This window comes from Thunnus thynnus, chromosome 17 (assembly GCF_963924715.1).
Source record: "Thunnus thynnus chromosome 17, fThuThy2.1, whole genome shotgun sequence".
In the NCBI taxonomy this organism is placed as follows: domain Eukaryota; kingdom Metazoa; phylum Chordata; class Actinopteri; order Scombriformes; family Scombridae; genus Thunnus; species Thunnus thynnus.
The window spans coordinates 13615479-13758588 of record NC_089533.1 but is presented as its reverse complement, the minus strand read 5'-3'; the positions used below and the strand labels follow the sequence as shown (position 1 = coordinate 13758588).

The window sequence follows — 143110 nt, the reverse complement described above, 5'->3', positions numbered from 1 at the left end:
AAAGTTTTCTAAGACCCCAAACCTTCTTGTACCGCAAACTTGATTCGCCTGGAAATATTGCTGCTGTTGACAAAAGAAAAATATACATGTTTCATTTTGGAAATCAGAGACAGAACATGAGCAGGCTGCCAGTGAGCAGCAGTAATAACCAAATGACTGCCCCTGGCAGGAAATGACACGCATGTCGTTCTTGGGCATCACAGGGTAGTGTTGACTTGCCCAAAATAGGCCCTGCCAGTAACAACAATATTACACACAGATCTCTCTATGTGTGTGCAGGTTAAAAAAGCAGAGACTGGCAGCCGTTCCTTCCCCTCATTATTTCCATCTATTTCCCCTGCTAGAAAATCCTCAATCCTCTGATGCCATCTCTAATAGCCAAGACAACCAACAAATCACAGGCTGATCCTCAATAAGAGCTCCAGCTTATACTGGATGCTGGCTGACCAGAAATGAGACGGATGATCTCAAGACATATGGTGCGCTAAGGTTTGAAGAAATAAGGTCCATAGGTAATGGGATGCATGCAATCATGCTCTCTGATTGGCCGAGTAAAATATTATTCTTTATGTATAACAGAGATTGGATCTTTACCAAAAATACATGCAGTCTTACGAGTGTCCTTCACAATCACAGGTACATTAGCCTGTCATCATGTAGTAAAGAGCTGCTAGCTAACATGATATTTTGGGTCACTGAGTTTAATTTGGCACATTTAGCTTATTTCATTTTAGACAAATTCCTTAAACCGCATTAGCCCTTAAAATGACCTTTTAAAATTTTAACATTTGACTAGAGAACTTGGGAAACTCGAGGTAATGTAACTCCATCTACACAACAGAAAATATTTTCACCACTGTGAGATTCCCCTCTGCCATCAAACTCCTTCAAACAAGTATGTGCACGCAAAACCGACAATCTGACAGCGCTGTTTCCACTGTGGTTATTATTTATCCTTATAATGGCTGCATTTAGCCAGGGGAGGCTTAACCAAGGTCTCTACATGAATGCCTTTATTTCTCATATTTCTAAATGTGTGTTTGACCGATTTATGGTTTCATGGTTTATGGCATTCTGTTCAGATGAAGTCATTAATACACTCGTCTTTGACATTGCCTAGTTTTGGGGTTAATGCAGTTGAGGCTGCGGCTCACAAGAAGCTGGATTAATTTATTTAAACTGTGACCACCCCTCACATGCGACACTTAGTGTGTATTGTAGCTGGTTTCACATGTCATTACAGCAATGCATGCACTCATCCCAAGGACAAATATACAGCTAAGTGTTTCTCCATTGCATTGGAGCTCTTAATGGCAACATTGCTTATTTTGCCCCACTGCTGAAGAGAACATGAATTGTCTGGGGTTCATGCAGGAACCCACCTCAGCAAGGCCTGGCCGGGGGCTCAAGGCCGCTCTGCTTTGTCTGCTGCCACTGTACTCCACTCAAGAATCCATATCTGTGGAATTATAATTGAGGATAAATATTATCAAGTGCAATTGGAGAGGGTGTTGTGTATTTGTGTTGGGGCTAAGAAGAGAGGCACTGTGAAACTGAACACCACCTTGGGCCCTGACCACAGGAGAGCTTAGTCGGAGGCAGAGGAACCATCTCCCTCTGTGGCATCAGGGAATACCGGGGTGAAAGGTCAAGGTAGAAAGTGACGTCATTCCCACAGCTAAGACTGCATATCATGGGCTACAGCTAACACAACTCTGAAGAATGAACAAGCCAATGTTCACAAACATTCCAAATGGAGGCTGTGGATTACTTTCACCCAGGACAGCCCTGTTCCTCGGACTCCTGGCATTGTGACATCCATCTTTTTCTTCTAGTCTCTCATCACCAGGTGGAGAAAAACAACCTATAATCCAAGTTCTCTAATCTTGTACAGGATAACTGTCAGCACCTCCATACACTGTGGAAGCCTTTCCCGGCTTGTTACAACACTGGCACCAGTAGTAATCACTCTAATCCTTTGGTATCCATGGTAAACAAAACCTCTTGCACAGTCATTATCTATTCACAGCCAAAGGTCTTCAGATAACAAAGCACATCAGGGAGAAGAGGGTGAATGAAAGGAGATAGATGCAAGAAAGCTAGAGAGAAGGACAGAAAGAAGAGTGCGAGAGAACGCGAACAGGAAAAGAGACAAGGAGACAAAGAGGAGAGAGAGAGAGAGAGAGAACAGTATTTAATTGTATTATATAACATTCTCTGTTATGTGCCAGGCAGCAACTGTTTTCGCTCTTTCAAGGGAGTGCTTTCTGTTGTAAAAGCTCCAGGCATCTCTCAGCCTTGATGTAAACCAATACTCTGTTGTTTGATTTATGCAACAAGATCCCAACACCCTCCAAGAATGAAAAGTATACGCTGTCAAATTTCTGGAAACTTTACATCATATCAATTTAGTGGCATTTATGACTAAAACCTGAAAGTATAAAGGTGGCAAGTGCTTAAATCTTTTTAAAGAACAGCCATCCATCACTGGGTAGAAAGAGAAACAGAGTTAGGATTTTCAGGGACAAACACAATCAGAGTGGAACGGCAAAGGGGGACCTGAGTGAGGATGACAGCACTGCTAAATCCTCCTCAGTCAAATTCGGACATGTTTGCTAAAGCCCACAAAGGTAGGTGGTTCTAAGCACCACCTTTAATCTCTCTGTGTGTTGTATGTGTGGGGCAACTAAATCCCATAGCAGCAGGACCGAAATGCCAATTCTTCGTGACTTTTCTGCTGGGAAAGTAGGAACAGCTGAGGATATGCTGAAGAGTTGTAGGATGAGGAGCAGCTGTCTGAGTAAGAAAGAGCAGCCGAGCAGTTCAGGAGTCAATGTTGTGGGTGGTGGATGACAGGCAAGGAGAAAACATGTGAGGTTGGGCAAAGATGTACCTTTAACTTACAATTCAAGTTTGTCATTTCAATCCTAAAAAAATATAGTTGACTACATTTTTTTCCCAGTAAATTACACCCTGGCAATACGGATTTATAAAATAATATCAACAATATCTGAAATTCATTGTAATGTTGATTGGCTGGAATATTGGAATACTGATTGGAATAGTCCTTCGTCAAAACAATTTCCAGGAAATAAGGGATGCAAAACAAGTCAATCTTTGCAACAGCCTTCCTAGATGTTTTCAAGTGTTTTGCAAAGCTAAGTCATCAAATCTTATTGACGAAGCAATAATTTCCAAAATGACCACCAAAACACTTATTAGAGAGCCAGAATTTAGCGATTGAGACCATAATGACTCATTGAAAGAATAAGTCACTTAGTATTTCTAGAGAGTTGAGGCTTTTTGAATGGGAGTCAGTTGGAGGCAGCATCTAGCAGCCGTCTGAGGCGTTGCACTTTAAGGTACTTCTGCATTGGCTTTAGCCTCAAGTCGTGGTAGTTGCCACTTGATCCTTGGTCCTTGATCCTGGGTGCACTTCAACATCACTGCAACAAGGTGAAAACCAGGTCACTAAACACAAGAATTGCAATTGGCATTAAGTTACTCTTCAACCAGCTGTTGGTGGATTGACAGGTTGGTGGTTCATAGTGGCAGCACAGTACAGGAAGCTCACAGACACCTGCCATCTAGGGATGTACTCCACTTGCTTGTGTGTCCAAGCAAGCGGAGTACATTCTTCAAATGTACATACCTTCAAGTGTGTCCCAACTTTTAACTGGTACTGTATGCGAAACATTGCTCCTAGCATGACTTCTCATAAGGAGCGGCTACAGTTCTGGATAAGGCCGCCTTTATAGATCATATCTCTTGGAAAAACAAAATGCACACAGGTATCCAAAGTGATGCTAATAACATTACCTGTGATAGCAAACATGACCAACTGGATGAACAAGAGCAACACAGCAAAACAACCATTGTGTGACAGTTTTTTATGTGAGTATTTGTCTCCCAGCCTTAAACCAGTGTTCCAAGTTGTTTTCCTTCAAACAAAATGCACAGATGAGCAATTCTGCCTTGTATCCAGTGCCTTTGCCATTGTGCAGTGCCTTTTTCCCAAAACAAAAGTCATTGAGAGCAGCAGGAGCTTCTTACAATGTAAATTTAACACAGTACCTGAAACATAACCCTATCTTGCTTAGCGTCTTCCTATTATTTGGGAAATGCTAGACATATTTCTGGGCTTCTCAAACACCCTCTCATCTTACCATAACAAGCTGATTCAATATGTGGTATTATTGTTATGGAACGCAAAGGCAGAGCTGTCTGCCTGTAGCAGACAGTTTGGTATCGAAATTCAAGCTGCAAGTAAAGAATTGGGTACAGTTAAGATTGCTCAGCCCAAGGTGAGTTTTGCAGCAAGCCCAACTTTCCTGGGCTGATCAGCACTGTGCAAAAGTACTGTTTAATAAAGGGAAGTTCTTAATTTTGTAGGTGTCTGCTGTTTTTGAAAGACATTAAATAGTTTTACCAGTATTTTTCTGCAAACATAGGAGATAATAATTATTGTGCAACAAAAAATGACAGACTGTAAGTGACAACCAGAGTTCATGATCTTTTAGTTTAATAAGTCAAGAGTTTGATATTTAAAAGCACTTTTATTTTAGATACAAAGAAACCAAAACAAGCACTACAACAGTCAGCCATGTTGCTGTTGAGTTCATTGAATGCTCTCTGAAATACCATCGTCTCCTTCTGCCCTCTGTTTGCATGCACATCTCAGAATGGTGTTGCTGGGAAACCTGTCCATGTTTGCACATGGCAAAAAATTAACTCACCCTGAAATCTTGAAACGCTGTGCCTCTCATAATCCCATGTGGTATGTTCCCACTTAACTAGTAATTGTATTTTCTCTTCACGTATTTAATAGAACAACATGGCAGCGGTGCTCTTAATTTCTTCCTTGTGCTTGGAGGACAACCCGAGTGTTGAGTGCAAGGAGAAGTGCACACAATTAGCTAATATAATTCACAGATGTGTGCACTGAGATTTTTTTTCTCTCTCTGTCTTGCACAGCAGGCTGGGCAACCTGAGCGTTTGGACACGGTCTCTGCTCTCACCCCATCGTGACCTACTGGCACATACATTTCAGATGACGTAGTAATTAAAATACACTAATTTGATAATAATGCAATAACAGCAGCACGCTGAAGGGCTAATTCAAAGAAAACATTTTCCCAGACCGCCAGTAAAGCATATGTAATGCCCCATAGAAAATACAGTAGCCTGCTGGTGTGCTTTGTGAGGTCTCGGGGGTATTTCAGGATACTGATTTCATACCACAATCATTAAAATCTTAGCTCCCTTTTGGCTGAGAGCGCCTGACTGGCGACGGCGCCTGTGAATGACATTGGATCCCCAAGGTGTAAACTTGATGAATATCTGAGGCTGTTTTGCAAAGGGTCAAGTTTGAAGCTCCACCACAGATCAAGGCTCAGTGACGATTCAAAGTTGAACTTCATATTTTTTTAACTGGATTGTAAAATTCATAGGGTATCTAGTCAAGGTAAATACCAAAGATAGGGGTAACTTAAGACAAATATAAAGCAGGGACTGATTCAGATTGCTGACCTAGATTTAACAGTCTAAAGAATAAAAACCTAATGTAAAAGATTATTTTGTGACTGTTTTTTTTTTTTTTTTTACTTAACTGTGGGCAGAAGAGAACAACAGCAACCATGTGAAGCTAGAGTGTGAGATTACAAGCAACGCTGTCTGCTGGCCACATTCAAACCAAGCACATCTTCAACCATTGGGCCACCAGGAAAAGTTATTTTGTTTTAAATATGGTTAAAAGTTAAACCAGATCAATTTAAATAATGGGTTTTGATATGAAGAAAGCAAAAATACAGACTTTAATACAGTGTTTAATTTGTCTAATTGGTCATTTAAGCCAAAGTTTTAAAAAAGACAATTTTGACTAAAGTGCTGATTAGCAGTAGACCTCTATTAATGACCCAGGAGAGCTATTGATTTTGAGACTCTTGTATAACAGGTTGTATAAAGCAAAAGGACACGTAATGTAACCTGTAATCGGCTTACACATTCATTGTTTCTCATAGATTTGCTCCATACTTCCATTTGGTTTTGTTTTTTTTTGATAACTCTCTTTGATATTTTTGAGTGAAAAAGAGAACAGAACTTCTAAAATCACTCAACACCATGACTGTCAAATCCTAAACCACACTATAGGTGCAAGAAAAGCCTTATTTCTGTATTGCATTATCCAGATTTGTTTGTTTGTTTTCACGCCCTAATGCACGAGACCTGGTCCTAACTGTCCATCGACCATGAATATCATTAAATGTGAGCCATGATGCACAGTAATGTTGCCCCTGATTCCTCCTCATCAAGAGACAAAGACAAACAAAACAAAAACAAAACAGGGAAAAGAATTTGGCCCTTTGTATCTTCCTCTTTGTAACATTGGCATGGTGGCTTTGAAGCCTACAGAAGTGGAAGTGAAAGTGATTGAACTTGCTCAGTGAGGCTTGTTCTACAGGACTGAGTTGCGCAAATCACGCCTCATGACCCATTTCCGGGTGTTTATTAACCCCATGTACAGTACATCCACATTTGGGTGTGCTAATGAGGAGCGAGAACTCAGCTAGACAGGCCAGGGTATCAGCATCACCTTTAGGCCTGATGAAATCTAAGTGACGGCTTTAGTTTTCAGTCTGTTGTCTTGAAATGAAATGCTGCATGACTGCAACTAGAGTCTTGTATCTTTTATCCAATAGACTGATCAGATTCCTTGATAATAGATGCATCAATATGATACTGAGATAAAGTACATTTTAACTGTCTTCAAGTGAAAACTGATGTCTTTGGCTTCCCTTGTGGACATCATTTATTCTGACTGCAGACTCCCAGAGGGTGGTCGCTGGCATGGTTTACTTTCTCAGGCGCATGCTTCCATTTGTCATTGTTATGCTAAACACTGCTTTGGTATAGAGGAAATTGAATTAAGGAGCCGTCCAGCAGCAGTCTTGTCCTTATCATTTCCATCAGCCTGATCAGAAACACATTGAGCTCCCACCAACAGAGGGTCACAAAGTCACGTAACCTTAGGCAGGCAGCCATTTCCTGAGCACTCCATCATGGAGAGCCTCCCTTGCTTTTGGCAGTGATGTAACAAGTCAATGAGGGGAAATTATTTGTGCCCCTTTAGTAATAATGCTGTTGAGTATATCTAATTTCATACCCTCTTTATAACTGTGCATATATAAAGGGAATTAATAGGTGCCAAGTACAACCTCATTTAGACCTACCCAACCATGCTAACAAACAGTAATTCCATAGTCTACAGACCCAGTGGAGCTTTCTTATCCCCATAAAGACTTAAGTCTCAGAGGGTTTGATTCTAAGTGCATGACATTTTAATACTTTTTGCCAAACCCCTGCTGAGCAAAATATTCTACTGTGACACTCCACTATGACAGCAGGATTTAGGACTTATCAGAGTCTAATTTATAGTTGATTGAGGAAAGAATCCAGTTTGTCTACAACTGAAGCTGGAAACATTTACAACACCACAATATATCAATATTGCCATACCATATTGACCAATAATCAGACAAATTAGGGTAATATGTCTCAGGGGTGCAGGGGGCAGCACTGAGCCTACTGGCAGGCACACTAGCATGAGGTGACCATGAACATGCATTTGAAACATGTGAATTGTTATGTTTTATATTTAACTCAATACTTTAATGACTCAAAAACACACACTAACAAGCATACTCTTGATTGGAAGCAGTATCTATTACGAAGCACACAAAACATAACTAATCAGGCAAGTGAAACTATAACACAAAATATATTGTGTTCTGTAAATGTGCTAAAGAAAATTAAATGTAGAAAAAAGGCGCAACAACTGGAATGTAAGAGAAATGAAGGTAATAAACACCAAAGTATTTTAAGACAGTGGATTTAAAAATTGGAAGAAAGGCAAGTGCAAATTTTACATATGACACCACAACATAACACAATCTAAACAGTGATACAAAGAAAACATGAGTGAAAAGATACATTATTCTTGATAAGGTGATTTAGATCCGTTTGATTTTAAGTCCCCAGAGTTATACATTTTTTTACCTGAGCATAATTCAGATTTTTTTTCTGCCTGTTTGTGCCAGGCAAATTCACATTACAAATAAAGTGCAAGCAAAAAGACTTCAACTGTACAAATAGTCCGTACATATTGATGCTTAAGAAAATAGAAAATAATTAAAAAAAAAGAATAGATAATCCAAAAAAATCTTCAAAATTCACATTTTATATACAGACAAGCTGTAAATGTGAACTGCACATTTATTCTGGGGCACTATGAAGCTCAACATTAGTGCTCTTAAAAAGGCACATCTCTGCATAAATATGTGTCAAATATAGAATATATCACACATCCTTACCACTTCAATACTGTCGATGCATCATGATTGTAAACATCATATGAAAGATGGGATTGTTTTAAAATAAAGAAAGCAGGCAAATTAACAACCCTGTCCATCTCATTCTTATTGTCTCTGACTGCGCTCCTGCTTGAAGGCGACAATGAACTTCCAGGCTTCGACGTACTGAGAAAGGGTGATGTCATCTGGGAAGAACTCCTCCACATCAGGGGGAATGTCCAGGTCCTTGCGCTCCATGTATGACACCATTGTCTCTTTCAAACTTTTAAGAGATAAAATGTAGTCTTTAAATCAGTGATCTCAGAATTATTGATGCACAAAAGAGTTCAGAAAATTATTTTAGACTTTATCAAAATTTCAAGACTTTACAGACCTAGCCCTGTAAGGCCCACTGTTGCAATATTACAACAAACACTTTTAGCTATCCTAAAAAAAAAAAAAAAAAACTGTAAATGTTTTTTTTAAAAGACCACATTTACATAGTTAATGGGTCCTACTGTTTATCTTTGCAATGCTATTGGATAGTAAATGTATTTATAGGTCCGGCCATCTGGCCATGAACTCACACTACCTGCAAACTTTCCTTTTATTGGACCGGATTTGTCAAGAAAGAAGTAAATAACATGCCTTAAATATTTTTTTGTGATAATTACAATGTCTAGAACATGTAGATACTTAGTTATTCATCAAACTTGATTTTGAGCTATGTTGTAATTCTATAATGCTGGGTTAAGGTGGTAGTCAAAATAGCATGTGCACCTTACACATTAAATGGGGACACATGTTCACATATGGAAAAATACTGGTAGAAATATAACGTCTTCGATGATTCACTATAACTAGGTTCTAAATTTGTTTTCTCCGTTAAAATTTTGAGTTTAGACAAGAATTGAACAAATGAATAGACTGTTTCTGGTTGCAGTATTTGAAACTCAATCTGTAGCAGAAACTGTATCTGTATCTTATCAGTTAAAAAAATACATTTAACTGACCCTGGGCTTTTTTCTGGGCTTTGTTTGTTACATTACATTAGTTAGAAACAGGTTCTGACTGTTCTGAATGTTTTGGGGGATGGTTGTTGCATTGTTCAGGGACAGGTGTGAATGGTTCTGATGTATAGATGTAAATGTTCTGGGGGGGATGGAAGTACTCCTCTAGGTATGATAAGTAGAGAGCATAATAGGCTAGTCAGATAGTATTGTGTGGATTTAGTGGTATGTGTAAATGAATTAAGATCAATTTGCATTGATATTATTTAGCCTGGAAAATACTTAGCTCTCAATCCTGAACACTTGATCCACCACCCTATCTATTCCTTCAGATTATCTCATACAATATAATACTTATGTATCATTAATACATATATTTATTATTATTTCTTTTTACTTTTTCCATTTCTGAATGCAACCTGCAAAGACAGGTCTTCTATACAGTGTGCAGGATGTGATTGTTGCCATCCAAAATGGAGAGCGTGATTTTGAGATGGAATCAGACAACACTGATGCAAGTGACGAAGAGGCAGATGAAGATGCCAGTGAATTGGACGAAAAAAACCAACAACCCACTGACTTCCCAGCCAGTGATTATGTGGACATCGAGCCCCAACCAAACAAACACAACATGCCCTATGACAAGGTATCGCTTGCTGAAAAATCGCACATTTTCCAGTGAAGAAGAAGAGAAGACACTTCAGACACTGCAATAAAGGATAAACCAACATGCGATGCAGCAAGTGTGATGTTCATCTTAACTTTTCAGAGGAAAAGAAGTGTCTTTGAGACTATCATTGCAAATGAACATGGCTGAACACTGGGGCGGAGACGAAATTCAGTTTTGTAAATACTTACTAAAACGTAAAAAAAATTGAAAACCCTTTAATTCTGCATCAGAGGCCTCCTACAATAACATCTGAAAGGTGAAAGATTTTTTTGCTCATTTTTCTTCTTATTATTATATATTTTATATATTTGGGCTTTACAGGGCTAGTGTAGGGACAAGCAACTCACAAATATGTAAAAATGAATATGTATGTAATAATGTAATAGAATAAAATAGAATGTTGTTGTACCTCCAGTCAGGCCTGTAGGTATCGAGTGCATTGGGTTTTTTAAGCACCAGCACCAGGAACTCGTGCATCTCCAGCAGGAAACTGTCGACACTGCTCTTAGAAAAGAAAGCAGTCAGCAGCCTTTGCTCGTCCTCACTCAGCGGCTGCTTGTACTTCACTGAGACTCCCACAAACGGATCCTGAGGTACGTAAGGAGCACAGACAACAGGCTCAATAATAATAATAATAATAATAATTTCACTGTAGTGTTTGTTAATCTAGTTTGTTGATCACATTTTAGCCAACAGGGGATTTTATTTGACATCAGATCACTACTACTGGTACACTGATAGAATTGTGTGATGCCTTACCCTCTTAAGCCGCAGCATATTTTCTGATTTGAGTGAGGCAAGCAGCTGCCACAGTTCCACACAATGCTTTAGACAGCACATGCTCAGGGTCTGTGGGTAAACAGGGAGAGCATTAAGTTCATCTCATGTTTGGCATATTAAAAAAATAAACAAACACACACACACACACACTCACACAAAATAAGACCTTGTTTGTTTAAATACACTATTCAGGGAGTTAAAGTGCAGTATGATAGCACTCAAAATCAAAACTTGTTTGTATACAAAGTAACAACATTGTCCAGACTGGTTGTTCAGTGGAAGTGAGAGACCGCACAACAGGATAAAATAACCAGTGTCTCAGACAGGCTGACCTTGAGGATATGCGGAGCCATCTGGTTTCCCATCTGCAGCACCTCCTCCAGGTAGCAGGACAGCTGCATGTGAGGCTCTCCCCCAGTCATGGCAAGGAAACCGAGGGCCACTTCCAGTATGGACAAGGCCTCACACACCTCACTGTAGGAGTGCAGCTCCCCAGCCACAGCAAACAGGGTGAGAGTCGTAAGAGGCTCCTGTTGGCGCGCACACACACACACACACACGTCATGAGGTGATACCTACTGCACAACATGTTTGATATGCTGTATGTAATACATGAATGATAGTAGAGAAGAAGAGTAGAGTGAGAGTGGGCTACCTACTATACATCACAACTTACTTGCTTGACTTTCTCTTTTACATCCTTCAGGACAATCTCATAGTTGCGGTCATGTCTGTTCACTAGTGTTGGAATGCCCTGTGGTGAAGAGACAGACGTATGAGGATGAGGGCATATCTTGCACTCAAATAGAAGTCATTTTTTGGACAAAGCCATTGTGCTTTGCTTATGCTTTTCATTTGCTCACATTTAGAGTGATGAGAGGTTTGCCCAGTAGGAAGCGTGAAACAATCTGCTGCTGGATCTTGGGCAAATCGTACTCATGAATGGTCTCCTGGCCTCTCTCGATGCTGTACTGGGTGTTGGACAGAACCAGGGGCATCAGGTCCCTCTCTAGCTCATACCGGATCACATGCAGGTCAGTCAGATCTGCAGGGCTCACTTTGTAGCTAATGGAAGGATAAACAGACCAGTTGAAGAAGAACAGTGAAGAACAGTGTCTGGGAGTACAGCTGTAAACACATTCTTTTCTTTATGTGCTTACAGGAAAACATGTGCAAGTCAGAAAAATGTGGTAAGAGCGCCCCCACCTGGTCTCCTCTCCAGTATGTTTATCCACACAGTACACCAGGTCATTGTGCAGAGCAATGAGGTAGCTGACAAGGGCTGTAGAGCACAGACCTGGGCCTTGTCGCCGCGGTAACAGCACCCTTATGTCACTGTTGAGGTCCATGTCCTTCTGACAGAACTCAGCTGGGATCTTAATCTCACCTGAACAACAACATTTCAGGTAAAGTCAAATCACAGAGTTGGACTTGCACAGGCAGTGTTAAGTGTATGAAGAGCGTGTAATGGACAGTCAGTGTTTGTATTTACCGTTGGTTGCCAGAGACACTCTGAGCTGATTCCAGGTTGTCAAGAAGATTTCGATGTATTTCTCATACCAGGTTCTCAGCGAAACTGCACAAATGAGGAAACCGTATATTTCATCCAAAGTGCACACACGTCAGCTCCAGAAACATTACTTGCACTACATCTCAAAGACTATTGTAACTGTTTCAGATTAAGACATTGTTCACATGTGTTCTTATGTGTAGAAGAGATTTTGCTCTTTTAAGAACACTCAATCATTGTCTCCTTCCAGGTTAAAACAACTCATTCCTTGGCAGGCAGGTCTTTAAACTGTATGTTGCCAGCCATTTTACTATGACATTTTCAAGAAAGTGGTAATTAGAAGTTTTGTGGAACTTTGTATCTCTTGTGCAAGTGAGTCATACAACTGAAAAAGTTGAGAACCAGTGGTGTAGACAGTTGGTTTCAGTACCTGCTTTCTGACTGTGGAGGAATTCGTTGATGGTGCCACAAGTAAGATCTGTGACGTTTTGAAACTTCTTGACCAGATCTCTCTGAAGTGTGAGGATATCAGGAAGGTGCTTCACCAGTCGCAGCTCTGCTTCCTGATACAAATAATAATGACAGATTAACCAGTTGCTGCTAAAATGTTCTTCATAACTGACATACTGATAATAAACAGTTCAGGCACATTTTTTCTGGCACACAAAAATGGACCGATGACTGTGACTAAACAAATTAAACACTTTTTGTATCTAGAAGTAGTGCATTGTATGACCTTAATTAGTAGTTTCTCAAACAAAAAGACAAGCATAATGTGGGCATTATTCCTACATTTACACGGATAGTTAATTCAGATCTCCCATATTAATTGGTTCCATTTATGCTTTTCAAGATTTTTTTGTGTTTTCACCATCTTCTTAGTGAAGCATTATTGAAATGTATTCTTTTTTAATTTTTTGTTTATTAAAATCACTGCTATACCATTGTCTGAATTTAATTTCTAGGCAACTACTGTACTTAAGACTTTGAGCTAGATACAAAAGTGTGTCTCTTTTACATAGCTCAATTATGTATTTGTTTTTTTGGCTTATACTGTGTTGCAGCAAACCAATCAACTGAATTAATTAATGGACTATAAGCAAAATGCAGATCTAAATGTAGCTCACTACAAGAACATACACAAGGCAATCACTGTACAAGAAGGCCATACTGTTCAATCAATCCATTGATTTAAAAATAACTCTGCTGTAAGCCTAACACAAGATTCTTTTTTTTTTGTAAGTGGGCTTTCATGTTCAGTCATTTTTTTCTTACTCTATGCAGAAATCTCCATAGCACAGGCAGGGTGTCTTTGCCATCATTCTGCTCTACAATGTGGGTGAGGCTCAGCAGAGTCACTTTCTCCCTGCAGCTCCACACAGCAGAACCATGGATCAGAGAATTTTGGGGAAGTGAGGCCAAGAAGAAACGAGGATCGCCAAACATGAGCTTCATGATTGGACTGGCAGAGATGCGAGAGTCGGCCCGGATGAATGTGTTCACTTCCTTTAACTGTCTATCCAAGTGCTGTGGAGGAGAAGATGACAAAAGAGGAAACTTGTTGATCTCCTACGGTACAATCAGGCAGCATTAGTTCCTAGAATTAGACCATTTGTTCCCTATCAGAACATAATCAAAAGCATTTCTACCTTCAGCTGGGGTGTGATAATGGAGTTGCTCACTTCCATCTCCCATTCATTTCTAGCTTCTTTAGTGGAGAGTCGATTGTCATAAGGAGCAGGCCCTGAAAGGAAAGATGAGCTGTTTTTAACAGGGGAACTCTGGGTAATTCTGTGAATGTTGTGTTTTTGTTTTTTTTTCTTCTTAGGGCTAAAATGTAACCTGACCATATCCTGGACCATTTCGAAAGCTAGGAATGACACTGCAAAGGCCAAGTCTGACCCACGTGCCTCCACTTGATGACTTAACTTAAAACTTAAAATTACAATATACAACTTAATACCTTTATAACATCCCCTAGTACAAATTAATTGCAACATGATGCCACACAATTCCTGACCACTAGAGGGCACCTTTTCTTTTTTTAACTCCTCTGTCTCTGTCCTTAGTACATCAATCAATACATAAAAAACATGAAATATACAACAAGTAAGCATCATGGTTCAGGAGCAACAAACTTTAGAAACATGCTTTCACTACCTTTAGAAAACAGGCAAAAAGATGTCTCTCTAAATATTCAAATAGCACATTATATTTTTAGTGTATTTTTAGAGTTTGCAGGTTTGTTGTAGGTTGTTTTCTTACATTTTTGGGGCTGGTGGGGTTCCAGGAGGCTGCTGATGAGCAGGTGAACAGCACTTACTGTGTCGTCTGCCCCCTTGCCCAGAGATCTGATAAAATGTTCAATGTCCTTTTGCAGGTGACCAAGTAGAAATGCTCCTGGATCAGGAACTGGAGGCTTGATGATGGGAGAGATATGCTGAAAATGCAAATACAGGAGATAACTGACCAGATTCCCACCTCTTTTACTTGGGTGATTTGGTGTGCATCAAAGAAACTCTAAGAAATTGCTTAGTGCATTTGTTGTTGTTACCTAAAACTGCACTTTTAAACATCCAAGAATATACTTTGAGTAGAAATTGTCTCTATTAGAACTATACTGATTTTTTTGTCCAAAGTGAAGCTACCTGTGGGTGGTTGCAGGCACCGAGCAGCATGGCCATGTGGGTGAGCATGCGGACAATGGTGAAGGGAACAGGGGAAATGCTCTTTGTGTCCAGCATGTCTGGATTGTCCCTACGACTGGGGTCACCGAGAATGTGGCCTGATTGAGTGCGATCACCTCTGTCAGAAGACAAAAAATAAATAAGAAAAGAAAATGTGGTAAATAACTTTCTTTTGTATTCTTCCATAATTGTTAACCTATAGGCCACTTACTGCAGCTGAGCAGCACGAAATCCCTGCACAGGCAAGTGGTTGTTTCCTCCAATCACGACGCCACAGTCCAAACAATGACTTGTTTGCATGGGCTGACCGCACTATAGCAAAGGAAACAGGAGGCAAGAAAAATAATTCAGAACATCTAAAGGATAGTAGTAAAACAGATAAGACTCATTTTGGTCAAACTGAATGTAACATACCTCTCCAATAGTGCAGGGGTGACCATTTGGACAATCTATGGTAAGAGCAAATCAAAAGTTAATATAGAAGTGTTTTGCATGGCTGTATAGAATCTTAAACTGATATATTCCAAATCTGAGAGTACACTTTTTTCTGCCTGTTACTCACAGTACCACTGCAAAGGTCCCATAGCTTGTTGAGCCACTGCTAACATGTCCTCTGGCATGGTAGGCAAGAAGGCTGCCTATATTAACAAATGGAAAACATTCAATTTACTTCGAAAAAGGGCTGGCCTAGTTGGCAGCACTAAAAGTAGCCGACAATATATATACCTGCATGTTGGCAGGTGTCATTGCCAGCTGCTGCAGAGGAGCTAAGATCCCCTGGTTCCCGCAGAGCAAGACAGCAGCCAGGTGAATAGTGAGCTCTGCAGACACACACTGGGCCCCAGAGGTCCCAGGATGAACAGTCAATGGCCCGAGTTGGTTGGTCACCAGAGCCTGGGCAAATGCCTTCACCTGTGGGTTGGCAAGCACTCTGGAGGTCTGGATGTAGGTCACCAGAGCTTGTATTTGCTGTAGGTACAAAGACCCAAAAAAGACAATAACTGACATAGAAAACAGACCAATAAAGAACTGCAGTGTTTCCCCTATAGTTGTACAGACCTGGTGGGCCACCGGGCCAACAAGAACCCCCACCAGGCCAAATATATCACCAAATATCTATTAATTTGAAAATCAATAATCAATAGCGTTTGGGAGCCTCTGTGCAACACTGTTCCAAAACGTGAGTCAACCTCTGTGTCATTGCCTGGGAAACTTTTGATGTGATGCGAGTGCCACTGATATCAGTGTCCTTTTAAATTACTGCAGAGCAAAGAGTATGGGATGCAGATTAGCCAACATGAGCATGGCACCACCTAAAAAGAGAAAAAGCTCTAATGCAGCTGCAGGACAAACAAATATATCGACGTTTTTCTCCAAAACTCTGGAGTCAAGCAAAAATACTGATGAGGAAGAAGGGAGAGGGATAGCTTATTTTTATGCAATAAATGCAGCTTATTAAGTCATCCTCTCCTTGTGACCACTTGTCTCGTCTTGAATATACCGAGCAAACAAAAATTTGAATGCAAATATAAATTGTAGACCGCCTGCTGTGCCACCAGCCCTAAGCTGACAGTGCAAAAATGCCATCCCATGTGCCTCATCCCTTTGGGGTTTTTTTGGTGTGTACCACCAGGCCTGAAAAAAATTCTAGGGGAAACACTGAACTGTATTGTTGTATTTGGTAATTTATATTTATATTTCCCATTTACAAGCAAAATATGATTTGAAGACAAGTAAAATGGACTTACAGAATTCTGTTCAGATGGTAACACAAATTTTATGCTTGTTTGTACTGTATCAAGTTTGTCATATAACACACAGCGTGTTTTCTTGGACAGTTGTTTTTTATGTGGTTAATTTAAAACACATACATACTCACACACAGATGTATTTTTTTGCCAAACTACACTAAAACTAAAGGAGTAAACAGCACTCCTGAAACAGTACTGTGTGTACTGTATTAATGTAAAGATATACCTCAGGCTTGGGATGGAAGCTAGCATTGGTTTCTCGGTAGAGAGTGGTGACTTCTCTGTACAGTGCCAACAAGAGGAAAACTGTTGTCGACTGTAGTAAGCGCTTGCACCCCTATGAAGGAAAAGCAAAAGAACAAACCAGAAAACAGGATTTCTGTGTTAACATATATAGGAAAGTGGAGTCCTGATCTGATATGGAGTTACTAACAAAAAAGTGATGTAACATTACCACACAGGTCTCATCCAGTCCCTCCACTTTGCCTTCCATAATTCCCTTTGCAACAGCGTTTCTGATAGTCTTGTAGTCTTCCCCACACACAAGGTACTGGTCAATTGGGGTGGCTTCTTCAGTCTGGGTGTAATTAAAATATAAAAACATATTACTGCTGCCAATACATTTAGAAAATGACCATACCATCATTTGGAATTTGGCAAAATCACACTGTGGATAATTGAACCTTTTGCAGAACTTCTTCAGGGAAGAGCCAGTGCATTTTATCCATTTTGAGGAGTTTCAGGACAAACTCCACTCCATGTTGGCTGCAGATCTTTCGGATCAAGTAGACACGATACCAGTTGTTCCCGCTGCGTCTACACAAGTTTATCACACTGGTCAGGAAGGCTGTGGTTTCACTTTGACCACCATCTTGGGTTTCTGGCATGAGATTAAAGAGAATTGCTTTTTGATCAAAAGAACACATTTTATAAACAGACATCAATTACAAATGTCTTGGCTTTTTTCAATCACAGATAAGTGTACAGTATATGAGGAACTAACACTGTATTTCATCAAAATTACACACCTGTGGCTCTCAGTTTTTCCACAGTGAGGGTAGCAGCCATATCCAGGTCCAGACGCACTCTTGCCACCTGCTGCAGATTCTCCACAGTGGCTGTTTCAGCAGACTGATCATGTGATTGCAGGTACTCAGTCAGGAAGGCACTTTCATCTTGCAGACACAACCTCTGCTCTGCCACAGACCTGAACTGCAGCCTTTCAAACATGGAATCCTAAAGAAATGAAAAGGTAAAAAGTGCATTCATAAAAATCATGCCATTTCACAATGTTATGCATGTTTACCATACCTGTATGCATTCAATACAACCTATTAAATTGATAAAGGATACACTTTATTTGAAATATACTGGATGGTTTGACTTCATGTTTACCTCCAGGCAGTTAATATACAAGGAGTAGAGTTCGGTTTTGTCTGTCTCCTCCAAGATTTTGCTCCGCTCAACTTCCGCCAGATGCTGCTGCAGGTAACCTTTAACTTCATCGAAGCTTCAAAAACAGAGAAATTCATGGAAAAATGAGAAACCATAAAAAAAAAAAATGGTAGATCAGTACTATGTTAGCCTTTAGCAATTCTAGCACGTTACCTGTACTTCAGCAGGAGTTTGAGCACAACTGACCGAACCACTGGATTTTTATCCACAGAGTCATCAAACGGAGAGAGCACCTTTGTCCGAATTTGTTGATAGTCTGGAGAAAAACAAAAAAAGTATATTCAGAGCTGACAAAATATGTATGAGCAGAAACATGGATGTGTGTATACAGTCAAATACCAGAGTCAGAAAAGTGTCCTACCTCTGCTCTGGGTTAGAATGGGAACAGTGTTGGCCTCCACCATGAGAAAGGACAGCAAATGAAGAATGACAGCTGGACAGGGGGGAGAATTGTCCTTGAAGCACACAGTAGACACCAGGTCTATGAAGAAAGCATTGCACCGCTTCCTGAACTGAGCATGTTTGTTGATTAGAATCCTGCACAAAATAAGAGTAACAAAAGTTATGCAATTTCTTGCTTAATTTTATTACAGGCCATATTCAAACAGAATGAGATTGCATATGTGTAAATAACCATCATCACATGGATACCTTTTATTGGAAACAAAACAAATCAAAATTAGCTCATTTTGTTCCATACACAGTTACCAACCTTATATCCTCAGAAGGAACCATGGGAAAGTTGTCATCAACCGGCTGCATGCAGAGGGGACAGTACATCTGACCAGGGAGCAACCACTGTTTGATACAGGCAACACAAAAGATGTGTTCACATGGCAGGCAGAGTGGATCTTGAGGGTCCCCCATACACACTGGGCACAGAGTCAGACCAAACCTGGATAAAACATAATGGCAGGTGAAGACCCAGAACAGTAGGAGAGATGCAAAAGACAGAAAAATTAATCTGTACCTGAAACTGCATTCGACGGCTCCATCTTTGCAGGTTTTGAGTAAACCAATTACTGCCTCAAATGGCAGCTGGGATTTGAGGTCGGAATTTTTTTCCAGTACCTTGATGGGAGAGCAGAGGTTATACATTTTATAATGGATGAAGGAATTATTGTTGTTATTGTCAAAAATAAGGCTAGTACAAACCCAGACAAACCTGGCAGAGCCTTCGTGTATGCTCTACAACTAAGGGCGTCAGCTCCCTCTGTACCTCCTCAATACCCATCAACATATGCTCCACAAATAGAGAGAGAGAAAATATTCGATTCCATCCAGCTCTAAGAAAAAGAAACAAACAAATAATTAAATACAGCCTAAAGTACAACCTAAAGTCTAGCTAAAAACCTCAGCATACACAATTTGAACATCTTTACTTTAGCTTGACTTACTGGACTCTGCAGACAATCGCCTTGCTCCTCTCTCCATAACCTCTCACACTGTCCTCTGAGCAGATCAACTCAATGGGAACCTGGAGTTTTTTGACCTGTCTGAGCCAGGCTTGTCTTTGTGCATCTGTGTCCAGGATTCTGGGCTCCAGGTACTCCACGCAAGCAAAAGCGGCATACACATCAAGAATCTTGGATACAGGGAGTAAACAATCATTATACATTTCAGGCATCTAAATGGCCAATATGGATAATAAATATTACCAAACATAACTTAAAGTCAATATCATGCATTCCAAATTCATAAAGCCTTGAACAAAGTGGAAAAAGAAAAGCATAGTGAATAACTAGTGTTTAGAAGCTCACCAATTCCACTCCATCTCTGGCATTAGGATTCTTCAAGAGGTCCTGAGTCACCTGGGGCTCGATGCAGATCATTCTGGAGAGGTTCTGCAGTCGGTTCTTGAACTCATGATAAGCAGCATGAACCCATGGAAGAGACATCACTGTGTCCGTGGCACTGAGCTTCAATCGGAGCTCATTGACACAACAGTTCAAAGCACTAGACAGCAGCTATAAAATCAGGTAATGTGAATTAGCATAAATATGCACACAAAAGTAAACAGATGTGTCTTTAAAATTCAGTGGCTTTGACAGAATATCAACCTGCAAATCTTGTTGACAAGTCACGTTCATTGTCATGGAGACAAAATCCTGTAGGTAGCGGAGGAAAAACTCTGTCTGCATCTCTGGGTCTGCTTTCGCAATGTATCGGCCCAATGGCGTCTTCCAAAAGAACTCCTCAAACTCTTGGTGAGTGCGGTCTATCAACAGACATATTGGGTTAATGTAAAAGTCAAAGGCACAGCAACATCACAGCAGTGACAGAGCCTACTAACAGGCATGTATTACCTTCATGCTGAAACGCATGAACCCAGAGCTCCTCTAGGTAGTCCCTGATCCTCCAACTGAAAGGCATGCTGCAGCTTATGTTCCTGTCTTGGGCAATGTAGTTCTGTACAAGGATTGTTCTTGTCTCAGAGCTGTGAAAGAGAAATACACAGAGATACATGAGGAGAAAATAACAAACAGTAAAAAAAGATATTTATTGGAAACTGGTACCCTTTATTGTGTTCAAAGTGCAGTATTAGATTCAAGATTTAAGAGCCTTCATTGCCATTTGCACAAGCACGGTACATGCAGATTAGAATTCTTCACTTGGTCAGGTTAAAAGAAATAAATTTACAATAAATTAAAATTAGAGTGAATAAAAAAATTAAAGAGTAGCAAGGTCTGAAAGGTATTACATTATTTATTACATTATAATTGTTGGGAGTTATTTACATAACTCCAACAATTATTTACATTATTACCACCACTTACTTGTGGTCCACTGTTAGGTGTGGGATTTCCAGCAACTTCTCATTGCCAAAGATGTCTAACCACAGCCTCTTTACAGATTGACTGCAGTTACTATCAAGCAAGATGTCCAAGTTTTGGTCACGGTCAATGACTGAAACCAGTTGTGCCAAGATGGGGACGACCACAGCCTGAATACGCTTCCATAAGGTGTGCCTGTCATGGCCAAGAAAAAGTTAAAATAGCTGTTGAAAAAAATCTATAGGCAAACATAGAAATTTTGTACTCTGCAGCTATAGCACTCACCTGAATGTACCACCTTCTTGCAAGGCATCGATGTTAGAGGCCTCCTTAATGACCCAGTTGCTTTGGATGGATGAGAAGGTGTTGCCATCATGAATCGCCAGCAATGAGTGAAGATGTCTCTTCACAGTTTGCAGAAATTCACCTGCCAAGAGTTAGATAACAAAATGAGCGCTGCAACTGTTGTAACAATAAACTGCTGAAAAAAAGCTGTTGTTAGTACCTTTCATTTCATCATTGTCACTGAGAAGTGTCAGTAAGATCTCAACTCTCTGAGTACTTCGGAAGCCACTTTCCACCTGGTCCCTAAGCATGCCTACTGCACTCTGTACACAGCTTCGCACCAGTGCTGTAGTGTCCAGAACATTATCCCAGCCCTGCAGCAGGAGAACATACTGGTCAGGAACTAGTGTCACAAGTAATGCAGAATAAAATGACACACAGCTGTTGTGCACATACGTCAAGTTCAGATGTTCAGTTAAAGTCAGAAAATGATATAATGTAAATTTGAGGTTTTCCTACAACAGCAAATGTTTTAAATATATGCTGCATATACTCACATTTTCCTCTGACTCTGCTTCCGCCTGTTCATCACCAGTGTACATATCATCCACCTCCATGGCTGTACAAAAGAATTTTGTAATTCAATGCCATGAAAGACTTCACTGTAAAGACACTGGATACTGATGAAATTATAATTTGCTGTCAAATATTGAGCAATCAGTTACCTTCAGGCTGACTCTTTGTTTTAAACATTTGACTAATTGTCATGTTTTGCAAGGCTTTGATGTCTGAAACAATATCGTTTGATCGTCTGAGGTCATCAATGTGAACTGATCTCCAGGGGCCTGTAAATGTTAAAATGTCATCAGATTACTCTTCGAACACTGATAAAAAACTGATTGCAAAAGTTGTAATACTTACCTCCATGAAAGCCAACATAGGAAGTCCCTCCTTCCATTCTTGGCAGTCTGGTGATAAAGTAGACAAACACCTTGCTTCCAATGTTCTCCTGAGTTATCTTGTTGATTTCATTTATGGAGGAATACCTAAAAATGAACAGAAAAAGTCAATATGGCAAAACCACACACTAATGCATGCCTAACATAGGAAATGTTGGACCTACTTTGCAGATGCAATGAGATTGGCACTGTGAGTGGCTTCATCAAAATCACACTGAATGACAAGGATCTTGTTACAGGGTCCAGCGCTACTGCTTCCATTTCCGGCTGTGAGGAAGTTCCTATGATAAAACAGAATCTTCAGTGCTTGTCTAGACATACACTATATACTTACAATATACATCAATACAAATATCAAACAATCAGAATTGCTTTAAACAATCTAATTAAACTGTAAATTATAGAAGTATATAACTGCCCTTGTATCTTTTCTTCTCCTGGTTTCGATAAACACAGATATCAGTATTTACGAATTAAGTATATATTTCCATTGCTTAATTTATTACAGACTTTCTGGAATATGTGTAAAAATACCAACAAGTTTGAGGCAATAAATCGTAACTGTTATAAATTGTAATTTAAAATTTAAATGATACATTCCCCATTATATCAACAAACCTGATCTTCTTCAGGAAGGAGTGCTCTGTGTCAAACTGCTGGAGTGAGAGAAGCTCAATACTTTGCAACATTCGCTCCAGTGGTTCCAAGTCAGATGCCGTCAAAAGTCTGGAGAATGTAGTAACCTATGAAATTGTTTAAGTTACAATTAATAAGGACTTATGACTACAGCATATATTTGAAACTGGTATTGTATGATAACTTTGGAGTTACCTCTGTGAAGGTAGCGCAGCAATGTACTTCCTGCCTTGTGTGAGACAGTATGAAGTCAGCTAAACAGCTGTTACTCTGCTCTTCAAAGTAGACCCTGGCCAGATATTCACTCTCCACTTTGGGGAGGCCTGTGCAGTCCAATCGCACCACTGAGTCTGGTGTAGCACATTTAAGAAGTATGAGTTTAGCCTCATCAAGTGCTCTCCTCTCGGGATCTGAGATTTCCAAACTGTCATTCTGCTTCTCTATTACTTGAAGAACCACAGAAGCACATGTGTCTGAGTGGTAGCCGACAAAGACGTCTGGAGGTTTGTACTTGTATGTCTGGGCTATTGCTGCATGTTGACCGCTGAGAGACACAAAGAGTCTGACCCATCTCTCCAAATCATCCACCATCCTCTTCTGCTCAGTTTTAAGGACAGTGTGGATGTCCAGGTAATGTTTCTCCAGCCTGTTGATGAGAGGTATTGGAAATTGTTTGTAGACCACCTCTCTTTCCTCAATGACAATCAGCCGAAAGTCTTTGTGCACCCTACATTTGACACGGTGGGTTCCCAGTCCAAGATCCACATATTTCTGTCCTCCCAGATAGACATAATATTGGTTTAGAGCATCATAGAGACTTTCATAGAGGTTCTGCAAGTTTAGGAGCACAACAGTTTCACCAGTCTCCATGCAGATCTTTACTCTGTTGATGTTGCGGCAGATTTGGGTATACTCTTGGTCTTTTGGGAAGCTGGATCCAAAGATTATTTCTGGCTGACCACTTTCTGAAAAGAAGGTTTGCTGCAGGATCTGTAGGGCTGCATAGTTTTTTGTAAGCACCAGCAAATAGCGACATTCTTCCTCTTGCCCCACTGCCTGAATGTTTTCTCTTACAAACTCAATGGCACTGATGTTCTCAAGATTGGGTGTAATCTGCAGTCTTTTGGTGAAGACACTGACTACGTCCACATCATCCTTGCCACTGAAATTTCTCAACACTGCCTTCACAATCTCCTCTGCAGTGGGCTTCCGTTGAGAAGCTTTGGCAACTGCAAAAATCATCTTAATCAAGCTGTAATAGTCACGTAGGCCAAAAAAGCCTTTGCCTTGCTTGCGGCAGATGTTCAAGTAGGCTCTTGCAAAGGGTTGGAAGAAATCACTGACCTTCTCCAAAACCATTGCATCAGATGAGCATATGCCTTTAGCACTCTCAATGAGTTCCCTCTCATCAGGGTCACCACGGGACACAAAAATGCCTCTATTCATTTTTGCAGGGTCTAAAGCCCAGTTGGAGATGCCAATGAATCCCACCTTTTTGTGTGGCAGCGGCTCATCATCAATGCATCCCTCCTCTAGCAGTGGGTGAAGGGTTTTCAGTGGCATCTTTGGGGAGTCCTCAGCAAGCCCAATCTCATCAAGGACCACAACTGAAATGTATTCGTCCAGGTTTTTTCCTTCTTGGAAGCGTCCGCATTGCTTGAATGTATTAATGATGCCTTCTGGTGTTGAGTGAGGGCTACACTGGAAGGACACCAAATGGATCTGTTTAAGCATTTTGTAGAGGTCAGAATGAGCGGCTTGGCCCTGCATTGCATCTGCCACCAGAGTTTTAGACAGAGATTTTGAACTTCCAGGTTTTCCAACTAAGAAGAGAGGGATTCTTAGCTCAATGCAGAGAACCATCATGAAGACATTCTCCTTGAGGGCACTGTTTCTTGCAATAGTATCCCCCATTGGCACACCACTCAAGAGTAAATCCTGCATGAGTGAGATTTCCTGCATTACCTTTGCTGAGCTGTATGCTGCTGGTAGGCTTCTGCTGATTTTTTGTCTGTATTTATCCTTATGTTCTAGGCAGGCGTGGTAGCACACTCCTACGGCCATGACTAGAGACCACAGCACAGGGTCTCTGACCTCAGGCTGTCTCTCAGATTTTTCAAGCTCTGCAAAAAACATATCATGGTTGTCATAGAACCAAACAAAAGCCTGCATGCAGCGCTCCACATCTCTCAGGCTAACAAAGCTACATTCATCTTTTCTTGTCCGCATATACTTCTGGGAAGCTGAAAGGACATCAGTGATCCACTTAATGTAACTTTGATCAATCTCTTTGTTTTCAACCACTCTTTGCACAATCTGCTGGATATATATTTTCTCTGTGTGATCATTTAACTGTCCAAAGTCCCACACCAGAGGGATCATGCTTGGTGGCAAGGCTTGAACTCTATACACTAACTGGCGGAGAGGGATAGAGCCTAGCTTTTCATCTGTCTCCTCAGCTCGAACACGGTACCCAAGGCCAGCAGATTCTAACCTCTGAATCATCTCATCTGTATGCTTTCGGTAAGGGTTGCATGCTGCTATGATCTGCAATCCACAGTTGGGATCCACACTTTCCCCCTTGACTGTCTTGTCACAGAGGACCTCCTTAATACTGCTGATGGCCTCTGTAGTGTTGGCTTCATCAAAGAACAGAACAGAGTCAAATCCATAGTCTTGTTTGTTGATAGAAGCAATGGCTTCTGCTTCTCTGACTTTGGTGTAAATCATCTCTGAAGTTGTCCCTCCATGTACCTTGACCAGTTTCATGTTCTCAGTGGCCACTCCACTCCTCCGCAACTCAGAAAGAAATTTGATGAGCCGTGTCTTACCACATCCTGTCTCTCCCATGATGATGACAGGGATACCACACCTGAACCGCATATGGATTGCTAGCATCTTCAGTATGTTGTCAGTTGTGAGCTCATATGTTTCATCAGGGTCAAGAGGCCACTGGATACCAAGAACATTGCAGATTCGCTCTATTTTCTCCCCTCTGGGTAAGCGATCAAAGTCAATGTTGAAAGGAACTCTCTGTAGCTTTAGGCCTTCATACAGTGCCCTTGTCATGACGTTCTTTTTTATCACCCTTCCAGAGGTGGGCTCAATGGCGTCGACAGAGTCCTGTTCATTGGGCTGAAGATGAAAACCAATGAAGGTCATGGACACATGGTCATCATTAAAGAAGATGTATGGATGTGGTTCTGTTTCCCATCTCTTCCTAATCAGAAAAGGGGCCAAGTCTTCATCTCGGACACCAGTCAGGTCCCTCTGCAGCCTGCCAGGACTCTGGTCAGAGATGCTGAGTGATGGAGTGGCAAAATCCTTTGCCATCAGAATCATGAAGTCCACCACAAAGGTTTTGAATCCAGCTAGCGTATCCCCAGTGAAAGTGGCATCACAAAAAACAGATGTCTCACAGTCTTTCAGCTGCAGGTTGAGGAACCATGCAAAATTTCTCAGTTCTGCCCACGATGGGTCAATAATGCCACAGTACATGAGAAGCATCTGTAGACATTCCACGTGTGACCCTTCAACACCCTGATATGTGAAAACATCAAGATCACTGTGGTTATGAAACCGTTTGAGATACTGGTATGGTCGTTGAAAGGCTGCACTTCTGAATTCTTCGTCATCCATCAGTGGGTCTTCGTTGCTCACAATGGTGGTATCTTCTTGCTTCCTCATCTCCATCTCTACCATCAGCACCTCTTTCGGTGGTCGGCAGAAAATATTTGGGAACACATCTGTGAATGAGCTGTTCACAGTTTGAGCCTATGCAGAAAACAGATGAAAACACAACCAAAGGTAAGCAAAGGTTTAAAATCAAATGACAAATAATTAGTGCTAGTGCCAAACTCTTACCTGCCGTGAAGCATTTCTGGTTGGCTTGACAGTTGGCTCTAAAATCTCTATGACATACAGCTGCCTGTCACTGCATTTCCACATCTTTCCCTCAGAGTCCATCAGATAGTGCAGAATTAACAATTTGAAAAGAAACTCATGGAGGCCTTTCTGCACCTTTTTAAACACAGAAAAATCAATCCATTAACACTGTATTTAAAGTGCTGAGATATGTCTTATTAAAAAACATTAAATTCACATCAAGACTCATTATTACCGATGATGTGACATCAAAATGGAACATTGTGAGTTCTCTCTTTCTGGGGGTGTTCAACAGAGACTGAAGGATGGCATCCTCATCAACATTAGGTTCAATCAAGCGAATACGTTTCATCGTTGAGGGCTTTTTGGTTGAGTGCTTCAGTTTTTCATAGAGTCTCTTGATATAGAGAGATTTCCCTAAAATTGTGAAAAAAATGTCATCATGACAAGAATAAACAACCTTAGAAGTGATATATTCACCATCAGTGTCATTTGACAATTTGAAATAGACAGGTACATATATACGCACCAACACCAGCCCTTTTGGATGAGACAACTCCAACACACAGGCGGTCTTTGAATGCGGCTGCAGCACTGCATTGATTGGCTGGAACCACATAGTGTTTGTGGAGGTACCTCTGGATCCTCACCAATGGCTCTTGGGGAACAATGTGCAATCTGTATTGGCTGAAGGCTGATGGAAGGTAGGCATGCTCTCTTTCTGAGCTGCAGATGATGACAAGGCTGTAGTCCTTCTTGCTCTGCATTTTCATTCGCTGAAAAAAGTTTTCAACTTTAGAGCTCACTTCATAAGTAAGCAGGTCCCCATACAGTAGAGAGTATATCTTCTGTCCTCTGTAGCCTGTGCTGAGACAACGTCTGAGGAATAGCTCCACCTGTTCATAAGGTGTTGAGGAGTTGCACAGGAGGACTTCATCATAGGTTGGAAGTGTCTCGTCCTCGCTACTCATGTAAATGGAGATGCAGGATGTCAAGATCTCATCGTATGGGCAAACAATGAGGTTTGGATTTCCGGTGACCAGGCCATTAGGGAGCTGTCTCTTTATGAACTTCCCTATGTTCTTATCAGAAATGTCTTCTTCACTCTCATTTTCTTCACTCTCATCTTCTTTGTTGGCCAGTATTTCCAAAAGTCTTCCAAGACTTTTTATGTCAAGAATGTGTGGAAGAAAATTCTTCATGTCTTTCATGTAAGCATTCCACATTAGATCAAATTTTTGTAAACCATTTGCTTGTTCCACAAGACTTGGCATAGGATCCAATTCGCTAGTGAAGTCTGGAACTCCCAGCTCACTTGTTTGCACCACAACAAAGGTCTGAAACTCAATGTCCTTATTTTGCTCTTGTGGTTTGGTGAGGATTTCATACTGGAGTTTATGCCAGACTTGCCTCAAGTCTGAGGTGGTGCAATTTGGCTTGACAAAGGAGAGCATCATGAGAACTTGATCCTCCACATTGGGGACATTTTGCTGAGTAAGCTTGCTGCATAAGTAGACAATTTGTTCGGCTGTATAATAGTTCAAATAGTAATGTTGGGATCTCTGTTTGTCCACAAAATCCATCCAGTAGTCCAGGCATTTCTCCATTTTCTTGCACAGCTCAGGAAGCTGCTCCTCTATGCTGCCCTCCACAAGAACACTCCCCAACCCTCCCAAGTCCATCATAATACCACAGTTGATATGGGCTTCCCAGTGTCTGAACAGAGGATTCCCAGCAGTGTAGAGGGCAATGAATGCTTCAGCTAGTCTTTGAACACTGGCAAAAACCTGAAAAAAAAATTCAAACAGTCAGATGCAACTGTTCATACATTTTTGTATGTACAGTATATTTAGGAAGTTCTAATCCGCAAGATCTTTATTTTGTATCCATGAACATCATTTGTATACCTCTGTATAGTTTATCTGATTGCAACACATTTTAACTATACATCATGACTATTCGTAATATATATATTCTTCAACAACCAAAAGACTCAGTGGGATTGTCCAATGTTTTTACCAAAAGCATGCTGGGAAAGGGTCCAGTAAGCTCTGTTGGTTTGATTGTCTTGCCAGAATTTATTATTCTTTTTATTTTATCATAATTCTTATTATTTCATTATTACTGGGGTGTCTGTTCATCTTTTAAACAATTTGATGCACCTTTAATGATAGAAAACATTGTACAAAACATTTCATAATATGATACTTATTAGTAGTAGTAAATATTTAAGTAGTAGTAACAGAATTAGTAGCATTAATATGTTAACAGAATAAAAGAAAAATATTTAAAAATACCTCTGCAAAGTGATCAACTTCATTCTGCCCCTGATCCCCTTTCCCAGACATGAGCATGAGTTTGTTCTGCAGCTCCCGAAGATCCTCAAGAGAATAGCAGCGCATCTGCTGGCCCTCATCATGGTCCTCTGGAATCTGCACCTTCAGGATGGTGTCAAGACTCAACTAGATTGAAAAACAGAAATACACTCTCATATATAACTTTGTAGGTACATTTAAAGGCAGTATTTTCATATTTCATCATCTTTGATTCTTTTATTTACCTTTTTTACATTTTGTGCACTGATCAGGTAGATACCCTTGTTGTTGATGGCTGATGCTAACGAGAGAGATGACAGCTCCACTGACCCATGACTTTCCTTCACAGTCTTCAGCCATTCCAAATGGCGTGCGCTGTCCCGCTACAAAAGAAGACAGCATTCTCAAATGTGCTGTTCAATATTAATTTTTCGTTTCATGGGATTAGGGTTATGTTTAACCCAAGTACCCTGACTGTATCACACTAATGTTTATGTGAGTGTTTAGAGTTTGCAGTTAACTCTTTAAGTTGTCTATTATCAATGTATTCCAGAGATGTATTACCTTCAGCAAATTCTTAACCAGCAAGGAATTAGTCAATTCTGTTTGTACAATTATAAAACAATTCCTCATGTCTGGAGTCCTCTCTAGTTAAACATTGCACAAAATACCCAGATGAATGTTGTAGAGAAGAAGGGAACCCAAAACCATCTGCCTCTGGGTGATTTAATGTCTATCAAGCATCACCAACTGTCTGTGGCATCAAAGTGGCATCGACATATCAATTAGTCACTCTCGTTGTAAATTAAAAAACTGAGGATAATCCTCAGATCCAAGGCTCAATTGTGATCGATCATGCAGTTTGGCGCAGTATTTTTAGTAGTAATAGTAGTAGCAAAGATGTCCTCTTACTAGTTTTTTTGGTAGGTTGCTGTCATTCTCCAAAGCTCTCCAGAGCTTCTTCAGCACCCCTTTGAAGGCATGAAAATCTGAGTCTGGTTTAAGCTCATACAGCATGGAAGAGTAGCCCTGGACAGCATCATGGAAGCAAGCCACACGATCCACATCCATGTCATTCTCTCCCGCAGAGATGGAAGCCAGGTCAACGAACACCTTCAGCTCATTGATATCTGAAAATAAATAACATTTATTATGTGATTTGCCTGAAAGAGCACTAAAATACATTGGTCTTAATTGGTGCAACTAGAGTAGATAGTAACTATTTTTACCTTCAAGTGCATCCTTTACCCATCTCACAAAGTGTCCTCTGAGTCCCAGCTCATGTAAGCAAAGTCTGCGGGGCTCAGTGATGTCCACCAGAACCATCTTTGCTTGCATCAAATCATTGTCAATCCGACTAAGCTGCTCCTGCTGAAAGTCTGCATGATTCTGAAGGGAGAGGAAAGTCAAAAGTTAACATTGCTTTTGCAACTTCTGAATAGGTTCAAACACAGTACCTTCATACACATGTAGTGTGAAGAGGGTGATTTTTAGCCTGATGGAATTTGGCACAAGGCATAATAGTTTTGGGTGAGATATACTAAGGCCACTTACAACTTCTGTGAGTGTCTCCAGAACTCTGAAGTCCCCTTGAAGACAAAGCGTCTCTTTGACCTTCATGATAATTTGAGCTGATGCCACAGCTAGATGGAGCTCATGATACTGCTCGATCTGATGAACCCTACTGTGGATCCACTGTTTGTCAGTCGACCTATCAACTCTGCACATGATGTCCAGGTCCTGTGCAAGCTCGTCGTACTTGCCCTTGTATGCTTTGAAGAGCTGGTTGACCTCCTCAAGCCTTATACTGCCATTCTTCAGACAAGTATAGATGTCTTTGTAATCAGCAAAGCAAGGCACAAAAATGTCATCATGTATCATTTCAGGTGTTGCCATAATGTCTGCTAATTCACGTTTATCAGGATCCTCATCATCCATTTCCTCAGTGGCCAGCAGTCTGACTTGTTTCTCCCAACACACTTTGAATAAATGACTGTCTCTGAATGTGAACAGGACTTCTGCCATTTCTCTGATTTCTTCCTCCAGACTGAAGTAGGTGACAACACCAGCCATCGGAGAGGGCAGTTGGTCAAATGGGTGGACCTCCATGAAATGGTTCAGGGGCATGACCTCAATGTTGACCTGCTGTCTCTCTTCCATTCCGGCAATATCAACTATCATTGAAATCAAATATGAAGATGTTAAATTTGCTGCAACTGCATGATCAAACAAAACTGACTCATTCTCCTGACATGACCTCCATACCTGTCATATGTTCCTCAAGTTTGTGGCTCACTGTTAAGATGACGTCTACCAGCTCCTTCTCATGGTACACTGCGTCAACTTCATCTTGTCTGCACTGTAACAGCCTCCTCATTTTGGTATTATCCTTGTGACGTTCATTCTCAGAGAGGCAATCTGTTAATGACAAATCCCACATGCATCTTAATATGTCTATTATATTAGGCCTTTGCAAGCCATCATGCCATATGAAATACACATGTTCTGGGGTTATTAATCATTAAATGATGAGAAATCTGATGATGGTTGTTACCGATCTTCAGCAGTTCCAAGAAGGCATCTTTCCTCTTCAAAATGATATTGAGCAGGTTGATCTTAATGTTTCCATGAATAACTTGATTTTTGATGGCTGTGAATGATGATATTGCTATAGCAATTCTGTCTCTGGCATCTTGAGAGAGTTTCTCAATCAGCTTTTCCTCTGCTCCTGCAATGACAGAAATTACATCGGCAAATATTACAATACTTGACTTCTGTCATGAAGTCATGAACTGAGGCCCACTTTGCTCTTATAAATTAGAGAACATAGTAGGTTGTCACTCCTTTTTTTACTATTATTTTCTACCTTCCCACCCTACAGAATTATTCAGTTTGGGGTGTGCATGATTCACTGATCAATATTGTTCTGAGTAGATACCGTGTAGTTGGAAAATGTCTTTGGCAGCAGTCCAGGAGAGGAGGTGCTGAATGACAACTTCTTCAACTTCCTGATAATTTCCTTGATGATCCCTTGGCCAGGATTTCTGGATAATGGCTGAGATGAGTTTCCCGAACTTCCAAGTTATCTTGAACCTCTCAAAAAGTTTGCCCTCAGACTTGGTCTGTTTATGAGGTAAAATAGCAATAAACAATACTGTGTATATCTCAAATACATGCAGAAAATCTGTGAATCACACAGTTCCTTTCATATCTTCATAAGAAAATTCTCCAAACTGCATGTTTAGGAGGTTTGATTTGGAATTCTCTAGTTTTGGTCTGTTTGATGATGTTGTTGTTCTTCAGTGTGGCTTCATACCTGGCACAAAGACGTAACAGCCTCAAGAGCACACTTCTCAATACTGGCAGCAACATGTGGATGGGAATCACTGAGTTCCTCTATCTTTGTGCAGTAGAATTCAATTTGATCCAAAGCAGATTCCTAAAACCACACAGTCACACAATATATTAAATATTTCATAGTTAAAAACAATTTAACTGAAATTTGAAAAGGATGTATCACATACCTGTTTGTACTTGCCCTCAAAATCCCTAGTAAACATCTGTCTCCACTCTTTTGTGCAATTCTCATCTTTGAAGTGGATGGAGATAATGTTGTTCCACATCTGTAAAACACAACCAACAAAGGAACAATTTTCCAGACTTTCTCTACCAGTGATGAGTTGTGAGTATTCATCTGTATATATTGTATTTTATTCATGAAATATAATGACACTGCTCACTTCAATCTCTGCTGTAGCCTCAACCTTGAGGTACAAGGAGGACACACCCCTGTTGAGCAAACCTTTAATGAAAGACTGACTGATCCAGTCTCTCATGATGACCATTGCGTGAGAGATCACCATGTCTTTTGCATACTGCTGCTCTCTGTCCCCTTCTTGAGTCTCCTAAATATGAATTATTAGTATTTGAGATTAAAAAACGTATTTCAGTCTGAAATATTAACAGCTTGCTTCATAGGAGTCACTTGACATACCTGTTGCTTGTTACACTGAACAAAGTCTGACACTGATGCAACCAGATTCATGCAAGCAACAGGAATATCAGGGTAGTTCTGGAGATATGAGGTCGGTTTGACTCCTTTGCAGATCTTCTCTAACAGTTTCACTGCAGTTGCCAGGCACTCTCTCCTGTAAAGCTCTGTACAATATCTTTCATAAACAAAAAGAGTGAAGATTAGGAAATAAATACTGGAAAATAAGGCATAATATAACAAAATATAACAAATACAACACCTGACATTAACAGCACAGAGACATTTTGTCTTTGTGTCAGACATGTCGGAACTAAAGATATTCACCATTTAATCTTAATTACTTTGCAACTATTTTAGTAGAAGATAGTGTAATAAACTTGGACCCATGCAAAATGTGAAATGGTCTGAACACTGACAATTTAACCAACACATACAAAGTGTCTGTCAAGAGTCTTAATATCTATGCTACAATATTAAAAATCCTCTAAAATAATGACAGCAAATCACCTGTATTTTTCCTCAATGAGCTGGCCTTGGATATGTGATAGAATGGCAGATACTGTCTGTAAAACAAAAACAAGAAAATTAATTAATTTACTTTATACCATGGTCATTGAAAATTCTCAATTCTCATTGGCTGGCGGGTGTGGATTTATTTCTAGTAACTAGACAGTATAACTGGACACCTATGATGCAGCTGTTTGTTTGCAGTTTTAAATTAGTAAGTGACAATGCCTGACAAGTTTACATTCCACAGCTGTAATGGATTTTGTGAAGGCAATAACTTACATGACTTGCTATATTTTATATAACCTGGAGATGTCTGTTTTTCCACTCACCTGGAAGACACTGTAGGTAATATCCTGAGGAACCTTATTCATGAAAACATGAAGCATGTCCAGCAGCTCACAGTTAATGTTGATGCTACACTCCACCAGATCCTCAATTGACATCAAGTACAAGCAGGATCGCACTGCAAGTGCATCCACCTCCATCAAGTAACTGTGGCTTTTTGTCAGATTCACCAGTGCCCTAAGAACAAGAGAGGGACCAAAAAAGGTACAGTAACATGCATCCATTTCCAAATAAAAGCATTGGAAGATGTATGCCTAAGCTATACTTTGGAAAAGTCAGAGGGGCTCTTACTTCCTATCTTGACTGTTCATGGTATGGTATGAAGAGGTACCCACGTCAAGGCCTTGCAAACCTGCCCAAGACAAGCCATACTTTCCAGATCGTGGTACCTCAAAGGGCTTTATGGTGCCTTTGAGGAGGTGGAGAAGTGGTAGTACCAGAATCCATCGGGGCATTCCTGTTGTTTTCACAGTCTTTATAAGAGACTCCAACACTTCTGGCAGACTACAACAAAGATAATTTTATGAGCATCTAAAGGAAAATTAATTATCAGAGTAAACAGATACATACAGTATATTATTACTCTGTAGTCAGTTGATCATAACAGTAATTTCAAATTAGTGATACATATGATTACAGGCTTAAATAAAAAGATTGGGCACTTACTTTTTGAGAATGTCGACATCCTGAGAAAAATCTGTCCAGTACTTGAGGAAGTCATCTTTGTTTAGTTTGGGTAAACACAGCAAATTGCAGAGCCGATGGAGCTCAGCATTTTCCAGTTTGATACGATGCTGTCTACATACACAGAGCATGATCACAGCCGCTCTCATGGGATCCTGAATGTAGAGATTCTTTCCGTCTCCGTCCTTCAGCAACTGAGGAATCATGTTTGTCAGCATGAATTGCTTCAGCAGCCTCCTTACCTAGGAAATAAAACCGGAGAAACAAAGAGGGTGAGCTGAGTTGATTATACCTGGGTGCATCTAGACTTTGTACACAAAGGTTGTGATCTTACATCATCTTCTCCATAGTCTAAGGAGTGCCATTTCCTTTGCGTCTCCTCATACACAAAAGGGTTCCCATAAATCTCAAAGAACTGATTCAGCTGGATCAGAAAACTCTTCAAGTTGGTATCAGTCCAGCTCCTGAGAAGATCAAATATGGTCCCCAACATTATATCCCCGGCAATCTCTCTGCCTTGAATCAGAGTCTTCCTTTGTTCAGGCCAGATGGCGTCTTTAAGGCGTTTGAGCACATTCTTTGATGGCTCTGCACAGATGATGTCATCATATTGATGCCAGTCCCCTGTTACAAAAAGATACAGCAGACATGTAAATATGTGTAATGCATAATCATAATATGTCATAATATTCAAATGCTATTAGCATGCTGGACCAACTGAAGGTTACATTTACCATCTTCATTGATGAGGTGGGACTTCACAAACAAGCATCTGTTGGTGGTGTGGAGTGTAGAATCCAGTTTGTATATGTATTCATACTCATATTTGTCCTTTTTAGTCCTATAGACAACATATTTGTATGGTATCGACACAGATACAGCTTTAGTTTTGGATGTCATCAGTCTGCCCTCAACCAGAAACCCATGTTCTCCAAGATTCCTGTGTGAGTGTCAGGGAGACAGGAAATTAAGAGCAGCCCAGTTTGTCCATACTTACATGAAAAGCCTAAGCTAATCCCCCCTCTGCCAATATGGGGCAGGTAGCAGCTTTACCCTGAGCTGATGATCTGAGATGAAGTCAAAGTCTGTTTGTCAAGAAGCAAAATAGTATGTACACACTTACCGAGCACATTATTATGAACACCTGTGCAATCTAATGCAGCCCAATACAACAGTTCTGCCATAAATTTCTACTTTTAGTTGTTTTTGTTTTGTCAGAAAGGTGATAATTCTACGTCACGCGTATTATTGACATCATAGTGGGTGGTGGTGGACTGGAGTGCATTATATTGAAAAGTGTTCCTGATATCTTTTTAGCATTCCTAAAAATGTTCCCCCCTCAAGTATGTTAATCGGGTGGACAAAATATAAGGAACATTTTTCAATATAATGTACTCCAGTACACCACCAACACCTACTATAACCAAAGTAATAAATATTAAGTAGAATTATCACCTTTCTGACAATTTTAACAAAAAATGAAAATGTATAAACAGTAAAATGTAATGTATATAAGAGTAGAATTTATGGCAGAGCTGTTACATCAGATTGCATTAGATTGCACAGGTGTCACTAATAAAGTGCTCAGTGAGTGTATATTAAGTACAACAATGACTGTGTGGAGAAAAGTGTATGCTTTAGAAATCAAAGAAAATTCAATTTTCATTGGTTGATGTGCCCAGACATTAAGCCACTATAAGAACTTTGTTGACAAAGTACCTGCTCACAGACAGCTCAACTGCATCTTCCTTCCATGTCCCAATGTGAGACCCAGCCCTGATGAAGATACGATCTTCATTTGGATCAAATTTGAAATCCTTTGAGAGAACTGCATGAAAGTAAATTGTGAGTCTTTCACGAATACCAATGGTCTTGCTGCTGGTCGGCCTGAAAACCAAAAATATATCAATTTAGATATAGTAAATATTATGCACAGAATTTGAACTGGCAAAGGTGATCAAAAGAAAATGTGTACAACCATCTGAGAGAACTTCACCTTTTGGGTGGCGGGCCCGTTCGGGTGCTGGATTCTGTGTTATTCTTACTGCCGTCTTTACTTCCCTTGTCAGCGTCTGAGGTTTGTCCTGCAGTCGAGTCCTTTCCGCTCTGCTGAGTCTCCATGTACTCTACTGGCCCCTGTGGGTCCACACTGGAGCCTGTGTTTTCAGCCTATAAACGTTGGATAATTCTATTAAGTATATGTAAAAAATTATGAAAATTCCTCCCTGAACTTTCTCCACTCAAAGGATAAAAATTTGCTCATATATGAGTTGATAATTATTACTTTTAATGAACTATTTTCCATCATTACCTTTGATGAAGTTTGAGGACCAAAAACCATCTTTTGTTCAGCTGCCACAGTTTGCTTCTGTTTCTGTTCCTGCTGATGTTTTTCCTTCTGTTTGGTTTGTCCCGTCTGTTTCGCATTTGGATCCACATTGGCATTCTGGTCAATAATGGGTTGTTTAGTGGTGGCTGTGTCTTTCTTGGCTTTTGAGTTTTTACTTTCGGTCTTTTGATCTTTAGGGTTAGTGGGCTTTGTCCCTTTGCCTGACCCCAACTGAGAAGTCGTGTTCTTGTTGTCCTCTGATAAGGGATTAGTCGGAGTGTCAGCTGGTGCTGCTTTGACTGTCTGGTCCTGAGTTGATTTCGGTTCATTGCTCTCTCCCTGCATATGGTTACCTGGAGCTGCCTCAGACTGCCTCGCTGTACTTGGCTCTGATGTGGCAACAGTCTTTCCACTCTGAATAACTTGTGTCTCTTCAGAAGGTGCAGGAGTAATGTTAGCTGCTGAGGAACTAGACTGGTTCTCTAGTGAGGAGACCTCATTTTGGAGTGAGTCTGGTGTTTCGTCCATTGCATTATCAGAGCTTTCACTGTCAGAAGAGTCTCTTCCGCCCTGCGTCCTCTTCCCCTGGTTCTCTCCCAGAGAGATGTGGGACAGGTCAGAGAGGCTTTGATCTTTGTCCGATGACAAGTGGCCATCTTTCTTCTTTCTGTTCTTCTTTCTCTTTTTTTTCTAATAAGACCAAAGAGAATAACATCAATTTTAAAAACTGTTTTGCTTCAAAAATAAAAATATACAACTTTATGTATCTATATAAAAATCTATATGTAATATATATGATAACTAATCATTGAAAAACCTTGATATAATTCTCTATTTATAGGAAATAATAAAAAAGAGATCATAGCATTCTTAAAATTAAGTCAGCAGTTGTTGATTTTTGCAAACACTGATAGATTGCAGCTGTTTCTATAAGGAAAATATTAGTGTGGCAATGACAAATTACATAGGAAACTGAAATTTGATTTTTTTTTTAATTACCATAAATTAAATAAAAATGTGCTAGAGAGGTGAGAGATCAACAATCATAAAATCATTGGAGACTATAGTTCCCAAATGTAAGTGATGGTGGTAACTAAGTGCACCTAAACTCATTTTAAGCTCCCCATTGCTAAAACTGAAGAGTTACTCACCTTTTTCTTTGGGTTGTTGTTGGTCTCTTCATTCGGTCGTTTGGGGGATTTACCAGAATCTTTGCTGTCCACAGGTGGGATGTTTTTCACTGTATTATCACTTGTGCCTTCCAAGTCTGCTACCAAGGACTTGGGCTGATTGTCTGTATCTGGAATAAAGGTAGGTGTTATGCAAATCAGACTGACAAATCAAACCCCAGTGAGTGATAACTACGCAGAAATGCAAAGTATGCTCTGGGAATTATCAAGTGTAGTGTGTTGCCGCAGACTAATTTGCATTCTAGTCAAATCAAAATCACATCATGTAGCCAGGGGAAGACTTGAAGGAAGAGGAAATCTCATAAATAATAGAAAAGTTCAATAATGTTTTATTTTACAGATCCTTTAATTTTATACTAATTTTCTGCAAATTATCTAAGTAACTTGAAGGTACTTAACAGTTAATTTTTATTTTTTACAGAAAGGCTGGTGCAATTTGATACAAATTATTTAAAAATTTTAAAAAATAATAATAATAAAAATAATAAATTAGACACTTAGCAATTCTTTGACTGACAGAAAAAAAACATTCTTTTCAGTGTGTAGTTTTGTGTGTCAAACTACATATTAGCATGTTCAGTTAAAATGCTGGAATAAGTGAGCATCTATCAACAATGTCAGTAACACTTTATTTTACAGATCTCTTACTTTCCTACCAATTTCCAATAGTTTTATATAGGAAATGTGCTCATTATAGAGTTTTTAATAAAGAAGTAATCTAATATGCTAACATGTAGTTTGACACACAAAACTACACACTGAGAAACACACATTTTCAGTCAGTTAAGGAATTCTTAGGAATATAATTAATTAATTAATATTCAATTAAATTTCCTGTACCCATAAAATAAAGCATTATCTACAGTTCAAATGTCAGAATAAAATATGAAATAGAAAAGATCAGTGTTATCACTTTAAACCCATCTGGGCTTCTTTTTCTTTTACTTTTATTTTCAATTATCAGTTACAAACACACTTTTCTCTAACAGCTTGATCAGTACGTCACTGTGCTCAAGTTTGAACCAAAGCCAGTTACAGTGAATGTGCCTTTTCCTTGTCGGTACATAATAACGTAGCTCACAATACTAATACTGACCTTGATCTCAAAGGAAATGTTACTCTGAATATAAATATACTGTTTGTTTAATCCCAACCCGTCCAGATAAAGTGTGGAAAGATAATGCACAGATGCTGCCATCTTGAGGTCAGAAAATAACACTTAAAGACAACTTATTTTATTGTTTTTGTGTGAAACACTTTGTAATTTTGCTTTCATAAGTGCTATATAAGTACAGTAATGCAATGTAATGTAAATCCTCATGCCATAACAATATACAGAATACAAGTTTTGAACAGTTGATCATCATCACATCTTTTTACATGCTTACTCTACATTCAAAATGTTACATTTTTCATTTTTGGAAAAAGTGACATTTAATTATGTCTGGGCAGTTTTACATTCCAACCAGAGTGCAGATGATAGAGGAGTCATACCAAAAAACCTGCATACTCCAGTCCTACGTGTCACAATGTGCCCCTTATATAATGCCAAAAATTATATTCTGGATGAGATATTGACAAACTGTATTAATTGTGTAACTGTGAATTAAGACAGTCTCTCTTTAAGACAATGTGTGGAGCTGATTAACCGAATTATGCAAGTAAACAGATGCTATTGAGCCATCCTACTTACCCTGTGTGTTTGCAGGTTGGACAGACAGCTCCTGGCCACACTCACTGCAATACTTGGGTTTCTTCTCCAAACTATTGTGGCCACAACGTGAGCACTTCATCTTCAGACTTCAGTGATTTCTGCAAAAGAAAAGAAACAGGTTATGTACCTCAAAGACCCGCCAAGTGGTGAATCTCTTTCACTTTCAATTCTTCCAGTCGAGGCCTTATCATGAGACCGTGTTCAGCTCTGCAAATCAACAGCACAGAACTCAGTTGTGTCTTTTATTTGGACTTTGAGTCTTTCCAAACAAACTGACCTGTAAACATTTTGCTAAGTGACTGAAATGGAGATAACAATGCGACAGTCTGTGGTGCCACTGCACGCCCACCTACAGTCCTCCTAACTAAGGCAATTTCACTTCACAGCCAGAGAAGGGAAAATCGAAAGAGGTCTCACTGCGGACCACAATAAACCTCGAGAAATAATACACTATGATGAAGCTTTAGAAACATAAAACTGATCAAAACTAGTTTGAAGAAGAAAAGAAGTTTTTTTTTCCAGTGACTCATAAAAAATGTAAAGCAGTTTTTATTTTGTCTATCCGTAAAATATTTTAAACATTTTGTTTTTGCACCAAATTACCATTCTCAGGGTGCAAAGGGCAGTAGATAAGAGTTCACTGTCACAAGGCTGAAACACTTCACAATTTAGGTAATTAGTTTTGATGTTATGGATGAAGAGTGTAGAATATATCAACACTCAGTATTATATTATCTTGTGAGAATCACTGATGACTGTAACTAAAAAGGTTTCAATGATATCTCTGAATTTATATTTCATACGATAGTTTGACTGCATTGCTGCACTCTTTTTGCTGAAACCTGCCGGATTTCTGGACTTCTGATACACCCTGAGGCACGTAAACTTGAGCGTTTAAGCCCCCAGAGACCAGTGTTGTGATTGAGTAATGTTGCACTTTGTTCAAATATATTTTTGTCTTGTGTGATATAACCGGTAAATTCAGGTCTGAATTTAACACATCATGTTCTTATGACTTACTGACAGGCATAGGAAATAAACTTTCAACACCAGGGCCAATGGAAAAAGGAGACAGACACATTTACTTTCATTGTACTGACGGTTTCTGGGATATGGATTGTGGTGCACATACTTTACATGTTCTAGGTCTCAACTGTCACTCAAACTGAGAATCGCTACATATTGAGATGATTTTTTTTTCTCATGAAAAGTCATACAATTATTTACACATTTGCAAATCTCTGCAGTAAAAAATACCAAAAGAAAATAGAAAGAGGACAACATGCTCATATTTACAGCCTAAAATGGGGGACAGTTTTTCCACTACAGAGTGATTCCTCTTCTTAAAGAAAAGATATTTGGTTTCACGTCTCAGCCAATCACATATTTAGTTCGCAACATCGCGTGTAGGTCTCTTCCTGTTTTGATTCCAACCTATAACCTCGGTCACAACAGTAAAACTGAGATTGCTAACCAAACAAACACAGTAGATAGTCACCATAATTATTTCAAGTATCACGACACATTTATCAACTGCCGTAACAGCTCTGACACACAAAACAACTGTCCTTGAAACATTATGGCAGCGAGTTAGCTTAGCTAACTTAGCTAACTAGCGCGTACTATAACAGCCAGTCTGTTGAGCTGCGCAGCTAACATTAGCTCGGCCAGTTTGCTCCTGAAGTCAGACTTTCCAGGGAAAAAAGCAGCGATAACGATAATGTGCAGATGCCATGATAGGAGTCAATCGAATAACATCACAGTCAAACCCTAATTTGAGCCAGCCATTGTCAGAAGTGTCCTGTGACAGCCCGGTCTAATAGCTACTCCAGCTAATTGTGGATTAGTTTATTCTTAGTTTGTCATAACGTGAAGTCATTATCGTTATCACCCCCAGCTTTCTACATTTCAGCGGTCTTACCTGAGCTGAGTGCGTCACGACCTTTTTTCTGTCCTGCAGATAGAAAAGCCTTCATGTCATCTCTGCTGCACCTGCGATGTGCCGGTGGAGAGTTATATACGAGCTTTGTTTCGTTTCATTTCCGCATGTATTCTAAAGTTTCGTTTTGTCAGAAATGGGCGTCAACTAATAAAAAAATTACTTATTACTTTATGACTCATATCATTGTTTATCTGGACTGGGGAGGAGGTGCGAGTTTTGATTTCTCCAGTGTGGAGAGTAACTAATTAGGACTCTCATTACTTTAGCTTTAACAATCTTATGTCATTCATAAATTGGTCAATCTACTTTCACCAAAGTGTATTTTTGATGATGTATAATTAACTTTGAACACAAGAACTACTGTACAGTTGCTATCTATGGCACAATCCCAGAGGTTATACTTGTTAAATTTCTTTAAAAAATGGTCACTACTAAAGCAAATTGGACATAATTGGCTGGCAGATAGGGAACGGGCCCACATGGTCTTTAAATGACTGTTACACATAATGGATAAGGCTTTTATTATTGTTTGTTTTTATCATAAAACAGTTTCTGTTTCCTCCAGAGAAATGTCATGACACATTAAGATGGAATTCCAGTATGTATGTCTTGCTTTGTTCAGAATGTTAAAATGGTCACACAGAGCTTGAAGGCTTGTTGTGTATGCATAACATTTGTTTTATTGTTTTATTACTGGGGGATTACACAATCATACATTCAGGAATTCACTTTCCATTTACTGATCAATGCAATCACTACTTCGATGTATGATCACAAAGTACTTAGCACAGGCCCACAGTGAAGCATGTCTGCTTGTGGTTTCATTCACTTTGACTTTCCCTTTGAGTAAGGACACACTCAGCTGGTCGGCAGAGCAGCAGAAAACTGTGTATTTATATTACTGTGCTGGAAAAAAACCTAATGACATGATTGGGTGTGCTTTAGAAAGACAGTACTGGAAAAAGGAAGTTAAGACTTCCTTTTTCCAGTAGTAGCTACTGGATAAAAATAAAATCCAAAATTATTGAGAAAAATAACATGCCATGCTGAAGGGCACACACAATTTAATGACCCCAAGCAAAGTCAGGCCTGCAAAAACATCTACAAGAAATGAAGACAAAGAACTGATCCATAACCATGTTTGCAGCTCTTACATGACAACACTATGTGCTGTGTTGTCTGTTGTTCTGTAAATTCTCAGTTAAGGGTAACATGCTCAACCTGCACATGTTTATTGTTACAACTGAGTATCCCATGATGCCTGTGGGATGACCTTTGTTCCAGTTATGAGTGTCTCTCTACAGCTCTCACATGACACCCACTCATTGAGGAGAGTTGTGTGCATGGATGTATTAAGAGAGGGTTGTGTATAGCAAAGCAATGAAGGCTCAACATTAACACATCTCAGGATGCTATGCTCTTACATTCTCAGCAGAGGGCAGAATAACCTTTAATTTGAGCAAGTTTTGGTGACTGTCATGGAGTGCAGGGACTATGTAGTTTTTTTTTCAACCAGAGGACTGCACCAAAGGACCTCACACACAGAGGCTGTGCTTAAAAGGGGGACAAAGTCAGCTAAGTTATCTTGCTGAAACACCCAAGATTGGCGTTTCAGAATGATAACTTTCATTTTGCCCTTACCATGGTAACTTGGACTGCACTCCCAGGCAAAGGGAGTCAGACTGTCAGATCCAGAGGTATTTTAGTCTGTCTTCACCATGCAACCTGTGTCAAAAAATTAAAAAACAGATAGTCCTTTGGCCATAATAGCAAAAATTCTTTTACAAAAAAAAAAACTGCATGCATGAGTGTAATTAATAAAAGTGGATACTATTGAAATAGCAGTAAGCAGAGCTGTTTGCAGGATTTTTTGAGACTCACAGAATCACAGTGCTTTCCATGGGTGTTCATTGTCTAAGATACACTATACAAGAAGCATATGAGAGTCATTTTGCACACTGGGCTGCAATTAAGGGTTTCCATCAAAAAAGCAGGTACCTTACAAAGGTGTTAATGATAAATGCTTGCATATTAAATGTGCAGGTGTATTATTTCATGCACATTCATCACCGAAGCCCTGGAGGTCAACCAGGCAGATGTGGTGAAAATAAAATCTAAAAAAGAGTTTCAGTGTGATGATGCAGTGTTGCATCAATTAAAAGAAGAGAAAAAAAACCCACAATGACTGTCATGAATAAATTTATTTCACATTCATTCTAAGAGCAAAAAAGTGCTACTTTTAACTGTTTCATTCTACATTGTTTTGTTTTTTTCCTCTTATTCATTAATTGCAAAAGTTTATATCTCACACACAGCAATTGGCTGTATTTAATTTCCTTGACATATACACATACCTTTTAACCAGCAGTTCACAGTAAATTTACAGTTGGTTATATAATTTTAATAGGTTACTCTCGAGAACCTCAGGAACCACATACTACAGAAAGCAAATGAACTTTTACACAGTGCCAAAACCACAAAACAGCAGCATCTAGAGTTTGCAAAATACAGAGCACACGAAAGCAACTTAACAGCCAGTCAGTGCATACACATCCATGCATATTTCACCCAGAGGTATGATAAGAACATATTCAAACATATTGTCTGATCGTTTTAAACATTGACTTTTGATGGTCATAGACTTCTGAGCCTCAGTAGTTCCTTTGTATTGAATAAGACACAAGGAGGAAATGAAATGGCATAAGTTACACTGTAGAGATGTTGTGAATTCTCAAAGTGCAGCTAACAAAATCATTGCAAATGTAGTAATGGTTTACATCAAAACATTTATTCCCTGACCAGCAGGTTTAATGCATGGGAACAGACAGTAAACAATTCAACATTGTGTCTGTACAGCTATTACCACAAAATGTGCTGGTTGACAAATCAGAGAGATTCAATATATGAAGGATTCAAGAGTTGGTCCCTGAAAAGAGAAACAGAAAATGTTTACACTGTCTTGAGACAATCATTATTCATGACATGTGTAAGTGTTTGCTGAGCATTACCTGCACACCCTGCTGTATATCACACCTTCATCAGTATGGGAGTCCATCTGCTGCTCCCTGCAGGTGATACAGTCAGTTCTCACATGTGCCTCCAATGCAACAATTATTATTATTTTTAAATGGATGGATAAGAATTGTAAAAACATCTCACATGTTTGATTTTCTTATGGCAGTGAAGTTAACAGCTGTGTAGATGGGCTCTACTGTTCCTCCCTCAAACTGGTTTCCCTCTTGTGATTGGTTGTTGTGAAATATGGACCAGTTGACATAGACAGCATTCTGGATGCAATCATTTCAAAAATATGATGAATTAATGTCGAACAATGTTCTCCTCTCACATTAAACTCTACCTTTCTGTTTCTATTCTGCATGACCCTTTTACTCACACCCACATGACAAAACAACCTCTGTGTTCTCTTATTGGATGCCCATCATTGTATCTCATTTAGTAAAGATTTAGCATGTTAACATGTAACATGCATGACTCAGTTGAACTTCCAGCTCTAATTCACTAACCTAAACTTTAGCAAACAGAACCTTTAGTAATGATAGTACAACCTGTATGTCCTCCTCACACTCGGTCTTTGGTGCTGCTTTCCATTTTCTGTTCAGTATGAAACAGATGAACAAAATTTGTAAAATCATCACATTATTGTTGTATGTGAGATAGGATAATGATACAGTGTAAATACAGCTTACCTTATGATGGCAATAACACTGGTTACAATCAGCAGTACAGCAATAGTAGCAATAATTAGTGCGTCTCTGGTAATTGTTGACCCAGACACTGTGTAACAAAGGCAGCATGTTAGCTTTTTGGGTCTAGAATCAACTACTTTTATAATGTATTTTGGCTGTTAGCTGTGACCTGCTTGCCTTTCATCTTTAACATCACAACTGAGGAGTTTTGACTTCCATGTTTGTTGGTGGCACTGCATAGGTACTGGCCACCATCGCCAGGATAAAACTCCCTAAAGTGAAGTTCAGGTTGGTGTCCAACGTCAATAATATCATCATTATCATAAATTTTAAACCAAGTATAATTCTCCACTGGAGGGTTTGCATGGCTGCAGCAGATCAGGGTGACATTGCTGCCAACGTCTACCTCCGTTGATGGTCTGATAGACACTGATGTGTTCTTAGGGCCATCTGAAAGAGAACTGGAGTTGTTAGTTGTTAGTCATTTGTTTGTTCTGGCATGTAAGTTTTGTGTGTGCATTTTGCAAATCAAGAGGGTAATCTTACATTCAGACACTTTAATGCTTCACTGATTCAATTTAAAGGTTTTGTTCATCCAGAAACACCATATCCTACAGATTTAATTTTCATTTATGTATCAGCTAAAACCCCTTCTGTTGCAGCAGAGATATTAACAAATGAAATGGAGGGTGTATCCCAGTGGCTCAAAAACAAACATCTAATGCTGAATTTTAAAAAGACTGTGTCAATGTGTTTCTCCATGAGAGGGAAAGCAAAAGAAACGTTTATCAAAATAGATCAAGAGGAAATAAAGGAAGTCAGTGACTTTAAATTTTTAGGTGTTATTTTGGATTCCCAACCAAATTTGATAAACATGTTAAAAAGCCATGCAAGACAGTAAAGACAAATCTGAACTGTTTTAGAATGATAAGACATTACATACCCCTTAAAGCAGCTCAACTGTTTATGCATGCCATGATATTTTCACATTTATCCTATTGTGTTACTGTATGGAGCCAGGCTTCACAGTCAACTGTTAAACCCATTACATCATTATACAAACAAGCACTAAAAATAATGGATCAAAAACAAATGAAATGGCACCATTGTATAATTCTGAAAAAGTAGAAGCTGCTTAGTTATGACAGCTTTATCAAGTTTTCTTTTATCAAACTGATTTTTAAATGTTTGAACAATCTTGCCCCAGCTGTACTTTGTCCATATGTAACAAAAATACATACAGATAAACATACATGCACACTTATATAAACTATGCATGTATGTACATGGACACATACACCTATAAATATTATGCACGTAAATACATCATTACCATGAATTAGGGAACATATACATGTGCACACATATGCAACACATGTAAATTGATTGTTATGTGATGTAAATACTGTTGTTATTGAGAATGTCACTATTTATTATGAGCTTTATTCAATTAATGTATTTCTGGTAGTGATATGTTATGACTATTTTTAAGTAGAAAAGCCTAACCAGGGACAGGGGTCGCAAATTAGCCCTGGCTAGAAATCCTATATGTAATACATCTGTTTCATGTTACTTTAACCTGTTACAATGTTTTTTTGTATCGTCCCTGACAAATAAACTAATAAATTAAAAAAAAAATAAAATTACTTTTCTCTTCTTATCTCTTGTTCTTTAAAGTATTGACTTTGAGTCCAGTACTCACATTCAACATTGATATTTATGACTCCTGAAGTTGTTCCTGTGTGTGTCTTTAGCGAGCAAGTGTAGTTTCCAGAGCTTGTGGAGGACATGTTGCTTAAGTAAAGTACAGGTCCTTCGTTTATGGGTTCTCCATTCTTAAACCAGGTGAAAACAGATGAAATGTTGATGCCATCACAGCTGTTTATGCAGATCAGATTCACAGACTCGCCTTCTCTCATCATTTCATTTCCATGAGGTTTTTTCACTGATACGTTCAAATCTAGAAGAGCAAAGTACTACTGCTTCAGTTTCAAACTTTGCATACTAAAGTGCAGACAAGATTCACAACTGTATTTTGTTCATCAAAAAGAAAATAAAACTTACCAACAACTTTTAATGTTGAGCCACGTAGCGCAATCCATTTGCCCTGTTCAGAGTCAGTTATAAATCTGAAGGCATATTTTCCTCCATCATTATGCTCCACGTGATGTATTTTTAAAGAACAATTGTGATGTTTGTCACCAATGTACTGAAATTTTGAGGAATTATTTCTTGACTTGCTCTCAAATATGAAAGGAACCTTAAAAGTATCATAAATTATATGACCCCATATGACACTTTTTAGTATACGTTGGCCAGGAAAGTAAACTGAACAAGGAATGACAACAGACGAGCCTTTCACTGCGCAGATATGTTGCTGTTGATGTACCACATTCCCTTTATTGCAGAGAACATCTGAAAGAGATCATTTCATCCATAACTTGTATGATTTTATCTTTTAATATTACCTTAAATGAGATTTAAGTGTTGTACTTACCAGACAGAAATAGTAGCATCAGTGTCGATGTCAAGTTTCTGTGCTCAATACGCATGTTGAAACTGTTTCCCATTACAGTCAAGTAATCATGAAGCTTTGCAGGCCACGTTGAATGCTTTCCACTCAAAATGCAGAATTAGTGTGTCGCTTTTCTTCCTCTACTACAAAGCATCCTGTAACTAAAAGTCCAGCCCCTGAAAGAAGGTCACAGCTTAAATGTGAACATGAGCAGTATCTGTGAAACCACATGTTGCCTTCTTGAGTGTTAAGCACAGTCACACTTTTTTTCTTAATCACAAAACAATCATGACCAATGTTTGAGCATCTTTTTTCTTTAGTTTTCATGTTAACTTTTAGATACTTTGCACTCAAATTAAAAAAATGAAATATGCACACGCAAAATGTGATCTGTTGTTGAGCCTGGATACTTAATGCATGAGTAGAAAACATCAGCCATTATCAGGAATTTGGTATCAGAAATTTAAGAAAAAAAAATGGATGCACTTTACAGTAATTTTACATAGAATTTAAAAAAGAAAAAACTCTACTTTAGGTTTTCGATTTTGAAAACAGAAATTATCTGGACTCTATTCATTGTCATCAACATCAGTCAGTAAGGACATGCCCAATCAACACCACTGGGAAGTTTCACAATACAAGAATTTGTGATGAAAGCTGCATTGTAACAGCCATAATAGGTCTTAGGGTCCTTACTTTAACACAGTCGTGATATCAATAAAGAGTTTCCAAAATTAAACTTCTCTCAGGTAGCTTATAATCATAGATGCCTGCAAATTCAGTGTGTAGGTGTATTATTCATCTGTATGTCATCACTGAAGCCCTGGAGGACAACCATGCAGAAAAACAAAAGCTTCAGAGTTTCAGTGTGATGACACACTGTTGCATCAATAAAAAGAAAGACTACTCACCTTAATGACAGCTATGAGCAAATTTGTTTGCTGTGCAATGTTTTTCTATTGTTTTCATTTAGTTTGAACCTCACATACTGTCGATGTCTGCATGTCAGTAGTGCAGGTTTATAGATGAGTATAATTTTGGTAAGATACACTCCTGAGAAATACAGACACCGAGGACTACAGGAAGCAAATTAACTTTTACAGTGCCAAACACACAGAATAAGAACATTTATGATTTGTAAAACACTGAGCACCCGAAAGCAACTTAACAACCAGTTTGTGCATGCATATCCACGCACATTTGACCCAGAGGCATTAAAAAAATACATATTCTGACATATTGTTTGATTATTTTGACAATGATTTTGGTTGCAGACAGACTCCACCCTCCTGTAAAACTGATAGACGAAGAGATGTGGAGGAACATCATCTGAGAATGTGTCAGTAAGGCCTGAGACTCACAATAATTCCTTTGTAATGAATCAAGCATGAGGAAAAACTGAAATGGAAACATGTTACACTGAAGAATTTTAATGAATTTTCAAACTACACAAGCCGCCAACAAAATTTTTACAGCTTTAGAAATGATGCATATCAAAAGATTTATTCCTTTGCCAGCATTTTCAACTAAATTCCCCATTAGTTTACATTTTGATACAAGCATGTGCCTCACCTTTATAGATCTAGATAACGTAAGATAATATGAGTTGAATATAAAGAGTTGAGGCTAATGGCACACTTTATTCCACGTTACAAAACCCAGTTTCTTAATTTTCTATTGCATTTTTCTTTTCTTTTATTTGTACCTTCTGTGTTGACAGAGAAGAAAATAAAAACAAGAAATTACAAATGTTTGTTGTGATACTTGTAGGGTTCAACTGTTGGTTCCTGGAAAAGAAAAAAAAAATGCACTTATGCTATCTTCAGCAAAATCTTTATTCATGACGTGTAAGTGTTTGTTGAGCTTTACCTGCACACTGTGCTGTAAACCACACCTTCATCATCGTCATTATGGGAGTGAAACCGCTGCTCCCTGCACGTGACAAAGTCAGTTTGTACATGTGCCTCCACTGCAACAATCATTAATGTTTGAAAAATGGTTTACAATTGTAAAAACGTCTCACATGTTTGATTCTCTGTTGGTTTTGAAGTAAACAGAAGTATAGATGAGTTCTGTTGTTCTGCCTTCACACTGATTTGCCTCCTGTTGGTTATCGTAACAAATGAGCCAGTTGACGTAGTCTGTATTCTGGATACATAAAGAAATACCACAAGATGAATTAGTGCAGAACAATGTTCTCCTCTTACATTTATATCCTGAGCTACTGTGACCCCTTTTTCCTACACTCACACAACAAAAACATCCTATTTGATGCCAGTCATGGTATTTATCAGTTCATCAAGAATCACTGTAGGATGTGGGTTTGACTTGTTTCTCACCTACTTAACTCAGTTAGAGACAACCAGCCCAACTGTCATTTTCACTCATTTTCATATTCACTAACAAACTAGAATACAATAAAAAAAAGCCAAAAATAGTCCTGATGGTGCCACCTGTATGTCCTCCTCACAGTCGGTCGTTGGTGCCCACGTCATTTTTTTGTTGAGCCTGAAACAGATGAACAAAACCTGTAAAATCAACATGCAAGACTCATTGCAAGATCAGTGTAAATACAACTTACCTTATGACAGCAGTGGTCACAATGAGAAACACAGCAACAATAGCAATGATAAGTATGTCTCTGGTAGCTGTTGCCCAATATACTGTGAAACAAAAGCATTGAGTTAGCTTTGTGAGAGCATCAGAGTCAAATACTCCTTTGATGCCAATTTTAATATCCATAATCTTAGACTCAAGTGCTTTTTTAAAAATGTTTTTGGCCATTAGCCATGTTCTTCTTACCTTTCATCTTTAACGTCACAACAGAGGAGTTTTGACTTCCATGTGTGTTGGTGGCGCTGCATAAATACTGGCCACCATTACCAGGAAAGAAGAGAGGCTCATGGCCAACAGTCATAATATCATCATCATCATCATCATGTATTTTAAACCAAGTATAATTCTCCACTGGGGGGTTTGCATGGCTGCTGCAGATCAGGGTGACGTTGCTACCGGCGTCTACCTCTGGCGATGGTCTGATAGACACTGATGTGTTTTTTGGGCCATCTGAAACACAACTTGAGTTTTTAGTTGTCTAGAGGAAAATCTAACATTCAGACACTTAAATGCTTCACTGTTTCAAGGTTTAGTTCATCCAGAAAAACACTATACTGTAGATTTCATTTCAAGTATTAACTTTGATTCCAGTACTCACATTGAACATCGATATTTAAGACTCTTGAAGTTGTTCCTGTGTGTTTCTTTAGCGAGCAAGTGTAGTTTCCAGAGCTTGTAGAAGACATGTTTCTCAAATAAAGCACAGGTCCTTCATGTATGGGTTCTCCATTCTTAAACCAGGTGAAAGCAGATGAAACGTTGATGTCGTCACAGCTGTTTATGCAGGTCAGATTCACAGACTCGCCTTCCATCACTGTTTCATTTCCATGAGATTTTGTCACCAAAATATTTAAATCTGGAAGAGCAAAGAACAGCTTCAGTTTCAAACTTTGCAGATTGTGAATTATAGTTGATGTTTATAATAAAAAACAAAAACAAAACAAAACTTACCAACAACCTTTAATGTTGGGCCAGCTTTACCAGGCCTCCAGACCTTTTTATTGCTAGTAAAAAATCTGATGGTGTATAATCCTTTGTCATTATGGTTCACTTGCCGTATTTTTAAGGAGCAATTGTGATGTTTGTCACCGATATACTGAAATCTTGGGGAGGTATTGATGACCTTGCCGTCAAAAATAGAACCATGATTCTTTACACGACCCCACTGGACTCTCTTTATTCTCAGGTTGTCAGTGTGGTAAAATGAACATTGTATGACAGCAGACAAGCCTTTCACTGCGCAGATATGTTGCTGTTGATATTCCACTTTCAACATGTTGCAGAGAACGTCTGAAAGAGATAGATTCATGCATAACTTGTGTGATTTTATCTTTTAAATATTGCGTTAAATGAGAGTTAAGTGTTGTACTTACCAGGCAGAAACAGTAGCATTAGTGTCCATGTCAGGTTTTTGTGTTTAATGAGCATTTTGAAGTTCTTTCCAGTCAAATCATCAAGATTGTAATTGTTTTTAAAGTCTCTGTAGGAGAAAAAAGAAGCTCTGCCTGCCACATTGACTGTTTTCTACTCAAAATGCAGAGTGAAGGAGTATTTTCTTTTATCTGTTTTTTTAATCTACAGTTAAGACAGCTTCCTGTGATGGAAAAAAAAAAAAAAAGGTTTTAGGTCCTAACAAGGTTCTCTGCCTCTAAAATCAGGTCACATACACCACAGTGCACCATGAGATGTATAAAACCAGTCTCTGTATGAGGAAACCTGCATGTGTCCTGTGCATATGCGTGACATGTTGCTTTGTTGTGGTCAAAGCCTAGTTATATCAGTTGTCTGTGACTTTTGATCAGACAGTGTACCAACCAAGGGGATTTTTTATGTTCATTTTTAATGTATTTGTCATTTTTATTTTTGATAACTGGTGGTAAAAAAAATAATAAAGTAGGGGGAAAAGAGGATAATGTACAGTGTCAGTATGTGTTGTTTAACCATTGACACAGAATAGAATACTTCAGATTTAGGACAATGACATTAAATATGAAAAGCTGATGCAATTATTGTGTCAAATCATTGACTGAATTTCAAAAAAGGATGGGAGCTTGTCCTTTTCATTCTGGCACTTCCCTCTCATCAACACTGCAGGTTGTATCACACGCTATACATTTTTTTTCTGTAACATATATATGTGAGTTTTGTCTGAACACATGTTTAAATACTTTCAAGGCAACATTATTAATCCTAAAAATCTCTGTGAAATTTAATAATGGCTCAATTTTATTTTGTTGATACTAGTTACCTGCCTTATTCTGCCTTAATGAAATCCAGGACAATGCACGAAGACTTATCAGAGCTTCAATTGTATTGTTCACAATTGTTTTTAGAAAAATAGGATTTTATGACAGAATTTGATGTCTATTTGTTCAACATTTTGTCTCAAACATTTAAAATAAACACGTTTCAAACAAAGTTGTCCAGAGGCACAAAAACGGCCGCACATGATTTCTCTGAGGTGTGTGAATCACCCACTCCAGGGCAGTTTTCGTTGACGAAATTGCGGGGATGATCACGGGGTCCCTATAAGTAGACTGTGGAAACGAGGACACAAGTAGTGCGCGCTGCCAACGAGGAGGACCAGTCGCTTAAGTTACGCAGGACCAAAGACTCAGTGCTCGATATGGAGATGCCTGCTAAACTCATGTTCCCCATCGTGGTGATATCCGTGCTGGTTGCTTGCAGTCCTACGGAGGCATGGTATAAGCAGGTGGCCGGTCCAAGCTACTATTCCGTGGGCAGGGCGTCCGGCTTGCTGTCCGGTATCCGGAGGTCACCGTACGTCAGGAGAGCCGAGCCAGACACGTCCAACAGCGTATTCTCTGAAATTACTCCTCAGAGTTTCATCCTGAAGACAATGGTTAGTGGTCATCGATTATTTCAACGCATTTTGGGTTGGATAAGATTGCCATTACGCATTACGCACGGTGCCTGGTAACTTTGCGCTCAAGCGCAAATATAAACATTCAGAATCAGACTTTTAAAAACCTGAAAATGTAATAGTACTTTAAGTACAAAACATCTATCTTGAAAATAACACAGATTACTGGAAACAAGAAGAAAATTCACCCAATTCTCCTCGTACATTTTAAGACTTTAAACTTTTGCAGCGTTTTTCATTGTCGAGACTTTTACTCAATTGTGACTTTAATGAGCTCCAGTTTAAGAATACGGTGAACCCATGGTTAGTTTATCTCTTTTGCGAGCACGTTTATCAGTTTATCTTAATCTTAACACTAGATTTTACAGAGAAAACCATCTGAACAGCATTTTTTTCGTTCCAGGACTTCTGGTCAATAAAGCCTGAAAGTTTAAGTGTAGTTTTACACAAGAATACATTGTAAAGAAAGCTGGACTTTACCGCAGGATGCCTCCTGTCAGAGTAATTATATATAACTCCGGATTATTATTACTGATACATCAACGTGTGATAAACCTTTTAATGTTGTCAGCGTTGACTACTTTATAGTAAGGGGGCGGGGGGGTTAAACACCGTCTAATGTAATGACATAATTTGCCTGTTTTTCTCCACACAGCCTGTTTGCATCAAAGACATCACACCAAACCTGCAGAGCTGTGAACTCTTCCAGGAAATCAAGGGTTCATTTAAGTGCAAAGCAGACGTCTTCCTCTCTGTGGACCCCTCAGACTGTGCAGGAGACTGAGCAGCAAAGCCGACAGCTGGGCTGGATGATGAAGCCTACTTACTTCCTGGAGGCTTGGCATTTAAAAACTGTACATTTATCACAGGTGTTGCACTAGACCGAAGTTATGTTACCTTTCATTTAACATTTCGCCAGATTATTTATTGATTTTCTGAGAAACTTGTCTTTTATGCAGTACAAGAAATGTATTAATGTACATATTTGAGTTTTCATTAATAAATGAATCATATTGCAATCCCTTGTTGAAATTATTGAATACAAAACACACTGCAGTGCTTTTTCTTCAACACTGGAGATGACCAAATCACATGCTGCATTTTATTTTCTAGCTGTGGTGCCACCATCACATATAAAGGGCAGATGCTATTTAGCACTGGAAACTTTTAAAGGGATGTTAAACAAAGCAAGTTGGCAGGCTGGAGCATGTGCACAAAAAGGTGATATTTATTACCAAAAATATTAAACAGAAGCAAAAATGAACCACAGGAAATTCAACAAATACCTTGAGCTGAAGCAAAGAACTAACAAATAAAATCTGCATCCTCACAGCAAGCTGCCACTTACTCTCTTCCCTACTCCATTCAATAAACTGGCCCTTTACCTTCTCAGTCTCACCTAACTGGAACATACCATCTACTCAGGTGACCACAGTGTGAGCTAGACTGATACCAAGCTTTCCAAACATATAGAACAACACTGATGTAGGATTTCGCTGTTACTGCTGGCAATCACAATTTCCTGTGGTCACACATGCACAGCCATGAGTGCACCAAATTATATAGAATGTCATTTACCACATAACAGTGTTATCCATTCTACCTCAACTTGACAGAGCCTAGTGACTCACTGTTTAGTGCAGCTAATAATGCACACCTGTTGTCACTATCACTGATTAAGCTGACAATCTGCCCTACCATCACAGCTCTCAAAAAGAAGCACAACAGGACTGAAGCCCTTCAACAAAACACAACATTGTGAAACAGAAACTACTTAAATTAAACCCAAATTCCATTATTTGTGTAATGTGACTGATAAATTAACAGAAACACAGGACTGAAATTAGTGATTTAACACAAAAACATAAGTAATGTTTCAGGGCTTAGTGAAAAGGGAGAAGAGCAACCTTTTTACACTAGCAAACATGAATTTGTCAAAGACAAACAACTTGCACAAACATTGTAATAATAAATGCAGTTATTGGTGATTTAGAGGCATTAAAATGTGCCAAAACATGACTTTATCAAGAGACACACTGACTAAAAATTGTTGCATTTCCCCAAGTTACAGTGATCCAAGGTTATAATTGCATGCTGTGCAAATGAGGGAGACAAACATATCCTGCATAGGTAACTGTTCTTTGAAGGGGAAGAAAACCTACAGTAATCAATAAACCACATTAAAAAGACCAGGCATGCAAATCCATAAATATTTTTATTTAAAATGTTTTAAAATAAAATGGGATGAGTGTAGCACCAATAATATTATCTTTACCATATTAGCCACTTAAATAAGTTACTTTAAAATGAGGGAAACAACTGTAATAAAGTTAAAATTTTTAGTGCTGAATTACCTAAAACACACTAAGAATTATCAGAGAACTTTTATAGCAGCTGGACAGCTGCTAGGTTCTCCTTGATAATCTGATCAATGACCATTTGGAAGACCACCTGTATGTTGGTGGTGTCTGTGGCAGTAGTGAAGTGGTGGAACACGGGATGGTCTGGTCTGCTGTTACATGCTGAAAACATGGCAGTGATGAAGTGGGCCGCAGCATCCACATCACCATCTGGACCTGGATATCGTTGAAGGTAGACAGAAAAAGATACATTCAGAGACATCTGTATGGTGCCAGTTCAACAGCAGTCCAAACTATATTGAGTTGGCCTAATTCATTAAATATGAATAAAATGACGCACTTTCTTCCGGAGATAATCTGTAAACAGGATTTCCTTCCCAAACCCCAATTACACACATAAGAACATTATACACTGACATTGAGAGATTGCTTCTCAGTTGTGCCTGAAATATGTATGACAATGATTCAGCCAGAGTCAATGATATACACATAAACGGAGGACTGTATGTGAATATTGTGGAAATCTCTGCCCAGGAGGAATTTTGATTACCCAGTGGACTGGAAGGATGCAGAGACCCATCCAGCAAAACAACAAAAAACATACATATTTAAACAATTCCTTGTGGATTTGAAGAAATCCAAGTTCGAAGTTAAGTGTCAACTCTTCAGTAGTAAGAGTTGGAGTATCCCACATCAGCAGTATATATTTTATGTCAGAGTTCTCAGTTTTGGGGTCAGGAAGTAACATTGTGGCAGTTGCTATGTACTGTAGAGAGAGTCAAGGGAGAGTTTCAAGACTGTCAGATTGATATTTGATGCATTTTTCCATTATAGATTAAATAGCTCGATATGTATGATCCTTGCTTTATTTCCTATTTGGAAGTCAGTCATTCACAAGAAAAAAAAACAAGAAATAATGCAAAAGTATGCTTTACTCAGATGAACCTGACATCATACAAACATACTTACACAAGTAAAATTTGATGTACAAAATGTCTCTCCAGCATACCTTCATAACTAGAAAGATAAAATCTCAAGTGTCTTCCAGAGTGAAGGATCTTTTCCCGGAAAAGGTCAGTTTTGTTCATGAACAGGATCTGTAGGAGAGGGATAGCATGAGAATAGAAAAAATAATAAATATAGCAGGGACAATATTCAAATAACCCTCCAGTTGATCAAATGCATCAAGTCCTCAACACTTTAGGAAACACACAAAACTCTGTATTTACAGTACGTGCTTCATCTACCAGAGGCCAAACACAATTTTACCCTGAAATATTGTGTTTGAAAAACATTTTCTCACTACATCTGTATAAAAACTATAATGGCAGTCATCCTGGTCCAGAGCTAACACTGACAGCATCCTAACATCCTCTGAAAATTAAGATATTGTACATCTCTCCTCTCACAGGGCACATACAACATACAGCGAGTATGCTGCTCAGCAGCGAGCCATCAGCTAGAACTGCACATCTCTGGAGCCAAAAGACTTGATTCACTCCATATATATCACCATGGTTCAGTCTATATGCTATAAACATATGCATTACCGGCACCAAAGCACTGACAGGTCAGTATTAGCATATTAAAAACATTATTCTAAAGTCTGCTAATGGCTTAATGATACCTTTAGCAGAGGTTTTACAGAAAGGGACACCCTGTAAAAAAAAAAAAAAAAACATGCTAATATATTTTGGTGCAGTCTGTCACCTAGTGTTGCTGACTTTTCCATTTTTGTAGATATTCGTGGCTGTAAAATAAACCTGCTCCTAAATACTTTGAGTTAATCAAATAGAGATGTGAATGCTAGTGACCAAACAAGTGAGTCATTCATGCTCATATAAATAATCCCATAAATTTGATTGTGAGAGAAATCAAACAAATTCATCACAGTAGGTGGTGAACAGTGCTTCCAGCCAACACACTAAACAGAAATCCCATATTCTACATCTCAATTAGATGCAATTTGTATGCTAATTATGTATGTCAGACACAATCATAGCAAGACTGTGCCCTATCTGCCTAGCATGAATGCTTACCAAAAAGGCACTTTAGTCCCCCCCAAACACATACACATTACAATGAGTTTCAAACAAACATGGCAGACAGATGCCTTAAAAACAATACTATAAACTGATACTTTGTTTGTTCTACAATGTTAAGCACCTTTGCGCACCATACCATACTTACCAGTGAGGTGCTCTTGAAGACTGTGTTGGTGCAGATCGATGTAAAAAGTTCAAGACTTTCCTGCAGCCGATTCTAATGAAGCAAAATATGAGAGAAGCTGAGGATATACATTAAGTTTGCACCAAATATTGTAGCTGCAAACCTTTGTGCAAATCTTCTTTATGTACTCACACATTGGAAATTATTTGTGCAAATATTTTTCATTTGTTCACAAAATGTCATGAACAGCTACAGATCTCCTTACAGATTCAAGAATTAATTTGTTCAGATAGTTTTTTACGCATTCAAACATTGGCATTCATTTGACCAAAATGTTTTACACATTCAGACATTTGAATGTATTCATACAAAATGTTTTCACACATTCAGATATGGTGATACACAGCTACAATACTTATGACCCTAATTTTATTCCATACTAATTCAGTGAAACACAATGTCTATTCTGCTAAGTCAGGAAAACATGGCATCACATTTGATTTATTGCATGTGGCTACAATCAATCTTTATCATAACATACCACTGAAGGGTCTTCTATTAGTGACATATCATAGCTGCTGAGGGCCACGACAAATAACACTGCCTGGATACAGTCGAAACAACTGAGCCACTTCCTCCTCTCACTCCGCTGGCCCCCGACATCGTACAACCTGTCAACACGCAGAACAAAAACCCATTTGTGCTTTACTCAACCAATGATCACAGACCATAAGTACAAGAAGAGAAGAAGATTATTTGTGCAAGCAATTAGCTTAAATCACTAATCAATCTAAAGTATAATGACATGGTGTTCTTTCTCTGCTGGGCTCAAGTATACTAAACTCCAGAGATTTGTCACAATTATTAAGTTGTAAAAAAGTAGAAAGGAATAATGTAATATAATTGATTTAAGTACAAATATTCTTTGTGAGTTGACAATTTAAAATATATTCCCTCACTAATAGCTTTATTGATACTGTCTGTTGCCGTCTTACTCACAAGAAATATGGCAATATCACTGATATTAGGGAATAGCATTACATTGGCACATTCAAACCTGTTATAAAACGTGACAAATATTGGGGCAACTTATTTCAAATTATGATTGGACACTTGGGCTTCACTAAGCCAAGGGTCTCTGTGACACAGGTAATGAGTTCCCATTTGGGCCAGACAGTCCCCAGGTGCATGATTGCAGTACTCATGTCAGAGGTAATGAAGCATTTATCCTCTGGGTCAAGAGTCAGCTGTAACAAGCTGGGGGACAATAAGCCTTAACAGTGGCATTTGACAGCAGTAGTTTCTGTGGCGCAGAACAAAAGATTAACACTTATGAACCCCCAGAGGGATTTTATATGCTCAAGGCCAGATTATTTTAACAATAATCATAGAAACTTTACACATAAGCAGACAGAGAATGTTAACTAATGCATCAAACATCGCAACAGGATGCAGAGTTATTATTTACATGGTCTTCAATGTTACAGAAGTTTAGCTGATTTATTGTTGTCTGTGGCATGTGCATGGAAATCTTGCTTGAATACCTTGAACCGCTTGAGACTCATTGTAGTTTTCAACACAAACTTTCTGGATGAAAAGTAAAGAGGACTTGGCACCAGGGCAGTAACCAAAAGCAACATGCTACATCTTTATACCTTGGCTGATTACGATGAATCAAATATTTCTGCACAGTTTCCTTTGTGTTGCCTTCATGTGCTTTGAACGTTACATTAGGCATTGAAATTTGATAGTGGAAGACGATAATTTGTCATGATCACACTGAGGCAAACACATCAGAGCTGCAGAGATGCAAACAAAAACATTCATAAAATTGCTCCAAAGCTGTCAAACCTAACATTTTGCAAGCTTCAGCATGTGGTTGCAATTCCAGCCTTTAAGAAGCTACAGTATATGCAATATTTATAAAGTTGTGGTCTGTATTGATCCTGTTCCTTGTGACGACCTGCAGACTGAATGCTGTCATAGCATAGTGACAGGGCACAGGGAGCATTGTGAATAGTTGCGTACTCTGAAAAACAAAAGTTCAAAGTGGAAAAGGGGGGGTTGGGGTTTCAGATCATTACTATGCTTCCTTCACGTTTGTGTTATTATTCCTGGAATAACCAGGCAGAGTGAAGCCATCAATATTTCATGTCTGAGTCATAGCGCCCAGGCAGTGAGTTCAGCTTTTGTCAGGAACCCTTCAAGAGTTAGAGATGAGGCCAAGTCTCCAGAGCCTCACTAAGCCTCACTGTGCTGCTTACAGATGCCAACATGTTAAAGTGTATTCAACAAGTCCATGAACAGGAAAAGTGGTGACAAATGAATCTTTCAAGGACCATACATCTTGATTTCCTTGTTTGACCCAGTGATTGCAACTATACTGATAATAATAACATACTGATATTATTGTCGCCCATTTTTTAAAATAACTTGTCTATTTATTATTGATTAAGTCCATACAATCCCTGTAACCATCGTTTCCTTCATGAAAATAGACTTACAGAGATCTGAAATGTCTTTAAGGTAGATAATCAATCACAGCCAACATTTAATCAGATGTACTTTCTTGTTAAGTTACATATTGTGTGCTACAAGCTGAGTCGTCAATCTCTATATATTTTTATGTATTTGATTTATTTTTTTATTTGAGTTAGTCCATTTAGTTATTGTTATTATGCTTTTGCCTTTAATTGGATTTGTTTCTTTTACCCACCTCAGTGTTTATGTATTGTGTGATTTATGTTCGGTAGCTACTGTAAAACTGTAATTTTGCTTTGGGATCAATAAAGTACTCTATTTACAAAAAATCTTAGCAAAAAAATGCAAATCAACAATCATACAAATGAAGCTCAGACATTACACTCTACAGCCATTGTATTCTCATGCCAAGCTAATCACCAACTCATCCAAACATCACCACCAGGTTCATGGCATGGTTGTGCATATACTAGTAGAACATGTGATAGCAGCAATTTATAACTCATCATCAAAACACTGTTCTTCAGTTCCACTCAAAAAAAAAACATACAAAATATCTTTCTGCTGGCAACACATCTCAAGCACAAGGTTGCTAAGACAACCAACAACTATTTATTGTGAGTGCATAAAATCTACATGTTCATACATGGTAAAAGATCCTGAGTGTTGTGTGTAACTGCATACTTGTGTTTAACTGCATGCATGTGGTTTTGGTATCTTTGTATATTTGTTCATGTTTTAGTGTGTGTGTAAGCAGTGATATCTATATCCCCCTGGTCACACTCAATTATGCTTTCAGCTTTAATATATAGTTCATAATCAATGTTTCTTCATTAGAATTGGTGTTTCAAGGGAATATGACTAACGCTTGTTTATGTAAAGGTATAAGATGCAAAGACTTCAATTGTCACTTGAGAGTAAAAGATGGTGAAATATTATTTTAATATTAAGCAAGCATCTTCAGTGAGGTAATTGCCCCTCTAACAATAAATGTAAAATATGATGCTCATTTTTCCATAATGTTGGCATCGCTGTGCAGGTTAGAGTTATCTGTGTGCAGCATTATATTAAGTTTAAGCCAGTAGTGAATTTGAACACGTTTTAAGTGTCTTACCGAAAGATCATGTCATTAACTTGAAACTGTGTCTCAATGATTCCGCAGGTCCTCACTCTCACTCTCAGAACATCTGCCTCAGTGGGGACGTAGCTGGGAGCGATGATTCGACTCATATTCTCAAAGAAACTGGAGAGAGAAGGAGACCAAGAAACATCACTAACTGATAAGAATGTCAGCTTGTGGACAGACACAAGTCTTGCTGCTTTTGTCAGATTTTATTTGGGTTACAGAAATCAATTCAAGTTCTCATCAACTTCAGGCCAAGACAGTGGTGTTTACTAAACTACACGTTATGGCATGCTTTCAGTAATATGATCTTTTTGATGGCAATGATAGTTCTTGTTTCATTCAGGCCATTAACGAACATACACACTCAGATGCCAGTTTATAATTAAGAATGCATTCAAATCCGACAACAAAGCAATAAATCTTCTTCATAAATGGAGGCTGCAGTTTGTCCTGCTATTGTATTATACTATGTTGTGTGTCTAATATTTAATCTACCCTCACTGATATGAATCCCATCACAATGAACCACATTTTTGTGACAACTTGCAATATAAGCTGCACAGAGAAAATGTAGAACTATCAAGTTGTTGTAGTTCTACAGTAGTTGTTGAGTGGAGAAAGTGGACTGTCAACAGCACACTACATGACCTGGCACACTCAGAACCTTATTATGAAAATTACTACTAGAGCTACACCAGATGACACAAGCGGAGTGAACATTTTTTTTCATGTAGCAGACCTGGCTGCAGGTCTGTGACATGTGAGCCATGTTGTTGTGCAAGTACACAATCTTTTAAACAATGGTATCATGTTGTGAGTAAATGTGTAAGTAACATGTTTGTCAGTTCAGGTATTCCATAAATAATGTAATGTAAAGATGGGTTGATCACATTACAAAGCCTTTCTAAGTTCTACCTTCAGCAGTGAAGTAAAGTTATTAAAGCAACTGTTGATTTGGGGGGATCTAAAAAGAAGAAACAGGTTGCATCAATAGTTACTTCCTGAAACTGTAAATTTCTTTTCAGCAATATTAACAGTTCATTTCATGCCAGATGTAATGTCTGAGAGGTCATTTTACACACTGGGATGCCTTCAGGTCTTGGGCAAGTCAAGTGTGTCACGACACAGTCTAATCCAATATTTCTGGAAGGATAAATCAATGCGGGGTCCAGCAGAATGAGAACATCGAAAGAGAGCTTGTTGAGTTTCATGTCATCCTCCAGCTCCCAACCTTATTGAGTTCCGATAATTAAGCTGTCACATCTTCATCTTTCTCAGTCGGGCCAGCTGGAGTACATTTGAACTTGGCAGACGTCCTCCATGTTGCTTTTGAGATAAGGGCTTCTACGCAATCTGTGTATTTTGAGTACAGTAAATTCAGAGATCAAAAGTACTGAAAAGATCCCTCATTCACCTTCATTTTACAGAGGATATGAAAACCCCAACACTGGTCAGAGAATGTAATGTTGTGTTCAATTTTGTGTTGTTTGTAAATGATGTTCAAGCAATTCAGGCAGTGACTAAGTACCGAAGGCATCTTAATGTGAGCTATGCAAGTGAGTCATACAATCAATCCAATTAGCAGTAGATGCCAGCTTTAAGAGAGGTCTGACAGTTAACATTTTTAAACCAAAGTAAGGCAACTAAGTGACAAACAGAGCACCTAGTTGCTACCTTAACTGTGAATGCAATGTCTACAGCAAGTGTTATTTTGTGATTTTTCTCTCAATCTGTTCCTCAGTTTGTTGAAAAGTCACATTTTCCTCATTTCCTCTACTTTCTAGGCAAACTTTACAATTTCTACTCCCTTATTTTCTACATTTCCCAGACTGCCAGTCATAAAAAAAAGCCAATGGACCGTGCCTGAAAATGTTGCACAGCTTTCTATTTCAGAACAATTGCGAGCAAAACCTCTCCATCATTTTGATTGTGTGCTGCTATATAAACATTACTGAGTGATGCAAACGTCATCTACTACAATGGTTTTTTCCCTGTATAGTTATTTTTCCAATTTGAGTGCAAAATAAATGTAAATAAGTCTTGCTTTATTGAATGTGGGAATCTTAATTGAAATTCATTTTGGATAGAATGTTTTGATGTCTCAACACGATCTAACATTGGGCTTCATTTTGCAAGCTGTGTACAGAGATGAATAAAATATTCACAACAAAGACAACAAAATGGGACAAGAGACGTCCCCAGTGGCTGTTTCAAGCTATGTAATTTTTTCAGACTCCAAATTGAAGTTGGCATTAAACTAGGAGTGCAAAACAATATTGCCATTTAGTAAAATGTATTCCACACTTCAGTTAATAATACACACTTCAGCTGATGATGCAACTCACACTCAACAAATGATCTATACAGAGTAATGAATTAGGATCTCATGACACTGTACAGGCAGACTCTTTTGATGAAGGATTGAAAGGGCAAAATCGCATAGGCGAAGGATAGCACTCGGGGAAAAAACAGTACTGCCCACATAAATACTGTATGAAATGTCCCACACAAGGACGGGAGGGGGTTGACAAACACTGGCTAATTTGAAGTGATATTTATTGGATAAAATACAGCTAAATTAAAAGCATAACGCTCCACCATAGCTACAGCTTCACATGTGTGATGCTGTTTGACTTCTTACTCAAAGAAAACAAACTCTTTAATCATGTCTGTTTCATCTGCTCCATCCACTCATTCCAATTTTCCTGGATGTCTGCAAACAGTGCTTTTTAATTTGGTCCCAATTAAGCCTCCTGTTCCACAAATGTCACAGGAATAATTTCCTGAAGAGGAGTTATTCTCAGCACTTGTTTTACTGTCGCTCTGTATTGACAAGATGTGACGACATACTCCTTAGTGAGCAATTTCCCTTGACATTTCCATCATCAGACATAATTGGGTGGTGTTGTGCAACATAGATCACTTAAGGTCATTTTACTCACTAGAGTGCAGAGTCATTCAGCTCAAACTCGTAACCTCTGGCTGCAGCTGCTCGCACTCCTTGGTCCGCCCAAAGTGCACAGAAAGCGTGAGCCACAAAAGGAAGCAGCTCCTGGTCGTCCCCCAGACACTGGCTACAGGACAGGATGGAGCGGGCATGCATCTAAGCAGGACAATATATTGTTAGCATGAGGTCACTCATATTATTTACAAGAACCTGTAAGTAAATGATAGGGAGACAAATGTGTGATTTAGGCCTATACTTTAGATCAAATTCACCTCTCCTCATATTAAAACTATGCATTAAAGATTGTGCTGCCTGGAGGTAGTAATGGATCAACATGTCTCCCCTTTCAACATTACAACTGATGATGATCACTAGTTTCTACCAATAATCTCTACTGAGAGATTGTAAATGCTTGCTGAATTGCAGAGTATACCAGATAAAGACTGACATCTAGTGTGATAAAGAGGGGCTGCAATAAAAAAAATGTGGACAACAAAGACAAAACTGAGCAGCTGATTTGATGAAACACTTTATCTAAAACTATTTTTCCATAGGAATCTGTACAAGCTCTCCTCACCTTGTTCTTCTTGTTAGCAAGGTTTATCCTCAGCATCCCCATTCCTCGAAGAACAAACTTCATAGAGGTCAGAACGTTGTCTAGTACTGCGGGCTGCGAAGAAAAGTCAACATTTGCAAGCCGAATTGCTTTTGGCTCAGATGAATATTTTAGGGTGAAAAATAAATTATAACACTCAATTTGCATCACAACTGCCCAGTATTGCACCTTGAAACTGATGAGCTCTTGTTTGGAGAAGCCGTGACTGTGGATTATCTTTATCTGTTTGATCAGGGTGCTCTTTCCACTCTCTGCAACTCCTGCCACACAATCCGGAGAAATTCTTAAAATAAACGATAAGTCAATGGTAAATGATAAACCAATGCCTTTAACTTACCAAGCATGAGGATTTTCACCACATTCATCTCAGTCCTGGCATGTTCACAAAGGTCTTGTTCTATTTTAGAGCTCTGCAGTTTAGCCTTTTTACCCTCCTCTGTGATATCCTGGTGGAGGCACATTCCCATGCAGACCTAAGGCAGAATGCACAGTTTTCACATGCAACCTGAATGCAACTTTGGGCCTATAAAACATTAACTGTAATAATAACTTAAGGATAATAATTTTCTATAACCTATGGGAAAGTATACTATTTCATGTATTATTTGAGTTATTTAAAATACAAAAAAATGACAAGGAAAACATTTGCAGATGAACATTAAAAAATGAACACATTCCCTTAAGCATTAAGAAAATATTTTTGGTACTCAAAAATAATGTAATCTAGTTGTCTGATAGCCATTTTTATATTCTATCTATCTGAAGCAGGCTACTGTAGACAATATGGTCTGTATTTATCTCCCATGAAGATAAGCCAATTGATAAATGTAAATACTTAGGAAAAATGTCCATCACGTTTTAAAATTACAACAGTCCCAACACCAGTTTCAAATATGAAAAAGCAGCAAATCATCAGATCCGAGAAACCATACAGTTGAATTTGATTTTTTTCTTTTTACTATGACTTAAATAATTATTCTTTTAATCAAATAAGACCATATGACGACAAAAGGTTGCTTTTTTTTTTTTTTATCAAAACTGCGGCAAAAAAAAATCCAAATGAGCATGAACCTCTCACACAACCCTGCCAAGATTTCATCTTTTTGTTTTTTTTTGTTTTTTTGAGGAGATTAAAAATTCAACAGCTGAATGAACGTATACCTGCAGTGGGGCTGGCAGTACATTTAGACAACAAAACATCACTTTGCTTTTGCTCTGCACGCCGCTGTATCGTTTGACTCACAGTCCAAACCGCAAACAAGTCCGAGGAAGAATTTTAGCAAGACAGGGAAGAGCTACTTAGGCTAATTAGGGGCACGTGCGCACGGCCTTACTTGTCTTTAAAACTCAGAGCTACTTTGAAGCTGGTTTTTTGATGGACTCAAAAAGGCTTTCACTTCAAAATAGGCTTTCATGTTCACTTAATACGTCTATCAAGATATAGAAAAACTTAAACTCATTAATAATAATGAATATTATTATTCATTAAAATAAAATTACATAATTGCAAAACCGTAGCCTTTATGGTGGAAAATTGATTGGCGGAACTAGCTTATCTGGTTACACAGTGCATGAGTTGCAATTTTTTTTTTTTTTACTATACCTTTATAGTGTCAGCATGTGGCCTCAGATGGGTGTATCTCTCCATGAATTACTAATGATTTGTTGAATCAACTATAGTTGCCAACATGAGCATCAGTCTCTCTGATACTTACAAATTAACTGTAATTCATTTAACATTAAACAGGATTTACTTTGCCATCATAAATGACATAAGGTCACAAAGCCTTTCCACAGCAGAAAAGCTTACAGAACTTTGCTGGGCACCTTTTCACTCCTAAAATAATCCAATCTTAATGGCCTGACATTTAACGAACTCTATGCGTGACTCATTCATATGTTGCAAAATTAAGATCATCTTTCCTGATCAAAGGTCATTTTCTGTGTCCAAAACATGACTTTACCCTTTCATCATGTGAATAATGCACAGCCTGCCAATTACTGAAGAAATAAATTATGACATGACAATTCTGACATTTTCTGTTTTAGTGAAAAGAAGATCAGAAACAGTTTTTTTCAGATTAAATTGTTATTATTGTCAGCAATAATATACTGTAGTCCAATTCATTTCTACAGTATTTGTCAACTGGGAGTTGTCAATAACATACATAGATTATAGCCTACACTGAATACATTCCAACTCGACATACAGACATATTAATATGCTTTTTAAACAATATGAAACCATCTATACAGTAGTTAATGGAGAGGAGGTGAGTAAAATATACATCTACAAAAAATATATTATTATTTAATCCCATTTGATATTGAGACAGAGGTTAAATTGTTCAGTGCTCAAAAGTGACAGTAAGAGGTCTAGTTCGTGATCAAGTCAACAACACTGAGCGTATGTCATAGATCTCTAGTTATTCTATGAAAACAAAATGTTAAAAGCAGTCTGTTAAAACTCTGTACTGTTTTCTACTTTAGGATAAATCTACGGAGTGCTGGTTGATGCACTCAAAAGGCCAGGTGTGCAGGTCTTGACAGTGTGCATTTTGGATTTAAAAACCTGCTCTACCAGTAAAACAGAACAGTTTAGAGCAGTCAGTGCAGTCTGGAGCAGGTTCTGGTATGAGGTCTCATGGCAGTCCATCAAATTTTCAACACCTTCTCACTTCCAAACAACCCAAGTTGGACGCAGAGAAGCAGGAGGGAAATGTTCTCCTCCATTTCTCTAGTGGTTTCCTCCAGAGAACCTGCAATCACTTCGTAATACATACATACATACATACAGTACATACACAGTATAACATAGACAGATTGTATGTTAGGCAGAAAACAGCAACAGCTCCATGGACATGACTAATCAAGTCACTTCCTTGTTATAGTTCAATGCCTCAGCCAACATTTCAGGTCCCTACACTTACCCTTTATGGGCCCAAATCTCACGATAAAATACATCAACATTATGTTCTAAAGGCAAAAAAATAGATGTACTTGAAGAATTAAAAAAATATTCGAGAACATAAAACAGACAGACAGTGTGATATCTTCTATGTTTCAGCCTTCCTCTATTGTTCTGTCTGCTATAGACGGGACAAATAGTTAGATGTGTGATTTGACATAAACAAGTAGTTGCATATGCAGGACATATTAATACACAGGATGATTCCCCCACACACATACTGCATACCTGATGATCCCACAGCAGATTATGCCATCCTGGTTAAAAACAGGCTGCTGTAGGGACTGCTGTAATTAGCCAAGATCATGTGCGGAGGGTGTCGTAACACTTATAAAAGGGCAGATTTTACTGTACATGAGATTAGATGAATTGAGCTTGTCAGTGTAATGTTGACACTTAATTGATGGTGCTTATTTTGGGGCCTTCCTACAACACAGCTTGGGCTCTTTCTTTAGTCTTTTCCTCCTCTTGTCGCTTCATGGCCTGGATCACAGCAATCTCTTTGGCCTCTTTCTTCTGGTTCCTTGCTTCAAATAGCAGCCTGGATCAAATGAAGGAAAGATATTACTAAGACTTTACTAATACATTACTCATTCCAGCAGTGAGTCGACATGTCCCATTTTTTACCTTAAAAATACTGTGAAGCCCAGTGGATATAATTTATATATTTTTTTGATTATTCTTAGAGCTGACAAGTTTTTGTTTTGTTTTGTTTTGTTTTGTTTTACCTGTTTTTGATTATCCTCTGCACAATGGCATCTGTAGTGAGGCTGTTCCCACTGTCAACAGTACGCAGGATTCCTTTCCTCCTCGGCTCCTGAATAAGAAGAAAACATTTTATTGATCACCAGTGAAGATTATTTCATAAAAGTGTTTTCTCAAAATAGTTGTACGTGACAATGTTTAGAGTCTCACAGCGTAAGGGTCAGATCCATCCTTGTCAGGGTATATTTCTGTCTTTCCATGACATACAAGATCCACCTAGATAAAAAAAAAGCCATGTGTAAGTTGATTTATTCATTTTTTTTGTTACCTAGAGGTGAGAGGTGATTGTATTGTTCATATATACCTTGAAATGATCCAGCAAATCTTTTGTGACAGCAAAGGGTGCACCGATCACCACTTCCGAAACATACTGAAAAAAAAACAAACAGTATAGATATAGATATAGAAGAAATACATGCAATGCTTTGTATTGATGGAGAGTCAGAAGAAGAACACACTCGACAAGCCAGGACACTGAGCGTTCTCTCATGGACATTCATGATGGGGTAGTTTTTCCCTTTATAACGATTCACCTCCTGAAAAATATGAAAGTAGAAACGTAGAGAAAATGTCAGGGCTTGACTTTGGAAGACAGTAACTGTCTCACAGAGATGAAAGACAAAGAGCAGAATGAGACTCACCTGATCAAAGTGCAACCCCACTATAATGTATGGCTTTTCCGCAAGCTTATGCACTGCTTCCAGGAAGTCCACATGGCCAATGTCTGACAGGAGACTAGTCAAGGGTGATTTCACAGCAGCAATTCACAAAACATTAATTATTCACACCATTCTAACAGAGACTATCACTTGTTAAATGCCCTGTTCTCACTTTATTAAATTGCACATGCATTTGGATTAAAAAGCAAAAATATGTTTTAAAAAATCCAAATTATTTTCTAGTGTGGATGTTAAAAGATACGGAAGAGGTCAAAGGCTCCTGCCACATAGATGATGGTGTCTCCAGGTTGAGGCTCCTGGCCTGAAGCAAACTGGATGATCTTTTGTGAAGTCTGCAGGAACTGAGACACCCCCGTCCAGGGACTGTGGCCCTTCTGACCATGTGACCCCCATAATCCAGAAACAGGCACAGTGAGTACAAGTGACATTGAAACAATAAGCAAAATGTACATCAGTATAGATAATATAATCACTGCAGTATGCTTATCAGATAAGCCCAGGATTAACACTTGTGCTGCATGAGCACCACCAAGTGGTTTGAGGAGTAACATCATCCTTAGCAGGCGAACTCAAAGCTGGCCCACAAATCTCCAGCACATTTATTCAACTCTCGCCAAATTCACAGCGTTATTCTTCCAGTCTAAGGCAGTCAAATGTGAAGAGACCATCTACTGCTTTCACACTATTTAGGCAAAGCATGTTGACTGTGAATTACTTTTCGAATACCGGAACAGAAGTGGCATTCAGCGTTTACTGGCAAGGCCTTTAACTTGATTATAAAGTGGGAACACAGTAAAGGCCTTTGTTTAATAATGGTTGACATCTGGCCCACAAGGCAACTTTGGATACTTGAATGACAAAAAAGTGAAGGCAGAGGAAACAGCTGGTTTTAAACTGATGCCACTGAAGACTTTAGTTCTCTAAGGATTTAATGTTAACTATATTATGATGATCAAATAAGCTGGAAATATATTTGGTACCTACCTTTCCAAAGTTGTCTGTGTGCTGCTGGTAGTCTGAACTATCCTAAAGAGAAGATAGGAGCAAATTAGGGTTGTACTTTGCAATGAAAGCATATAAAGAGAATACGGCTGTACTCACAATGTTGCTGTGGTGTGCTTTGGTCATCAGCAACATTCTGCCAACCAGGTCTGTGGTTGAAACTCCCTGGGTTCTCTTACACTCCCTGTAAAAAACATGCTACACAATGTAACAACCTAAGAAAGACACATTCTCTGCCCTAACTGTTATTATCATCTTCTGCAGAAAGCTCACCTGTAGCGTCCTGACTTCTTCACCTCTTCATATGTGTCCTTCCCGTCCACCGTAAGTGTTATGTCATCTGAAACGATAGCATACAATTTATAATCAGTTCAGCTTTGCCATAACCACTTGTAACAGATCTTATATGCTGTAGTGATGGATACCTCCGTGCACACAGAAGTCACAGTTGTACTTGTCGAGGGTCTCGAGGGTGGTGACGTAAGGCGCTCCTTCTACGACTTCATCCACCCACTTTATGGCACGTACCATCTTGTACCTTTCTTCCTGAGTGAAGACTGGCGGACCCTTGTGCTTTGCGATTTCACCTTGAAAACAAATAAATACACTCGAACAATACTGCAGACTGAGATTAACAGAAGAGAGAGAGACAGAGTTCTCCATTTGCATTACATTCTGATTAGCAGCTTTATTGCATTCTGATTAGCAGCTTTATCGCTTTCGTCATTGAGATATTTTATTATCACCTCAGCAGAGGGAAAGCTTGCTGATATCTATGTTGGCCCTGACTGTGAAGTCATTCTGCGTTATCACTATGTCAGAATGCCCCAGTGTGTCAAAGGAGGGTGAGGTACAATCGCTGAGTTGCTGCACTACTGTCACAGCAACACCTCCTAAGTGTATAGGACACAGCTGGTGCCTGGTAATGATGGGGCTGAAGAAAATAAACAGATGCCTCCCCACACCTACCAGGTACAGGCTGGATCGGGGAGGGGAAAGGAGGGAAGAATGTCAGAAGTGGGGATGAAAGAAGTCAGCTGCAGATGAGCATTAGTTTTTAAGTTAACAGGGAAAGACTGGCTATAACAGACAGCTTTTTTTCATGTGAAGATGCATTTGGAAGGGACAGTGTTTGTGCCATGACAGTCACTAGTTTTTGGTCTTACTGTCTGTATGTACTCCAACGATGAGGTAATCTCCCATGGCCTTGGCCTGTCGCAGCTGGTTAGAATGACCATAATGGACCATGTCATAGCTAAGAGAAGAAGAAGAAAAAATGAAGAAAGAATTATGAATATTCACAAAAGTTGCATTATCAGTAAAGTGCAGTAGTTGCCTGAAGGGATTGCTTCCAAGAACACAACACTGTAAAAAAAGAACATGTCAATTGGTCATTTCTCAAATTAAAAAAAGGTTTCTGTTTAGCAGTTTCCAATTTATCCATTTATTGTATCAAAATTTAAACACAACTTTTGTCCAATACACCATGCTTTTTAAAATGTTAAAAATGGCAGCCACTCCATAACACTCGGATGTCTGAGTGTTCTTGAACGCACCAACAAGGCAGACAGTTTTTTGCAACTTGCAGTATCTTCATCCCCAAAATGATTAAAACACTCAGTGAAATAAGTGGAAAGCAATAACTAACTAGGAAGCAGATCAATACATTTTTAGTTAATGGACTGAAATGTGCAAAACTTTAGCCTTTAATATCCACAGTGGTCTTGTTATTATCCATCCACCCCACAATGTAATCCACATGCATAATATGATCTGCTAAATATCTGATCAAAGACTCAACATAAAAGAGTCAACTGCACAGTGTCTTTTCTCTCCATCCTCCCTCTTCCCAGGCTATCATACCATCTGTAGATAATTAGATTATCACGGATTGGAGCCTGAGATTCTAACATGGTAATCTAGGATAGTAATAGAGAACAGATGGACATTAGCTTTCCATCACTATTACTTCAGCTGACATTAACCTGATCATTTTTCTTTCTGCTCCACTTTGAACGTGATATTTATGTAAAAAAAGGAGCTGAATAGGCTCAGACTGGCAGGCTTTAGTAGCAGGTGAAGACATAGTGAGTTTGAGTTTATGAGGATCTGATCACAGAGTAACTGCCCACATTCACAAAGTGAATCAAGCTAATAGAATCATCAGCAGTCTTTTGTCAGTAATTATAGTTTTTTTCTCAGTTGTTTATACATGAACACTGGTACTTGAGACACAATGACCACAATCTGTAATTCATGTACCAACCCCTGAACCAATTTTGCTAAAATACAAGCACATTTCCTGCTTTACATTCAGATTGCAGTTCAAAACCACACTTTTTTTCAAAACACTGCAATTCTCTACATTTGGCACAATCTTCATGAAAAAAATTCCTTGTGCTCACATGGAACACACTGCCATTCGAAATGCTAAACTTAAATTTCCTACCATCCACTCTGACTCCTTGCATGGGCAAATACATGTTGCATCATTGTTCAATTAGCAATGAGAGCTTTAAAAATAAAAGGGCCACAGGTGAGTTCTTCTGTTTTTGAGCAATGGATGCAAACATAGCAAGACTGAGGAGTGAGAGTAAGAGGACGAGGAGGAGGACGAGGAAGAGCAAGACGAAGGAGAGCCATAATCTCTGATAAGATTCAGGCCACTTTGGTTGACCATGTGGTCAACCATGGTCTAACAATGAGGGAGGCTGGGCAGAGAGTACAACCAAACTTGAGCAGGTTGACAGTAGCCTCAATTGTCCGGACTTTCTGAAATGAGAATAGGTAAGAAATCTAATCTAAAGCAAATACAGAGTAAAATCACAGAAAACAATGACATTTTCCAAAAAACTGCACCGAAACCAGATGAGGACGAAACAGATCTACAGGCTGCCTTTTGAAAGGAACACAGAAAGAGTCGAAGAATTGCGCTATGACTATGTGCAATGACATATTACAGTATTGTAATCCCAATGTTTTGCACTTCACAATATTGACTGCTCTAGGTCTTTCTGATATTGACATGTTGCCTGTTTCGGAGAGTTCTTGATCTAGATGCAGCTGCAGTGGAGCTTGAATTGATCTTCACAGATGAGGTTGGTTTCAACCTTGCGAAAAGACGAGGAAGGGGAAGGAATGTCATCGGCCAGCGTGCCACTGTCGAAGTCCCTTGCCAGCGAGGAGGGAACATCACTACGTGCGCAGCCATTAACCACCACAGCGTCATCCATCACTGTGCCACCCTTGGCCCCTACAACACAGCCCGTCTCATCACATTCCTGGACACGCCGCACAACATTCTCATTCCACCAGACCAGATGGCCCAGAGCAGCCCAGGTATGTTGTCATCTGGGACAATGTAAGTTTCCAGTGGGCTGCTCTGGTCCACAGCTGGCTCATTGACCCCCCCACACTTTTCAGTTGTTTATCTTCCACCATATTCTCCATTTCTCAAACTGATTTAGGAGTTTTTTTCTGATGGAGACGGAAAGTGTATGACCGCAATCCCCATACTCGTGTACCTCTTGGGAAATTACAATAAGCACAACATAATGATGTAACGCTAGAATGAAAATTTATTAAAATTTACATCTCTGTCCTCTTCAGTACGCTATATCGCATGTCAGCGCTCTCAGAGGTAAGGTGTGGAACAACACTATGAAGCACCCTGAAAAATCAATAAGAAAACAGATGAGCACTGTCTGACCCATGAACACACCACAACAGTAACAGAATCCCATGTTGTTTTCAGCTACAGGCTACGTTAATGAGAGACAGCATCTGCGCCTTGCTGCGGTGTCACTATACACAGTCTGACTGAAAACAGCCTGGACTGCACTTGAGTGTACTGAAATAACTTATTTTAAATAAACTACTATTAGATTACAGGAATTACCTGTGATTCTGTCACTTCAACAAAATGCACAAGTATGTAGCACAAAAAAAGGTTGTTGTTGTTGGTGAGGAAACTAATCAGAAACCAATAGTTTTTCTGTGTCTTGCACTGTTGAAATGGGATCCACGTGTGCAGGCTCTGAGGCGACAGTGCAGGGCCAGAAGCATGCAAAGAAGGAGGGGGGGGGGGGTGCATTTGTAGGTGAATGAATGGAGACGAAAACTCTGAGACCCAGACAGTTACATAAGAACAGGAGGCTGCTTTGGGGTATTTGCCCTTAGATGGACAGGAACACTAGCTAGGTGCTCAACATGTGATTGTATTCCTGTTTTATTTTTTAGCAGGGATGGATCATGACAGTATCACTGTGGGATGATGAAATATTAATTAGCGTAGCCTGCTAGCGGACACCCAAACGGCACCTAAGCTTCTCAAGAGCAACACCAGACAGACATCTGTATACACAGTGATAACAGGAGTTATTTGAATTAAAATACCTTGAAAACAACAAAAATAGTATTTTTACTTAATACTTCATGGTTAATTCTCAGGATACCAATTGGTCTCAGATAAGCCTGGAATAGACTTCACTGCAACTTTATAGTCTTGTGTATGTACACACAACATAAGCAGATACACCGTGGAAGTGGACTTTACACTCCTCCTTGATGATGCTTCTCTGACAACTGATCTTTAACCCCTATCACTTCTTTTCAGGATGACAAATAAGAACAGAAAGCCCCTTTGTGCAGGGAAGAAGGGGCAGGGTCACAGATGTCTCAACAGATGAAGTGACTGTGCTCTTTTCTTGGAATTTTCCTATCACGCTGCTGACAACGCTGGATGTCAGTAAGAGCGCAGTGATGTCCAGTAGGGTTTCAGGGGAACAATGTGCTCAGTGACGGGCTCGGCTGCTTCGTGCTACAGCGGCCACAGCAGGTGTGGGCTGTAGGGGTTATAGGGGTTAATGGCATGAGCTCTGTTGACATTGGCTCTCTTTGCATGCTCACCCCACCGGTTAATATTCCGGCATCCCAAATATTCTGCAACATTCCATTAAACCACGGATAGGCAGCCACACCTAAATGGCAGGAATTCTACTAGAGAAAGCCACCATAATCCTGGCCTTCATACACAGAAAATCAAAGCATTTATTCTGCCGCTGCACCATAAAGCCAGACTCTGCACACCGAGACTTGGTGCTTCTTCCAAAAGTGGCATCTTAAAGGGTCAGTTCACCCAAGTTTTCAGTATGTTCTACCTTCAGCGGAAAATACTTCCCAATAAAAAATTGTTGACAGTGAGCTCAATGGATTATTCTGAATTACTGGGACATTGTTTCTGGAAAGACAGGCTGCTGTTGAGTTTTTGAAATGTCATGAGCGCCACAAAAACAAAATTCCGTTTGCATCTTTTGTATTGGGATGACGGTAAAAGTGTTGGAGATGTCAGAACCTCTCAAATAAAAAAGAAAAAAAACACTAAAATATGTCTAACTGCGAAAATATTTTGTTGTAATTTGGATGAAAGTATCCTTTAAAACTCTTTATGTTGTTTCAATTGTTAGCTCGTGTATTTTTAATGCAATCCATAATTTTGACAACGACCAGTTTGTTGGTCTTCTTGATCTATTACTGTAATCAGGCGGCAGCAAAGAAGTAGTATGTATCAAATCCTCTACGGGTGTCCAACTTTATTGTGAACTCTCCTGAAGGAGGTGAAGTATTTGACTGCAATATTATGGCATTGACTGAGCACTGTGTGTATCTGAGATGACACTGCAGAACCTTTTCATAACTCATATTAATCTCAAACCTTTAACTCCACCTAGACCTGTCCATGAAACCTGTTCCATGTGTTCAGCATCATTAGGCTCACCTGTCACATGACGAGTGGCCAAGAATTAAATGTTGGCCATCATGGCTCAAAACATAAACCAGGAGAATATTGCTTCTGTGGGACATAATAGTTTAAAAAGAAAGTGTTTGGTTGGATGCTGATGCATTTTTGACATAGCGCAATAGCTTTATAATAAGTCATAAGCCATTTCTGAGCCCAAGCATCAAGTGGTCGTTTTGCCATTTGATGTGAACACACGTGCTAATTGTCTGTGGTTAGTTTTGCCCTTCCTACAGCTATGTGTGGATATGAATCCATCACCTGTATTGCATTAAAACCACATCTGACACTACATAAGCTTGCTCAGCTTTATAATAATTGTTTTTTATTCCATTACATCACACTGAAAGGAGACACCCTGTTTATAGAGGTACCATTGTGGCATCATGAAATGAATCCCAATCTATGACCAAACCAGAGAGGTCTATGGTGCATAATGTGTAATATCAATATCCTAAAATACTGTGTGTTTTCATTATCATTCTATGGTGTTGTAAATAATTTTAATAGGCTTTTTGAATTGTCATAGTAGGAAAAGCACAGGTGATACTAATAACATTAACAATGACTCTGTCCTATCTAAATGTCTAGCTAACAGTGAGCCAGCATCCACAATACCAGGACCCTGACATCAAAGAACATAAATGGAATTCAGCCATCATTAATTTTATTATTCACACCTGTGCATTTCTGTCTGCGATGTATCAAAGTGTTCTTCTTTGTATGCCTACTGAAAGTCTTTGTGGTGGCTGGATTTCCTGGAGGTATAAGTGTGACATGTAAGATTTGACAGAGCTATTAAAGGTTATGATATCATTTCAATGTTTCTTATTGTCATTATTGCAAGAGGAAACACAAGGGTGAACACCAAAGATGGATGGAAACTGTCATTTACACATATATCATGGCAAAAGTGGAGAGGGTTTTGTCAACAGACAGAGAAGAGACAGTGTAGGTTGCTTATTGTATTTGTAATTATATCACTTTATAGAAATGGAATTAAAATATGTGTTTTATATATTTTCCATGTGTAGAATGAGGGTAGAATGATTTAATACTGTTTGATGATATTCATCTTATTTTAGCAACCTAAACGCTGTAGGATTCTGATATAACTTTGGCCTGGAAAACAAAATTAATATGATGGCACACAAGCACCAGTATTTAAGACTATTTTATTCTGCCTAATGGATATCACTTTGCATTTAAACATCATTGTTATCATTTACTTCTTTGTGGTAGTGTGACCTTCTTGGTTGTGCCTCAAAGAAGTCTTACGTTTAGAAAATATCTTTTCTTTTTCCTTTTGCTTTAAAGCTTCCTTTGACAAAGTTATAGTTTCGTACCAGTATATAAATAACACTTCAAGCAAGATAGATGGAAATAATGAAATAAAACGACAAAGTTTAGAGGATGAATGAATTACTCTAACTTTGGTTGCAGCATCCAATATTTTTTGGCTGAATCTGTGTAGCACTTAATATAAATGTAAGATTATGTCTTGTTTAACATAATGGTATACCTGATTTAAACAGGTAATTTTGTGAAGATACTACATGGCGTCAAAGAGGCTGAAAGCATCTCTGCTGATACTGGACAACTATTTTGGTGCCTCTATGCAGTTGGTACTTACATTACATTACAATACATTCATCTGGAAGACAGACACTTCAGTCCAAAGCACTTACAATATTGTGTCATTAGGTTTACCTTAGTACACCTATGGTTGGTCATAGATATGAGGCTCCCTTAACATGACGGTGAATTATAGTGAAGTACAGCAAACAAAGATCAATGTAAATCTGTCATGATGCTATTATGTAATAATGTGTCTGTTCAAGGAAAACTGAGGCTGCCTCAGCAATATGAAATAAAAGTAATGCAATGTAATTGACATGTACGTCTTGAATTGCAGTGCTTATGTTTCAGCTCTCAATATGCACAACAGAATATTAAATTAAAAGTTTTATTCATATCTCTGGAGAATTGAGTAGCAGTCCTGTGAGAGCCCGGTTACCTGCAGCAGGCCTGTCCCGGTGACAGGTGATTTTGGCTGACACATTCATTCAAACGGGCTCGATGCAAACGATAAGTGTTGCAGCATCTTCATCACACAATCAATCATCCGGTAAGTTACTCACCACCCATCGCACCACACCCGGATTCTTCGCCTCCTCTTCTCGGGACTGCAAGCTGCAGCGCCGGGGGTCGTCCCTGCGTCTTTCCCCGCTGGTGTGTTCACTTGGTGGTGGTGATGTCCATTTTTGATCATTTTGAAGCTGGTGCTCTATTAGTGCAACTATCGCCACAGCGCGATTTCCTCCAAATGAGATGTTAAGCGTGGCTGTGTCAGTTATGTGCCTCCTTTTCAAGTACAGGACAGCTGTGTTTCTGTGTCAGCAGCAGCAGCAGTGAAGCAGCAGCAGCGGCAGCAGCAGTGAAGCGATGCGCCAACGCCTCCTTTACCGGCGACGCAGCGACGCACGACGCCCGCAGCGTCAAGTCGGCCGAAGTAAGCGGATAAACCGCGAAGGAAGAGAGCGCTATTCATAAAAGCACATGCATCACTTCTCTGTAGCTGCGGATTTTATTTTTGTAAAGTGCCAACGTTGACCACTGTGTCTTGCACGGCACGCTTGACACTGGCTGAATCGTACGATGTAGTGCCGGCTCACAAAGCCGACATGTTGTTACATAATAGCGACGTTTTCCCACTGTCATGTGACAATATCTGGATTCCCACAGAAATAGCAGGCTATTTGCCAAAGCTGTCTTTGATGACCTGCCAGTTGGTGATCGGCCTGAACATTAACCTCGATTTACTGAAAATTAGGTTCCAGTAAGTAAGCCAAAGTAATAATAATAAAATTTACAGTTAAATTGTAAATAATAGATACATTAAATTAATCAAATTAATTAATTTAATTTGATCTTATACATGCTATTTCATTTTGTCTTTAATAACGAATAATGAAATAAAATAAAATATAAAAAAGGTAAAAAAAATACAGACTTAAACAGAGTACTTATTTTTAGGCAACACCTGTACAATCAATATTACTTATAATAGCATTAATAGCACTGCAATAATCCTTATACATTTTATCAGTGTTCACTATGTTCTTTCCACTCTAAAACCATTTATTAATGTGTTGTGCTGACAGTATTATATTGAGGGGTGTGTTTAATGTTTTGTCCTCCATAGCTACTGTAGATGAGGGTCTCAGAATTACTATTAAACACAGGTTATAGCTTTTACTAGGTCAACAGAGACTTGCTATTGACCCTGGACTAATATTAATACAATGTGCGACTCTTGTCAGTCAAAAATAGGACAACATGATTACTGCAAACTCTTAATTGCTGAATGAAGTTACTTTTGGGCAACATTACATAATTTCGATACTTCAACATGTGAATGATTGTTTAAAGGTAAGCACTGTAAGGGAAATCCTTCTGTTAGCACAGTGTAGCGTCATCTTGTGGAAAAGCCCTGCTAAATCACACAAAGCCTTTACACTTACATGCCAGCAGAGGGAAACCCAGACCCATATATTGCTAAACTGGTGCAAGGTAAACTCCTGAAAGCAGTGACATTGAATACCCTGGTATGTGTTGTCTCCTTTCTCCAGTTGTCTGGAGTCTTTTATCTGGAGGGGAGTGCAGTTGCTCTTATTACTGGGAGAGCACAGACTAACAAATCATGTTTGATATGAGGATAAGAATTTTTGTTGCTCCCTTATATATGATTCAAATAACTGTTGATGTGAACAAGAACAAATACACCTCCTGCCCAATGTAGAACTGTGCCTCTCCTCTACAGGCATGTCCTCTGCCATGGTGACATTTGCAGAGCGGAGCCCCATGCCAAGTTTTGGCAGGGCAGACGTGGTAAATGAACAGCCTCGCTGATGGGGATGGCAACATTAATTGTACGGCAAGCTGTGGTCTGAGAACTGGGGCAGGCACCTGCTGCAGAAGTGGGTGAAGATGAAGAATGCTGTCCTAGATTGCCCACCAGCTCACCTTAACCCAACCAGCAAAATTAATCAACTCTTCAGAGGCCACCCGGTTGTCTGGGGCAGGCAACAGAGGAGGGAGAGGAGCCCGTTTTTAAGGCACAGGTCACATAGACCTGTAGGAGCCTCTTCCAGGCGAAGAAGAATACCTAGCTGGAACGGTGCTGAGGCACTGGGGTTTTAGACTTGCCCTGCAGGATGGAGTGGTAAGGTGTAGCTTGTTTTCAGCCATCTGTCTCTTTGTCTCCGCATGTTCTCTCATGAGGCATGTTTTGAATGTGCTGGGGTTGAAACGCTGCTGAGGAGGGTGATGTTTGATGAGCTGCGCTGAGACAGAGGGGGCTTAGGAGCCCCATAGGGAGCAGAGATGACTAACTCACTACTCCTCCTAATCTAGGACAAGCACACCTAGACATCCTTCATGACTCTAATGTTTTACTCGTGTCGGGCCAAAAATATGTCCGCTGAGGTTAGCCAAAGTGGGTCGCCCAACAGCTTTTTTTGGATCACAGAAAAAGAAATCGTGCCATCTAAATGATCGCTGTCTTCTAAAACCCACCCTGGACGGCGAAAAGCCTTCCCCGCCAGTTTATTTTTACAAGTATCAAACTGGGTCAATGACGCCACAGAATATGACAAAAACCCAATTTTTCAACAGTGTTTAAAAGCCTCCAATGACAGAGTAGTAGTGCTTATAAGCCTTTTTCAAAACATTTTATTGGTCTTATAGAAAATAAAGTAAGCTGTATCAACAAACATACAATATATACATCAATAACTTAGACACCTCAGAGAATCACGTTTAAATCCACAGTTGTTACTGTATATATGAATACATAGTACTTATCTACAGATTGCAAAAAGTACAATAATTTAATTTATAAATAGTTATAATTAACTATTGTCTGTTTTCATACAAAGTACTGCAATATTTTATTACAACCCATACAGAAAAATAACAAAAACAGATTATTAACTTTGTATTACTCGCTTTAGTCAGATTTTTATACCTTTGAAACACAGACCCACTCCATGGAGTAAGAGGGAAAAAAACTGCACAGTCAACTGTTTACAAAGCATAATTTCATGAAAAAAGCCAATGTCTTGAGAGCTATTAAATTCAACTGCCACACAAGTGCTGTTATTTATTCTCTCTAACATGTTGCCTGTAAAAACAACAACAAAAACAACAAACAAGAAAAAAAAAAAAGCTATAACTAATTAAAAATTAAATCTGCAGAACAAATTACAGTGTAAGATCAATTTCAAACACACTCAACACATAATGAGAGCAGAAATGCTGTGGATGATGCTACAGCAAACAACGAGCATTAATGACTGGTGTAGCAGCAGAGGAACCTCAATCGTACAAACACTCACACGAACACAGGCATACCGACAAAAAGAAAAAAAAAAAAAAAAAAGATATTGCAAGTGGCCCTTGTGACAGAAGCTATTGTAGCATCACTCAGTGCACAAACTCTAACATTTATATAATAGTAATAGCTTTCAGTCAGATATCAAAATCCCTTTTATAGATCTGGTAATTCAGCTAATTTAAGACCAAAATAATTAGTGAGTAAGGCTTGAGTGCAACTGTCTCATGACTTCTTTCCAACATTGTACACTATTATAGTTTACATGTCAGCTACTATAAACAAGGGCCAGTTGCTCTTCCATTTAGGGATGCAAAATCTGTGGGCAAAAGAAAACATGTTTTACAAAAAAAAAACAAAAAAAAAACTACAAAAACAACAATTATTATTAAATAACAGACCATAGTCACTTTGACAATATTGATTACTCTTACATCTACTCTTTCACACCTTTCCACTGAGTTGCATATTAAGGGTCACTTTTTCACAATGGTCATTAATACCTACTGTAGCTACATACTATACACCTGTATGTGTGAGAAAGAGAGAGTCATCATCTCTAGCGGAGATTGAGAGATTGGTCGACGGTGCCACTCGAACACCTTAAAGACACTTGACACGAAAAAAGATTCACTCCACAAGACTGCCACAGCAATAAGGACGCCAACATCAATACTGGGCTATGTCAAGAGTCAGATATATATTTTCCCACAGTTAAGCAGTCAATGTAGATAGCTAAGCATGTTGACAAAGTGAGGATAGGATACTTGCGCACAGACAGTAATAACCAGCACCCAGGTCCCTGGCATGGAGTTTTGCTGAGGCGTAGTTTTAAGAGTGACTGTCGATTAACACCTTGCCGACACTATAAGACATTCTGACCAGCAGGAGATCTGGATGAAGTGCATTCTGTTAATGTCATCACACAACTACTTTCACCTTGAGGTGTAAAACTGCTTCACTGTTAAATTCCTTTTAGAGGACTAGAAGAGTGATGCGACACTTGGCACAGAGGAAGCGCTGCTGGCAGCCGTTGTTGATTGTAATTCTACGTGGTCGTGCTGTATCTCTTTCCGAGTGTGGATTGAAGCCCTTTTATGACATGCTTATTATAAAAAAGAAAACAATAAAATGAAGAGAGCTGCCATCCCTGCCTCTCATCTAGAATGGTTTGTTCATTTTTAGAGTGACCTGTTTTGTCCTGAGCAAAACAAGCTGGAGCTTAGTGCATACAAACCCTCAGCCAGACCCTACCGCTTTTAATCTGACCATCTGAAGACAGCGGGTAAAATTCACATGATGCTGCACCATTTGGCGGTTACCCTTTAAGTTCATTGATGCAATCTTACAGTCTTGGGAAACTGTAAGATATTTGGAAAAAAAAAAAAAAAAAAAAAACCCACAAAAATCTAAACTGTTAAAAATGTTCAGTTAACCTCATGTTTCATTTAGTCTGTCAAAAGCGACATTTGAAGGGTTATTCATTTCTATTCCTGTGATCTAATTCAGACCAATTAAGTGTCTGGAATGAATATGATAATGAAATCTTCCCAATAATGAAGTCATTTACTTTCAGGTTACAGAGGATGTATTTAGAGGGCATCCAGCACCAGGTGCAACCATTATTCAGGTTCTGCAATGACAGTATCACTTTGAGCTTCAAAGAAAAAGTAAAAGTCTTTTAAATTCGTGTTCAGTAAAACGCAGCTTTTTGAATACCCAAACGCCATTTCACCCAATTCTGTCTTACATGGCTCAATGTGGTAAACTCTTAATGACAATATGATTTGTAACTAACACCAAGGAAGCGGAGGATATCACAGATGCCAATACGCACAAAGACAATTGACCTTGTTTACACCACCTAGTTTAGCTCTACAGATTTGTTTTAAATAGCACAGCATTGACATCTATACAGTGAACGACACTGCCAACTTGTCACTTACACATCACATCACGCGCTACCCCACAGTACGCGCCTAGTCACTAGAAAAAGCTATCAGACTTCAATAGTAAGCCACTTTCGGTACAATTGCAAAAAAGATGTCACGGGATTTTTTTTTTTTCCTGTTTTCTTTTTCTGTATTTCTATAAACAATGGAAGGTAATCTACCTAGTAATAAAAACCAAGAACTCAACATTAGACAAAGTTTTCTACACCTTAACAATTCAAACAGTAAAGCTTGTGTAAAGATTTTCTTTTGGAAATATCTGACGGCCCTGTCAACAAGTAATTACAAAAAATGCAATATATATCTTTTAAACAAAACAACTTCAACATATTTTCTCTATGAGCAAAAATTATGTTTCAAAATGTTTGTGGATTACACTGTCCCCTCAAAACACGAGGATATTACTGTAATAACATTCAGGTTTTCAGATATTGTAGAAGAATCTTGTCATATTGGAATGGCACTCAGCTCTGGAACAATATCATTAAGAACAGCTGATCATTTTTAACGTTTCCACTTACCATAAATATGCAAGACCTCTTTGTATTTTCAGTGCATACATATATTATTGCATCTACCAGTCATATTGATAATGACAAGTTCATTAAAGCCTGTCACAGATGCATAAACAGAAATAAATGCTAGATTTGGGAGCATTATTTCATGCTTATATTCCTGACAGACGACCAACAACATCACAAATTGGACAAATTTACTAGTTTTGGGTTAGTCAGGCTGTTTTAAAGACATCTGTCGCATCCATGCCAAGAGTTTGTGACCATGTGTTATTTACCCTCATTTCAGTCAGTGCATAATAACAAGCAAAGGGGTTCAATGTGAGATATGTGCTGGCTCTTTCTTTTGTTATATTGTTGAATAGGCAAGGAGTGGTGTTTATTATCTATTAGTTTACTGGTTGTGATCAGTTGTGAGACTTCAAACATACCAATTCTTAGGACGGAAAATATTTAAGAGCTTAGTCTTAAAGAGAACAGACGCATCACATACAGTACCTTATCAGAAACCAACAACCTATTAACAGTCTGACTTGATGCCATTAACCATTAGTTTCAATGATTAGAAAAACGTTTATTCTATTGTATTTTTGCCACCCAATATTGCCATCTTGAATGTTACCACGGCTGGCTTTTCGAATGAAATGTTTCAGTATTGCCAATGTGTCACCATTCTTTGATAACAAACTGTGAACTCCTAAATCACACAACTTGATTACCTGTGCCGCCCATGAAGCGCAACATGTCTTTTGACAGGTACAGACTGCTGAGTCGTACTTCAAGAGTGAATTGGGGGAAGCATATTGTTAGTGTTAGTGCCATGGGGTGTGACTGAGAATATACACAGCTAATCCTGCGCCATGTTACAATGCACTGACTAGTTTAGTCTTGAAAATCTTCATCCCATCCTTTCTGCTACTACGACCTAGCCTCCGTTTTGGATTTGACGATGGTGATGACGCTGGTGGCAGCTACTTTACCAGGGATAAGGGGCCCTATGACGGAGGCCATAGGTCCTCTGGCTGAGGTGACGGGGTTGCGGGCCACAGTCCTGGCAAAGCTCTGGAGGGCCTCATACTTTGAACGCAGAGCGTCCAGCTCCACCTTCATGCTGGCATTCTCTGTGGCCAGCTTGTCCACTTCCTGCTGCAGCTGAGCCTTTTGCTTCTCCAGCTCCTCTTTCTGGGTGACACGCTTCACCCGGCAGCTGGCAGCATAGCCCCGGTTCTTCAGGGTACGCCGCCGCTGCTTCAGCTGCAGGATTTCCTCCTTCGTCAGGCCCCGTAGATGCTGGTTCAGCTCCCGCACTGACATGGTCACCAGCTCATCATCTGTCAGGCTGGTGCCATTTTCCCCTGGCTCCCGCTTCACCTGGGGATGTGGAGTTAGTTAGTGTGAATACTTATATTTACATGGCAAACTTCACACTTTGACAAACTTAGTTCTGTGTCTGAAAGCTATGTACCTTCAAGGCCTTGTTTCCCTTGTTTGTGGTAGTCATGCCACGAGAGCCGCGTCCACCTGTACTGCTGGTTGGTCTGTGAAAAGAAAAGTCACCAGTAGCTTAGCAGAGCTGTTAAAAGATACATTTCCATGAAATACAAAAGAATATGTTTTATAACATAGAAGATACTGCATGACTAAGTCCTTCAAATACAAAAAAGTGGGTCAAAGGACTTCAGACTTCGTTGTAATTGATGCCAGGCCCGTTCCGTGAAAGGTACCTGGATTATTACTGCACCTGCCACTATGAACAAACTACTCAGTGGTATGCATTTCCCCCACTAACATAAGTTGGGTTGATTAGGACCAGGCAATACAATCCAGTGGCAAGTACTTTAAAGATCTCACTTGAATCCTGCACTGCATTTAAACAGCAGGGTGGCGAGTCACAAGGAGCACGACATTTAGTTGGCTGGCAGCAATTCACAACAATTTCTTGGAAAACAAAACTGAAGAGAAGTCACTTCCGTTAAGTGCAGCCTCTCAGAGCATAAACAGCAGAGGACGCGGATGGACTAAAAAAGACCTGAGCCTTTCTACTGTACGTACACTCTCAGCTAAAATACACTCTCAAAAAAGAGACACAGGGCAGGCTTTCATCTACTGTATGAGCTATCCAGTCTAGACAGTCTAGATTTGGCTGGTGTGCGACTATAATCCCATAAATCAATGAAAAAGGGATATGCTGTAACTACTGCAGAGCCTCAGCTACCATCCAGAATAACAGGGCTGCAATGCAGTTTATTCTGTCATGTCAGTACTGAGGGAACACCAAGAGAAGCTGTGCAGGCGAGAAATCTCTGTTAAGACAGACAGAAGGTTGGGTGCCTTCCACCGTGTGAGCTCTGTCACACGATAAGTACATGCACACACACACACACACAAACACACACACACACGATTGTGGCCCTGGGTGCTTTACACTACACACAGTAAATGCTGTGTCAGCGACACAGGCACCCACCACAGTCAGCCCAGCCAGCACATTGCCTCGGTAAGCTGATTTACACAGCCCAGTAGAGTGTGTTTGCACTGAGCACATAAACAAATGCATGTGGGCTTTTACAACTTTTTAGCATCAAAACACAGAACAGAAGAAAAAAAGAACTACTGTCAGTGTGCATGTGTTTACAGCCTACACGCCCACTAAGCTAGTCATCATGTATATGTATGATGTGTTCGGAGAAGCTCAGTGAGGGAAGGAGGGAAAAAAAAAAGAAACAGATGAGTCGTAGCTCTGAAGTGCACTAAGATGGCCAGGATATTTCCATGGCAACAAAAGGGTGCTACAGGTGGACTGGTCACCTGAGCCAAACAGGGAGAGACAGACGCTTGTTAAAAATGACCTGAATACGACACTATCACACAGGCTGGGGACATAACATGAGGTCAGATTGTGACTTGCATTCTTGATGCTTTCACTTCAAAAAAGTCCTCTGGCTCCTCATAAAACTGCAATGTTTCTCTGTGTTGCGGATGCCCATATAAAAAGCCTTTCACGTTCTGTGGAGGACTTTTTAAATGTGATACTTTCATCCCTGTTGGGCTTGCTATGAATAGCTGACTGATAGTAACACCTACCTTTCACTGGCCTTTGTGGTGACTCATTTCCAGTAAGCATTTGGACCACAGATGCAAAACATAATGGGATAATGGTCTGCCTGATGAAGCACAGATAATGGACAAATAGACAGGAAAGTACTCTACTAATAGCTACTGGGATCAGAGTAGAGAAAAAAGGGCTGCTTCTTCCAAATTTCATGTAAGCCTATCATTTTCCCCTCAGCAGCCTAGACCCAACATTGTTCATAAACCAGTTGGAATCTTGAAAATGCAGGGAGAGATGGCACATTATCCAGGTTGAGGGGGTGTATTCTGTCACACAGCTGTGTGTAGGGTAACATAGTAGGCATGGCTTGGCACAGTGAAAGCTCACCATATGACACTGTGGAAGGATTGCGCTCAGGCTGCAACCCTCCAGCACAGGCTGCTGCCAACAGACGGCTACCAATGACAGGGCATGGCAGCACAACACAGACAAGGTCCAATGCACAGCTGCTCCCTTCCACTACCAGGCATGTCATACCTCACAGAGACAAAGAGGCATGGTCACACAGACACACAAAGAGGCGAGGAATAGAAAAACACACCTATAATTTCACAAAAATGTGACAGGGAAATTTTAGACTTCCTACACAGATTTGACAAGTTCACTCTCTTAACAGTCGTAATTGAGGACAGTTTTCCTTGCACACATGTATTACTTGTTATTATTTCAAGTCTTTTGTGTGTGCCCAGGGAGAAAACTGTGGCTCGGAGCACAGAGGCAGCGGAGGTAGGGAGCAAGCGCGGGGACACAGACGTCTTTTGTAGGTGCTTGCTGAATTTTTATGAATCGCCTGGAAGAACGCTGACAAATCAGAGCTGATTGCTTGTGGAGGAGAGACATCACACCCACAGGAAATAGAAAACGCTGAGTGTGGTCACCCAGAGAAAGGGAAGGAGGGGATGGTGAGAGAGACGGACAGAGACAGAGCGAGAGGGAAAGAGAGGGTGAGAAGAAAAGAAAGAAAGAGAGAGCAAACAGCCTTGTTAAAAATGCACACTCAACACATTTAGAGGAGCTTGAGAAGAACAGGTTGAGGGGAAAAAAAAAAAAAATACTGATCTCAGCAAGGACCAAAACCAAGGTGCCAATTAGGAAGTTGTGAAGTTGAACTAACACGACGAGAGTAACCCAGCCAACCTTCAAAAGCTGTCTGTGTTCATCTAAATCTATAGAGAGCAGCTTGCGAAGGTGGGGTTGGCTTAGGTTGAGGCTCAAGGGGGGAAAAACTCTGGTGGGATAAATGCTGATGTGACATGATAGGTCAGGCCTTGAGCCCATGTCATGCTTTAATGATCTCATCCCCTCCACAGGATCTCTCCAGGGGGGCTGCCAAGGATGGACACCATTAGCTAGGGGACCCTTTGTTGAGGGGGAACCGAGGCTACAGCATCCACACACTGCGTCCCCTGATGAATATTTATCACTGTCGTTGACTGCCTAAGGTGGGGGTGGGAGACAAGGGTGGGGGTGGGAGGCTGAATAAAGATGCTCGGGAGGTGATTCTTCAAGGATACATCCAAGGCTCTTCCATCAACGGCTGTCTCAAAATGGCGGTGGGCTGGTGGGGGCGTCGAGGGGGGAGGGGATGGATTTCTGGTACTGGAGGTGGCACGCATGGTGGTTCAGGGCTGCAGGGAGAGCCAGCTCCACTTGACAGCAGTGTAACAAGATTATCAGGGCCATAAGAGCAAACAAAAACCCCAGCAACCTACCTCAGAATCCAGATTACGACAGCGCCTGCTCTCTGAATACTAAACATGGCTGGGGAGGGCTTTACTGAGACATGAGAGTGGATTGCATATCACGTAACTAATCACATGCACATGTATCCACACAGAGACAGATTACCAAAACCACACAAGCACATATAAATTTAACTTGTCATGATCAATTCTTGAAAAGAAGCGTCCGAGCACTTGGCACTGGCAGCTTGCTAATGAAGTGAATAAAACTAGACAGTGGAGGTGCATGCTGATGAAAGACTGTTTTTCAGGAAAGCGCAGGCAGCATCCAACAATAACAACTCAGTTCTGTGAAACTAACAGCTGAATAACATCTCACACCGAAAAATCCGTTTCATTCCAAAAAGAGAAGACATACCGTGTGGCTCATTTTGCTCTTATGCCTAGTTTAAGTTTATTCCTTTGCAATGACCAGTCCAGGCTCGTAAAGAGGGTCTGTGCAGCCACAAGAAGAGACATGGGGGCTACAAACCAGTAGTAAATTAGCCTTAAGATGACGGACTGGTTTAGCATCGATTTCAATTCATTGTCTCTCCAAAACCTGCACGTTAGAAGATTAACACAACACAAAAGAAGAGACCTGGACATGAAGCCAGTATGATCACCTATTCAGTTTCCCTGATCAATAATGTATGAGACTTGTAGCCTCTCACTCCATTATCATGGACTTTCCACAGGAAATAGAAGGTTGATGACCACAAAGATACTGAAAAGCACATGATGAGATAAGTGTGTGAAAAACAAAAAATGTCAGCACTTTCCCATTATGCTTTGGCTCATTAATTTATACTTTGTGCTTATTTGTTGTCTTGTCCACTCTCTGTTCTCGGGGTTGAGATGTTTAATGCAGCCTGCCAACATTTTCACCCTGTACGCCATAAATATCCATTCTCAACCCTTCATGCCTGATCAGAGCCACTACTTTTATTCCCTCCCTTCCAATTCTGAGTTGAAATGATCGCCTAGATATTCAGATCTAATCATTCCTCCCTTCAGCTGAGTGAAGTCAATTATCAAGCAAGCTGCATGTGTCGGGCGCCATTTAACTGCAAATTAAAAATCAGACTCCTCTGATAGCTCTGGAAGAGTTACTGGGAGACTGGTGTAAACTTGTGTATAGAGACAACAGTGTGTGAGTGTGTGTGTGAGAAAGGTACGATGGGAAGAAGGGAGGGAAGCTATTAACTGCTAAGTATTCAGAGCGTGAAATAAGAGTGACAAAAAGAGGGAGAGGGGAAATCATTCAGCAGCTTTCAGGGGGAAATGCGATATGCTTGTAGTAGAGGGGAAATACTAAGCCAATACTTTTGACCAGCGGAGGTTTAGGGCAATGCTAAAATAGCGTCATACCAAAATCTCAACCCAGCTGTGTGGAAACACTGACCCTTAGAATAAATACAGTGTGACTATAATTAAAGGGTTAAATGGTTGTTAGTACATCTTCCTGATATTGCTCTGGTCTGCAGACGTAGTCGTGTTAGATGAACAGACGGATGCTTAATACTACATTCAACAGAAAAGCACTTTAATCAAGATTAAAAAAAAATATCAGTAAAAAAAAAAAAAAAGATCAGACAGGGGAAGTTGGGATTGATATTTCATCCAAGAATTTTGTGACTCTTGATATGTAGCCTTTTATCCACTTAAATGAAAGTTTGAAAGAGAGGGAATATATTGCCACCTGCTGCATAATACAGCACAAGGGAAAATATTGTATGGGTGCTTTCTCTCCGCTTATTTATTATCTCTTAAGTGCCAGTGACTTTGGTAGCCTACACTTATTTTTCAAGGCAATACATTTTAACTAAGACTAGAGTAGATGGTAATACAATATAGCCTATACAGTCCTTGACTTTTTGAGTAGTTGCAATGTAACAATTTTGTATTTCAAAAATTCTACCAATGTAAGAACATGTTACACAATTATTGCAGTGGCATTTACATTTTAAGTGGTAAAATGCTAAATAAGTACAATGACTCTAAACTAAGATTAGAATTGCCTTACGGGATTGAATCCAATAGTTTTAGGCTTATGATTCTCCATGCAAATATATGGTAATTCTGTCTTTTATGCTTGTCAAAATATTGACAATATTGACAAGATATTTGCTGATTTTGCTCTATTTGATATTATAAAATATAAAAGTATGAAGCATTTCTGAATATTGTAAATTAATCTCTAACATGTAGTCTTCTGGTGCACAATTTTCCTATTTCTTTTAAATAAATTTGATCATTTTTCCCCTACAGGTTTACAAAGATGAGTAACACTGATTATTTCATAACATGATGCACTATGATAGACCCTGGCTCTGAAAAAAGTCACATTTGAGACTAGTAGGTTACACCATGCGGAGGAGCATGTGGCACATTCATGTCTGGAATTTGCATCCAGTTCATGTGGTTTAAAGTGAAAACATGAATCATCACCCTCAAGGGATTTTATATTTTCTGAAGTCACTGATAATGTGAGGCTTATTAAAAGGGACTTGAGTTAGACTGGTTTGCATTAGCCAATGTTTCAATACAGAATATTTCCAAGCTCAGTAGCTGCTGTTTACTGTTGGAGCTGCTCTGTTAGTACAGGCAGGGGAAGAGACTTCATTGGCCTTCCACTGAATCTGCCTGGAGGACTTGATTAAACAGGAAGAGAATAGCTCTTGATACTTCGGCCTTGCACTGGCAGAGGAAGTAAGGGTTGCAGGCAACCCACACACTGGTAAAATATCCAGGAGCTTTACTACTCTGGTTGCATACATATTAAATGCATATTGCATTGACCTTACAGCTACAACACAGCCTTTGCAGCACACAGGCTAAACTAGAGCAGTTCGACACATTGTAATGTAATTAAGTGAAATAATAGTGAAATAATTCACATCTTTGATTCTGGATTCTCTTAAATTGAAACATCCCTCTGTGATAAAGCCATCAAACAAACAAAGCTGAACAACATAACCAAAGAAAAGAAAACAAGGTTATTATCATCTTGTATAACAAAGCTCTTTGATTCAAATACAGTCATTTAGCAGAGTTACTACCTGAAAGTAACAAAGATGCTAATTTCTATTAATAACATTGCCACCGCTCAGTTCAAATTATGCCAAGTGATTGATGATGTCTGCCTACAGGATATTTGATGAAGCCTCACACTCAACGTGATTATCCAAATAAATAAATAAATAAATAAATAAATTACGTCACACTAGAATACAGTCTGAATTCATAAGCATGCATTCAGTACACCAAGAATTTAAACTCAAGTCTACCTCAGCGGATCACTGGAATATGTGGAGTAAAGCTTAGAGTACTGGAAAGAATTACATACCAAAAGAATGTACAAGAGGACAAAAACATTTTAACCATTTTATAAGAGTAAGGTCACAGGTTTGATCCCCACAGCAGCCAGTATGTCCATCCATCCCTGAGCAAGATACTAAATCCCCACCTGCTCACTCTGTGTACAACAGGAAGGAACTTCAGCTAAATAATAAATAACCGAATAACTGAATGAAGGGCAGTTTCTATTAGTTTTATTTTTATCACTTTGCTTTTGTAAATTGGGGATATTTTGTACAAATAAACTTACATGTATAAAACTAGATTGTTGTCATAGTGGTGCCAGTAAAAACATATTGGCTGCAGAAGGCAAATGGCAAATATTATTAATGTAACTATAGCATAATTCAACCATCTACACCAACAGACTCTGCACTCATTTGGGTAACACACCTTCTTTTTACATGCCTCTACAAATAATCTTTGTCCATTTTATCAAGAACCAATACAAGCAGCACTTAAGGCAGCTTAATGATCTACATGAGCTCCTTTCCAATGTGGGTTATAGACTGCTTATCTTAGAACAAGGTCTTACTATCTTTAACTTCCTTAGAAAATTTTACACATCCAGCAACCCAAGTCACGTCAGAACATTGCAAGAAATCTGCATCATTCATTCATTTCATTTTGACTTGGCTTCTTACACAATTATGGGAACAGCTAAATTACTTTCTAATGTCAGTTTACCACTGATGTGTCTCACACATAAAACAGCCACGATAAAAGTAGGTTACATGAAAAACAGCAGCCAGCAGAGACTCTAGACTTTATGCTCTCCATGTTCTGTCCGATATTGGCTAATCTAAAATATGAACACACACAGGGCAGTAATGAACATGCCAAGTCTAACTCAAGTTCCAAACAGAAATTCATCAAACACACTTGCTACTCTGTTTGGATGAAAGTATTACTTTCAGAAGTGGAGCGGGCATATCGCAATGCTAAGCAATCATAATCCGCACTACACTTGCAAGAGGTTTCATCATCAACATTCCCTCCCTATTGCAAAAACGAAAAAAAAAAAAAAAACTATATTGATCTTCTTCTCCCTTGCTTCTAGGCATTCCCATTTCCCTGTGCAGCTTAAGCAGCACTTTTGTGGACAAATCCCACATTTGTGTTCCTTTCTGGAGGCTATTAATTGTCCTGAATAGGCGTAACTACTCCCAAGGCACAGCTGTGTTGGCCATACAGAGGTGTCGGTGGCCAGACTGTACTCTATGCAGTGTAAAGTCTTGCCTTGTGTTTCATCAACCTTACATATTCTCTTCCACCCTCCATCTCCTGCCCATTCTGAGCAACGCCACAAGGTATGGCTTGTGCATTTGGTTCACCACTATGGTATCCAGCCTTATTTTATCTTGGATACCTCAATGCAAGAGGCGATAAATTTCAGGGGCTGATCTCCACCATTCCCTGTCTCCATCCTCACACCATTGCCAGCCCCATCGGGCTCTTATATGGGCCCTCATCTGTTCTTGTTACCTGCAGAAAAAGGCAGAGATGGGCATTACGCTTTATTGCAAAGCCGGGCTTCTGATGTAGCGCTGGCCTGTCTGCTAAACACACTTCAATGCCCTGCTCGCATGAACAGAGATGATGAAATAAGTTGGATATCTGAGCAAGAACGGGCAACTTCTATCTGTTTAGCCCTGCCTATATATGCTCAACAGTTTCCAAGGTGACTTTTCGAAATTGCACAGAGATTCTCCATGGATAATTCATTACCTGCCCTCCATAAGCGTGCACTCTAATGGGCTGCAAATTTCATCATGTCACACACAGGGAAACAAGAGCATCTGCCAACCCAAAATAAGAGAAATGAAGTGTTACACTGCATCAGATAATGTCATAAACAAGCTGGCTCTCAGTCGTATTTAAAATACTATTGTATAACAAAATAAAAAGGCATTTACAGCACGCCACACACACACCAAAATACATATATCCTTGACTTGCATTTTATTTAAAATACTCCCTAATAAGATTTTTAACTTCCCATACCTTCCATAATTATACATGACCCAATTTAAACAGCCACTCATTGCAGGACTCCATTATAACAACACAGGCATAATATATTGCTTATCATGCATTTTTAAAATGGATTTGACATCGCAGTTGACACCTAAGCACTTAGTCTAAATGTAGGCTACTCACACCCCGTTTGTTGATGTACATCATGACAGCACTGCAATAAAATGCACATTCTCAGCTGAATGTAGATGAGGCTATTGATACATGCATGATGGTCATCACTTGATGCTCATGGCTTGATGACTGACTCTGACGACAGATGAGCACCATTTCGATCCATCTACTTAATAACGGCGGCTTAGTGATAAACATCGACCCTTATCCACCGAGCAGACCTTTGTCCGGTGGTGCCATATTTCGGGGTGGATTCTGAGGACGTCTAAATAGCCTACATCATTGTGATGATTCAGCATGATAAAAATACCGCTGTTTGTTTGTTGGCTCTAATAATAAAACAATACTGTGGTTAAAAGCCAAGGACGGATGGTTTGATCTGCACTGCCTTTGTTACAATTTAACCAGTGGTTAAATGAATTGTCACTTCAGGTAAACCAATTCAATACGAAACGATGATATGGAAGCATTTCCTTAAAAAAAAAAAAAAAAAGATGAAAACCATGCATGCATTTGAAGCTGCACAACAAGCACAACACGTTGCTCAGATTTAACCATCACGTTCATCTTTAAGAGAAATGTCAAAAGAAAAAAATAATAATAATGCAACCAACCTGATCTCGCTAAACCGCTGCCTCGGCTTGCTCTTGCTCCTTTTCACAACGAGGTGATGAAGCAGCAGGTTTGAACAGCAAGAAAGCGCATGAGTTGACAAACCACCAAGAAGCGCTGTGACACAGTGGGCACGAGACGCCAAACTAGTTATCATAAAAGCAACCTAGTTACACAGTTCTGACATTCCTACGACTCTTGTCTGCAACCTCTCAACGCCTTGCTTGTGAAAGTGGCAAACAACTCCCCCGCCTACAAAACAAGCAAGCGAGGAAATCCCCGTGCTCAGCCTTCCTACTATAACTGAAGCCAATACAGCACCACGAGCGCTTCCTCCACTGAGGGAGAAAAAAAAAATCACCGTTCACGCGCGAAACGGTGAACGGTACATCAAACCCAAATATCTGAATGACATATTTTATTCGCAGCTCACGAGCGTGTACAAAAGATTAGCTGCCATCTCAGCATAGTAGGAGCCCGACAATTGTCATTTCACACAGACTACACTAAGCATATCCGGTAGTAGCTTTCATGATAAAGAAAACACACATGCGCGAGTAAAGCGAGCTCTTTTCCTTTGAAAACCAATTCTGGTGTAAATCCGGTTAACTTGACGCGCATAGATATTAGAAGCTAGGTGGCTAACGCATGAAGCTAGCCGCGGCCAGCTTGTCAGCGGCGAGGCGAAGGCATGCACACTCAGCATAACAACACCGACTCTGTTTGGTTTACAGACCCACCTGACTTAAAATGACGTTCTCTGAAGCTGTGGCTGTCAATGTCCTCTTCTCACACCGACAGGCGGAGGAACAAACATGAGAGGCACAGTAGTATTTCGATTACAGTGACAGAAGCGACAGCGCGCTGCTCCCAAATGCCAGCTCGTGCTCTCCTTGTTGATTCCTTTCTCTTGTATCGAAGCCAGACGTCATCGTGTTTGGTCACGTGCCTTCATTCATGAAGGATCTTCTTTCCTCATAAGTAAAGAAACATTTTAACCAAAATACATATTGTACAATGCTACATTAATGACTAATTAAACAGTGCTGGCATTTACTGTATCCAACTGCACATTTGTTGCATTGACACAAATTAATCACATCCACATGGTGTTTTGAATATTTATTAATAACATTTTTGAAAACATCCTGTTTATTGCTTTATATAAAATATACTCGTTTACATTTTTTGTAAGAAAAGTTTAAGTAGTAAATTATTTGAATGACAACATTATTTCAGACTGCATAAATACATGTTGAACTACAGGCTACCGCCTCCAGAAAAACAACTTCACCGCAGACCAGTGGGTTGCATAGTTAACTTAGCAAACCTATCTTTGCCTACCACCATCGGAAAGGACCAACTGAAATAAGATTCCTGAAGCCATATTCACCAGAAATGGAAATTATCATTCTATCTCAAAGTCTAACAATTGACCGTCAGAAGTGACAAGATAGGACAGGAATGAAACCTTGAATGAGGAAGCAACCACCTGGGAAAGGAGAGGGATTTCATGAAATATTGCTTATACAGTTTTTTTCCTGATGTTAGGCATCATTCCTTTTTTTTTTTTTTTCTAGATGGCAATCCTCTTGGGTTTCCTATGTTTCAACAATCATCAGGTAGTAGTGGTTTGCTTACAGGATGTACTGCATCCTCAGTGATGTGACAAGTTGCATTACAATGTGCTGTTTCCCAGTGTGACAAAAAAAAAAGGATCAGTTATTCTTGGTCCTTGGCTTGCTATTGTTGAAGACACTGATCCCACGAGATCTAACTCCAACAGCCTCCACAGTCACTCCTGGCTGCTGCAGCACTTTGTCCAGAGTTGTCTTCTTTATAGCAGCTGGGGAGATTTTCTCTTGGTCTGCCAAAAACTGAAGTTCCCTTTTTAAAGGAAGAGTAGGGACACAGAGACATTTACAACATAGTATGTAACATACATAGCACAATATACTATAGTTTAGTGATGTAATAGTGTTTTTATCACTTAGCGATTAGCAACCATAGAAGGAAATTTCTCATTTTAAAATGATTTGCACATAGCTCCATCTGCTGTCTGAAGTGTAAACTTCAAAAGAAATATATCAGCCTTAGGCCATTTAAGTAGGACAATCAACTTAAAAGCATTTCTTGTGTGTCCTTATGACAGGAAATATGATTTGTTGGTTTGTTTGTCTCACATTCTTCTTATCAAATTACCTGGTACGGACACAGGAGGCCTCTACAGCGTTGATCAGGAGGCTGCGGAAGCCACCACTCTCCATGACATGTAGGGCGTGAATGGTGGCGCCCCCTGGTGAGCACACATTGTCCTTGAGCTGCCCGGGGTGCTGCTCTGAGTCTAACAGCATTCGAGCTGCCCCCTTTGAAGAAACACAAAGGGAGATCAACGTTAGATCAACAAAGCACGGATTATGTCATACACGACCTGTATCTTTTATCCAACTATTGTATATCCAGACTGTCTAGAACCACCCAAGACAGACTGCAAGTCACACTTGGCAGAGCTGTTTCTGGTTTTATATGTCTTACAGGGACGGTGCACATTAATCAACATTAGAATAAAAATGTGCCAAAGTTAGAAAAGACGTGCATTTCCTTTTCAGAATGTTATAATGGCCCTATCTGCCTAGATAAGCAAGATGTAAAGGCTGGCTGGTGATTTTCTATGTTTTTCCTATTGTCAACAAAACCTTGTGAAAAGCTAAACCAACAATGAATAGGTGCATCAACAGGTACTGTGCGTGTAACCGTAGTCTGATATATTGTATTCCTCTGTGCCGTAGACCTCCATTGTTGTCCAAAAACTATTAATAACATGTTAATGAGCCACACTGTTGCACTGGGTAACAAGTTTTCCTTTTGTGAACAAACAAACTCAAGTGCCCGCACTCTTCGGGAACCAGGAACATGTTACCCAGTGCAGCGGCGTGGCTCACTGACATGTTTTTAATCATTTTCGGACAACAACGGAGGTCTATGGCACAGAGGAATAAAATACACTATATCAGGCTTTGGATACACACAAAATATTTGTAAGTAGGATCAATTCATTGTTGGTTTGGCTCTGCACATGAGATTTGCTGACAATAAGAAAAACGGAAAATCGTCAGTCTTGTCCTTTCAAAAAAAATTATCAAATCTTGAAAACCTACATTTTAAACACTGGAACCAACAGAAATATAATACTGTCAAAAAGGGATTTAAAAAAAAACGTCAGACATAAATTTGTTAATAGCTAACTTTCATACCAGCAGGGCTTGGGCTCCAAGGCGTACAGCCAGTCTCCTGGGCAGGCCCATTTTCACTCCACCATCAGCAAGAGCATCTACAGCTGTGAACGCCTGTAAGACCACAATCATCAATTATTAGAATGACAGAATGAGTGAAAACAATCTGAAAGACTTGCCTGTAGCATATGTGCTACAGGTAAACCAGCACTGCAAAACACACTGGATATTAAATGACTGACTCACATAAGCGGGACCACTGCCACTCAGGCCAGTAACAGCATCAATCAGGTCCTCTTCCACCTCAGTGCAGTATCCTACACTGGCCATCAGCTGCTCCAGAAGCTTTCCATCCTCCACCTCTGCATGGGTGCCTGTGGCGTACACAGTGGCCCCCTCACGTACTATTACTGGGGTATTCGTCATGCAACGCATTACCTTTGGAGTCGTGCGATACTGCTGCAGCTTCTGCAAAGGGTGACAATTTTACAGACTACCTTGAAATCACAGAAAAAAAGTTGAGCACCACCATTCACACCCTACATGTCACTTGTATTTTTAACTCAAACTTTAAACTAAAGCTGTAATGGATCAATTTTTTGTTTAGTGCATTTGCTTATGTCTGCAACTAAAATAGCCCTTCTAAGATTGCACAACATATCTTGGCCTATATTAAAGGCAACTGCATGAGTGTTTCAAGTCCAAACAGCAAACCAGCATCATGTTAAAGAATGTGACTATTGCCTGAGGGTCTGCTGAGATCAGACCACAAACATATGATGAGAGTCTCATGTTAAAGTTCTGTATCAGCATTCCTAATAACCAAGAAGCTGAACTTACTTCATAAAAGCAAACTTTTGCAAGCATTATCATCTAGAGCTGAGATATTCATATCAATGTGATTTTGAAGTGAAACTAGAGATCATCTGAGGGTTTAATTATAGCAATGTTGTCCTACACTCACGTTTTCCTGGTCCTCAGGACAGGATTACAGTTGTAATTGGCTTGACTCAAGTAAACAAATACGCATGGATGGATACATAATGGGCATTCATGTCCCCATTAACTTGTGATTTCCTCTCAGACACCATGTCACATACTTCTATATAAGATTAAATATGCACTAATTGTCTTATTCAAAATTGTGTCACAAGATTAATTGAGTGAAAAAAAAATCTTGTGATATTTGATATTAGTATCATGTACAGTCAGACGGCTCAGACTTGCCTTCTCTATGGAGCTGATGGTGACACCTGCAGCACAGGACACAATAAGATGACGATCTTCTATGTCTGGTCCAATCTCATCAAGCACAAAAGGAATGATGTGGGGCTTCACAGCCAGGAAGAGTACATCACTCTTGCTCACTGTTTCTTTGTTGCTGGTAGTGAAATTCACACCAAGTTTCTGTAAAGACATTGTTTTATATTATGTCATTTATTTTACAGAAGCAAGCTGGCATAGGAAATATTTACATGCAAATAAATGTATTTTTCTTTTTAAAACCCAGCAGCCTAAAGCATGAATAAAACTCAGCCTGGGATTTCACACAATCACAGATGGAACATACAGTGTAGTATTGATTTTAATCCCTAATTGTCTACCCACCCGGAGTCCCTGTACTGTGGGAAGATCTGTGTCTGGGGAACTGGCTGTAATTCTGTGGGTGGCAATCACGCCTTGTGAAAGAAGAAAAAATGTCAAGAAATCATTTTAGTGTCTGATTGCAATCAACACACAACAACACAAGTCAAATCAAAACCATGCACACATGTTGATGTATGACTCAAAACTCACCTGCAGCTGTGAAGCCTCTCACCAGCGCGTGGGCCAGCTGGCCCGCACCTATGAAGCCCACACTCATTCTGCGTGTGAATGTACAAAGACTTTGACATGGATGAATCAATTTTATCTCAAGAAAAATAGACTGAATGCTAAATTCAGTATTAAACATTCATGTAACAAGTGGTGCACAATTATGCCCTCTTAGCTCTGGATATGTTGTGCAGTGGTAGTAAACAAACTCTTTCTTCCTTGTTGACCGAGGCAAACAACATTCCTGAAAACATGGTGGCGCGAGCCATATTACTAACAGTGCATATATTCACAGATAAAAAGACTTACGAATATAAAGAAGATGCCCCTAGGTGGACGGTCTGACTGCCCAATACAGCAACGCTGCCAACGTGGCCCAGCTACCTCGATTTACTCATAGACTGTAAAAAATACTCTACCTGGTTGCAATAAGTTTGACTGACAAGCGAGGAAGCCAATTAACTTGCATGTTTACTTAGTACATAACACGTCTGACCAATCACCTTGGTAGTAACTGTAACTTTCGGGCGGGTCCTATTAAGCCGAAAAGCCAGTTGCATCAGTTGGAGCCGTAGGGGAAGAAAAGTTCAGGAAGAAAGCACGATACTAACATCTGCTGGCGAAAAGTTTGAAAGACATTGTAGAGAATTTTCCAGGAATGGAGAAAGATGTTATGCTGCCCCAGAAAGTCTGTGAGAGCCGACTTTTAGCCCAATTAACAGTTAGTAACGCCCTTTTCGTCATAAACGCTTCTGAATAAAGAAACAAATTGTTTTTCTTGCTAATTTAAGTATGTTAGCCTAAATAAATTTAGCTGTGACAATTAGGAGAATTTTACTGACATTGGGCAGCATATGATATATATAATATAATAAATAATTACTCATTGTAAATATCAGATGTATTTATTTAATTATTAATCAAACATTTTTTTTAATTGTATTTTATTTGACATTTGTTAAAATTACAAATGGAATGTCCAATTTCAAATTTGTGATGTAATCTAGGTTTTCTGTCCTCAGCTGCTCTGATTAGAAAAGATTTCATTGTGTGAAATGTAGAAAATTAGGCCATGTATGAAAACATTATGGTCTAATGTGTCTTCTTGGAGTACATACAGGAAAAAAACAGTGAAGACATAATAAAAGTTGCAGCACAGTTTTTTTGTGGTAACAGCAATGAATTAGTTAGCCTGAAAGTTGAGACTAAGGTTCACATATCAGTTATGCAAAGCAAAGGATACAGAAATCAAAGAGACCCAAAACACATTATTCAGTATTTTATTGAACATGGAAAATATCACATAGATAAAGAAAATACGTTACATTATTGTGCCCATCCCAAGTAATCAATTTAATGCTATTGTCAAAATTTTTCCTTCAGAAATCAATGTATCAGATACATTCAACATTCAGTGGATAACAGGATAAGTCTAATAAACCTGAACTTTTGGCTTTACAAATATGATGAGGAATATGATACAAATTGATTTTTAAAAAAAACAGCAAAATGGCTGGAGAGCCAAAACTGAAACCTATGTTCAGTGCACACTATAGGTTTAATATATACTGTGTATCTCTATGAGACATCATGTTACAAGACAGTATGAGACATTAAATACATAATGCATGTTAATACATAAATAAATTGTTCAGCCTAAGTCTGACTGACATAATACTGGTGTGATATTCTAAACATTATCACCCACCCCCGTAGGTCTACCCACTATGAGACCACCAATGCAACGTTGAGAGGTGGGATGTGTTTGTTGCTGAGATGGACGTGTTTCCCGGGGACATCTGTGGACAAAGTTGCTGAGATCAGCTCATCAGTGCACCTGGCAGACTCTCCCTGGTAGGTCACTGGAGAACTAGAGAAAGGCCTTAGTTTGTAGCATGAATCATGTATAATACTGTTTAGAACAGAGGCTCAATACAAGATGAATACTGATAATAACAAATGTCACACAAACATAACACCATTAATTAATAAGGGAGTGAGTCCTTTTCAGGGACCCAACTGTGGAGAGCATGTTGGATGTTGATATCTCAAACCTTTGTTATTTGTTTCTGAGGCTAAAAGGTCTGTGGGGTGGGGTGGAGGGGGTTAGACAGCAGAGCTGGAGACAAAGCGAATCCTCTGGGAGTAGATGAGATCAACAAAATATAGGATCAGGTTGACACTGGTGAACACTGCCACCACCAGCTTACTATCCCAAGGACAATCTCCACGTGGGCAGTTCTCAGGACGAGTAGTAGAGCTGTACTTCTTGTCAAAGCTGAAGATGGGCCAGACCAGTGCAGTACTGAGGTAGAGGATCACAGCAAAGAAAGTATAGATGACCACAAACCGGTCGAAGGGGAACCGCAGGGCAGAGGTCCTCCCAGAAACCGTCAGTATGACCACTATCACAGTGACAGAGAAGCACAGGCTGTACACCACCACACAGTATTGGGTGGCAATGTAGAGGTTGTACTCACTATCATTGGCCAGGGCTCCAAAAATAATGCAGGCCACAAAGGCCTGGACCACCTTGAGTAGACCAGACACAGTGGCCATGTAACCCACCACAGCACCTGGTTTGGCGCGAGTTAGGAACACCTCAGCTCCGTAGGGGAAGCAGCAGACACTGGAACAGACAGTCACAACAATGCGGTAGATTTGGACTTCACAGCCTTCATCAGGGCAGTCTGTTTGGAGGAAGTAAACAGGGTAGACCACAGAGGCAGTGATGTACATAAGTGTTGCCAGCATGGCAAAGGCCACAGTGAAGTTATCCCAGGAAATCGGCATGCAGGTATGGAGCCGTGTAATGTCCAGGGTGAACACAACCAGTGTGACGGCAAAGCAGAAGCACCACACAAACATGCAGAAGGTTCCATAGGTGGCGCTGTAGCCTGCACTGTGGGACACAAGGGCCATTATGGTGCAACCAAGTAGCAGCTGGCACATTCGAGCTGCGCCTAAAGGTGACAACACAGCTTCTTTGTTGAGGTAGTGTCCTCCATGTGAATCCATGGTGTGTATTGTTCCCTACAAACAGCTGTTTATTCCTTGTAAGATTCTCGATGTGCTGTTCTTCGTCTTGGTGTCCTTGCGGCCCGCTCTTCTCTTTCGCCACAGACCTCACCCTTTCCTTGGGTGCCTTTTATAGATGGTCTTTAATTACAAATGTCTGTAATTTTTGCTGGGCTAGCTTTGTAATTACAGCAGTGTGCCTAAGATCTAGTTACATTTATACGTTGTTATGTAGAATTTTGTACAGTAGCTTGTAATAGTAGTAATCATTTAGCTAGACATTAAAAATAAGATATCTTTTTGACTACCAAGTTTTGTTTTTTGTTTGCTTTTTAAGCCAATGTCAATAAATGTATTATTACTATTATCATTATCAGTAGCCTATTACTTGTCTGCACAGGTCTATAAACTATACATATAGAGTCTAATTTCTGTAAATCATATAACACTGATATCAGTCCTGTTTTTGAAATGCAAATCTAAAGCTTAGAGAATGTTATCCTGGTCTTACTCAAAGCTGTAGGATATGTCCTCAGAAATCTTGGTTTTCCTTGCTTCAACTTCAATCACCAAGTTGTCCAGTGTATCACAAAGTTCAAAGTGAAGTAATGTCCTGTCCAATAAGCCTTCCTCTTTTAGTCATATCCAGAGATCAATCTTCCAACAATAGCCCTCAGTGCCGAACAGGTGGACTGGTTTGCTGTCCTATCAGTCAAGTTCCTGTATGTGTAATTTCTTCACCCTCAACTGCCCGTCAGTCACTCAAACCTCTGTCTCTTGCTCTTTGTCTCGTTGTTTCTGTCTACTTTTGCCTCTCGGGTTTGGTCTTCCACTCTTTCTCACTCACACAAACACACCCTCTCTCGCCTATGTGTCCTGTGTGTGTGTATGTGTGTGTCAGTGTGCAGTCAGTGGATTTGCAAGGGGTGGCTGCTTAAATGAAAGTTTGTGCCGAGCCCAGGGTTACAGGCCCAGCTAGTGCTATAAATAGGGGGTCTATAATCCACAGAGGGGTGGGAGGCTACATGTGGCAGGCAGCATGGGAGTCGTATTTCCAGAGAGCACCCAGAGAGGCTGAGTCAGAGTTCCTTCAGTAAGAAACTGGCATTTATACACAGTGTAATGACAGGGAGGGACGCTAAGACTCCCATTGAAGACAAAAATTACACACAGGTCCAGAGGGATAATTACACACGAGCAATGGCAGATTTGAGCTATGCATGTGAGAGGGAAGTGAAAATGGATTAGTAGTTACTTAAAATACTTCAACCTGTGATATTAGTACACTGTGATTTTTGATATACAGTATGCCAGGTGATTCTTACAGAAAACCACTACCTACAATAGTTTTTGAAGTATGAAATGGTACACTGCAGGTCTGTAAGGTTGAACGCTCCATATGACACCATTTTTTTAAAAATACCAAGCAATGTTTTTGTAAACACCCTATTGTGAAAAAAATATAGAAATAAGGATTGGTGTATAAGTGAAATAAGAAATGTTTTTCTAGTTTTGTATTTTATTAGAACTGGCCTTTATCACTCCTGATTGATTTTACTAGTTAAATTACTTTAATTAGGTTGCTGTAGACAAAATATTTGTCTTAAATTAGGTTACAATCAAGCAATATAGATGTTCTTAACATCCCAGTTCACCTGCCTGACATTAATCCAAAATAGGTTTTCTGGATATAAGGTTTTGGTCTGTGATAGAGGAATATAAGACGCACATCGTGGGAGGAAAATGTCCACTCACAACAAAGGTCGAGCTGGTATGACACAAGGAATGGTAGATAATCTTACTGAAAAATTGCCAAATAATGTAAATGATCTTTTATCACTGTGATCGGCACTATCAAGTGGCACAAGCTGATAATGTGGCTTACCTACAACAACAAAACAAGATGTTCATCAGGGTCTGCAGCTTGTGTAACAGACAGTGACTTCACCAGACATAAAGACATGGCTGAATGAAGGTCACAACATAAGAAAATGACCATTTAAACAGTGCAAAGAAGACCTGATGATTATGAAGACTATAATTTAGGGTTGGTCAGTTTTGCATCACTCAGACACCTTTTATTGAGGCATCAAAACAGGGGTTTGCTATAGCTCGCTAGTGCTTCACAACAGGAAAATGCATTTTAGACTGGTCATCCCAAAAGATGAGATTTTCAGTTCATTTCCTATTACCATTTTTAATAAAATAAAAACTCAAACATCAGTTCACTTGACCTACTCTGAAATGTATTTTCTGATTTTAGGGAATTTGAGATTTATCAGAAACCGTTGAAATATAAGGCACTGAAAAACCTTTGACTGTCAGTGTGTGTAAAGTAAGCCTCATATCTATTATCAGGTATGTCAAAATAGTGACAAGCTGTGTTTGGAACCTGAGGGAGCCATTGACCTTGACTCCTGACTTTTTACGTGTACTATGAGTGTAAAGTGGATTAGGAATGAATGCTGCAGATACCTATACTACTATTACTACGACTACTACTACTACTACTACTACTACTAATAATAATAATAATAATAATAATAATAATAATAATAATAATAAAAGTATCATCATAGTAATAATAACAAGACTGCAAATGTACCTTGTAGTATATGTAATATGTTGTTTCTTTTAGGTCTAATACAAAGACATGCAATCAACACAAAGAGAAAAAAACAGCAATGTATTTACAATTTACAAAGAATCACTTCTCTGTGAAAATAGCACTTATAAATATGATTTACATAACAAAATAAATATGTAAATTACCAATGTAGCTTGAGTTTTTTTCTGTTAAAAAATATGTTACAGAATAAAATTACAATTAGTAATACCTTTCCTTCTCTGGTGTGATGCGAAATAGAGGTCCTTTAAAAACATCATTTATAAAGACATCATTACATACAACATTGTCATTATATTAAAAAGTGATCTCTATTATGAAATATAAGAAGGGAGTTACAATAGTGAACACTTGAAAGAACCTATACAAATACTCAAAAAATATACAATACACAATATTTGTCTCCCTTTAAATGTTGTTGCATTGATCTGAGGATTGCTGAACTACTGAGGTGTCCTAACATGATTGTGTACCCGATGTGCGAGTTTTAAACGGTCCTCTTGTGGTGATGCAGCTGGTGAGAAAGAGGTACAGACTAGATGCAATGGCACTGTGGTGTTTGTATAGCAACTTATAGTGTCTCCAGGTCCACTTTAGCACCACAGTTTGTTTCTTTATGACTAAACCAGGTATCACGACATCTTCGCAGCAGTCAAAATGGGAAATATGGCACTCTGATCCCAACACTGTCATGAATGAGAGCTACCTCTACAGGGATTCTTTTTTATTTTATTTTATGTTTTTTATCTCAAGTGTTGAACATTATGTCTTTTTTTGACTATATTTCTTAAGAAATTACATTTTTTTCTGTTTAAGGCTTTAATTTCAGTAACTTTTTAAGAGTGTCTTAATTTAACCTCTAGATTTGTGTAACTGTTATATGTGTAATGGGACATCATAACAGCTTATTTGGTGTTGCACCACAAGTTGCTCATATGCCTCTCTATCGCTCTTGCCATTGTTTTAGAGGTAAATACTAAATTTCTTTCAGTCCCCTCCCGATCCAGTGCTTTTTTCACCTCATCATATGCCCCTGTTTTTGCTTTGATGTAGGTTATTGTGTGATGAGATGTAAGTAAAACCCAACTATAAAACAGTTTGAACAAAATTATACCCATATACTCTATAGTGACTACTTAACAAAGACAGCATCCTTATGTCATTGTGGCTTTTTTTTTCTTAACAATGACTTAATATAATCTATATGAAAGGATGAAAATAATATAAAAAACAAAACATCACTGAGCATCCTTAAAACTGGATTACATTCGTGATATTTTTTTTTCTTTTACAAAGCAAAAGATAATTTAAATGGAGAGTAGCAGTGTGTTGTGCCTTGTCATGGTGGCATATTGCCCCCTGTACTTGTCACCAGTACTGAGTTGTGAGGAAGGGATTGTGGGACAAATCTAAGCCCCTTTGTTTGCTTGAGGTTCGTACCAAAAGTAAACAGGAGGTCAGAGGGGAATAGACTAGGTAGAATGGGTTGTGAAGTTGGATGGGTAGTTGGAGGTATCAGGCGTGGGAGACTGGCCAGAGAGACCAGCCAACCCTAATCGGGCTTAGCTTGGAGATGCTGTGTATGCATGTGTCCCTTTAGCTGCCACTGCTGAGCATGCCCAGTAGCTTGCTGGGGTCCATGCCCTGCTGCTGGGCCATCTTCTGCACATCAAAGCCCATGTGCATGAGGAACTGAATGACATTCATCTCTTGTCCTGTGAACTGGTCTCGGATGGTGGGGCAAGTGGGGTTACAGTGTGGCCACGGGCAGCTGTCAATCAAATGCACAGGGCAACCCTTGGGTGGGGCCTTGTTGTTCCTGTTGTCTTGGAGGCTGCGGTCCCAGCAGTGCAGTGCTCGGGGCAAGGAAGTGCCTTTAACCTGCACATCAATCCAGTAACTAGAACACAACACAAGAGGGCGCTGTCAGCTCACAGTCAGAACTGCTTGAACACAAAGTTTTGTGCCTCCTGTTAATGATACACTGCAAAACTGGGTTTTTGAGAACTACATAAAAATACTCACTTTCTGGTGATAACTTCATGTGATAGGCATGCTGGAGCAAACATAGCCCTGAAAAAAGGAAGACATAATTCAATCTGAAACCATGCAATAATCATATTTAAATTATCCTCTTTAAATGTAGAGACTTGGCCTTACGGGACGTCTTTTAGTGTGTTCCTTAGCTCTATGCCCAGGTTTTGGATGTAGCGCCACTGGCCTTCCTGCACAGGCTGGCCTGTCAGCTGGATGTTGTCCACTGTCAACTGGGCCTCATCAAAAAGCCACTGGACCACAAACACAGGGCCTGCACAGAGAGAACAGAGAAGATTAAACAGTTATAAGAAGATTAGAGTTAATATATGCATGTGTATATATAGTTTAGTATACATCTATTTAGACATTGCCATGCAGATGATTTGCGCTTGTAAAGATATGTGAGCATATATGTGCAAAATGTACATAGTACAGATTTGAAACCACAAACTCACTTTTTATTGATGGAAAGACTCTGTATCCGAAGAAACAGTTCCACTCTTCTCCTTCATGGGTTTGTCTGCACCTCTCTGGTACCACTCCTCCCCAGTACCTGATGGGGCAGGTGAATGTACAGACAGACAATTAGCAACTTTATGATCTCATCACCCAACTAAAATAGTCCATATCACAAAATTATTTACAAAATCATGATTTTTAACATTTCATGATAATATTCACATACTTGATGCCTCTCTTGATGGTCTCAGTGGGGGTACAGCTGGCAGTGTCAACGCAGTCAGTGCAGTGGTACTGCTTGTTGTCCAGGAACCAGCCAGAATCAGACAGGCCTCGCACTTGTATCCCGGTGTGCCCCAGTCCCTCCAACAGCTCTGCTACATGGTCCACATTCAGCAGGACCCCCGTGCCACCAGCACTGCATACAGAAATTCTTATGAGTACATACAGTATACAGGAATATGAATGAATCATACTGTTTGAATTTTATGTTTTTCACACATGAATGTACCTGCTTCCTGCTAGAAGGAGAACCTTGGCATTGTCCAGACCTTTGTTCAGCAGGTCCTTCACGACCTCCTGAATTATCAGCGAGCCCATGAAGGCATAGCCATCTGCACACAACAGAAAGAGAGAAGAGAACATGTAGAAAAACACCTTTCTTAAAGAGGGATGCAGTACATGTTATGTTTTTGATGATTCAGTATTGTCTTACTCTGCTCTGTTTTGGCAGTTGCGCCACTCCACACATCGCTGGAGCAGTATGGCAGGAACCTGCACAAACAACATTAAGTTAAAGTTGCTGGCTATGATTAAATATTAAGCATCAACAAACACACAAAACACGAGTCAACTTACACCATGTTGGCATTCCACCAGTGAGGGTTTTCCTCCGGCAGGGAAGACAGGATCCCCGTGCCTGCAGAGACAGATCAACATGTATCATTAGCCATCCTGGCACTCCCAGACACATCCTCTTCTTCCTCATCATCACATGGATTACAGTTATTACACCAAAATGAGAGAGGGAGGTGTCTATGCTTCTATAGCAGTGGGCGCCAGGTAGCCCTACGCCACAGCTAAATTATGACCGGGTGTCAGTCTCAATAACAAGGCAGATGAGCACAGGTACATCCGATCCTTTAAATTACTGAGACATTATGGTGGGATGTTAGCACTTTGGATACTGTGTGAGGGGTCAGGATTTGCTACAGGCCATAGTTGGAGTGAGAGGCTGAGGCTAGCTGAGGCTGACCTGTTTTAGTTTGGGGCCACTTTGATGAGCTCATCAGTCTCCTCATGGTCTCATATCGACTATCACAGTTCTCTTTGTTGAAGCAGTACCAGCCGCCTGGACAAAGATACATAAAAAAAAACACAACACAGATCATTTCTCACATGAATTCTTTACAATACCGTTTGCATGGATTTTCAAAATGTTTTGCTTGAAAGACACTTTGCCATCATCATTCTTAATATGGATATGAAAGTAGAAACATAATGATTTTAGTTAATTAGACAAACCAGTCCTAAATACTGACCCTCTAAGAATATCAACCATCGTCTGCTGCCTCGAGATTCTTTCAGGTAGTACCTACAAGAGACCAAAGAATATAAAATCAACACATCATAGCAGGCGTGTGACTTAATCTTGAAGTATAAAAAAATATGTGAATACGATTCTAAATTCCTCAAGATTTATTTTACACTGCCTGCATGACAATATATTTAAATTGCATAGAAATACAACCACATTCCACAATTTTGATATGGTGTACTTTCTTTCTCAGACAGAGAAAGATGAGATAAATGGTTAAAGTTATGCCCTCACTGTTTCTACCTTCAGCGATGGTATGCAAGCATGAAATAAAAACACACATGACATCATCACCTGTAGCTAAACAGAGGATGTCCTGTTACTGTGTTGATTCCTATCTTTAGAAAGGTGACAGAAAACAGCAAAAAAGGAAATACACCAAGATAATTTTTTACAGAGGAGAACAATGAGGTTGTGTGTATATTCTGCACTTAGGAAACTGATCTAGTGATCAAACAAGAGATAGACCTCATCCTTTCTCCTATCTTGCTTGTACTGAAAATTCCAGTAGATGATATCCCTCATGTTTAATGAATCCAGAGAAGGCAATGTACCATGATATTCTTTCAGTCTGAGCTCATCATTCTTCAGCGGTGTCCTCACACACAAAATTTGATAAAATCAAAGAAGAAATAACACATCTACATTTGGCTTGTATTCATGTCAACACACAGTCTGTCTGTTGCGTAGGACCCACATATGCCCAATGTAGTGCTTCATTATATGTATCCTGGGTTAGATGAAGTGAATTGGTTTCATTTTTGTGTCACACTGGGACTTTAAATTGAAGTTTATGCATGCTAGACTATATGAGATGTGTGCTGTATGTTGTCAGCCCAGAAGAGGGCAATGCTATCATGATTCTCCAATGCTACAGGATGTGCAGGACGTACTCATCTCTAGCGCATTACCATCATTGTCTTTAACCAGATATTTAGTCAATATCAATTACAGAAAAAAGTTTTGTTTTTTTTCACAGTTGAGGCAAATTAAAAATGTCTGGTGTGAAAAGTAGCTTCAGCCACAGAGGACAGATGTTCCAAATGTGCTTCTGTAACGCTGAGAGATTTGTTTTTTTAGAGAGTTTATCCACCAGACTCTACCAATGACTAAACTCAAATGATTGCCAAATACATTTCAGTGACTTTAAAGAAGACAGACTTGGCTGAAGCTCTGTGATGTTTGCTCAGATGCTGAATCACACTTTGGTTGCGCTTAAAGCTGTTTTACTGTTATTGCAAACCACAGTCAATGATGTAGGCTGAGGACAGCACACTTTACTCACTACTTCCAAACAACAATGTGAGGGCGGGCTTGGCAAGCTGAACAAGCCAAAAGGGAAAGGTGCTGCATCAATCCACTCACTCTAACAAGTGCAAGATCTCGCTCCAGAAGATGAATCACACAGATTCACCTTTACGCCTAGTGAATGATTTTTTTTTTTCTTTGCATTCTTGTTTATCTGTAACTGTGAGAAACCTTCACTGGAAAAATGATTTCAGTATCTGATGGATTAGCATCTTAACTGACAACAGCCACAGTGGTGAATGAAACGGCCATCTGCCAGTAACTGTCCCCTGCGCCGGTACTCGTGTTGTGTCTATACAGAGCTAAGAGCTTTACCATGCTTCTCTATCAGGCACTTTGGGTTTTATCAGGAATTAGACAGGATACTAAATCCATAAAGAGACTTCTATGTCAAAACCCATTTTAGTCAAGTCTTCATCTCCCATCGTCAAACTGGTCTCAGATAAGTTCCTATGCACAATGGCGGCCAGACATCAAAGCCTCCTGATATGACATGGACAACATTAACAGTAATAAAAAAAAACATATGATACTGATAACTGCAAATAATGACTACATGCTTATCATATATTCTACAATGATTTTCAATATTACTGTATATAGTGCGTATATATGTAATTTTCTTTTATTATGCTTACAATTTAAGTATCGCCAGTTTTAGACACAAGTGAAGTTCACTTTCCTTAAAGAACCTTTAAAGACAATTAACATGTAAAAAAAAATGTATGGATATAAATAAAATCTGCAATCCAAACTATGTGTTTGATTAATCTCAGTCTGCCAATTGTCAGTAAAATGTGTATTCTGAAACAATGAGAATCAGTTCAACACACAATTTGACTCACTGCCATCAAATAGGATATAAAAGCAGAGTCTATATGACTGAACATTGTTTGTTTATTATACAATAGGAGAGTCAGTGGATCTGTCTGACATTAATATGCTTTTAGTGCCATGGCTTATCCCTCTTTAGAAGCGAAATCATACAGGCTTTGTTACTGCCAAATGGATTTCTGCTTAACAACAATGGCAACAGTTTATGTTATTGCAAGCAAATGTTGATCAAGTAGTGATCCACTGTTTACCCCATAGAGCATAGGCCGAAAATCATTTTATGAGGAACAAACAGGAAAATTAACAGCACCCATTCTCCACGTTTCAGTTACAGGAGGACAAACTGCTTTCAAATCACATTGCAACAGTTTGCGCACCGGGTGCAATCATCAGAGAGAGGGAGAGATGGGCGGGGGTCTGAAAACTTAAATCTAAAACTTTCTGCAGAGCAAATCCTGCATTCTAATTTGAAGCAAAGGAAATGAAGCATAGGCCATGTGGCTATCCGCAAATTTCACGCTTGGCTGACACAAAGCAGCTGTCTATGTTATCCTGACTGAACCCTGTTCTGTCTAATGGAACATTGCCCTGTTTTGAACAAGTCCCCATTTTTTTCATTTATATATATGTATATATATAATAGTGTCAGCATTTCAATGTCGAAAACCCATGTTTAAGATTTAAAGTCAAGCCGAATACTGAGAATGTCTCCCTCTTGTGCGCACTCTCCAAACTCTATCGTTATCCTTAGGTCAGAAACATGCGGGTTACTTCGGGTAGCAGGATGACCAGCAGGACCTGCTGAAGAACTCTTACAAAATAACTCTACACTCCTTCTAGCTCCAAGGTGCACTGTTGTAAAACTGACCCTGCTTTGACCTGTCGTGATCCGATCACATGGGAACCATCATTTATCACACTGTAATGTGTTTTTTTTTTCTGTTGGTACATACCCCGCAGGACTACCGTCGTTGCAGGTGACTGATGTATTCTCCAAAAAGTTCAGCTTCATGTCATAGTCGAGCTTCTGCGCCGAGCACGGGTAGAGAGACTGCGCAAGGTTCTTCACTTGTGTCATGAAGTTATCCATGTTCTCCTCCACGGCGGTGAAATCCAGAGGGAAGCTCTCCGTGGTGTCACTCCGGTCCGCCCGGTATGTGGGAGGAGGTGGTGAGCGTCGTGGTTGTGGGTTGCGGCCACCCCGGAACCTCCGTGCGCAAAGAGCTCCGGACTGCATCAGCACCAGCAGCAGCACTGATGAAACCATTCTGATCGCTGTCATCTTATCCGCCGGTTAAATGCTCTTCCTTCAAATGCAAAGTTTCGTCAGGGAAACAGGAATTTTTACCAGTGGAGTTGAGGAAGAAACGGCAATTACGCACGGCTTTAGAGACGCCACAACACTTGTCGTCCGCTCCCAGAAACGCATCAATTTAATGTCAGCTAAAATCAAAAGTCCTCTGAGGTCGATCACAGTCATCCGTTGAATTCTGTGAATATGTTTTAAACTTTGAAATAATACGCCTTCAACTGTTTGCCCATCTATCTACTACAACTCTAGCGCTGCTGGACCAAGCGCACAAGCTTGAACGACAACACTGGTGCCATGCTCTTGTATTTTATTCAAACTTTCCCCCCTTGTGTGTCCGTCCAGCCAATCGCAGTTGCGGGGCAGGACTCAGGGCATGATCAAGCGTGGCAGACTACCCCCCTTTTTAATTTATAGAGGGAAAAAATGTCCATGCGTTGGTTCTTTTGATCCGCGATGTTTTATTTGATGTGGTGGCTTTTATTGGCCTTGAAATGCCCATTTCCCATTCCACCACAAATTTATGAAGTGAGAATACGCATCTTGTTACACACTTGCCTGAAAATCAAGTGGGGAAAAAACAAAACATGATCAAAACTTGTTCAGAGTTCCAACGATATTTGTCCAGGTTTCTCTTGAAAGAGAAAAGTTAATCAAGATACTTTACCTAATTGTATAAAGGAAACACCATATTATTATTATTATTATTATTATTATTATTATTATTATTATTATTATTATTATTGTTATTGTTAGCACTTTTCCTTTAATTTTCACTTTATGTGTTCTCCTAAATGTAAAACAATAATTGTTCAGAGATTAATCCACTATCAACCGCCTCTTAAAAAAACACATAACTCATTGTTACAATCACATCCAGTACTGACTAACTGAGTTGCTCATGTTTTCTTAAGGTTTAGAAAAAGGGACTTGGACACTTGTTATTTTTTTTTTTTTTTTTTTCTTTTTAATCCAGACGGGGCCTCTAAAGATCAAAGCAACCATCACTCTTTCTCCCCCGTCTCGCCTCCTCCCTCCCACTTCAGTCTCTTCCAAACTTTCCTGGTCTACTGTATATTTTAAGTCGAGCAGAGCATCCTGATGGGAAGCCAGCTTTTTAACACAGGAATGCCTCGTTACGGTTGAGGTAGGCTTCCCTCGAACAACCTCTCATTTTGAGGACACATTTAAGTTAAAGTTTAGCCCACAGACCGAAAGTGATTATTAATCAAGATAACACTTGTCTGTGATTGAGGCCACAATACCATAATTCAGTTTAGTTTTAAATGTCTGGATGACTGTGAAGTCAGATGCAATTTTGATACTACTGACTTTACTGCTCTACTACTAATGCATACCTTTACATTTCCTTCTTTCTTTTATGAAAGCAAAAAGCCCTAGACCCTAGAGTGGTTTAAGAGGATTTTGCTCACATCCACATGGTAAAGTGAACCCCGGCGTTATGTAGCTTCTTGTTAAATGTCTAATTGTTGCTGTATCAGATTTGTAGAAGCAAGATAAGGAGGCAGAGACGGATGTCATATGAAGTGTTTGAGAGAATTTTTGTGGATCGTGTTTTTGACAAAGTTGCGTCTGTGGATAAGCTCACCTATCATCAATTCAAGATCCATTTGATCAGTTTTCTCTGAGTGATCAAGCATCCACAGTTTTAACTTATAGGGTTTGCCAAGAAGATTTTTTAAATCTAAATCTTTAAATTTTTTATATCTTGGAAGAAAACATACAAAAAACAAAAGATGAGGAAAGGTTTGAATAGATAGATAGATAGATATTATAGAGGATACTCACGTACTGTGTATGTCTTTAACAAAAAGAACATCATAACTGTAAAACAGCTTCATGTCCTCTCAGAGACAAACTTACTGACTGTAGCCCCACGGTTAATCGGTGTGCCTAAAGGATGTCGAACTGTTCTGAGTCAGGTAAGATGGATATGAAGTCACCAGCAGGACTGATGGTATTCATAAGGAACTTCAAACAGATGCTTGTATAGATTAAAACATGTGGTAGGGCCCAGGAGGAGAGGCTCTGTCACAGATTGAGTCTAGTCACTTTGACCCATACCTCCCTGTTTTATCACACGTCATCCCAAAAAATGTAACCCTTAAATCACTCGCAGATGGACGCTGGCCTCTGACACACACACACTACCATGAAGAGATGCCCCGACGGTGTGTCGAAACGTCCTCTGACCCAAGTGAGTGAGAAGTGTGAGCTGCAGATGCTCTTATGTTACATGGAGGAGGAGACACGAGAGATCTAAATGTGTAGATTCAGAGAGAGAACATGACAGATTCTGTGTTAAAATGACTTAACAATATGATGTTGAAGTCAGAGTTAGAAACATTGGTTAGCTCTGCTACTGTTGGTGCTGAGCGGTTTGTTCTCTACTGTGCACCTTGTTTGAACTCCTCGCGCTAAGCCTTTCTGGCTTTCACCAGTAATTCTCTTGGTCCCTTTTTCTTTGCCTCCCATCGTCTGTGTGTACCATAGACACAAATTTAACCATGCAAGTCCGAATGGATTAATCCTAGAATTAGGTCATTTGAAAATGACCCAGCTGTTCTGATGGCAGTCCCTCAGAAGTGCCCCCGTAGCCCCCATAGCCCCCACCCCAACTCCAGGCCTCCTGTGAAAGTCAAAGCCTGTCTTTCATCTCCGATCAGTTGCATGTGCCCTCACAGATCCACAGGTTTTACTGCTTAAGTCTGGGCTGGCAGCATTGATCATGTGACCGTTGCCTGCCTGGCGTTTAGACACATCATAGCTCTGTGAGCGTTCTCTGTCTACATAGCCTGCCAGTTCTGCTCACACATCCCCATCGTCCGTCTCCCCATGCCTGTTAGTTTTGATTTGCACATGCTGTTGTCGAGGGTCCATCCGTGATCATCAAATCCCGCTAGTTGGAACTGTTAGGTCAGGTTACATCAAAGAGATCAGGAGGGATCAGCCTCTTGAAAGGGACAGGCTCTGGCTCACATCATCAGAAACAGGTGGAGGTCCTCATTGGAAGAACAAAGGAGAGATCACCATCTATAAAACTTTTATATTTCATAGAGGAGTTTCTTTAAATTCCTTTAAATTGCCACCCTCACCTACACAGAGCGCGCAAACTACACAGCACCAGCAAAAAACATATGATATCAGGTTAGGGATTGTGGGACTCAACCGCAGCACTAAATCCCATGCAGGTCACAACAGCAAAGCCTCAGACTTAGTGGCATTATGCCACAAAGTGTTTAAGTGTGGAAATCTGCTAAAAGCCAGGACGAAAAGGGAACTGGAAATGTATGGAATACGACTCAGGTGTTATGTATTACTTGAAAAGTTGTTGAAACCTTCAGAGGTTTTTTTGTATATTGTAGTAATGGCTCTTAATTTCTCTTGTGGCTAACATTTCTCTGCTGCTTTTCCAAAAAAGACAGTACCAGACTTTGACATTTTGTTCATTGCTTGTGGTAGCTTGGTAAGAGGGAACTCACTGTGCTACTCTCAAAAAAGAAAACAAATACATTCAGGTAAATATAATGATTTTGCCTGGAATATTTTCATGACAGGATTATTAACAAGTTGATCTGATGGTAATGTTAGAGAGCTTTGACGTTTGAGGCTATCCACCCCTGAAAACGTTTTGAGCCTCAGCTTCTGTTCTGTGTCACCTTGAGGCAAAACTCCGGAAGCAGGTCCCCTTAATTTCATGTTGAAACTATTGTTTAAAACCCAAAACAAACATGTACAGAGGTTTTGGGTGTTAACACACTGTAGAGTTCCTTTCATGTGCCCTCACCACATGTTCCTGATATTACCTAGAGAATCCGTAAACAACCTTGATCCTGGTCAAGTTAAGTCAAGAGGTGCCATCTAAGATGTGGATGTAAATGGGGAGTAAGAGAGAGTAAGAGAGGCAGGAGACATCTGTCGAGCAGGCTCTCATTTCGTAAGAGGAGGCCGTCTATTGGTTACAGATGATGCCCTGTTTGATAAAAATGAACTCTTTCAAGATAGGACAGCTTGCATTAGGGGTCTCTCTGGCACCAAAGGGTAACCAAATAGTTCAGCTGACAGGTCAGCTGTTTGTTGTTGATCTTTCATCTGAATGATGGTCACAAAATAGCTGCTGTTGCCTGTAAACAGTTCTGTCACGTCATTCATACTAAGCAAGATAGATGTTTGTGTCAGTCAGGGTGGGGGCACATGCCTGTGTGTGTGCCTGCATGTGTGTGTTGGTGCACTTAAGGATGAACGATGTGGACCCGGCTGTCTCAGAGGTACCGGTGCGTGAGTGTGTGGCCCTCCTCCAGGAGTTTTCCATTCATGCTTTGTGCCTGAATCACTCTGTGCTGTGCCCTCTGCCAGGTAGCGACAGAGGAGGGAGCAGAGACGAATTACCATTGAAGACCTGCTATTATTATCATCAGAGAGGCGGCAGCCCTCCTTCCCCAGCGCTTAGTCCCATCTCTACAGAGACAGGAGGAGAATCAGGCCCTTTTGTCTCGGAAATGTTTATTTATGCCACAGATTTGCCAAAGGACATGGAAAAGCCCTTATTACAGGTCATGACAGTAGAGCCACAACACATTATTCATTTTCTGTCCTTTAACCTGGTAGTCTCTTAGGGGAAATTCTTTTGAAGTCCACACCCTGCTGTAAAACATGGTCATTATTCAATTATGTAAGAGCTGTATTTGAAACAGTTTTGAGAATGTAGACACTAAGAATCTAGGTATGAAGAGTTGAGAACAACAGTTGTTTTTAAATGTTTTTCTTGTTCTTCTTCTATGAAATATAAAAAATCTGAAGGAGAAGGAATTATTGACATGTAGCATAAATCTCTTGTTACATCCAAACTTTTGGTTCCAGTTTCTCAGAGAGAGATTAAGACTAGTCCTAGACTAAAGACAGAATTCTGTGAAAATATCCACTGAGAAACACCATAGTCTTAGACTAGACTTAATCCCTGTCCGGGAAATCGGCCCATAATGTTGTGAGTACATGGTATGCGCTTCAATCCACAGAGCCACTGGGACACCATTAGCGCATGGTATGTGCCTCATTATTTTTGACACTTTCTTAACACCAAGCAGCCGTTTTCTTTTATCCTCTCAGCAAGAAGATGAAGCTACTGTAATCAAAGAAGACAATGATCAGTGCCAGCCTCTTGGCCTGGCCTGGTACCTGCTTTGATGTCATATTTTGGTGTATAGCGGGCTGTGGCCCATGCCAAAGAGCACCCATAGTCGCCAACTGTCTGACAGGCTGCCTTTCATCACTCTGCTACTTGATTACTTTCCATGGGCTCTTCCAGGCCTGGGAATTTTCTCCCAGGAATCTGAAATCATCATCCCCGCCTTTACACCCTTCAACTCAAAATAAAAAAAATGCACATCTGAGACACACATTAGTATATGTGGCATATGAATGGGCGTAGATTTGGGTATGGACAGTAGGGACATGTCCCTACCAAAGTTAAGGAGTTACTGAATTGTCCCTACCAGTATTTTTGTATAACGTTTTCTGCAAACACCTGGCTATTGAACACTCGCTGAGTGACAGAGCGGGATATGGAGGATACTTGACAAGATGATCTGGCAAAAACGTCTCATTGAAATTGGTCAAAAAATGTAAATGTTATAGTGCTTTTTATCCAAAAAAACCCCCAAAGCTCTTCCATTTACTTGTATTTGTTTATAGGCCAGTCTTGCCTGGTCCATTATGGCGGCGAGGTTAACATACGATCCAAAGGTCAATGGGGTGTCTATGTATATATGTCTATGATCGTGTACTACACATTGTTTGCTAGCTATACCCAAGGCTTCAGCACGGTGGAGGTAAAAGCATCTGTGTAAGATGAATGAACTGTGGTCAATTTGAAGTTGTTGGTAATGTTATTTTAAACAATTCAAACATCATTGAATTAAGAAATATAGTCTTTGCTGGATATAACTTAAACCTGTGAATTGATTTTATATTTCAATTTTAGGTATAGCATTACGTGTTAGTTTGCTAATCTTAATACTAACTAATTTTATCACTGTAGCCAAAAATGTCTGCTAAAAAGAGAAAGAGGGTAGATATCAGGCCCTTGTTTAAGAAGACCCAAAGTGTAAGTAAAAAGTTAAGTTTAAAGGAGTTTTCTGTAATCAAATCTTAGCAAACAATATTAATGTTTGACAGTATATTCTTATGTAGCCATAATGTGTTAAGGAACGTTGCCATCCTCTCGCCTATCCCTTTTCACGAGTGGATCATGTGTTAAGTTATTATTGAATGAGTCATTATTTAATCATAGACATTATTTATATCCAAAGGTATCTGCAGGATACCCAACTAATTTGATTGTATGTGATTTCCATGCATCATTATATTAGGAAAATCCAGACAGCAGCCCCAGAGAGGATACACAGGCAGGTGGAACTGCAGGCTCCCAGGTGAGCTCTGATGCCACAGTGAAATGTCTGGTTGTAAGTTCATAAGATGATTATAAAATACATACTGCCTACTGTAAGTTTTTGAGATGTTTTAAAGATGGGTTAATGTTTGAGCCTTGTTGCTCCTCTGTCAAAAATGTCCATTGTATTAGCAGCATGAAACTCTTCAATAGTCTGAATCAACAGACTTGAACTTGACATTGAAACTACTATTAAAATACCATAGTGGTAAGTAATCAGGGAGATTTACTTTGTCTAACTCATACATCAACTCATCATTGCATCATCTGCAGGGAACACAGTCAAACTCAGGTGGGGTCTTATAGCAGCTTAGTGATAAGATTTATTACTGCTCTTGAACATACAAAACTACTAATTTATTTTTGAATTTAATTTATTAAACACAAAATTTGGTTTACATACAGAGTGCAAAAAACTAAAATAATATGTAATGACAGTGACAATCATCATTTTGCCTTGTATGAATGAATGAACTTATTTTAGTGTTAAATCACTCCTGACTACATCATCATAATCAATACAGTTTATTTAATTTAAAAAAAGTTTTTACTCCTACAGCATTTTAAATATGCACTTTTGTGTGGGTTGCACATTTTTCCTTGTCACTATACTGTAGAATGACTCCAGAAATTACCATGCCATATTCTGTTTTAAATATAATCACTTGTTGACAGCATAACTTAAAACCACTTAATTTAAAAAAAAAAGAAAAACAATTTATTCATCCATGAAACAATACAATTTAATGATGCACTGATAAACCTGACGCATGATATATTACTTATTTTGATGCAGTTGTTTTCATTTTACATGAGATTTTCATGCATGAGTTCAAAATTAGAATTACATTTTGTGCTGAAGCTTTTGCACATTAAAACTCTGTTGTGAAAACTGAGCCAAAATATTGTAAATTATTGTGTATTTCATGCATGTGCAGATACAAAACAGATATTTATGGTTTTGCTTCATGTCTAAGAGGCAGGCATTGAGGCTCTGATTGATCTGAAGGCAAGGGAGAATCAGGTCAGCTGCAGTAGCATGGACATTTTTCAGAGGATGACGGTGCAGTCAGTGTGACTGGGAAATACACAGGAGCACAGGCAATGTTGAAGAGAAAGCAGCCATTGGCTCTTTATGTACACTGTGGTGCATACTGTGTAAACCTCATCACACAACATGCTTGAAATGCATCTCCTTTGATTCGTGACTCTTTACAGTGGTTTCATGAGCTGGGAACTCTCAGTAACCAGTCAGGGAAATTCAAGGCAGTATTTGAGGGACAGGCAACATCAGGACAAAACAAAACCAGAGCACTGAAACCTCTGTTTCCGATCAGGTGGACGGTTAGGGAGAGGGCCATTTCTGCTGTTCTTAGTCAGTGTCAGAGTGTGTTGTTGACTTTTGAGGAGATGACCCATTGCGGTTCAGACACTGGAATCAGAGCAAATGGTCTCCTAGACCGTTTTCAGAGAAGGAAAACTGTCCTTGGTCGATTTTTAGCATCAGAAGTTATTGGGGGCCTAGAATGCTTAAACAAGTCACTGCAGAAGAAAATACAGACCATTGCAGGCATGCAGGCTGCAGAAGAATATGTGAACTCCGCTCTTCAAAGTAAAAAGGAATGAGGAGCACTTTCAGAGCGCTGTTAGTGGCACACTCCTTGGATATTGAGGCTATCCAAATCCCTCACCAAAGACAGCCCCCCAAAAGATACACTGGCAAAGCAGCTCAGCATAAGCCAAAATCCCCAGAAGTATATTACAGGACCGAATATTATAAGGTGTTAGATACTGTGGATATGCAGTTTAAAGAACAGTTTAATCAGGCAGATATGCAAGTCTTGCACAAATTAGAGAATGTTCTCCTCACTGGGGAAATGAACAATGTTGTCTGTCAATACCCAGAGCTTGACAAAGAGAATCTGAAAGTCCAAGTATCCATGTTCATCTCAAAGAACAACTACAAGTCCAGAAACAGTTCTAAAAACAATGCCTTTTGAGGTTAGAGGTTTGTTTGATGAGGTTAAAACTCTTGTTACGCTGCTGTTGGTTTTTCCTGTGGCTTCAGCTGAAGCTGAAAGAAGCTTCGGTGAACTTTGGAGACTGAAAACCTGGCTCAGGTCAACAATCTCACAAATGTGTCTTAATAATATTTTTGCCATGTCCATCAAGTAAAACTTGATGCCATTGGCCTGAGACTTGTCAGCAATTTGTGTCAGTAAATGAGAGGTGAAGACATGTGTTTGGTTCTTTTACATAAAAGAAAGCACAAGCTGGGCAATGGAATACAAGCAGTGCAGGAGAAATCAGGAGATTTTATAGTGTACCCTAAGTAAAATGCATTTTTTTCTGTTTTGTTTGCCATGTTGCTTATATGTCTACAGTAATCGTTATATGGTAGATTTAGATTATATACTGGTACACATCCATCAAGTGATGCCAGAATACTCTATTCTGAAATGTATTTCTGACTTCTGTTCCTACCTGTGATTGTTTGTTTTATGTGAACTTTGCATGAAATGTAGCTGTGAACATCTCTGAGTAAATCCAGTGTTTCATGAAAATGGTATTACGTAGATTCAAAATGCATCAGGGGTATGTTTACACACAGTTTACTGATTTTCATTTGTTGGTTAAAACACAGTAGCACATTCTTTTCTAGTTATTTTTATTTATTCTCTTGTAACATTATTACAAAAATCTACTATATGTCAATTTGAATTTTATTAAATTAATTTAATTTGAAATATTTTTTGTTTAAGATCTACACAAATAAAATAAACAGTAACATATCTTTTCAAATGTATAAAAAAAACCCATGTGATACAAGTCATGTTTTGGCGAGTTAGCAAATACTTATGAAATAAAGCACACATTTCAAAGAATGTAAAACATTTTGTGATACCAGTGAAACCAGGTGGAGCTCAGTGAATATTAATAAACAGCATAAAGAGACAAAATGACACATGGAAAATAAAAAAAAATAAAAAACAAGTGTACACACTGCAATCTTTCAACTCAACATTTCCTTTCCCTTGATTTTCCCTCCGCAGGGGAGAGAGCAGTGATAAATTACAAGGTAGAATCTGAAGTGTTTGCTTTTGGAGGAAACTGAGGAAACTGCCGTGTGAGGCGGATATTTATAACCAACCTCTCCTCCAGCAGGCTGGCAGTAGAGTTGCTTCTCTGCCCAGCCTCGGCTTCACAGGATCGCTGTCTGTCTTCACCTGTACAGTCGGTCAGGAGCGGAGAGCCTCTCCTCCCCACATCATACAGACTCTCCTCTAGATGCCCTGAGGATCAAGAGGTGTTTGCGGGCCCCTGACCATCCCCTGACTGGAAACTGGAGTTTAGGATTTTCAAAAGGAAAAACATTTCAAAGGATTAGAGAGTGTGTTTGTTTATTCTCAGCAGAGAGGATGTAGAGAATGACTGCGTATCTTCAAGAGGTTGAAGTGGGATAGACAGTACATAACTCATGTGGCTGCCAAGTTCGCACTGCTCTTTGATGTATTCAGATGCATATCCTCTTACAAACACGAGTAGGTATAATTATCATCGTGTGATCTAATTAGTAACACAGACTGACATATATTAAAGCCATTTTCACTCGGGTAGAGGAAGAGCCTTTTAGTGCCACCACTACTTCCTACAAAGCCACCTAAGCCATTGAAATCTGAGTGTCTTCCCGCAAAGATCTCATCTTTGCTTTTGAGGTCACCTGTGGTTGGCCAGTGGAAACATTTATTCAAAACAAGGTAACATATCTGTTTGGAAATATACAGCACCACTTCCCTTTCTCCTTGGGCAGGAAGAGCATGGTCATTTTGTGGGAAGAACGAAAGTGTTAGTCAGGCTTTACTCACAAACGTGACAGTGCGAGAGGAGCCGTCATCAGGACACATCATCTTGTTTTCATGATGACTAATGAGCAGATTGCTACCAGCACCTTTCGCTCGTCTCTATCTGGTTTTGATCTGTTAATAATTCACATAACTGGAATCAGTGGATGGGGGCTCCTTTTGGATACTTCCTACCTCTGAAAAAGAGCTGGGACAGATAAATATGATCTACATGTAGAGTTTCTGTCAGTCTCTAAATTAATCCACTTAATCGTTCTTTTTTCCTTCACAAAGCTCTCTAATTGGGGAAAGTGATGGATGTAAATAGAGAAAAGTAGAACTAAATACTGATTACTACCACAATCAAGTAATATTTCTAAAGTGAGCAGTACAAAAACAATTAAGACAAAACACTTGAAGAATAAGACCAAATTCCATCAAAGTGAACGCCCTCACATCTGGAGGACAGGTGTAGGCCCAATTCTCATGTGTCAGAACTTTCTCCTTAATTTACTTAAGAGTCCACAAAAGCAAGAGTGAAGCAGCTGTGTACTTCTGGATTTGATACGGGAAAGGAGAGGATTCCAGTGTTAAGGAAACCAAAAGGCATGGTTATCCCACTAAAATGAAAACACGCCAGGCAGGTAGGGGAGAGGACGACTGTAACATGTCTGAAGCGTAACCTGTTCTCTGGCCCTCGCTTTGAAACCAGATGAAGATCGGCTGCGGCCCTGAAGTCATTACACCTTCAAAGGTAATTAACACATGGCTTTTGTTTGGGCCCGATGAGCCCCAGATTATGTAGGTACAGATGGTCAGAGGGGCCGACGACAGATACCAAGAGCAAGGTGTGCTTGGATGTGCTTTCATGTCAGCAGGAAGTGCTTGACCCATGGCCCCCTCTTGACCTCAAAACTAGGTTGTCAACGCCACTTCCTTGAGTGCCCTGTAAAGATTAACATGTGGACAGAGACAGGAGGCCTTCGAAGCCCTGCGCGATGAGCAAGAGGGCCTGGCTGGCATCTCTGCCCTACAACACCTTTCGCCAGTTACGCTAAGGCAAGGTTATATAAGATCAAAGGCTTGTTTTATATACTTGTACTAAGGCCTTATGAAAAAAACTGCAACATCAGTTTGTGGGTACTGTATGAGCGCAGGAGATCAGAAAGGTGGCTCTCACTTATCGACACCATCCCCTTGCAAGCTTAATGTTTTGAGCTTCTGTTTCACTTTGTGCTAAAAACTGCCACCTGGCGTATTTCTCGAGGTGGTAAATAGCCGCACTTCCTCCTTTTGCCATCAAAGGGAAGGGGTTTTGCCTTGACCTTGAAGCCACAGAGTTCCATATTGCACACGGGTGTGCCTACATTTGGAGGCCACTCTAATCAACCAGTGTACCCTTTAACCCCTCTGATCTCTCGCCCAGTACAGTAGCACTGGAACCATGTGTAGCATCACTATTATCTGTTATCACCATACCATTCATCTGTGATCAGTTACTTTTTCTAACTGAACTTTAAGTTAGATTTTTTTTTGTGAATCACTCTTTTGGTGATTAAATGCAAAGTCTCACTTTCTTAAGGAAATGGGCTCTAATCATTGTGAAATGGTATGCATTCCACACATCTTGCTTGGTGCTGGTGCAGTGATGCTGTACAGGGTTATTATATTTTTCTTATTCATATTTGAGTCATTGTTGGCTTTTGATTCTTTGTGACAAAGAACTTAAAAAGCCAGAGTGACTCAAACTCTGAGTAATGCTGAACTAATGGTAGACACATTTCTTGGCCAAATGGATACTCTGTGATGCTGCCGTCACATCATATCAGAAAGCATGTCAGTGTGTGAAAGCATTAGAAGGTGGTAAGATTCAGAATCAGATAGCAGTAGTAAACTCCACTCCACATGTTGCCAGTCAGGAGCATCTGACTGGTCCAGATTGCAGGAGCACATATAATGTGCCTCCAACACACATGCACACACATACACACAGTGATCCCTACAGTTTAATATGAATTATCTCAAGCAGACACTTGGATCTGTGGGTCAGCAGTCTGTCTCAGGAAAGTGTTTGATGATGGCGTTTTATTGTTCCAGAAGGTCAAGATCTTCAAAGCTCTCCTTCTGTTCTCCACAGGGCACCCGGGCAGCAGCTGTCAGAATACACTCGGCTTTGTGTTTTTATACGAGAGAAGAGGTAGGTCAAGCCCACTCTCACAGAAATGTTTTTACTGGGGGGTAGGCACTCAGTGGACACCATAATATTGTTGTTCTGCCCTTTTGTGCTGAAGAGCGGGGAGCGTGTGAATCTCGTCGGATGGGACGTCACCTCTCCCGAGTTTGCTGCTGATCAAATAGCCTTTTTGGCATGATTCAGCAGTGTGCCTATGTGTGTGAATGAATGTGTATGTGTGTGAATTGTTACAGACAAAACAGACCACCACTTGGGCTTTAGATCAAATTGCTTCTCTCTTGCACTCCTATAATGCACAGTGTAAGAGCTTTTACACTAAGGCAACACCAAAGTCTTGTGCAAGCAGTGTTATTTTGACAGGTTTACACAGAGAATCTGACCTGACTTGGTGCTCGTGTCGGTACGCACCACAATGCATATGAATTGTTCTTGTCAAATCATTGGCTCCCATAAAATATATCTGGTCTATGCTGTATAAATTGTTTTCAAGATAATTTGTAGGAAGATTTCTGCTTCCCACAGACTCGCAATATTTTTAAATTTGCTAATTGCAATGTCATACAGGGATAATTGTGGATATTTTTAGTAAAAACAAGCTTAACAGCAGACAAGTGAGGGTCTCTTTTAAGGAATGTCCTAATTTGACCTGACAAAAGCAAAGGTTTGAGCATCTGCAAATGCAGATAAGCCTTGTGTTTAGTCAGAGCCCTTTAAAAAGACATTTTACCACATATTTTCCTCTTGACATCTTCCAGTACAGCATGCAGTCAAAGAGAGGTGCTTTGGATAAATAAAAGGAGCCTGTAAGTTGAAGAAAAAGGCCAAATGAGAAAAATTTGGGGTTGGAGCTTTCTTCTACCTCCAATCCATTAACAAGGAAGAGCTAAGACTTACGACAGGCCAAGTGCCAGTGGCTCAGATCTGTCATGAGGGTTGATGGCCCCCCACCAGCTAAGAAACCCGAAGCCAACAAGGATGCAGTGATAAGACTTGGTTGGTGTGGCCTGGAGTAGAATAGTTCACACACTGTTTCTCTGACCTCCTGCACCCTCCCGCTGACCACCCTGAAACGCTGACTTTTCTTACGCTCGTTGTGATGCTGCTCCACCCGCGCCCTTCCCTCTTGACAGGATGTCCATGAAAGACTCCCTCTTGCCCCTCCACCTGTTTTCACACCCAGCAAGCTGAAGAGGCTCCTTTTCATGCAGTTGCTATGCATTTGAAGTGTCCCATTGCTGAACACATACACCCGAGAAGGTCTGTGGTTTGTGCCTTTGATAGCTGGAATGCTGTTTTTGACTTTCTTACACAGCTACGGGTCAAAATGCACCAAACCTAGCCAATTTATTTTCCAGCTTTACAGACATGTAGAATAAGAGTGACTTTGTATAGCTGTGTATCTCATCCTTATAAAGGAATACTGGAATAACAACTTGTTTCCACTTAAGCTGCTGTAATTCACCCAGTTTTGCTTAATTGCAACTCAAGTAGCAGCCACCCACTCTGCTCCAAAATACTGTATATCATTAACTTGTCACAACAGTCAAAATCAAATTGGAGCGGTGTGAATAATTCCTAGTCAACAGCAACAGAGCAGTTTTACTTCCCCCTTAAGAGCTGCCAACTTTGAAGATAGTGGGTTTACTCAGTTTGCCAGATTTCTTGATTCTGCAATTTCCAACATTCCCCAGGCTTCTCCGTTTTTACAATGCCAATAAATAACAAAACACAGATTACATGCAAATATGACAGGAAGCTTGAATCAATTTATCTGTTTCATCTTTGCAGCATCACTTGTACAAATGTAAACTGTAAAATATAAACTCGAGCAAAGCAGCTCGCTAGACATTTGCCATTTCATCAGATCTCTAGCAAAGCAACATTAGTGAACTTGCTGGAAAGCAGGACAGCAGTAGCAGGAAGGGGTTAGCGCTCAAACAAAATACTGTCACTTTGATCATTTCCTACTGGTCTTTGATCTCGGCATTCTTGAAAGGGCCAATAATGATGTTTAATTGATTATGTAGAATGAACAAGCTTGGTTTGCTCTCATATCATTCATTCCTCCCCTTTTTTGTGTGCTCTCTCCAAAAGAAGATCGCTCGCATGCCATATTGCCCCTTCCCTTTCTTCTTCTAAAACAAATAAAGACGTCAAACATCAAAGCTGTTCTTGGTTAATAAAAGAAGACCTCAAAAATTTTCCATTATGTTTGACATGGTTTTGGGTTTCGCCAACCAGAGGAATAACAACAGGACGGAATAAAATGACGCTTTTTTTTGTTGTTGCTCCGTTTCTGTGTTACAGAGGTTAAGCAGACCAAACTTGAGCCTGTTCTTTGATCTTGTTGGCTCTAATTATTCAAAGGTAGTCTTTCTCTCTTCTACTTCTCTTCTGAAACACCAGTATCCCCCACCACCCCCCACCCCCACCCATCCACACAACCCACTCCACTGCTCTCTCTTCTTACTGTCCCTTTCCACCCTCCTGATTATGATATCCAGAGTTCCCGGCTAAAACAACAGTCTGTCAGAGGATCACTTTCCTTTGAAGTCAACGTCAGTCAGTTTTGTTTCTGTCTTGGGCCTGAGCACTGACCCCTGACCTGCAGTGATTACTTCCGTGGCGCAGCCAAGCAGAGATAACTGTAAATGCAGGCCTTTGATATCCACTTGAGAGCGGGAGGGTGAGCCTGAAGGGAAATCCAATGATGCTCAGGCATCTTAGTATGTTTGTGCACGCGCTCGCACACACACACATACACACACACAGAAAAGACAAGGCACCATATGGCAGAGGTCAAGGAAACATGGGTATGACTTCCTGGTAAGAGCGGTAACACAATGATATTTGAACCTCTCTGAACCCAAAACAGAGAAAATTTATGAACAGATTCTGGTACTGTTAATGAAACCTGCATCTTAAAGCTTATGTTGTGATTCAAGAAAAAGGAAATGATATTAATGTGATCTGAAATAAAATAATACAATTTCTCTGTTTTGTGGATGGAACAAGGACAAGAGACAAGCAAGTGAGGGGCGAGTGACTTCCACACACTGTTTACATGAACTTTCATATCCAACAGAGTTTTATTTGATCATAAAAATAAACTACAAAATATAACTATAGATTCCATGTGTCCCCTGCAGCCCTCGTGTCACTGTCCCTTAATATTACAGTGTGTGCTTTATCTTTAATAGCAATTTCTACCTCAAAGCTTACATTTAATGTAGTATCTGTTTGCATCTGAATAAATTAGTTTCCACTCAAAGATCTGATTATGATGGAGAGACAAAAGACGGGAAAAAAAGCTGTTGAGATTATTACTTTTCTGGTCGGAGACACTTGTTGAGGTCTATTGGAAACAGCTTGGGATAAATTATAGAAGAGCAGAAATAGAGAATTTAACAGTCAACATTCAACACATACATCGGTGTTTGGACAGCACACAGGATCTTTTTTGTTATTCAGTGGATTTTTGTTTCCTGTAGATGCCTTTTTTTTCTGTCGATGTTCTTTTATCTTTGGAGTAAGTATTTAGTCAACATGACAGTCCATTTTCATCCACGTCCAGATGGCAGACTTAAAATCGCTTCCACAAAAATGCACGGATAATATCTATTCTCACATGCATAAAAATGTAAACAATTGTAAATATTCAAGCTGCGTTTGGCTCATGAGCCAAACCACTGTCATAGCCGATTAACTCTTTGTGAACTGTGTTACAAAGCTATTATAATCATGTTTTCTTTAAATCAGCCTAAGTGAGTGGATTTAAGTCTGCAGAGAATGCCATTAAGGACCCAACACTCTGACATCGGCATATATAGTCATTACTGGAATGACTGTTGACATGTTCTGCCTAAACAAGGCCAGAGTCAACTGCAGTCTTATGTGAGGGACAAATGAAGATGAGCAGATGAGAGTTCCTGATGGGGACTCACTCTTTCTCTCTTCATACTCAACTATAATTATGGCCTTTCTTTATTCACTCTGTACTTCCAGTTGGCTGTGGTATTTTCTTTTTTTTTTTTTTTTTTTTTTTTTTCTGAAGAAAAGGCAAAGCCGAAAGACTAGCATGCTGCTGAACTGAATGTCATGTTCGAGCTCAGAATAGTAAACATAAAGCCTTGTAATTTGCAGAATGCTTTTGTCATCTTCACCTCTAATTTCTCTTTCAGCGCAGAGTGAGTGCCACATATGAAGAGCGGGAATCAAAGGAAGCTGTGGAATGCGTCAGGGTAAAAATGAACACAAAAATGAATGACGGTTGCTCAGGCTGACTGTTGGCTGGTTGTACTATCTGTGTCATTGCTTTTTTAGTACCCAAACGATATACAGTTCACATCAATTTACAGTGAATTTGCAAGTAAAACAAACAAACAAACAAAAAACACAAAAGCACACATAGTGTACAATGAGTTAGCTGAATTGATGGCCGATGGGAGCCTAAATCTGTTTGAGTTTGGGTAGCTGGTAGCAAATACCTAAGAGAAAGAAATTTGCCATTGAGAAAACAGTTCAAAGTAAAAGTTTGAGCCTTATTTAGAATCTGAAATAGAGGCTCAAAAAGACTGTACTGTTCTGCTTTGCTCCTGTGACCTTTGATCAACAACGGTTGTGTTTGATCGCCAAGCTGTAAAACCAACAAACAATGGAAAAAAGATAAAAGTGATGCAGCACAAGATATAGTACAACTTTGTGTTAAATCATCCAACTTTCAAATAATATACTAACACAGTGAATTTCAGGTCTCATGACTCAGAGCCCGGCTGGTTTTTATCATCTGTTATGGGGCTGACACCTGGGACACTGAGTAAATGCAGTTTATTAAATACCTGGTGGCAAAAGACGCCAGTGTTGTCTGAATCTCACATCACAGCCGAGTGTTTTCATTCCAACTTGTCACTACTGTGCAGCAGCTGATTTCCTCCTTTCAGCTTCATTATTCAGGATACCTGCATGCAATCTGCACATCCTTGCAACATTTTACATGGCGAGACATGCATGCACAATGATATTATGATATTGTTGATAATCTTAACTTGATGTCACAAAGATGCAAATCAGGTATGACCAGATGTGGAATAAAATCCTGCGAGACATCAGCCCTCCACATCAGAACACAGACTGTCTTAATACGTTTTTTATCAGCAGACCTTGATAATATAAGACAGTTTATAATATATTGGTGGACCTTTTATATTTTCTAAACCATAGAAAACATGGGACGTGTCTAGCAGCATGTTGTTTCAATCAGCTACCTCAGGAGGGAGCTGCAACTGCTCAGGATTCTGCTGTAATTTCAGTCACAGCTATCGACTGCAGGCTCTGTCACCTGTCACCTTCTCCACTTGCTGCTATTTGTCCGTACCACCTTAATCCTTGTGAAAATTCCTGAAATGTAGTGCATGCAACAGCTCAGCTTTTCAAATAAGACAGAAGAATCAACCGTGGCCACTGGCTCTCTTTCTCATTGCAACTGAAATGACAGCAGTCAGTCAGTATTTCAGGTCTTATTGTATTGTCACCACTCTTTCTGGTGATCTGTCCACTGCATCCTCTCATGACATGTCAAACTATGACAACCTGCAGGACGACTCCTTCCATGTGACATATGAGGATTTCAAAGTGTGTTCTTTTTACTTTTTTGCCCTGTGCTCATTGCATGTAACCTTATTGGTATTGTCTTTGTTTATTTATTTATTCTAGAGAAAGTGAAGAATTCATATAATGCACTTGGGCAGGGCAACTCTTTCATGTCCTTTCTGTAATTACTTAAATCAGTCATATGAGGATGGAGGGTTTCAGCTGCTGTCTTTGTATGTTATTTACTCTCATGCCAAGATAAACTCCACTGGTTAGCAAGTGTCCACAGTGTAATTTTAATTTCTGTCATTTCAATGCAGGGGTAAAACGATGAAAGACAGCAAAAAGCCAGTCCCTCATTCATAGGAGTTATATTAAGTTGTTACAGTGATTTGTGAGTGGCATTTTTTGAAATGAAGGCCTGCTCTTTCTTCTTTCCTTGCTTTAAACAGCGGCGTGTTGTCCTCTGTCTTTGAAATGTAAATAATTTGACCGCTCCCATGGTAACACCTCCCATGTAAACAGCCTCAGCACCACCAGTCCTCCGCTGATATGAACTTTGTTTAGGGGTAGAGTCCGGGCAGAGAGAGAGGACTACTCAAGGAGACGTAACTTTGAAAATCCCTTTCATGTCGTGGAAAAGCGATGAACTTCTGTTGTAGTTTATTGCCGGTGTGATTTTTAAAAGCATCCCCCTGGCTCTTTGAAGTGAGAACGGGTCTGTTTTTCCTCTGCAGTGGTGTCACTGTGTCACTGCTAGTCTGTTTCTTGTCTCTGATTGGATCTGATTCTACTTCAGTATCCACCGCAGAGCAACGAATTACACTCTGCAAATGCAATTCTGTATAACAGGTGTTTTTACTACTCTGGTGACTTTTCCTGTATAGAATGATGAACATGAAGCCGTTGCTATACAGTATTAACCTAAAAAGACCCATCTTTAAAGGAATAGTTCAACAGGAAATTATTCAAAGATTGATACCACTGTCATGTCTGCACAGTAAATATGAAGCCGTCAACAGCAGCATTTAGCTTAGCATTAAGATCGGAATCAAGAGAAAACAGCTAGCCTGGGTCTGTCCAAACATAACAAAATTTGCCTACCAGCACCTCTAAAGCTTACAAACTAACATGTTATATCTTGCTTGTTTAATCCATACAAAAACTGAAGCGTAAAAATGACAATTTGCTGTTTTATAGGGCGGTTTGTGCCAAACTATTTCTACGAATTTACATGTTATTTGTTTAATATGTAGAGAAATAGAAGTGTAAATGACAATTTGTTGTTTCGTGGGTCATTTTGTGCGGGACTATTTCTTGGGCTTCTTAGGAGCAGTAACTTCCTGGGGTCTCCACTGGTTGCTTGGCAACTCAGAGCCAAGAAATAGTTTGGCACATAACCTCCCATAAAACAGCAAATTGTTGTTTTTAGGCTTCGGTTCTTGTACGAATTAAACAAGCGAGATATAAAATAAGTTAGTAAGTAAGCTTTAGGGGTGCTGGTAGGTCGATTTTGTTACCTTTTTACAAAGCTGGGCTAGCTGTCCCCCCACCCATTTATCTATTCCTTTAACATGACTGTTTACATCGTCCTGTTTCTCTTAACTAAAAGCTGAAATGAAGGCTTTGTGAACTATAAAGTCAGTGATTGGATTTAAGAAGACTGATGCCTTCACTGACAAAAATGCCCCCTCTTCAAAGTTAGCTGACCAGACCATAATCGTAGTATCTTTCCTCACTTTTTACTGATTTTGTCATGCATGCCTTCATGCTGCTGAAGCCAGTGCTTCATTATGTTTTTATGGACTATTCCGGTCAAACTCGCACTGCGGTCACACACGTCGAATTGTTTTCCTGACAGCTGTCTGTGCCTTTATAATAGCTACTTGAAACAGAAGAAGGTTTTTATTTTCCCTCTGAGCATTATTTTTACTGATTTATGTGTCTTTTTATGATGTTATTTCAACTCCAAGCGGGTTTAAAAATAGCCACAAAGTGCTATTCCCAAACATTTATATACCTAACATATAAACATTTTTATTGCTTGAATGTAATTTTGTGGGCAGAAAAAAGAGGGAGGACAAAAAGGCACACATTTTTTGATTTCCTTCCAATAAATGTTTGGAATTGTAATAACCTCTGGGACAGACAGCCTGTTACTGTCTCATGTGGCTGAGAATCCGGGTTGCTCTCTCTCTCTGTGGTATGCATGTCCAAGGGCTTGTTACACTTTGAGGTCTTGGTTTGTTTAACGAAGTGGTAATCTGTCTACACAGAGGATCACCCTCGAATCTTAAGTTCACTGTGTCAAGTGGCTCTGTTTATAAACTTCTTAGTGTCTCTAATAAAAATGACTTCTACTCCCCTGATGCTTGAGAATGGTACATATGTCTGATATAATCATGCATTTCAGCGTCGACTGTTCTTTTTCCTCTGTGATGCTACCACCTCTGGGTTTGTATATGTTCGACCCTTTGCTGACATTGAAACCTATGCTTATGGCTCTACGGTGCTGAGGGCCAAATGCAAATTGTATCCTAGTGGGCAGCTGGCAGGAAAGTCCACACAGGCCAAAGGAGGTTGTGTTCTGCTTGACTCGGGTGTGTTTGTGCAGTCATTTTTTAAGGGTGCTGAGGACTTTCCAGCCCCAGGACCATCAGAAAAACAACATCAACATTCAAGTTACAGAGAGGGGACTGAAAACATGATCCACTCCGCAGTGTGTTTGAAATGTTAACTAAAGAAAACAAGCTGGCTAATGGTTTTGTATTTATATATTTTCTTTGGAGGCTTTGAAGTCAGAGCCCACGTTGCATGTCAGCCCCAGGAAACTCTCAAAAGTAGCCGAACTGTGAATGTAAAGACACCAAAAAAAAAAGAAAAAAAAAAGCTCGATTTCACCTCTGACTCTGATGCCTTTATTCTAATGTTCACCATTGGTCCAAATGCCCTCAAGGCCAAATCAACAACCAATAGTTTTCATAGAGGCACTTTTCACATGATGGAGATAATTCAGTGAGCACGTTTCCTAAAAAGAAAAGAGGATTATTCTCTATGAAACTTATAATCACTACAGTCAGAGTTAGATCTTGTATTACTTCATGAGTATAAGGAATAAGTGAGAACAGGCAGAACTTTATTTTACAGCCCTCATTTGGCTTGTACTATGAGTACATATGCAACCAATTCAAAGAACATAACAGACCACCAAATCTATAAATTAGCCAGTCCATTTGGATAGTTACAACAGTTTTTTGTACCTCAGTAATTTTTCTATGCCCCACAATTTGTTTATAATTTCAATATAGTTTAATGATTGTAAAGGCATCCTGCAATAATATGATTCATATAAGTTCCGTATAAGTACAAAGTTCTTAAGTTTTTTAAAGGGGATCTATTATGCTTTTCCTTATTTTCAGTCTTATAAATATGATGTTACACTGTCAGATGTTCATATTAAATGTGGCCAAAGTGTCAAAGAATGCGGTAAACGTATGTAGAAGTAATCCCTGTGAGCAAAAAGCACTGCTCTGAACACTGTGTTTCTAACGGTTTTTTCTACTTTCAGCCCAAGCCGACATCGGCTCATAACCGATTTCTTTATATGGTCATCTGCTCTACGCACAGCATACAAGTTCACTGCTCCACTCCACTCTGCTGACATTATGGCATTTTTCCAGTGTTTTGGGGGTTGTCATGCCGAGCCATGACTCGAGTCATGCTGGCACGCTGTGAGTGATTTTCCATTACGCAGCATGGTAAAGTGAAATATGTAGTTTACCTGTTGGAAGTGTGCTGGTCATCTGCAGCTCTTCATCAAACATCATCACTGTGGCTGTTCTTGTACTATTCCTCCCTGAATTATTTCTAACTGATCTGCTGAACAAAGAGCTCCAAATATCTCCAAATATCTCCATATATAATATTCTGTTGACTGGTTTTTAGCACTGCTAACGAAACTCTGCTAATTCGGAGAGGAACACATTTCATTTCCTGTAAATTCTACACAATAAAAGTCTTCTGTTATTTAGTCATTTAAAAGCTTTTGATATGAAGGAGTAAAGAGGAAATGTTGGGTTTGCATCAGCAGTAACTTAACACCACTGTGATGCGGCTGCCCCTCGGCAGCTTCCGGAAAGCTGGCTAATCAGAACAGAGTGGGCTCATTGGGAGGGGGCCTTAAAGAGACAGGAGCTAAGACTGCCTATTAGAGACAGACGCTGAACTGAGGGCCTGCATAAAGGGCCAGTATAAGATAAATAAGGAGTTTTTTTATACTGTGAATCATGCAAAGCTACTCTACTGGAGTCCTGGAAGTATAGTCCTGGAAATGAGTATAATAGGTCCCCTTTAAGGCTCCCTGTTTTGTTTCCCATAACTGTATTATTGCACCCCATGTTTATTGTGTAATTGCACCATAAATACAGAATAATTACACTGTAATCTTCAGGCTTTAATCAAAAGCTTTGGCTTGCCTTTTTATGCCTGAAGTCTAACTAAATGGCCATCTTTAAACATTACTTTTCTACCAGACAGTAAATAGTTTTCTCCATCTTCAATAAGAAACGCTTTCTTTATCATATTTTAGCCCAATTAATGACTGTATCATTTACCAGTCAGTTGAACAAGTGAATGAAATTACTGTCTCCTTGATAATCACTATAAAAACTAGTATTTTCTGTGGATTATCCAGAGTAACTGGGAAACTTTTTGGAGAGATTTTGCTGCTGAATTTTATTTTTTGTAATTGCAATTAATTAATTGTAATGTATTTTTTCAGTGCCATGAGCACCACAAACAAAATTGCATTTATCTGCATTATACTGAGGTGAAGGAAAAAAATTCTCAGTTACATACAACTGAAAATCTGGCAAATAAAACCCAAACTATCTGCATGGCTAGATACCAGTTGAGTTACATGAGAAAATATGTTTTTTGACCAAGTTTAGAACTATTTAATGTTCTGAAGAAGATTCAATGCAGCCTATACTAGACAATGTGTGTGTGTGTGTGTGTGTGTGTGTGTGTGTGTGTGTGTGTGTGTGTGTGTGTGTTTTGTTTTGTTTACTTGCATGTGTGTATGTGCGCATGGGTGTGTGGGCTGGGGGGTTATTACTGCTTCTTGTTGGTTGCGGCGCAGTCCTGTCTGTTCTGTGGGACATCTGTGGGTTGCGTGATGGGCTTTGTGGAACGGTGCTCTGTTAGTGGAGTTAAACAGGCACAGTCACGAGCTCTACCAGACGCCATGGGCACAAGTGGCCTTGTCTCTTTGAGTCTTCGTACACACGCACATATGCAGACATACAACAACACAAAAATACAAAATTACTCTGATACTCAAGCAAGAAGCACATTCAGTTATAATCGCAGGCAGAATTTTCAGGAACATGTTTCACTGGGGAACCTGTAACATTCATGTTTTCTTGATGTTGCCTAAGCTGGCCAAATCTTTGAAAGCTGTGAATGAGTTGTCCTGCAGCTGCCAGTATTTTTGGTCTTTATTGGCCCACGAGCACATGTTTGAAACATCCCGACCACGCCAGTGCCCACCATCCATTTATCAATGATGTGTGCGGTCTGCACCGTCTGTGAAAGCCTTTACACAGCAGCCAAAATCCAAGTTTTATTCCTAATGTGTAGCTATCCAACACTTTAATAGCTGCCTTTTTATGGTTATTGATTTATTTTATTTGAGAAAGGAGTGGGTGTCTGTGTATGTGAGTGTTTTATCTCGCTCTTGCCCATTTGTCAAAAAGCGAGCTATAAACTTCCCTGGAGGTTGAGAACATAACATCCATTATAGAACATCCATCCAACTACCAACTGTTTTGTTCAAAGAGATGCAGGATCTCACATAAGATGTGTAATTTGGTAGGAGATGAAGTGATATTGGCTGGTAAATGTTGTGTATCAGAGTGGTCACTACATAGCTCTCTCTTATTTTAGAGCTTCCCCACTTCTCATGTCAGAACCTGATAGATTTTAAATGATTTTAAGGGCAGAGGAGGATAATGAAGACCAGAGTGTAAACGGGACAGAGTGATGTTAAAAAAGAGAGGAAAAACTTGGGGAGATCAAACAACCAGTCTATTGACTTTGATGTTTGTGTCTTTCGTTCTGAGTTGCGGTGGTTTCAGACATTTTATTAGACGCTTCAAGATGCTTCATCTCTTCTTCCTGCCACCTATTTTTTACATGTAAATTTTATGTTTTATTGGCACAAAATGGCATGTCTTCCTTTAAATTTTACTCAATGCAAAACTCTAAAATGTGCACATGAAAGCATCTTTTGTACTTGTCCACAGCTCACATCATGTTTTGGTGAAATATTTCATACAAAGGATAAATAACATTACCTGTATCAAGAATCAAAAAAGACATCATGGATATTATCTGGATCTACCTCAGTGGTGTGTTTAATGAGAAGAGGAAGTGTCCCTAATGTTTTCCACTTTCAGTGGTCATACTCATTGCGATATTGTTCATGCTGTTGTTCAGCCTTGTTTTGTTTCACTCTGATTTTAGGAACAAACCAGCAGAGCCACATACACTGACGTGCCAGCATGGGAGGCCCGATCGGCTTGGCAGGCAGGCTCAGTCCATCAGAGTGGTCGGCCTTTTATGAGATTACATGAAAGCGCGGGAAATAACGACAAGCGTTTGATCATCTGAGACCAAGCTGATTTACTGCCGAACCCAACACCTCAGTTTAGACCTGGCAGAACATCACCTACGCCTGCCTGAGAGGAAGATGAGAGCAAAACATGTTCCTCGCCACGTCTCTTTCACTTTCCCGCGGTTTACTACCATGGCTCCAGGTAGAGTTTTGGTGCCAGGCCTTTTGGGTCTATCCAACCACAAAGCTTTATCTTTACAGGGAGGAACTAATGAGCTCACACAGAGGAAATCTTTAACCTGTATCAGACACCCACGTACAACAGAAAGGAATTAACAGCATTCTTGTCAAACAAAATGGAAATCTGTTTTTCATTTCTTGGGATTATGTCATGGGACCATGCTCCACTTTTGAAGTTGTTTTACCTGAGTGCAGTGGAATCATTTCCCACATGTTTGTGTTAATGAAATAGTTTATAGATGATTGTATTATTGTGTTGCAGTTGGCAACTTGAAGCAATTTGTAAAGAAGCACCTGGCTAATTCTCAGCACCAGTTTTAGCTGCTTGAGTCTCACGTAGCATTGTACCAACTTAATATAACAAAATCCCTTTACACTAAATGTTGTTTGTTGCAATGATATTATTTGATCAAAAATAGTTTTCCTTGTACCTCAAACTGTGTTTTATCAGCACAGACTTATTTACTTGTTTGGTGCCACTTGTTTAAATGATTAATTTGCTAAGAGCGTGTTTGATTCATTTTTCTAAACAACGATCTGATATTGGTAATTGATCAAGTAAAAAGTGCCAAAAAGTTAAAATACAAACTGGGATTTTGCCTCCACTATATATCCAAATAATAGGTTTTTGATGAGCAAAGGCTGGACAGAGATGGAGACAGAGGAGAAAAGAGGGAGACCCACTTGAAACCACAGTCGTCAATGGCATGCTTTACAAGAGACAAAACATTGAACAAAAGAAAAAATAGGATAAAGGATGTATTTGCTTCAAAGGTCTTACTGTAAGTGTAATTTTTAAAAGGGCTGGGTAGCCCCCGTTCTGTAATTAAGTTCTTCACATTGGGTTTGTCTGGAATTAAAAAGGACTATTGCCACTTTTCAGCATGGATGTTTTTATATGTCTATGTTTGTCTGTGGTGAAGGATGAAAGGGAGATGCCTTCCCCTGTCTCCTGAAAAGTCTTTCCACCAGTGGAAAGTAGACGAAGAAGAGACTCTGCGGTGTTTGAACTTGTGTCTCGTGCATTCCTAGTCTTCAACCAGTCAACAGAGGTGGTTTCATTTTTATTGTGTGCCTGACACTATGTTGCTTTTGTTTTCTGGCCATAAACTCTGCCCAGATGAGTCCAGATGATCCCAGCAGCACCCTCTGAAAGTCTTATGCCTCCTCTCCATTTTTGTTACAACATGGGCAAAGACATATTTGAAAATGAGATGAGTGCTGTATTTATCTTGTCAGATGCTTCTGGTTCAGCCATTTTTTTTTCAGTTGTGATAATAGCATAGAATATATCCATTTTAATTTCACTGATTTATTTTCTATAATGATGATCTGTGACATTTCACTCAAGTCTTCGAAGCTTGTCTTCAGTTTGACATCAGTGCAATGCCCTTTGCTCTGGAGGAAACCGGAATGACAATCTTTTTCAAGTATCTTACAAAGTGAAAATCTGATGACAGTAGTTGAGACTAGTGGACTGTAAAGCATTATCTGTGGTTCCGTGGTTTCTTCCTCAAAGTACAGCTCCGGGGCAGCTCTCAGAGTTCAATCACAACCCCTGCTCTGCTTCCAAGACTACTCTTGAAATGACAATGATACACTGACGTCAGACGCGGGTGTTTTGCTTAAAAACAAGACAGAAAAATAATAATGATACAATAAGACAAGGCCTGCCGACTTTCCTGGAAGCTCTGATTCATTGGAGCCAATGAATTGAAGCTTCTTTGCTTTCTTAAGTCTTTTTTTTTTTTTCGCGAGCCAGACATTATGTCTTCCCGATGAAGGATAGTCTGCAGCATTCTTCAAAGGCACTTAAGATGTATAATTAATAACAGAAATCAGTAATTTGAAATTACAGCAAAGGACACCCAGGTCTCTTTGAATCCGTCAAACCTCTATGGATGACTTGCGGTCCTTTAATTAGCCAGGATTGAAGAAATTGGGTGGGGTCCGTCTACCCTGTACCCACCACCTACCACAAGCACCTCCACCCAACACCCCAGACTGAGAAGAAAAAGGAGAGTTATGCTTGATGCACAAACATTTTCCTCTCATCTGACCCCAAAACATAAGCTGAAGTCATCCCTTGACAACAGTGATTTTGCTCTCTTGAAAAGTATCTCCTTAATCAGACAACCATATTGGTTGGCCTGTGATGGAAACATCACTAACAATCCTCACTGGCATCCCGCAGGCTACTGACGGAGCCTGCCCTTGTCTATCACAGGACGATTCTGTCAGTCAGAGCTTTTAGAAGAACCACAAGCCTCAACCAGAGTCTGTGGTGGTGTCTGTTAACTTCATGTGGTGCAGTCATTCATGTATCCCTCCACCCTCCACACTTCTCTGTCCCTGGCCCCCATGGTTCGTATCTCAGGCGGCACAGCAGTCATCACATGCTTGTCTAAGCTCTGCCAGCTTTGTTTATGGCTCTCCATCCCAGCTACAACAGTTGGAGGTCTGTCAGAGAGACAAGAGCTAAATATAGACTGGGCCTGTCATTATCAGGATCATTTGAGAGTAAAGCTGTTGTTTGCTTGAAGCTACTTTTTCCCATTACGTGATAAACCAGCAACCCAAACAATGACATACATTGTGTTGTGGGAGTATGACTTAACTGTAACGTAGAGTTAAATATCTCTGATTCACTTTGAAATGATGAATACAGACAAATGAGAGGAACCTCACACAAAATAAATAAGGATGTTTGTTCTTGAGATGCTTCAATCACTCAGCGCAACCAATAAAAGGACATGCCAGTCACAAAAAAGTGTTTCAAACTTCAAAAAGTTTCTGTCCTATTTCTCGCTTGTTCCTTTATCTGCTGTGCAGTGGAGGTCTTGGTGAACAGCAGAGCATGTGGCCAGTCTTGTGTTTCTCTCTACTCTCTGTGGGTGGTCCCATGGGGGGCTGTTTGATTATTCTGGGATAATCTTTTGATTACAATTCAATATGGCTCTCTTGAAAGAGAGCCAATAGAATTTCCTTTTTCTCCCCTGTGTGAACATGAATGGACTCATTACGTGAGCAAAAGCAGGCATCTTCTCTGTCATACCTTGACACCAAGTAGAGTTCAACGTTCCCTTTGTTAATTGTTTACGGTTTGAAAGAATTTGAATCTTAAAACTCCTGTTGATCCATCCTATTGTCACAGTCACCAGACAATCTGTTGTTGTATTTTACAATGTTTTTTTAATAATACTGTGTGGATATCTGGGAGTAGAAATATAAAATAAATCAGAGTGTGCTTCCACGCACACATACTTGGCTAGATTTTGTCTTTCAACTGTTCATTTCACTTGACGTGTGTCTGGGGAGAGTTTGAGCATTTGAGAAAGAGGTGATTTACAGAGGAAAGATGACACAGGGGCTTTGGAAAAAAGATTAATGAAATACCACCATATACGCAAGTGTTTAGCCTGGATGACGCAATCTGCCAGGGAAATCCAAAGAAAGTGGAGGGGTGTATCATTCTTGTAGACTATTTCAGCCAAGTCGCTACACCCAAGAAGAATCCAAGAAGAACGAGAACTTGGAGTGCGGACTGTGGTATTACCTCCAAGACATATCTGGGGGATTCACCATCTATTGCAAAATACTGTCAATGTTTTTTTGATATTGTGGTATTGAATGGATGCACCTGTCCATGCAAAGTAATACAGGAATTTAATTTTTACGGTGGGTGCAATTCCTGTAGCATCTTGAGATCCAGACGGTTTCCATTCTTTCCTCCACCCTCTTCACTGTCCCTTTTACTTTCTGTGCCCATAAAGGGACAATGGATTAGCCTCCTCCATTTCCATGTGACCTCGTCTGTGTTTGATTTTTGCCTACTTGAAATTGGCCATGGGGTTAACATTGAGTCCTTTGATCAGTCCTGCCAGGAATAGGACTTGTTTATCTTGTTTATCTGATGATGGCCCCTTAATGGGGGGGCATACATTTGGCAGGGGCATGCCTTGATGTGGGTCTTGATAGCTGCAGGACACAGAGAAGAGAGGACCAGGACTGTAATGATCGGAGGTGAAGGAAAGACGATTACAGATGTGGCTTGGGGGCATCTGAGCCTTGTCTCTCTCAACTTCTTTCCTCTAACACTTATCTGACCCCATACAGATGGCCCCTCATCATCATCAAAAAGCTCAGTTATCCAGCATCCTTTCTTTTCTCTTTTCAACCTAAGCAGCTCTTCTCTGTAGCTCTCTGAGAATTGACAATTATTAATCTACATACTGATGGCCTTTCTAGGTAGTCTGCAAGTGCAGGAAATGGCACGTAATCATTGAGCTTCTCAAATGAGATGTTGCCCTATTCCCCTGTTCATTGACTTGCTGATGGAGATGTGAGGAAACGGTGCGGGTAGACAGCCAGGCCCCATCCCATCACTTGCCTGGCTCGACCTCAGCCCCCTGAAATGAAAGCTTTCCTCTCCTGCACCGCAGCTGGACTCCAGGGAGCCTGCAGAGGGCCTGTTTATTTGTGCAACAATGTAATCAGGGGGTCTGTCGTTACAAGACCTAGCCTTTGCACCTTCTCTCTCTCTCTCCACCAGCCCCATCCTTTCTTCTGTTCCCATCAGCTCCCCTCCCCTTCTTTTACCATCTCTCTTTCACCACCCTCAATCTTTTTCTTTGAGCCTCATCATTATCCAAATCCTTTCGCTGACCCCTGTTGACCTTAGGATTTGTTTGATGTGGTCC

At 39.7% G+C, this 143110-nt stretch overlaps 9 protein-coding genes and 1 long non-coding RNA gene across 13 annotated transcripts; 1 reads left to right on the top strand and 9 right to left on the bottom strand.

Moving 5' to 3' along the window:
- Window positions 1-7701: 7701 nt before the first annotated feature.
- rnf213a (ring finger protein 213a) lies at window positions 7702-41895 on the bottom strand. The gene is made up of 67 exons (XM_067571075.1): window positions 41753-41895; window positions 39811-39929; window positions 38079-38227; window positions 36910-37617; window positions 36595-36767; window positions 36318-36485; window positions 35333-35538; window positions 34933-35222; window positions 34581-34840; window positions 34206-34418; window positions 33899-34091; window positions 33567-33622; window positions 33060-33234; window positions 32806-32970; window positions 32590-32688; window positions 32382-32504; window positions 32004-32187; window positions 31620-31793; window positions 31331-31483; window positions 30620-31239; window positions 30295-30454; window positions 29978-30195; window positions 29311-29448; window positions 29048-29212; window positions 27280-28537; window positions 26986-27167; window positions 26730-26885; window positions 23061-26639; window positions 22848-22972; window positions 22394-22510; window positions 22192-22316; window positions 21996-22115; window positions 21828-21889; window positions 21491-21644; window positions 21271-21412; window positions 20989-21180; window positions 20518-20648; window positions 20272-20429; window positions 19972-20178; window positions 19609-19796; window positions 19377-19497; window positions 19182-19282; window positions 18924-19106; window positions 18573-18748; window positions 18365-18467; window positions 18152-18266; window positions 17785-17992; window positions 17440-17636; window positions 17211-17333; window positions 16983-17093; window positions 15732-15974; window positions 15568-15643; window positions 15420-15454; window positions 15217-15317; window positions 14967-15123; window positions 14584-14758; window positions 13968-14062; window positions 13594-13845; window positions 12749-12881; window positions 12301-12384; window positions 12015-12195; window positions 11672-11873; window positions 11485-11562; window positions 11141-11338; window positions 10788-10877; window positions 10438-10616; window positions 7702-8631 (listed from the first exon to the last, which is right to left on the bottom strand). Exons 2-67 carry the CDS (start codon window positions 39908-39910, stop codon window positions 8475-8477), a joined length of 15660 nt encoding a protein of 5219 aa, XP_067427176.1. The 5' UTR covers window positions 39911-39929; window positions 41753-41895; the 3' UTR covers window positions 7702-8474.
- A 3929-nt stretch (window positions 41896-45824) lies between these two features.
- On the bottom strand, window positions 45825-48438 carry LOC137201306 (uncharacterized). The gene is made up of 4 exons (XR_010932154.1): window positions 47978-48438; window positions 47545-47895; window positions 47183-47440; window positions 45825-45930 (listed from the first exon to the last, which is right to left on the bottom strand). It is a non-coding gene; the product is annotated as an uncharacterized lncRNA (long non-coding RNA).
- Window positions 48439-49454: 1016 nt separating this feature from the next.
- Window positions 49455-52345, bottom strand: LOC137201420 (B-cell receptor CD22-like). The gene is made up of 9 exons (XM_067616473.1): window positions 51985-52345; window positions 51563-51901; window positions 51210-51467; window positions 50798-51061; window positions 50577-50658; window positions 50449-50503; window positions 50019-50143; window positions 49865-49927; window positions 49455-49782 (listed from the first exon to the last, which is right to left on the bottom strand). Exons 1-9 carry the CDS (start codon window positions 52037-52039, stop codon window positions 49662-49664), a joined length of 1362 nt encoding a protein of 453 aa, XP_067472574.1. The 5' UTR covers window positions 52040-52345; the 3' UTR covers window positions 49455-49661.
- Window positions 52346-52996: 651 nt separating this feature from the next.
- LOC137168152 (neuropeptide B-like) lies at window positions 52997-54514 on the top strand. Its single transcript, XM_067570648.1, has 2 exons — window positions 52997-53474; window positions 54151-54514. The coding sequence occupies exons 1-2, from the start codon at window positions 53238-53240 to the stop codon at window positions 54277-54279; spliced, it is 366 nt and encodes a 121-aa protein (XP_067426749.1). The 5' UTR covers window positions 52997-53237; the 3' UTR covers window positions 54280-54514.
- Window positions 54515-55691: 1177 nt separating this feature from the next.
- On the bottom strand, window positions 55692-66498 carry LOC137168151 (guanine nucleotide-binding protein G(o) subunit alpha-like). Its single transcript, XM_067570647.1, has 10 exons — window positions 66356-66498; window positions 65532-65667; window positions 65363-65454; window positions 65156-65248; window positions 64574-64734; window positions 61620-61748; window positions 58566-58695; window positions 58046-58117; window positions 56865-56952; window positions 55692-56071 (listed from the first exon to the last, which is right to left on the bottom strand). Exons 1-10 carry the CDS (start codon window positions 66392-66394, stop codon window positions 55881-55883), a joined length of 1131 nt encoding a protein of 376 aa, XP_067426748.1. The 5' UTR covers window positions 66395-66498; the 3' UTR covers window positions 55692-55880.
- Window positions 66499-68255: 1757 nt separating this feature from the next.
- Window positions 68256-78891, bottom strand: LOC137168128 (ethanolamine-phosphate cytidylyltransferase-like). Of its 2 annotated transcripts, none has more exons than XM_067570616.1 (13): window positions 78548-78891; window positions 71776-71864; window positions 71035-71196; window positions 70883-70949; window positions 70709-70793; window positions 70593-70633; window positions 69849-69997; window positions 69569-69651; window positions 69386-69463; window positions 69232-69297; window positions 69078-69143; window positions 68891-68979; window positions 68256-68703 (listed from the first exon to the last, which is right to left on the bottom strand). In XM_067570616.1, exons 1-13 carry the CDS (start codon window positions 78676-78678, stop codon window positions 68589-68591), a joined length of 1221 nt encoding a protein of 406 aa, XP_067426717.1. In that variant the 5' UTR covers window positions 78679-78891; the 3' UTR covers window positions 68256-68588. The 2 variants fall into 2 exon arrangements, with proteins under 2 accessions (XP_067426717.1, XP_067426718.1); XM_067570617.1 differs by having other exon boundaries at window positions 69849-69981; window positions 70592-70633; window positions 78548-78890.
- A 4244-nt stretch (window positions 78892-83135) lies between these two features.
- On the bottom strand, window positions 83136-96124 carry LOC137201421 (transcription factor MafG). 2 transcript variants are annotated; one of them, XM_067616475.1, is made up of 3 exons: window positions 95965-96124; window positions 85734-85806; window positions 83136-85639 (listed from the first exon to the last, which is right to left on the bottom strand). In XM_067616475.1, exons 2-3 carry the CDS (start codon window positions 85767-85769, stop codon window positions 85187-85189), a joined length of 489 nt encoding a protein of 162 aa, XP_067472576.1. In that variant the 5' UTR covers window positions 85770-85806; window positions 95965-96124; the 3' UTR covers window positions 83136-85186. The 2 variants fall into 2 exon arrangements, with proteins under 2 accessions (XP_067472576.1, XP_067472575.1); XM_067616474.1 differs by lacking the exon at window positions 95965-96124 and adding an exon at window positions 95227-95920.
- Window positions 96125-96331: 207 nt separating this feature from the next.
- pycr1a (pyrroline-5-carboxylate reductase 1a) lies at window positions 96332-100724 on the bottom strand. 2 transcript variants are annotated; one of them, XM_067616394.1, is made up of 8 exons: window positions 100582-100724; window positions 100255-100322; window positions 100066-100136; window positions 99685-99864; window positions 98704-98925; window positions 98479-98571; window positions 97427-97590; window positions 96332-97111 (listed from the first exon to the last, which is right to left on the bottom strand). In XM_067616394.1, the coding sequence occupies exons 2-8, from the start codon at window positions 100319-100321 to the stop codon at window positions 96943-96945; spliced, it is 966 nt and encodes a 321-aa protein (XP_067472495.1). In that variant the 5' UTR covers window position 100322; window positions 100582-100724; the 3' UTR covers window positions 96332-96942. The 2 variants fall into 2 exon arrangements, with proteins under 2 accessions (XP_067472495.1, XP_067472496.1); XM_067616395.1 differs by having other exon boundaries at window positions 100255-100343; window positions 100582-100709.
- Window positions 100725-101538: 814 nt separating this feature from the next.
- On the bottom strand, window positions 101539-104232 carry LOC137201372 (myeloid-associated differentiation marker-like protein 2). The gene has a single exon (XM_067616396.1). The coding sequence runs from the start codon at window positions 103288-103290 to the stop codon at window positions 102379-102381; it is 912 nt and encodes a 303-aa protein (XP_067472497.1). The 5' UTR covers window positions 103291-104232; the 3' UTR covers window positions 101539-102378.
- A 991-nt stretch (window positions 104233-105223) lies between these two features.
- On the bottom strand, window positions 105224-113794 carry notum1a (notum, palmitoleoyl-protein carboxylesterase a). The gene is made up of 11 exons (XM_067616392.1): window positions 113105-113794; window positions 109954-110006; window positions 109668-109763; window positions 109271-109331; window positions 109128-109186; window positions 108924-109026; window positions 108639-108830; window positions 108409-108506; window positions 108077-108224; window positions 107942-107989; window positions 105224-107816 (listed from the first exon to the last, which is right to left on the bottom strand). Exons 1-11 carry the CDS (start codon window positions 113431-113433, stop codon window positions 107513-107515), a joined length of 1491 nt encoding a protein of 496 aa, XP_067472493.1. The 5' UTR covers window positions 113434-113794; the 3' UTR covers window positions 105224-107512.
- Between the last annotated feature and the right edge of the window lie 29316 nt (window positions 113795-143110).

Excerpts from the sequence above, each read along its gene's own strand:
- LOC137201421 (XM_067616474.1), bottom strand. The coding sequence starts at position 95,381 with ATGATAACTAGTTTGGCGTCTCGTGCCCACTGTGTCACAGCGCTTCTT. Across the intron at positions 85,807-95,226 it reads CAGCGGTTTAGCGAGATCAG|ACCAACCAGCAGTACAGGTG; the intron begins GTTGGTTGCATT and ends TTCTTTTCACAG. Across the intron at positions 85,640-85,733 it reads AGGGAAACAAGGCCTTGAAG|GTGAAGCGGGAGCCAGGGGA; the intron begins GTACATAGCTTT and ends CCACATCCCCAG.
- LOC137168152 (XM_067570648.1), top strand. The coding sequence starts at position 53,238 with ATGGAGATGCCTGCTAAACTCATGTTCCCCATCGTGGTGATATCCGTG. Across the intron at positions 53,475-54,150 it reads GTTTCATCCTGAAGACAATG|CCTGTTTGCATCAAAGACAT; the intron begins GTTAGTGGTCAT and ends TTCTCCACACAG.
- pycr1a (XM_067616394.1), bottom strand. The coding sequence starts at position 100,321 with ATGAGTGTGGGCTTCATAGGTGCGGGCCAGCTGGCCCACGCGCTGGTG. Across the intron at positions 98,572-98,703 it reads GTGGCAGTGGTCCCGCTTAT|GCGTTCACAGCTGTAGATGC; the intron begins GTGAGTCAGTCA and ends GTGGTCTTACAG. Across the intron at positions 97,112-97,426 it reads GCCTCCTGTGTCCGTACCAG|GGAACTTCAGTTTTTGGCAG; the intron begins GTAATTTGATAA and ends TCCTTTAAAAAG.
- LOC137168151 (XM_067570647.1), bottom strand. The coding sequence starts at position 66,394 with ATGTTTTGTTGTCTAAATGTACTGCCAGCCCCACTGCAG. Across the intron at positions 61,749-64,573 it reads CTGAATGACTCTGCACTCTA|TTTCTTTGAGAATATGAGTC; the intron begins GTGAGTAAAATG and ends TTCTCTCTCCAG. Across the intron at positions 58,118-58,565 it reads TAATAGAAGACCCTTCAGTG|AATCGGCTGCAGGAAAGTCT; the intron begins GTATGTTATGAT and ends TTGCTTCATTAG.
- notum1a (XM_067616392.1), bottom strand. The coding sequence starts at position 113,433 with ATGACAGCGATCAGAATGGTTTCATCAGTGCTGCTGCTGGTGCTGATG. Across the intron at positions 109,027-109,127 it reads AACTGCCAAAACAGAGCAGA|ATGGCTATGCCTTCATGGGC; the intron begins GTAAGACAATAC and ends TGTTGTGTGCAG. Across the intron at positions 108,225-108,408 it reads AGTCTTTCCATCAATAAAAA|GCCCTGTGTTTGTGGTCCAG; the intron begins GTGAGTTTGTGG and ends CTCTCTGTGCAG.
- LOC137168128 (XM_067570616.1), bottom strand. The coding sequence starts at position 78,678 with ATGATCAAAAATGGACATCACCACCACCAAGTGAACACACCAGCGGGG. Across the intron at positions 71,865-78,547 it reads CGGGTGTGGTGCGATGGGTG|CTATGACATGGTCCATTATG; the intron begins GTGAGTAACTTA and ends TTCTTCTCTTAG. Across the intron at positions 70,950-71,034 it reads TGACTTCTGTGTGCACGGAG|ATGACATAACACTTACGGTG; the intron begins GTATCCATCACT and ends CTATCGTTTCAG.
- rnf213a (XM_067571075.1), bottom strand. The coding sequence starts at position 39,910 with ATGAAGTGCTCACGTTGTGGCCACAATAGTTTGGAGAAGAAACCCAAG. Across the intron at positions 19,498-19,608 it reads GCGATTGTCTGCAGAGTCCA|AGCTGGATGGAATCGAATAT; the intron begins GTAAGTCAAGCT and ends TCTTTTTCTTAG. Across the intron at positions 19,107-19,181 it reads GCCGTCGAATGCAGTTTCAG|GTTTGGTCTGACTCTGTGCC; the intron begins GTACAGATTAAT and ends TGTTTTATCCAG.
- LOC137201420 (XM_067616473.1), bottom strand. The coding sequence starts at position 52,039 with ATGCTCATTAAACACAAAAACCTGACATGGACACTAATGCTACTGTTT. Across the intron at positions 51,902-51,984 it reads AATGCTACTGTTTCTGCCTG|ACGTTCTCTGCAACATGTTG; the intron begins GTAAGTACAACA and ends TATCTCTTTCAG. Across the intron at positions 49,783-49,864 it reads GTTTACAGCACAGTGTGCAG|GAACCAACAGTTGAACCCTA; the intron begins GTAAAGCTCAAC and ends TTTCTTTTCCAG.
- LOC137201372 (XM_067616396.1), bottom strand. The coding sequence starts at position 103,290 with ATGGATTCACATGGAGGACACTACCTCAACAAAGAAGCTGTGTTGTCA.